The 144,179-nt window shown below is 41.0% G+C and overlaps 1 protein-coding gene and 1 long non-coding RNA gene across 2 annotated transcripts; one reads left to right on the top strand and one right to left on the bottom strand.

The window, feature by feature from the left end:
* Window positions 1-37,033: 37,033 nt before the first annotated feature.
* Window positions 37,034-63,498, bottom strand: LOC128834708 (uncharacterized). The gene is made up of 4 exons (XR_008444473.1): window positions 63,232-63,498; window positions 42,691-42,805; window positions 41,272-41,367; window positions 37,034-37,738 (listed from the first exon to the last, which is right to left on the bottom strand). It is a non-coding gene; the product is annotated as an uncharacterized LOC128834708 (long non-coding RNA).
* On the top strand, window positions 62,647-138,623 carry FAM83B (family with sequence similarity 83 member B). Its single transcript, XM_054023727.1, has 5 exons — window positions 62,647-63,274; window positions 69,364-69,867; window positions 113,297-113,461; window positions 127,222-127,346; window positions 131,701-138,623. The coding sequence occupies exons 2-5, from the start codon at window positions 69,424-69,426 to the stop codon at window positions 134,057-134,059; spliced, it is 3,093 nt and encodes a 1,030-aa protein (XP_053879702.1). The 5' UTR covers window positions 62,647-63,274; window positions 69,364-69,423; the 3' UTR covers window positions 134,060-138,623.
* Window positions 138,624-144,179: the final 5,556 nt, after the last annotated feature.

The raw sequence follows: 144,179 nt of genomic DNA, 5'->3' as shown, positions 1-144,179 counted from the left end.
GAGGGCCTAATATTAGGAAAGACTAAGATGAAATGGCGACTAAACCTTTCAAAGCTACAGGGGCCTCCAAAGTGTTCACGTGTTTCCCATTGGATGTATGTGGGTGAATAAATTTTCAATACTGACACATAATCCACCTCTCTTCCCTGTTTTCCTCCAGTTTTCTCTCTTTGCCTTCCTACCTCTCCTTCTCCCATACCTTATTGTCCTTTTTATACTCTAATGAAATTAAATAAAGTATTACTGATAGTATTGTTCTAGCACTCAGAGGTGTCAATCAGGGTCCCATAGTGCTAGGGGATGTGAAAACACATACAAGAATGACCGTGTCTGTGCTCTGAAAAAATTGAAAACTTGATATTAATAATCGACTGAGCCATCCATTTGAGAGCCTCACATAGTTTCTGACCCTTACACAGTGTACTGTAACTGCCTCCATTTTGACAGTCCTGGTTATAAATCCCATGGTTGTGTGGCTTCTGGGGGAACCCACAATGACTAGTAAAACAAGGTCAGTACTGCATCTGCTGAAGCTAAAACGAAGTCCCAACAAATCATAAAGGCTTTGTGGTACCTCATCATCATCATCACTCCCATAACCGCACTGGTCATTGAGGCACCATCATTTATGAGCAATCAACCAATTGTCTCCATCCCTGATGATTGTGTGTCAGTGCTTGAGTCTCCGAAGTCCATTCCTGTCCACTCTTTTATGTTGTCAATCCATCTCTTCTTCTGTATACCTCTTCTTCATCTTCCAAGGGACAGTACAGGGGAAGAGATCTTGGATAGGCCAGATGATCTTGTTACATGGCCGTACCACTTCAGCTTGCACTTCTTCACGGTCGTCAGGAGGTCTTCATATGACCCAGCGCATTGGGTGATGATGTTGCGGACCTCTTAATTAGTGACATGGTCGAAGTAGGAGATGCCCAGAATTTTACGGAAGCATCTCATCTCTACTACCTGTATTTTCCATTCAAGTTCTGCCGTAAGGGTCCATGTCTCGCACACATACAGAGAAATGGAGATGACCAATGTGTGCGGCAATTTCAGTTTGGATTCCAGGGAGATGTTCTTATTCCTCCAAATTGGCCTTAGCTTTGCCACTGCTGCTGTTGTTTGCACAGTTCTTGCCCAAATTTCTTCCTTGGATCCTTCATCAGTGATGATTGCCCCAAGTATTTGAACTGTTTCACTGTCTCCAGCTCTTGTCCACTGACAGTGATATGTGAGCTGATCCCATCACGTTTGTTTGTCATCAGCTTGGTTTTCTCTGCACTGATTTCCGTGCCATATTTTGAAGAAGTTTCATCCAATCATTTCACAAGGTTGGCAAATTCATCTTCGCTGCCTGCCAGGCCCTCAATGTAATCAGTGAACCAAAGATTTGAGATTGTTCGTGCCCCCTCCCACCCAATGCTGACTGTGCATATGTGATCTTCTAGGGCATCAGTCATTATGCACTCCAAGTAGATGTTGAACAGTGTGGGTGAAAGAAGGCAGCCTTACTGGACTCCAACTGTGGTGCAAAACAGTGGTGCCCTGTAGAGGATAGTTATTATCCATCCCATTGAATACATCTGTGGTAAAAGTATCAACATACATACAAATATTTAAGTTTTCTATAATTTTTCATCCATAGAACTCAAAGTGGCTTTACATTTCAGACAAGGAAACTGAGGAACAGAAACATTAAGTGAACCATGGCTGTAATCTGAAGCCAGACAGATTCAGAGTAGCAATAAGGTGCGGTGTTTTGTTTGTTGTGTAGTGTTTGGCTTCCAGGCCAATGAGAGCTGCAGGAAGCGGCGTGGGCTGGGCCACCACTTCCCACAGCTCCCGTTGGCTGGGAACGGTGAACCACAGCCTCTGGGAGCTGTTAGCGGCAGTACCTGTGGATGCTCAGGTAAAGTAAGCATCTCGCGGCCCACCAGGGGCTTACCCTGAACAAGCCGCAAACCAAGTTTGGGAACCACTGTATTTAAGCGAACCTCACCCATACCTGACTGAGCATTAAAGGGTCTTTTAGCGAACACATCTCTTACTCAGAAGCAACCTCTGTAGCCAGTCCACTTCTGGTACAGGAACATGACATGGTGTCAGAAGTAAACTAGAGCCAGAGGAGAATAGAAACAAAAGTAAAACAGCAACAATGGTTGCAGGATCTCATCAACGAGTCACCCTTCAATGCCCCAGAGAACTTGAGCTTTGATAAACCTTCAGAATGGACACACTGGAAGCAGTATTTTACGTTGCAAACAGGCTCCAAAAGGCAGCTGGAGATATAACAGTATCTTTAGTTTATACTATGGGGAAGCAGACAGAGCATATCTTTAAATCCTTCGACTTTACAGAAGACAGCCAGAACCCTTTCCTAATCATCTTTGTGACTCTTTTTCATACTTTATACCTTGGAGAAATGTGGTTTAGGAAAGATTTTGTTTTCGCCAGAGCATTTTAGAACCAAGGGAAAATGCTGAATGTTTTATGAGAGCTCTGCATACACTGGCTGAAAACTGATTTTGGAGGATGCAAAACATGAAACAATCAGAGGTTATTAGGTTAACAGATTAAAAAAAATCTTTGACAGCGGCTATAATTGAAGACAGACTTAACCACAGCTATACAGAAAGCAAAGTTGTCTGAACTAGTCAAACAGAACAAAAGTCAGGAGCAACTTGAAAAACCTGAAAATAGCTTAGAAGCTATAAACAGACACTTGAGTGTTTAAAAGTTATCATAAAAGCCATCAGGCAAGGAGAGAGAATTCCCAGCCTGAGAGGGACAAATTCCAGCCAACTTCTAAAAGATGTAGAAAAAGTCATATCCCAAGAAATGATGCATGTCCAACAAGAGGTACACAGTGTAATAAATGCACAAAATATGGACATTTTGCAGCTGTTTGTTGCATCAAAGAAATCAGGGACTTGATTTTTAGTTCAGATAGTCATAGAGCCCAGAAACAATGGCTCTTCACTTGTGACGACAGAGAACCTGGCTGGAGAGTGAAACTGTCTTCTAACAGCAAAACTATTGACTTTAAAATTGACTCAGGAGCTGATGACACAGTCATCTCAGAAGGGACTTAGTCATCCTCATCCCCTCCAAGCAATGACGTCACCTGACACAGTTCTCACTAGCCTTGGAGGTATTCTGAACTGCATAGGCCAGTGCACCACTGAAACAACTTACAAAGATCAAAGCTATGCATTCAGAGTGCATATGAACAAAGACCAACAATTATCTCAGCTGTAGTGTGGCAGCCAGGATAGTCGGAAAGGAGGACGAACTCGAGGGAGACTTTGAAGTTGTTGGACTCTTGGAAGAAGATCCGGTACAAATCAACTTAAAAGACAATACTGAACACCACAATGTATAAACATCCACACAGACAGACGTTGAAAGAGACCAGTTGCGATTTATTTGGATTCAGAGACATCATTATCTGATCATTGTGGACTATTTTTTCCAGGAATGTACTTGAAAGGCAAAACATGTTGCAGTCCTCTGAAGCTATCTTGAGATGTTTTTCCTGACACCCTTTCTCCCGGTGGGTGAGTAACTGGCCACTGCGAACCTGCTGTTAATTACTCAATACCGTTCCAGATGTTAGGTAACTATCTGGGATGTTCTAAATCTATTGCTTATGTTTGTGTGTGCCTAAATCTAATAAAGAGTGGTTTTAGATGGAGCGCACTTACTTGCATAAATCTTATCAGACAGAATTGCTGTGTTCCTATTGATTTATTCCTAACACCGCCTGGAGTGAAATAGATAAGTTACCCCTGTTGAGGATTCCGAAAACTCCGGGTAACAGAATGATAAACTGTATTATACGTTCACCTACTAGATGGCACTGTGTAAAATACCTTATTTAAGCTAACCTTGGCCATACTTAGCAGAACATTAAAGGTTCTTACAGAAGCAAGTTCTGTAGCCAGTCCATATCTTGTACAGGAACATGCTTGTGGTGTAGAAAAAGAAACTACAAAAGCAGACGGGTCTCTCTGTTGCTCAAGTGGACTAAAGCTGTAAACAGGGTTAGCTATATAGTGCGGCCATGTCTTGGTTTTGCTTAATGTAAAATTTTGTTTAAAAACTTCTGCAGGTTCCAGTATTTTTAGAACTCTAATCAAGATCAAAACTTGAGTTTCTCAGACTTCCTTTGCCATGGCTTGCAGTTAAAGCTCTGTTAAGCTATTTGTCAGAAAACTAGTAAGCACTCTGCGTGCTTTCTTGGCACATACGGACTCTCACTACTTAGGAGCTGAAAAGTGTGAAAGCTGCCAATACTTAGACATTTTATTAGTTTCACTTCTTTTGTCTAAGTATGAGACTATGCAGGTCTGTGAGCCCCTGCAAAAAAAAAAAAAGGCACCTTTTAAAACAATTTACTCAACAGGTATCTTGTTCAAGCTCCAGTTACTGTGGCAACTCTTAACGTTCTATTTTGTAGCTGAAATGCTGCAGTGGCCTTTGAAATACGTATAGAAGAATATGGATACATGTATCAGAAAAGGCACTTTTCAGCCATCATTCTTTAACTGTTTTCAGAGAATATCTTTAACACTATTACATTTTTCTACACAAAGTTTTTAAACCATGCTCTACTAACAATGAGGGCATTTACTCTCAAACAGGGTACCCAACTACCTAATGGACATTTCCATTGAAAGGATTACTACTTCATTCCCTTCGTATAGTGCTGAGGTTTTTGCCCAAACCTTCTCAAGTCCTAACTTATAATGTTCTTTATGTAACCAACAAGATACTATGGAAAAGCCAAGTATTTGGAATCCCATCCCACCTCTCTTCCTCTGTTCTCTTATACTTGGCCTTTTTAGTCTTCCATATTCTTGTCTGGTCTTCTTTCACCTCCTAACATCAGGTTAACCAAAAGAATTCTCTCCTGTTACTTCTGCACCCCTGTTGCTTCATTCCCCAGTTGCTGGTCTGACGGCCATTGGCTTGGAGAGGTTTTTCTTCCAGCCATAATGAAGAAGAGTGGCTGCAGCCCTCATGTTCCTCAATCTTTAATGTGTTTTTCCTGTTGATTTCTGAGGAGAACCTCACTTCTGCTCCCTGTTGAGAACAGATGAAACAAGCAAGAAGAACAGAGTGTTCCTGCCCGAGCCCCAATGGGGAAGTAACACTGTGTGGAAACATAATTAATGTGACTTCTACTTCAATTCCTGAAGCATTTCTGGGAGGTAAGTACTCAGTATACCAGTCCATGTATCTTTATCCTTGATGCTCATTTATCAAATTCTAGGTGTTTTTCAGATTTTTAGTAATATGTTGCGGTATTTTTAGACAGTCATACAACCTACCAAATGTTCATAAAACTTCAACGCCTTGAACTTTATCAGCTTCCAAATTCTAAAAGGGCTACATTTAATTGTGAAAAATTAGTCTCATCTTTGCAGAGGAGGGAAAATGCAGTTTCCAAATGACTGCTCATTCAAAGGGCAGGTGGAAAGGGAACCTATTTTTCAATCCGATATAGTTAGAGCACCTTTTTTATGCAGCAATAGCATGTGGGATTACCTTTTTAGGAACACAAAACCTTCAGCACTTTAGCTAAATACTTGGAAACATTTCCAACAAAACAAAAGAAAATCTTGGGGCTCTAAGGTATAGCCTTTATCAGAGTAAAAATTTACATTAACTTTTTGTGCTCTCTCCCCCTGCTGTGGATGGTTGGTTGAAAAAGAACCTGAGGAAGGGAATCTGGTAAATAACTTACAGTGAATAACTTACTGAATGAATTTAGCCTGTTTCCATTGGTAAATTATCCCTCCCAGCTCCCTGCAATTAATTCTGCCCTCTCTAGACTCATGAAAATGTCTAAATATTGCCACATCTTCCATAATCTCTCTAAGAGCCAGCCTCTTTTTATTTTCTGTCCACACAGCTGAAATTCTGGTGTCAAATAGATTGGTAAATGGGACCAATGGCAAGAACCTTTTTATTTTTTAACTCTGTATTTGCATGTTGCCTAGAATAATGGGTCTTTGATCCTGACTGAGGCTGCTAGGCTCTAAGTAATACAGGTAACTAATAATTTACAAACTGAGCTTGCTTTATAAAATGCTGTTTGCATAAAATATTCATTGAGCAATTGCAAAACACATTTCAGCCTTTTGTTCTTCTTGAACCTTTTGCTTTACCTACATCTTTGACTACTTGCTTTGACTGCCTAAGTCACATGGTAGCATTTCTGCTCCCTGACTGGATAACAAAATAAACAAAGTATTGGAGGTGCAATTGTATGAGAGCCATGTAAGAAGTGAACTATTTATAATGTGATCCCTCTGTATATGCACCCTTCTACAATATTGTAAAATCTTATTTAAATTACCCTGAGGTAGGACAGTCAGAAGTCTTTCTGCATTACTGCTGTCCAGGTTATCCCCACCCATTGAACATCTGCTTTTGAATTATTTCTTAGAAGTATCATGCTGGATTGGATTAAAATGAATAACTATTTTTGGTCCATATGTCTATTTTTCCTTGGCTCCTTGTTATAGCTGCTGTGCCCTCATACCAGTACAAATAAAGAATTTTTTTTCCGTTTCTTTTGGCCAGAAACCCTTTTCCTAATACAATTCTGAGAAGAGAGGTATTCAAGACCAATCTTCACAGCCAGCCTGTAACTGTAGTGAAGATGTTAGGGAGTGGTCCTCGGTCTCCATCTTACAGTGGTGACAAAAATCCCATGGTTCCAAATCAGTAAACTACAACAAATCTTTGACCTAACTGCAGATATATACATTGTCTTCTCTTCCCTTTCCATTAAGATATTACACATCTGGCAGACAAGAGGTTGATATATATGCATTTAATAGTCTTTTTCTAGAGAGGGTAACTTGAGTACCATTAACCCACTTGTGCAAGGGATAGATTCTCTCAGTAATAATTTCAAAATTGGGTGAGCAGATAATTATTCTGAGAATTACAGACAAGCAATGACTCCTGCACCAGCACTTTCCTGCACTATACAATCTCTAAGTTATCTCTGGCTTTAAAAAATTACTCTACTTAACAAAATTGCATTGCAACTATCAAGCAAACTAAAACTACTGCTGTTACTCATGCAAACTGTACTTGCATGCCCTCTGGAACTCTGATTTTGCTGAAAGATGTACAAAAGTCTATTTTTTTTTGGCTAAGCATCTGAGTATAGAGCACAGTTCTGGAATAAATTACCTTTAATGAACTAGCTTCAGGTTAGACTGTTTTAAATTTATAGGCTAGCAGGAAAGTATGAGGTTTGTCATATTCCCCTGAAGTACTTTGGGCCAAATGTTTTTTTGTTTTTGAGATATGCGTTCATATGCAATAGGGCTGGGCACCATATGAGTACCTAGATGCAACATCATATTAATTTCCTTGAGTTCATTGGGGATCTGAAGACTGACTGGATTGAAGCTTCTGTTGTTGCTGTGTATATAGTTGCATGATGAAATATGTCTGTTTTCACTCTTGTCTCAAATATATTCATGTTGAGGGCCTGGTTCTCCTTTCGCTTATAAGGATGTACATCTAGATTTACTGTGGAAATCAAAGTGCTTTCAGGTATCCTTGAGCGTGGAGAGGCTATCTCTTTAGCCAGCTGAAGATAAAATGTGGGGTCTCCCAGGGGTTTAAATAGACTTTCTCTTGTGGGTGGAGACCCCCTCCTCTCTTCTATGCAAAGTCCAGCTACAAAGTGGAGTTTTGGAGTCACTTGGGCAAGTCACATGTCCATGCATGACTCAGAACTTACAGGGTAGCAGCCCTGGTTTACAAGCTTCCTTGAACATCCTCAGGTAGACTTCTTGGGTGGATTGGAACATTCCAATATTCATTGTTCCTTAAGTGCTTCTTGATTGGGCACTTAACTTTGCAAATTCCTTTCTAAAGAAGCTGACCAAATGCCTTACAATGCTTACTTAAAAATCAAGCAAGTATACAGCCAATATTCATAACTTCAAGTACAAAAATAGGAGGAATGTATTCAGTAGATCATAACCTTTACAGAGATATGTTACATGACATATGTAGCATAAAACATATTCCAGTTATGTCATATATACATTCATAAGCATATTTACATAAAGCCTTATGGGGGGCACCATCACAAAACTCTGTTATAAAAGAAACCAAACATAATTTACACTGACATGGTATGAGATTCAAGATAACAGAAGGAATCCAAGAAAATCAAAAGAACAGAGGAATCAAAGAAATTACCATTGACAAAGCAAGCAAAACCCTTTTAAAAGAATTGGACTACAGGGGCAGGTAGAAGCTGCCCAAGAAAAAACAGAGCACGTAATGAAACCAAAGCAATATGTACACTCTGAAAGAAATGGTATCAAATGATGATGAAAATTAGTCTAAAGGAATCACAACTCACAAGCAGAGACCAGACCTACCACCACTTTTTTCTTGTATAAGGCAATGAAACAGGCTACTCTAATATAAATAATAGGCCCAGATTTTTTAAAGGCATTAGATGATGCAATCCTGAGTGGAGAAACACCAAAAGTCTCCTTTTCAAAAGTGACTTAGCCATGTCTATATAGCCCATAGCAGCAAGCCTTCCTAGCTTGGGTCAGCAGCCTCAGGCTAGTGGGGCTCACGCTAGTGCTCCAGAAATAGCAGTGTAGACAGTGCTTCTAGCTGAGGCTTGGGCTCTGAAGTTGGGGTGGGCTTCAAAGCCCAAGCTCCTAAGTCAATTAGGCATCACAACAGTGAGCAGAGTAAAGTCTAGTTATCTCAAAAAAGTCTGGCTGTAATCTTTATATCTACAGCTACACAATAAACAGTGCAAGTTACAGAATATGTATCCTTCAAGCACTGTAGCATTATTGAAAGTGTGCAGCTTTAGGCTTTTAAAACATTAATTCCTCTTTGATTTTACTTTTAGACCTACGTTACTTGGGCTGCTTTGAATTATGAGAACAATATTTTTGTTAAATACAGCACTGCCAGGGTAACCCCCCATCCACCCAGAATTGCTGAATGGGCCCCGGCAAAAGCACTCAACACTGCAGTCTAGAACACTTAAATGAGTGTTCCTCTGCACAGTGGGTGTATTCCACTCTACAGCCAGTGAGCAGGCAACAACTTAGTTCCACAATCTCCTGTTAACTTATGGTTTTATTTGTATGTAGAAGGAAGCCCTCATGCTAGGCACTATACAAAAACCCTGCCACCTGTGATGTACAATCTAAGCAAAAGGCAAGTATGGGTGAGATCCTGTGCTGTGCTGTGCCTTTTAGAGCTACAGCATAGAACTTGCAGCCCAGGAGAATGGGGGACTGAGATGGCTTTAAGTCACCTTTGCCACCCTTCTCATCTTGGGCTCCTTCAGGGTCTGAAGAGACTCCTGGCACAACTTAAGCCTCCAGCACTGTCTAAGTTATAACAGCCTCCCTGGGCTGCCCAGTGGGTTGCAATTCTGCCCCAAAGTCTCCCCAGCACTGCTTGATGCAGTCCTGCTCCAGCACACCCCCTATATATGGTCTTGTGATTAGCTTCCTGGAATCCAGAATTACATCTGTCTTCAGCAGTGCCTGTAGTGGGGGAATCTTCCCCTGGCTATAAGTGGGCTTTTGGGACTCCTTTCTGTTGCTTTCACCCTCTGACACAACATAAAGGGCTGAGAATGACAGTGAGGATTTTTCTCTCTAAGTATATGATCACTGTGCAGTTTGGCCCTGTTATGGTCACTTTCCACTAATATTCCAGATTTATGGACATCATAATTCACAAATGTTGTTTAAAGTCTCACACGTCAATGTTTGCGATGTGACAGCAGTGGCATCACCATAGATGCCTAATGACTTTCGCACTGGCAATTAGAAGGGTCCCATCATTGTTTTCACTTATTGAAAAGGTAGCACTATGGATCTATTAGTCATTTTATCCCCTTGTTGTTGGCCCACACTGTGCAGATTCAAATTAGGGCTTACATGGGCTGTAGACACAATCTTCTTCAAGTCAGTAAAAACAAATATCCCCTAAGGACTGAGTAACTCTAAACTTGTAGAAGATGTCCTTCCACTATAAATGTCAGTTTTGAATACAGTACAATCAGAAGAGAGATATGAAACAAAACTCCCAATTGTGTGGGCCACTGAATCATACATCATCATTTTGAAGTCCAGGTATGACAATCTTGAATCTAAAATGAGCAAAATGATACAATGCAGCACATGTAGTCGTTGATAAAAAGAAAAGTGATCACCACAGTGTGTGATGGTCTGAAAAGTGACAACAAAATGGAATTTATCTTGTCTGAAGAAGCTTGTCTGTGTAAGCTCAAAAGTGTGTCTCTCTCACCAACAGAAGTTGGTCCAATACAAGATATTACCTCACATGCCCTCCTCCCTCGACTTCTCTCTCATTCTTTACCTCAGCAGATGTGTTCTCTGTTTATTCAGAGTCATATCTTCTTAGTTCACTGATGATGACAAAAAAAAAATGGTTACTGCTATTTATTCCTCAGTGCTGCAGAGCCAATGCAGCAAGTTCTCTGGATTCTGTTCTGTCTTGTTCATCATTAAGAGAGTAATTATTTTAATAGGAGTTGGATCCGGCATTATGTTCCCACTTAAATCTGTATCACTGGTGCTAATATGTGAGAGAAAAGAAAGAACAGGGCTTGACTTAGAATTCTCAAGTGAGTTTTCAGCACTGGAAGTTCAAAAAATATCTTTACTTGTAAAGTAAGCAAATTTGATCTAACAGAATAACAAAATAAAAATGGAACCCTCTACCTATAGTGCCATTTGTATGGAGTAACTTTTCATAAGAGAGCCATGATTTGTATATATACTAGTCTTGCTGAGAGGCACTTTCTCAAATAGCTGCTTTCAGTTTAGTACTTTATTGAAATATAAGATGATTTTTTTTTTTTTTTTTACAAACATGAGCTCTCCACATTTCTGTGCTGCAGAACACTTTTTCATCTTACACATTAGGCCAACCATGTCTATGACTGGGCTGGCCTGTTGTGCTGCTAGCATCTGATGTCCTCAGGCCATGCCTCAGAAACACAAAGATACCTTTTTGGTAGGGTCGAATGACTAATGCAACCTCAAGGGAAGGTTTCCATGCTCCTTTCCTGACAGACCTGGACACATATATCCTTAAATATTAAGCAAAAATGGTGCAAAAAATAGTAGCAAAGATAGTTTTCAATTGTCCCAGAAACTGTGTCTAAGAATGCTCTGAATAAAATAAAAATATCCAAGTAAATATGAAGGTTGGGTGACTTTAAAACTATTTTATGTAAGATGATTAATGGAACAGTTACTAAAATTACTTGAATGCTGCAACTGGATGAAAGTCTCATCAATCTATGAACTAAAATGGAAACCTCAAAACAGTGAATGAATCTGACACTTTAGAGTATGTTAGAAAACATATATAAATAGAATTATATCAGGAATGAAATTATCCCTAAGCATCCCTCTTTGGAAACCCTTAAGGCTTTTTATATGTGTTTGTTTTGTGAAGTGATAATCTCCATTTTTATTTTTACTCTTTATTCTTTTTGTATATCCTATGCAGTGGAATGCATTTGCTTGTGTTCCTGTAGGATAAAACAAAAGTCAGTTTAGTATCATCTTCTGTTAAATGAATGAAATAGCATATATATATATAAAAACAAAACATGCAGACAATATAAATTGCTTAAAATATCAAAAATGTTAAAACAATAGTCCATAAAAATAAATTCCAGTTATTTTACATATGTGTAATCACTGGTCATATGAAGAAAGTTTCATAAGTTGAGGAGTTTCCATTTACTTAAAATGTGGTATACCACTAAAAACAACTCTAGCTCTGAAACCAGTGGAAATTTAAGTATGACCAGTTAATATATGTGTTCATAGAAATGTAGGTCTGGAAGGGACCTTCAGAGGTCAGCAAGTCCAGTCCCATGTGCTGAGTCAGGACCAAGTAAACCTAGATCATCCCTGGCAAGTGTCCACCCAACCTCTTCTTAAACACCTCCAATGATGGGGATCCCAGAACCTCCTTTGGAAGCTTATTTCAGTGCTTAACTATCCTTGTAGTTAGATAGTTTTTTGCCTAATATCTAACCTAGATCTCCCTTGCTGCAGTTTAAGCCCCTTACTTTTTGTTCTCACTTCAGTGGACATGGAGACTAATTGATCACCATCCTCTTTATAACAACTATTAAAATATTTGAAGATTATCAGGTTCCCCGCCCCCGTCGTCTTCCTTCTCAACAATAAACATGCCCAGTTTTAACCTTTCCACATATGTCATGTTTTCTAAGCCTTTTATCATTTTGTTGCTCTCCTCCAGATTCTCTCCAGTTTGTCCATATCTCACTTAAATTGTGGTGCCTGGAACTGGACATAAGCTAAGGCCCCACGTGTGCCAAGTAGAGTGAGACAATTACCTCTTGATATGCCATGAATTAGCCTTTTTTTCAACTGCATCACATTGTTGTTGACTTGTTCAATTTGTGATCCATTATAACCCCCAGATTCTTCTTTTGCAGTACTACTCACTAGCCGGTTATTCCCCATTTTGTAGTTGTCCATTTGATGGCTTTTTTTTCCTTCCTAAATGTAGTACTTTCTTTTTTGAATTTCATCCTGTGGATATCAGACCAATTCTCCAATTTCTCAAGGTTGTTTTGAATTCTAATCCTGTCCTCCGAAGTGCTAACAACCTCACTAGGCCATTATCCAAGTCATTAATGAAAATATTGAATAGTATTGGACCCAGGACATACTCTTGCAGGAACCCACTAGATACATCCCTCTCACATATACGCTTGCACAGGGACCATTGATAACCAGTTGTACATCCACCTTTATAGTAACTTCATCTAGACCAGTGGTTCTCAAAGTCAGTCCACCGCTTGTTCAGGGAAAGCCCCTGGCTGGCCCGGCCGGTTTGTTTACCTGCCGCGTTCGGCTCTTACTGGCTGCGGTTCGCCGCTCCAGGCCAACGGGGGCTTCGGGAAGGGCGGCCAGCACATCCCTCGATTGGCCAAACCTGTGGATGCGGCAGGTAAACAAACCGGCTCAGCCCGCCAGGGGCTTTCCCTGAACAAGCAGTGGACCAACTTTGAGAACCACTGATCTAGACCACATTTTCCTAGTTTGCTTATGAGAATGTCATGTGCGACTGTGTAAAAAGCCTTATTCACATCAAGATATAGCATGTCTACAGCTTCTCCCCAGGCCAGTATCCCTGTCAAAGGCAAAACATAGGTTGATTTAGCATGATTTATGTTCTTCGCAAATCCACACTGGCTATAATTTATAACCCTATTATGCTCTAGGTACTTATAACCTGATTGTTTAATAATTTGTTCAAGTCTTTCCACACATTGAAATTAGACTGACTGGTCTATAGTTTCTAGGTCATCTTTGTTTCCCTTTTTAATGATAGTTACTATGTTTTTCTTTTTCCAGTCCTCTGGGGCTTCACCCATACTCCATGAATTCTCAAATATAATTGCTAAAGATTCCAAGATTGCTTCAGCTAGTTCCTTAAGTACCTTAGAGTGCATTTCACCAGGCTCTGCTGACTTGAGTGCATCTAGCTTGTGTAAATATTCTTTCACCTGTTTTTTTTTTCTCTATTCTGGCTTGAGTTCCTTCTTCTTGGCTGTTAACATTACTTGTGTTAAGCATCTGGTCACAGTTTACATGGGCTATAGAACTTCCCCAACATAGAACTGCTAGTGAAGGAGAATCCACTACAACCCTTAGATTGTTCCAATGATTAATTACCCTGTTAAAAAAATATTCCTTATTTCCAGTCTGAATCTGTCTAGCTTTAACTTTCAGCCATTGGTTCTTGTTCTACCTTTGCCTGCTAGATTGAAGAGCTCACTATACATTTTTTGTTTTGCATGTATGCACTCATAAATTGTAAGCAAGTCATCCTTTAACCGTATCTTTTACAGGTTAGGCTAGACAGATTGAGCCATATTAAAATACATACTGTTTACTTCTGCCCAGCACTTCAGATCACTCTATATAAATGATCTGTCTCTATACAGCCTCAGTTACTCCATTAGTACAAGCGGCAAAGATCAGAGCAGTGGATCTAAAGATTCTAATCATGAACCTTTGTGAACCATGTGAATGTCCAAATGATGCCATGTCATGGAATGTTAGTTTTTCAGCTTGATTTCTTTAATTACCTAAGAGATTACTCAAAAAAAAAAAAAAAAAACAAAAAAAAAAACACAAACTGCTAAAGGAACATTATTAAGGTTGTCAGATCAAGCACTCCAAAGTTTGGAAATGGCAGAATTAAGGTTGTCTGTGCAACCTTAATTTGGCTCCCCCATGCATACGTCTGATGACACAGTCATTAATTACGTGATCATACTAATTTTTTCACAAGACCCCTGCCTCATTCAGTGCATAGGATGGGCTTGGTCTGTGGATAAATCCCTGTTTGTATAGTAAAGGAGGCTGCTTGTCAGACCCTGTCTTATCTATTGCCAAAGTTGGAAGGCATATAGTAAATGAGGTAGGGGACTGCAGGAAGAAAAAGGAGGATCTCATGGTTAATACTGTTTGCTGCCTTCAGAAATGGATTCTATCCCTGCCTCTACCACAGAGTTCCTACGCAGTGCTAGACAAGTCAATTAAACCAAGCTTTTTGGAGGGTATCACTGTGTTTTCCTTAGTTTTGGGGGCCCAACTAGAGACCCTGGGGCTTGATTTGTAGGAGTGCAGAGCTGAGCCCTCACAACAGCAACTGAAGTCAATAGAGGCAATACCTGAATATATGAAGTGCTATATAGTGCTAAGTACTCTGAAAAATCAGGTCCTAGGTGTCTCTAATTGAGCAATTAGATTAGTGGATCCTTTGGACTTTTTTCTCTGTGCCTCAGCTCCCCATCTGTAAATGAGGATAATATGCCCCTCCGACCTAATGGGTTTTGTGAAGGTAATTAGTGTTGTGAAGCATTTAGATAGCATAGTGATGAGTGCCATAAAACAGCCCAGGGGGAGTTAATAATTCTGTTGTCAGAGCAGGGTTTGAACAGTGTGCAGTAAAGAGAGCCTGGGGCTGTGCATTGAACAATGAGGAGAAAACAACATTTTGAAGAGCTCAGGGAGCGCTATCCATCCTGGGCACTGAATGAGGCAGAAGTTCCGTGGAAATATTAGTATATGATCTTTTAATTAAAGAATGTATCATAATGCATATGTATGAGCGGCTGAATTAAATTTGCACAGGCAAGCTTAATTCTGGCATTTTCTCACTTTTGAGTGCTTGACTTTATACACATGCACACATCCCTCCAAATTTGTATTTCTAAAGCATCAATCAATATAGTATCTAGGCAATATTACATGAGATTAAAAATCAAGTCAAGTTCCTCATTAAAGAGCACTTGCCTTTCTCCATCACATGCTGGAGGAAATAATCCACAGCACACTGTTTCCCACAGCACTTACCCAAAAGCAACATGGTAATTAGAAAAGAGCCAGCAGAAAGAGGGGTTACAATGTGCCCTGAATGTGTCAATATCAAGGAAACTGACTTAATCTCTGGTAATGAGCTCCATAGCTGTAAGGATAGGGATTAGAAACCCAGCACACCATGGTTGGGATGAATGCACCATTGTCTTTATTTGCTGTTTACACAGACAGACCTCCTTGCTATATGCCCCCTAGTGGTCACTTTGCATAGTGGATCTAAACCAGGAGTCGGTAACCTTCATAGAATATCAGGGTTAGAAGGGACTTCAGGAGGTCATCTAACTCAACCCCCTGCTCAAAGCAGGACCAATCCCCAGATAGATTTTTACCCCAGTTCCCTAAATGACCCCCTCAAGGATTGAACTCATAACCCTGGGTTTAGCAAGCCAATGCTCAAACCACTGAGCTATACCTCCCCTCAATAATATGTGGAGATATACCTATCTCATAGAACTGGAAGGGACCCTGAAAGGTCATTGAGTCCAGCCCCCTGCCTTTACTAGCAGGACCAAGTGCTGATTTTGCCCCAGATCCGTAAGTGGCCCCCTCAAGGATTGAACTCACAACCCTGGGTTTAGCAGGCCAATGCTAACATGCAGCCTATTGGGGTAACCTGCTGGCAGGCCATGAGACATTTTGTTTACGTTGACCATGTGCAGGCACAGCCCCCTGCAGCTCCCAATGGCCGCGGTTCACCGTTTCTGGCCAATGGGAGCTGCGGGAAGTGGTGGCCAGCACGTCCCTGCGGCCTGTGCTGCTTCCCGCAGCTCTCTTTGGCCGGGAACAGCAAACCGCAGCAGCTGGGAGCTATGGGAGGCTGTGCCTTTGGACTGTCAACATAAACAAAGTGTCTCGTGGCCCGCCAGCGGATTACCCTGATGGGCCATGTGCCGAAGGTTGCCAACACTGATCTAAACATTTACAGCTACCACCACAGTAAGCCCCTTCACTCAGAATACTGTGCCTCTAGTCCCACAAGGTCCATTATGGTGACCAGATCTCAAGTGTGAAAAATCAGGACCGGGGTGGAGGGTAATATGTACCTATATAAGTAAAAGCCCCAAATATCGGGACTGTATCTATAAATTCAGGACATCTGGTCACCCTAAGCTCCATTAGCTCCAACATCACTATCCAGTCTAGTTGCTGAAATTGGGAGTTGCACAAAAAGAGTTTGGATGAATAATAGATGGCCAATGCTCAAGCCAAGCAAGATGAGAGTGAGGGATAGGCAGGGAGATAAATTTCTAATACTCAGGCCAAGACCATTCAGAGCTTTCTAGTGGAAGCCCAGGACCTTGAAATGAATGCACTAATGCTGGCTCACCAGTTTGGAGTACTGAGTATCATTGTGATGTACCCTATCTTGCCTACCCAATCTAGCAGCTGGATCACCCTTTGTTGACCAACTTTAAGTTCTGGAGAGCTTTCAGGGTCAGACCAAGGTACAACATATTGCAGTAATCCATTCTTGTCATAAGTACATGGAACACACCTCCTGCTATTTCCTCATAAAACTTCCCCTGTCCTGTCAGCACACTTCCCCCTCATGTCAGCTGGCTAGAGCTTTGACCAGCTGTTTTCATTAAAGCTCCTGTTTCCCAGAGGCAGTGAGACAGCAGGAACACTTGAGTATTCACATTTGAAGGCTGATTTTGCTCTCACTGAAGTCACTAACAAAAGTCCTATTGACTTAAATGGAAGCAGGGTCAGGTTCTTGGTTAGAAGCAGATTCAGAACTGGGTTTTGCCAGCATTTTAGCTTCCGGTGTCTCTTGAAGTGTCCTTACATAAATACGTGACAGGAGTGGGCCTTGCACAGCCCACAGGCAGTACCCTTGGGAGGACTAACTGACATCATGACCTTCTGGGATCTATCTGAGAGGCAAGATGTATCATGTGTGCCTGACACAGACAGGTAAGAAAACAAGATTCATGCCCAGAAGCTCTTTAGTCTGATTATGACCTGGGAATAATAATGTAGCTCACATTATATTTTGAAGGATGGCCTTGGCTTTGATTGCTGCACAGAAATTTAGCTTATCACATTCATATTTATTTGGCTTCCTCCAAGAAAGACATTATACAGTACCTATTGTTGCTACATTACAGCTCTATTGAAGACAGGGTCCTCCTTGTGCAAGAGGCTACACAAACACATATTAAGACACATTCGCTGCCCTGAAGGGCTTATAATCTCCCAGCTATTGTACATAGATTTCAAGGCCAGAAGGGGCCTCCTGTACAACACAGCCCTTAGAATGCCCCCCCCTCAAAAAAAAATTCCTAGAGAAGATCTTTTAGAAAAACACTCAATCTTGATTTTAAAAATGGTCAGTGGTGGAGACTCCGCCATGACCCTTGGTAAATTGTTCCAATGGTTTATTACTCTCACTGTTAAAAAGTCTCCTGTTCTAGGAGTGGTATTGTCCTCCTCAGAAGTAGTTATTACTATTATAAATCTCCAATATGTCATCTCTTCTTCAAGAAGATAAAATTTGTCTTTTGGAAATACATTTTAGCCATGGAAACAGGCAGCCTGCTGATTTTTGTCCCTTGCTGTGTCATTTCTCCTAAATGCTCATTCAACAGTAGAGCTGCCTTCCAAATCAGTATATAATCTCTTTTTATGTTTTTAAGTGTTAACTACAAAGCAAACCAAAATATCTAGGTTTGCCCTTTACTGCTTTGTTATGATGTATAAAAACAACCCCTGACCTTTCAGAGACTTTTGTTTGTCTGCGGCATGTTTACATCTGAAATATCAAATATATCAGGAGAGTCTAAGGCAGCTCATCTCTTCCCCACCTTTGAGTGGAATGAGAGCTGCAGTTCAGGTAACAGACTTGTGTGACATTGCTGGAAGACCTGGACAGTGATCTTTCTGTGAAACGCTATCAAAGAGAGGATCTGATATTTCTAATAGACAAACAGAAAGATGTGAGATTTTCCCTTTTTTAATAAGGTGGATGTTGGAGATGGAAACAGTAACTCTGGGACTGTTCATCCAAGGCAAAGGAGCATTAAAGTGGAAGACCAGCTTGATGGAGTTTTGGTTTTTTAGGGTTTTTTGGTGGTGCTGTTGGTCTTTATGTGCAGAGTGAAAAAGTTTAAGTAGGAGGGGGAAAATATATGCTGTATCTCATTGCTTGCTTAGATTTCTCCAGAAAAACACCTTGCAGTTGCAGAAACCCTTGATTAAAACAATATTTTGAAATTTATTAATTCTCTCACTTTAAAAAGCTGGAGAATACAGTGAAATATGGTTTTTGATAAAGCTGTTTGAAATAAATCAAAAGATTCCAATGACTACAAGAGCGTTTGGACGGGGCCCATAGAATGTAGAATATTTGCTTGCAGTGGTCACAGGGTTTTTTTTTTAAATGCAGAGATAGAAAAAGAAGTTATGCATACTTGTACACAAAACACTAATGACACAGAATGAAGAGGATTTCCCAATGACACAGAGCTGGTCAGCTACTGCATGGATTAGCTCCTGAATAAGTGTCAACTGGGCATGATATAAAGTTACCCAGGAGGCCAATGCCACCTTCCTCTGCACCCTCCCCCGCCCCCCAGCAGACTCAACCTTTCTTTTTGGTTTGTTGTGAGCCTAACATATTATATTACATTTCTATTACATGCACATTTGAGGAACTGGGCCTAATTACCATGGAGGATTGAGCCGACTGGCACTTCGGTACCCAGTATCCATTCTGTGCCAGCTGAGAGACCACATGTGTAATTGGGCATTCTTTATCTAATCAACTTTAGTATAACTTTGTCTGCCAGATTTGTAAACTGGGTTCTCCATCTTTATATAATAATGGCAGGTGGGTTTTTTAGCTTGGCATTTTTTTACCTGGGAAATGTTTAGAATAAATGTTATAGAATTCTAAACAGTTTAAAAAGCTAAGCCAAAAATCCCACTTGCCGTTATTATATGAAGATGCAACAAAGAGTCCTGTGGCACCTTTAAGACTAACAGATGTATTGGAGCATAAGCTTTCGTAGGTGAATGCCCACTTCGTCAGACGCAGGTGAAGTGGGTATTCACCCATGAAAGCTTATGCTCCAATACATCTGTTAGTCTTAAAGGGACCACAGGACTCTCTGTTGCTTTTTACAGATCCAGACGAACATGGCTACCCCTCTGATATATAAAGATGGAGAACGCAGTTTACAAATCTGGCAAACAAAGTTATACTAAAGGAGATATCCAGTCCACCCCATTTAAAGAAGTACCTTAGAATAGTTATTTGATGCCATTGGGCAAAAGATGTCTATTAAAATACAAAAACAAAGAACAACAAAAACTGTAAGCACATATTTTTGAATCACTGTAAATGCTCAGAAGCATTTTTATTGAGTGGGTTCACTCTTTTGTCAAAACCAAGCCTTCAGTTTTAAAGGTATGTACTTTCAGAGATGAGCTGTAGAAACATGTTCATTGCAGGGTAAACCACACCCTGGTGCAGCGAGATTTACAGCATGCCTCATTCACCAGGCAATAAGAAGAGGAAAGAACAGCTCTAAAGTTTAATCTATTCTGTAGCGGAAATATTTATGCACTGATGTTCCCAAATATTTAGAAGAATTTTCTGTGAATTTTACTCAAGGGCAGCACATGAAGCTATTTTCTTCCCTCCTTTAAGGTTTTCCTCCAGAACCAGTTCTTCCCATCAGTAGTTGCCAAGACAGAGGTACAGCTTCTTGAAGTGCTTATTAAGCAGTTTACCAAGGGAAAAGAGGAGCAGGAGATTTGTGGTCAACAAGAGCAGAGGATGGAGAGATGATCTGAAAGAATAACTAGAACATTAATCAGTGGGCTCTCCAGCACCCTTCCTCCCCAGAAGGATTTTGACTGCTACACAGTTTGAGTTTTTGTGAGCACACCAGGTATTTTTGGTGAAAATTACTCCATTTTGTGCTTGAAATTCTGAAACCTCAACTAATATAAAAAGAAACCAAATCCTTTCTCCCTACATGGTTCATTGCATAATGTTTACATTCAGGGCTTAGCAACACATTGAATTATTCAGGAACAATTTTCTGGAATAATTCCATGTGTGGACACTTACTCCATAATAAGAGTGCTGTATTCCTGCTTAGCTTAACCTAGTGGGACAAGGCACTCTTATTCCTATTCAGGAACAGCTATTTCTAAATAGCTCCTTGTGTTGACAAGCCCTCAGTTCCACTCAAATCATCATGATGACATCTCATGCCCATGCCCCTGCTCTGGAAACCTAGTAAATGTTTTCTCTTCCTTCTTTCCACTCTTGAAAGGAACAGAATTTGGTATAGCAGTTGATCTGAATCTGTGGCGCAGAAGTGAGGGCAGCAGAAAGTAGCCCAGGGAGTCTGACACTCTCCCTCTTATGATGGTATTGGAAAGTGTCCAGTCATACCTGCTTTCTTCTGCAGATCTCAAAGATTCATACGAAAGAAAGTAAGTATGATTAATCACATTTTAAAGATTGGAAAACTGAAGCACAAAGAGACTTGCCCATGGTCACACCATCACAGTTCCCAAAGTAACTGCACCTCTGACCCCTTTGTAGCCTCCATGAGGGCACCACAGTTAGGTCTCAGGTCTCTTCCCATCATCTTTCTCAGGGCAGAGTCCTGTGACACTCTCTCTCTACATAGGGGACTTAGATGCAGACTCCTGTAATTCACAGTGATGGTCTCAACAGTTCTGACTTTAGTTCAGTATTTGCAGTCCTCTTCTCACAGAGGCAATGACAGGGTTAACCAGTGACCAGACAGCTTTCATAAAACAAAGTACTATTTATTCAGAACAATAGCGTTACAAAGAAAACACATCTTAAACAATAAACAGCTTAAATGTGGGTCTAGCTTACCAAGGTGTACCCATATTCTATATGGAGACCCTGGTAGGATTTAAAGGACTCTCCTCTGTAGTACCTGTCCCTCTTGGTCATGTCTCATGTCCGTTCCTGCATTAAGAGCGAGTGACCTCTCTACCATGTGAGGGTGGTCAATTTTATAGAGTTAAATTCTCAGTTTCTCAGGCCTCTTGAACTGCATCAAACCAGCAAATGTTACCTTCCCAAAGGGTGAAACTACCTCAGAGCTGCTATCTGAATTAGGGTCTTTATTAATTACACCCCAATTATTTTAGTTCCTGCAGAAAACTCTTTAGATCTTGCATGGAGCCAGGACTACAATCACTAGCCAGCCCATAAAAATACATATAACATTTATAAAGTTGATATAATAGTCTTTGAATATTCATGTGTCCATAGTATCTGTCACATCACAATATAACAGTCTGTGAATATTCCATTCTTCCAAAGTATCATATCTGTAACCTGCACAACAGGAACAAGGAATAGTACTCAAGTCTTTTGACTGTATGAGATTACATAACCCAATATTAGTCTGATTCACAGCAGTGTGTAGAGCTAGAGTCATTCCACTGATATCTGTGGAGTTATTGCAAATTCATACTCTGGGCAGAGAATCTGGTCCATTGCACTTTTACTGGTAGTGGTTGTGAATATTTAAATTCCAAGTCCTCTTTCCCAACAAACTGCAACAGTGTTAATCTTATTAATGGGCATGCTTTATGGACAATGTCTTCCAAGACTGTATTTTGTACTCACCCTTTAAGAGTGAATTAATGTGTTGACAATGCATCTAAAAATTTTTGCTCTGCTCCTCTGCTAATGATCAGGAAAAGGGAGTCTCTTTTAATGTATGATAGTTAGAAACATGTATATGAAACCTTCCCTTTTAAACAATATTGTCTGATTGAAGTAAGCCATAAATCAAGACATTTTTATAATCCCTTCATGTCACCTGTTCCACAGTGATAAGCCAAGATCAGCTTTGCCCAATTTTTTAGCTGTTACAGTCCTCAGCCTTTTGAAATTAATTTCTTATTAACAGTCTCTTCCTCATAAGTGTAGGGAATACATTTTTCTTTGACTGTGTTACAGAGCACTGTAATATCCAATTACAGAATGCACTAGCCCTATTTAAACCTCATCATGATACTGAATATAGTACTGTTGGAATAATAAAAAAGCATTGCTCAAGTCTATAGGCATTCAGAGATGGTGCTAGCCCATTGGGGGCACTAAGCAGGAATATTTCTGGGGCATCCCCCCACAATAATAATAATAAAAAGTAAATAAGAGGCCTCCCTTGAGCTGCTCAGGGCCCTAAGCAATTGTTTAGTCTGCTTTTGCTTAGCGCCAGCACTTTAGGCACTGTTATAGAGTGAATGATTTTTCAATTCAGTGGCCAAAACAAACAAACCAAATCAAATGCGTACAAAAATGCAGGCTGAACAAAGCAAAGGTTGATGGCAGAATTGCCTCATTGTGCAGTTTAGACTCTTATTTCAAGGTGATAGTTGCTTTGTGGATAACATGAATGTATTGTGATAGGAGTAAGTCCTATGATTTGTGAGGTCCATTGTTAGAAAGACTCCTTTTTATCTGCCAGACATGGATTCCTTGACTCTTCAGTTTGTGCATTTCTGTGGTAAGACTGGTATTGTTCAACCATTCTGCTTCAAACAACCTGCTGTAATAATCTACAACAACAATATAGTGCATGTTGTTCTGCACACACAGTGAAAGACTTTAATGTTGCAGGTCTACTAAACCACACTCAGCTCTCATAACTGAACCCAACAACAAACCATGCACTTCTATTACTCCTGTGACCTGAATAAAAATGATACCTTTATCCAATGGCTTGTATGAAAGTAGCAGCTTATTGTCTGAACTGGGATTCCACCTGCCATGTGATTATATTCTGGTGGCGGCACTTAGCAGGAGGGCTATATAGCATCCAGACTGATCAGATCACAACACAGTCCCACATAATGATATTTTAAAAACACAGATTTACACAATACTGTGGTACTTCCAGAGTTAACTTGTGCTATGTTATATTTGACTAAAACGTAACAAAAAGGCCTTAGAGAAAAAAATCTTTGACTGATTCCACCCTTCTCCTTCTTTTTGCTTTGCTAAGTGGCTTAGCCAGCTGCTAATGTTACTGTTACATGAGGGGAGCGATAAGGGAATCTCAAACTGATAGTAGTAACGTAAATATGAGGCTGCTTTTAACCTAGACTTCCTTTGTCCTAACCTATTGCTGCTCTGCATTTCTGCTTGTCTGATGATTATTGTACACTCTGGTGCTTGAACCGCCATTGCTTTCTGGCCTCATGTTCCCCTGCTAAACTTTATCTGCTGCTCCAGCTCAGCCAGGTGCATCAAGAAAATTGAAAAATCAGTACAGTATACAACTGTTGCCTAGCATATGTCTTACTGAGTTCCAAACGTCCTTTCTGCAAAAACATCCAACTCCAGTCCCAATTCCAGGAGATGGCAAATACAGGGAACCTAAAAACAAAAAGGCTGAGACTTAAATTTATTTTTTTCAAATGTTCATTGTCACTTCAGACAGAATATGAATAAGTATAATAGTTAAATCACTTAATGGGATAATTAATAACTCTGTTTTTTCTTCCTTCCCCGTGCCTCTGAATTTAAATATCCTTTAAAAGATCTTGGAAATAATATTTAACAGGCATAGTCTTGTTCCATTTGGCAAGCAGGAGCAGCTGCCAATATGGCTCTTCATTTCCTTGTTTGTGAGCCAACATAACCAATTATATAATCTATAATGTCAGCGAAGTTTTAGAAATAAGGGGACTCACAGTCCCTTTGGTTCTGCTCTATGAACCTCAAGGCAAGCATACAAATTGTGTTCTCTAGTCCAGGGGTGGGCAGACTTTTTGGCCCAAGGGCCACATCTGGGTGGGGAAATTGCATGCAGGGCCATGAATGTAGGGCTGGGGAAGGGGGTTGAGGTGCAGGAGGGGTGCGGCAGGTAGCTCAGAGCAGGGGGTGGGGGTGCAGGAGGAGTTCAGGGTGCAGCAGGGGACTCAGGGCAGGGGGTTGGGATGCTGGAGGAGCAGGGTGCAGCAGGGGGCTCAGGACAAGGGGTTGGAGTGCAGGAGGGGTGTGGCGGGGGCTCAGGGGGTTGGGGTGCAGGGTGCAGGAGGGGTTCGGGGTGCGGGCTCTGCCCCAGCGCCACTTACCTGGAGTGGCTCCGGGTGGCTGCGGCACACACGGGGACCAGGGCAGGCTCCCTGCCTGCCCTGACCCCGTGCCATTCCAGCACCACATCCCTGGGGGAAGGGGGCAGAGGGCTCCACATGCTGCCCTCACCTGCGGGTACTTCCCCTGAAGCTCCCATTGGCCACGGTTTCCCATTCCCAGCCAATGGAAGCTGCGGTGAACGGTGCCTGCAGGCGAGGGCAGTGCATGGAGCCCTCTGCCCCTGCCCAGGGGCCAGGGCCGGCTCTAACTTTTTTGCCACCCCAGGCAAAAAAAAAGAGCGCCGTCCCGCCTTAACGCCCCCCCCAGCACTGTGCCACCGAAACCCCTGCCCCCCCAGCGCCGTGCCGTGCCGTGCCGCCGAAACCCCCGTCCTCCCCCCAAAGAGCACCGCGCCACCCTGCTACGCCCAACCCCCCCAAGCACTGCGCCACCCAAATCCCTGCCGAGCGCTGAGCCACGCTGCACAGACCTCCCCCCCGAGGGCCACGCCACACGGCCCACACCCTGAGCGCCGCGCCGCCCACACCCCGAGCGCTGCGCTGGCTGCCCAAACCCCCGCCGAGTGCCATGCTGGGCCGCCCAAACCCCGAGCGCCGAGCCGTCCAAATCCCTGCCCCTCCCCAGCACCGCGCCGGGCCGCCCAAACCCCCGCCCCTCCCCCCACAAGCACCGCACCAGCCCCTGCCCTGCCCAGTGCAGCGCCGCTGAAACAAAAACAAACAAACAAAAAAAACCTCGAACACCGCCCCACTGAACCAAAAAAAAACAAAAAACCCCGAGCGCCCCCTGCCACCCCAAGATTGGCTGCCCCTTCCAAGGTGCCGCCCCAAGCATGTGCTTGGTTGGCTGGTGCCTGGATCCAGCCCTGCCAGGGGCCAAAGGGACGTGGTGCCAGCCGCTTCCAGGAGCAGCACAGGGCCTTCGGTGCCAGAGTTTTCTACAACGATAGATAAAATACGAATTATTATACATCCTGTATACACAGTGGCTATTTTAAATGTTGGCAAATAAGTAATGAACTCTTTTTGCCAATAAATATTTAGGATCCCAACCATCAGATTATAACAATTTTTAAGATGGTTAAATTTGAGCCTAAACTACTTGACAATGCCTATTTGAATATGATTTTTAAGGTTACATTCTCTGGTAGAAATATGACTCGATTATCCCTTTATCACAGTAACATCAGACAGCTATTCTAGGGACTAGGATGTGTGGTCTGCACATTTTCGCACATACATCTCCTGAATTGGGAATGGCAACTATATCTCCTCTCCAGTCCCTCCCTATCGCCCCAGGAACAAGCTCTGGAGGATGGAGAGGTGTTCATGGCTATAATTGTCTGTGGAGTGTGGCTGAGGGAGGCCATTATTGATCAGAATCAATATTCACATTTTTATAGCCTTGAATGCATGTGCTTTTGAACAATTTAAACCAGATTTTAGCCCTTGGAACTCTGAGGTTTAAAACTGGATTATTTCCCTGTTGAATGTACAGGAAAATATGCTTAAGTTTTCTTGCCACTAAATCAGAAATATAGGACATTATAGGCTCCCATCAAAACAATGAAATTTAAATCAAAGGAAACTTTAATCCACATTGTCACAGAGGTCTGTAATATCATTTTGATAGATGGATCTTGATTTGATAGATCTTTTAGGAAATGAGCCTTGGAGGGGTGAAACAAAGGTTACTTGGGAACAATGTTCCCTCTAATTTTTTATATCCATGTGCGGAATGAATTTTGTTATGTGCACCAATATGGAGATGATGTGTGGCAGGGGTGTGGCTGAGGGGTACGGAGTGTGTGTGGGGGGCTCAGGGCTAGGGTTGGGGGGGCTGAGGGCTCCAGCTGGGGGTGTGGGCTCTTGGGTGGGGTGGGGGATGAAGGGTTTGGGGTGCAGGCTGCCCCAAGGCTGCAGTGGGGAGAAAGGACTCTTCCAGCAGCCCTGGGGCTGGGGGAGAGGTGTCTCTCCCTGGCCTCAGCAGCTCTGGGGCTGGGCCTGGGGTTGGGGGAAAGGCACCTCTCCCCACTGCAGTCCTGCATACCCCCTACCTCTCTCCCCTCCACTCCAGGCCCCTGTGGCTGTGTGCCTTTTTGGAGAGTACAATAGATGTGAGTATCAGGATCTGGTTCCTAGTTAGATGCATTCTGGTAACTGGGTTTGCAAGTGTGGCTACAAGGTAATATTGTGTTCAGGTCAACTTAATTTCTCTTATGAAGATTCCTCTGTAAAATGGGGATGATGATATTTACCTCTCTTGTAAATGGTTTTGAGTTCTACTAATAAAAATATATATATAGAAGCTAGGTATTATTATTATTATTATGAACTGGAAGCCATTTAGAGAGGAACACCAGAAACAGTAGGGAAACAGAGGGATGACTTTACAAGGAAATATTAAAGCATAAGACTGACGTGGGGGCATAATGGCCTGCATGTATTCAAAGGGCACAGATAACAGGGAGGAAGAAGAATTATTCAGCATAATAAAAGGAGGCAAAACTCAGATTAATGGGACGTAATGAAGAAAGGGCAAATTTAGATTGACTATCAAGAGAAACTGCCTGAGCTTGAGATGTATTATGCTGTGTGAGCAGGGGATTGGACTAGATGATCTCCTGAGATCTTTTTCAACCCTAAAATTCTATGATTCTATGTGTAATAACCTCCGAAGGGAAGTTGTGGAAGTGTCATTTCTTGACATATTGAAAACCAGACTTGTTAAGAGATTAAGAAGTATACAATAGGGAGCATTCCTCCCCTGCAGGGAGATGAGCAAGATGCTCTAATAATTCCTCTCCAGCTAGAGATTCTCTGGGCCTGATTCTGAACTTACTTACACTCGTGTTACAGTTCTGTGTCAAGTGAGATCAGAATTGGGCTCATCCACTTTTTGATACAGAGTTGTGCAGGTCTTAATTGCTGATTATTATTTTTTTTAAATATTTGGTTTAAAGGTAATCAATTGTTGGCAGTTCACATCAGATTGTCTCAGGTGTGGGTCTTTGCTCACAAAAAATTAAAAATTCTTAATCCTTTGACAGACCACAATGGAGGAGAACAGGATGCTGGGAGATGGCTCTAACCCATTCCCCTGATCCTGACTGGCCAAGCGCTGACACAACCTAAGGACTGCTCTAAATGATGCTGGATGCAGGGTTCCATGACGTGCTCCCTATGTCTGTTAGAGAGAATCCTCATCTGCCCCCATAGGGCAGGTTTCCAGCTGTTTGTTCTGCCAGAGCCAGGGCCAAGGATATGACCCTACATCTTAAAAAATAAATAAATAAATAAAGTTAAAGTTAATTGAACCTCATTTCACCTAATGTACCATTAAAGTAGATCTCAAGACTACTAGTTTTTTAACCATTTAAAATAAAAGATGATGATTTCTCCTGTTGGATGATTTTAATCCTCTAATGGAAAAAGACATTGAAAGAGTGACTACCGGAGGAAACTGCCTGAGTGTGAAAGTGAGATTAAAAATAAATATCCTCCATTGTGGGGTCTCAGAGCCCCAACATCTACACGACAATTTTATAGGCCTGAGCCCAAGTCAGACCCAGGCCAGCCACAGGTCTTTTATTGCAGTCTAGACATACCCTGTGTGTATGATGTAAATGTATCCACATTATTTTCCATGGAGATGGGCATAACTTTATATCATTTCCCCAAACGTACTGCAGACATATAAAAGTTTAAGTGAAGTGCCCCATAATAACATACTACTAAATACAGCACCAACCCATGATGATTTGGCATTCAAGTTTTGTATCAGGACCAGCCATAGGTTTTGTGGCACCACGTGTGATAACATATACCAGGTCCTACCTCCTTCTTCCAACCATTGTCTGGTTCCCCCATCTTTGTCTTTTACATACACAGTGACCTGTGACTTTCTGCAGACGGTAGGGACTTTTCACCCATTTTTGAGGCTCTGTAATCTCTTGTGACCCCCTATGTGGCTTAGGAAGTGAGGAAGCAGACATGAAGTGCAACTTTCCAAACTGAGAATGAGAGAAGGCTGTAGGAAAGTTGACTTTTGTCACAGCCTTCTGGTGATATAGTCAAAAGAAGGAAGCTGGGATGGTACTTTGGCAAGTGGTTCACATATGGTGTGGGACCTTTGAATGAATGGGACCCCTTTGTAAATAAATAGGTTGCATGGGTCTACAGCAGGGATCGGCAACTTTTGGCATGCGACCTGTCAGGTAAATCCGCAGGTGGGCCAAGCCAGTTTGTTTACCTGCAGCATACGCTGGTTTGGCCGATCGCAGCTCCCACTGGCCACAGTTCGCTGTTCCAGGCCAATGGGGGCTATGGGAAGCGGTGCGGGCCGAGACATGTGAAGAGGTCTAAACTTCATCAACACAGTAATTTTAAGACAAACTTAATGCGTGTGGCAACCTTGTTTGGGAACTGGACTTTTTCAAGGTTGTGTTTTAGATGGTACTGGGTTTTGGTTTTCGGTTGGGGAACAGAAGGAAGCTTTGTCAAATTGCTGGGCCTTGCCTCCCTTTCCAGCCTGACCTCAGAGGGACCAGGGCTACTGCATGTAAAAGAAAGGAACTTTGATGTCTACGTGAGCTGGTAGGAATTACAGCTACCAGTGTACCAGCTGACTGAAAACAGCAGGCTTTTCCTTCCCCCCACCCATTCTCTTTCATCTGGGTTGAGTAGAGTTAGTGAGAAAATTATTTTTCACCACAAAAAAAAGAGAGCCAAAATATTAATTTTCATTGAAATCTTACTATGAAATTTATGGTTCTAATTGAACTGAAAAGCAACAAAGTTTGGATTTTAAACTAAAAAAATGTGTCCAGTTGTTTCCCCCCTCAAAAAAATCTAGTTTTTTCTCCCCCAAATAACCAAAACAAAAAACTGACAAATTCCCTTTTTTTCTGAAAATTTCCATTTTATTGAAAAAGCAATTTTCTCTCCCAAAAAATATTTCAGATGAAAATTTTCAACTAGCTTTAGTGTTCATGGCTTGTTTTAGTTTTAACAAACCTGAAGGATATTTATTCCCCTAAAATTGAGATGCTTAGTTAGATTTCTTTGACATTTGGTGTTCCTCAGGAGGGTAGGATAAGTGACCCAAATTTGGAATCTTTAAGCCAGGATATCTGGAGATATGAGCTCTAAATAAAATAGATGTTTTTAAAAATATAATATAATATTATATATACATATATATAATATGTCCAGAGCTAGAGCTCAAACTACCATTGATATGATACAGGTCAAAATGGTCTGAGTCTGTCAAGTTTTACTCAAGATGTTGCATGGCATCCACTAAATCTTTGGGGGACCCACAATGAGAATTTTGGGGAAAAAATGTTACACAGCTGAATGCTTCCTTGGAGGACACAGATAATAGGGGTGTGGAGGACTGGGGGAATAGGGGTAGAGGGGCTTAAGGCTGCAGCAAGGAGAGGGAGGTCATGGGGATAGATTCTAGGGGATTGAGGCGGGGGGCTTTGGTGAGGGAGGAATGGCATCTTCTAGCTTTCCCAGTGTGCTCCAATTGCCCTGCACCTTGGAGCTCTGCCAGTGCACTAAAACCCTCCTGCACTCCCACAGCTTTGCCCGTGCATCTCAATACGGCATGAACACTGCATGTGAGGGGGGAAGTAACAGCAATAGAAATGTTTGTATAGCGGGAAATGAAGACTTCAGGGAGATGTGTTCCCTGCTTGGGTGGATAGGGGTGGATACATTAGTGGGGAGGGGCCATGTGGAAGGAGAGAATGCCTTGAATGGGTCAGGGATGTAGCTGAGGAGGTGTGCCAAAGCAGGATTGATGGGGTGCTGTGGGGGAGAGGGGATAGCTCAGTATGCTAATTATGGGACTATGATGTACAACTGACTAAATGACTCCTAACTCCTTCTAACAACATATCTTTTTCTCTTAAAAAACCTAGGAAATTCAATGGCAAAAACTATGTTAATGTAGAGTTACGGTTGGTTGGAAGTAGTTCACCCTCTTGCAGCACATTGAATTGAGCAAAACACAAAGTTCTGAAAACCAGGAAATGCAGGGTCAAGGTTTCCCATGCAACTTTAACTCTACCCTCTTTCTGCACTGCCCCCATACACCCCATGAACACACATACCTGTACTCTGCCAACCCCACAATCGCTGAAGTGTACAATCTCTTCACCTCCTTTTACAGCCCATTCATTCCTAGCCACAGCAGTCCATCTAACTCTAATAAAGGACAAAAAGAAGGGGAAAGAAAAAAGGTTGCCCATGCTACCTTTTCTCTACCCTCTTTGAGCAATGCCTTAACATGCATGTAGTGCCAAGGGCCAGTGTGAGTATGTGCTGTCAGATTCAGAATCCTACATCTGTAGGATTTAAGAATCACTTCACAGCCATTTACAATTCTCTTATGCTGAGGGGAGGCCTACATTTGAGCTGGGAAGTGTGATTCCCAGCTCATGCAGACATAGTCATGCTAACTGTGCTCAAGCTAGCAAACTGAAAATGTCAGTGTAGCTGGGGTAGCCTGGGAGGCAGCTTGAGCTGGCCACCTGAATACATCCTCAAGGGAGCTGGAACTCAGGTGGCCAGCCTGAGCTGCTGTCCATGCTGCCCTGGCTACTTTGCTATTTTTAGTGCACTCGCCTGAGTAGAGCCAGCGCAAGTATGTTTACGCAAGCTGGGAATCACACTGCCCAGCTCAACTGTAAACATATCGTTACCCACAGGATAACATCTGAACCTACACTTCCACTTAAAGCATTACTCTTTTCACATCCCATCTCACTGCTGATGATATCCTTTGTAATAACAGCCCTGTGCCCTGCTACTCACATACTCTACATAACTCTGCACAGAACAGATGCAGAGAACAGCTGCAGAGATACATAACTCTGCACACAGGCACCTCTTCCTTTTCCTCACACACAAGAGGGTGCAAAACCTAGATGTCCTTGTATCATAGTCACAGCTCTGTCACACACATCAAAGTACTCCACATATCTTGCAAACACACCTCTGCCAAGCAGAGCTAACTACTGTCTCCCCGGTTCACCACAGCTACACCTGACACTGACCACACTCACGGTACCTGGAGTCGAAGCAGATAAATGCTTTGACCGCTCTCATATTCCAGCTCATTACAGACAATGCCCTTTGTAATATAACCCCCGTGCCCTGGTATTTATACAGTTCTGCATAGAAATTCTGCATGCCGAATCCCGAAGATATACATGCAGCTCTTCCCTATACTCACACACCTGAGAGGATGCAAAATGTAGCTCTCCTTAGCTCATAATCACAACTCTGTTATACACCTATCTCCTCCTATCACAAGCCGGACCAGCTACTGCCACCACCATATAGTGTAAGTACACCTAACACACTGTCTGCACGTGAAGTATATGCAAATAATCCCCATGGGCTACTGCCAGTGCCAGGGAACAGAGGGAAGGTGACCCCCCCACACACACTTTTTGTCCTGTATTAGAGTTAGAGGGAATGCTGTGTGTGAGAGTGAATGAGCTGTAAAAGGAGATGAAGAGCTTGTACACTTCAGTAACTGGGGGTTAGCAGAGTAAAGATATGTGTGTTAATGGGGTGTATTGGGTCTTTGCTGAAAGAGGAGAGCGTTAAGATTGCGTTTCCTGTTTTGAGCAGTTTGAGTTTTGTTCAACTCAGGTCATCCCCTTGCAGAATGCTGTCACCAAGCAACCTTAACTCTGTGTTAATATAGTTTTCTGCCAATGAATATAAGAAAAAGTTAAAGCTGTCTTTATAGAATGTATAATTTCCCCTCTGTATTTAAGTTAATAAGATAGAAAATTTGAAAATTATGACTGGTTCTCAAAAAGTTAAGACTTACATCATGAAAATAGGATCTTAATTTCAGAACTAGCAATAGCATACAAGAAGTAATTTCTGACTAGTATTTATACAATAACATGCCTAAAATGTAGCTAAAACGTAACTAAGTGGCTCCCTTGATATGTACTTGAGCAAATCTAAAAGGCCAAAAAAAATAAGCTTGAATGTTCATCTATTGCAGGGGTAGGCAACCTATGGCACGCGTGCCAAAGGCGGCACGCAAGCTGATTTTCAGTGGCACTCACACTGCCCGGGTCCTGGCCACCGGTCCGGGGGGGCTCTGCATTTTAATTTAATTTTAATGAAGCGTCTTAAATGTTTTAAAAACCTTATTTACTTTACATACAACAATAGTTTAGTTATATATTACAGACCTATAGAAAGAGACCTTCTAAAAATGTTAAAATGTATTACTGGCACACGAAACCTTAAATTAGAGTGAATAAATGAAGACTCGGCACACCACGTCTGAAAGGTTGCTGACCCCTGATCTATTGTAACATTTTGGAGTTGATTATTGCTTAAAGACTGCCAAATCAGCATGAAGAGAAGATGATGGTTTTCAACCTATTGTTTTGTGTCACAGTAGCTGTGGAAGACAAAAGATGTTGTCACAATCAAATCACAGAAAGTCTGGATAAACTGAGTTTGATTACCTATTAGAAAGGAGACTTGCTTTGTGTATTCATGATAGACACATTGAACTGTCTTTTATCTATGGACCATTTAAGGGGTGATTTAGGGAATAAACAACCAAGTTTGCAATTATTCCTAACAGAGTTACAAAATTTTTGCCAGATATTTAAAGGATGTTTAATTCACAAGTTGATGTGTCTGAGTGGCTTCCTGTGTAATAGATGGTTTTAGAAATAACTGCAGGTTTTCTAGTCATGTTAGAAATAGAAAACAGGACAGACTGGTACTTATCATGGTAGGGCTGAGTAAAATGTTCTGTGCAAAAGCAATTTATACATAATGATAAATATTGTATAAATTGCATAGCACTGTACTAACATATAAGGCATGTTCTCTGCCCCAAAGAGTCTAAAGCCTAAACAAAATGAGACCAATCACGGGTTTGCAATCCAGAGGAGGAAAGGGTGTGGGGATTATTGATGAGGGTTATAAAGGAAGAACGGTTGTGTGGAGAGGTGTGTTTGAAGAAGGAATGTGGAGGAGGTGGGAAAGTGGGATGAGGCTGGCCAACTTGGGCAAATATGCATTCCAGCATGATAGAAGGCATGAACAAGAGTGGGAGAAGGAGCAGTAAAGAGAAAGGACTGGGAAGAAGAGGAGAAAGATAAAAGCAGAGATGAGGCGACGAGTTATGTAAAAGTTTACATGTACAAAATGTGTACATATTCTCTCCACACACAAATCATTATTTATTATGTATTAGTTATACAGCCCCATAGGTATGCATAGAGGGAGGGATAGCTCAGTGGTTTGAGCATTGGCCTGCTAAACCCAGGGTTGTGAGTTTAATCTTTGAGGGGGCCGTTTAGGGATCTGGGGCAAAATAATCTGTGGGATGGTACTTGGTCCTGCTGTGAAGGCAGGGGACTGGACTTGATGACCTTTCCAGGTCCCTTCCAGTTCTACATTTCTATGATTCTATTACCCTTAACAAATATAAAATAACCATGTCCAATGATCTTACAGTTTAATTAATACAAACCCCAGTCCTGCAGCCATGTAAGCACATGCTTAACTCTATTACCATGACTAGTTCCACTGAAATCCATGGGGCTATTTACAATACAAAAATTAAGTATATGTGTAAGGATATATCTACATTGCTATAGAACACCCAAGGCTGGCCTATGTTAGGTGATTCAGACTCCAGCAGCAAGGCTATAAAACTGCAGTGTAGACTTCCAAGGTTGGGCTGGAGCAGAGTCCCAGAGCCCAAACCTGAATGTCCACATCACACTTTTATAGCCCCACAGTTCAAGTCCTGCGAGCTCGTGTCACCTCACATGGGCCAGCCTCGGGTGTTTTATTGCTGTGTTGACATTTCCTAAGTGGTTACAGGAGTGGGGCCACAGCAGGCCTATATACAAAGTTCTCTTTTAACTGATAGGTAATTTGTTGCTAATGATAGTGGTATTTCCCACCAGTAAAACCACATCTGCCAATGAAAAAGTAAAAGAAAATGTGTAACTCAACAAGTAAAGATGTCATCACATGAGAGGCTGGGTGTATGATAAAATAAGCAAAGTGAGGGAGCAGCCCTTGGGAGACCATTTTTTGTCTGTGTTCACTCAGGGTTGCAATTGGTTTTTATCATGTCACTGTTTAATGCTTTGTGGTTTTTTTCTTTTGTTTCATTTTCTTTGTTTTGTAATCAAATCATGGCTCAGGAGTGGCAATGGGTAGCATCCAAATGTAGAGCTGAGGTGGAATGCTAGTTGAAAGAAGTAAGATTTAAGAAGGGATTTCAAAAACTGTAGGAATATATAAAGTAACACTGAATGGGTGTTTACATAGGCTTTCACGCCCATGTGCACATATGGATGTGAGTATTTCTGTAGATCCACAGACATGCACACATGTGTATATAATAGCTGAAACAGGGAGTGACTGCTATGGTTAAGTTGCCTATGCATTTCCATTGTAAAGAAGAACATTTATAAGTTCTCTTAACTTTGTAAAGCTTTCATTTTTGCAGTTGATAGTGTCCAGGTTTGATCTTTGCACAAAGATGAATTTTGCTGTTGCAAGTCTGCCAGTCTTACCTCTGCCCCAGTGTATGTGCTCATTACAATACAGTCTACAGTCTTCAATTGCATGAGCACACACTCTCATTTCCTCAGGACCCTTGCCTCATTTAATGTGCAGAGAGTGGGGAAGACAAAGGGATAAATAGGTAGAGACAGGGGTCCTTCAGACTGGTTCCTCATTTTGGGCACAAAACTTTTTGCAGTTACAACACTAAATCTGGAGTAAACCCAGTAAAGTCAAAGTGCTTACTCTTAATTTACACCAGTGAAACTGAGCACCTTTGGTCCCTCAGTGCTAGGACGGATGATGCGTAGTGAATGTGACAGGGGATTGTACTCATTCAGTCCACCAGTGGAACAATAGTCAATAAGACGAGGCTCCACTAAATGGAGGATAAAAATAAATATTGCACAGCTGCCTTATTCACTGAGCATTATACAGCATGTGTACAGAGGATGAAAGTCACCCCTGTGCAGAGGGCATGCACTACTCTATTCCCACTTTAGTCCTCAAAACAGAACTTAAGCCTTTGTCCCCCCAGCCAAATCTACATTGTGCAAAGCTGGGTGCAATCTTGTCCTTGCTCGCAGTCTTTATACCATAATATACACAAACAAAACCGTGCCTATTTCTTTCACCTTATTCACAGCTCATATCCTGTATGTGAAATCATTGCTCCTTTATACACTTCATCCTTGGCCTGTGCTTTATTTCCCCAAGTGTCCCAAGATAAATCTAGATGTTGTTAATACTGGGGCAGCTCAATCATGTGACTTATGTGAGCTAGCCATTTTGGAGTCTTGCTCATGCTTTCGGTCACTGGCTGAAAATGGAAGTAGATTGTTTCTGTTGCTGAAAGCCCCCATTAGTGACTGTTGTGAATGCTTTAGACAATCACTGCTCAAAATCAGCTTATTAAAAACATGAAGGTCCCCTTACATAAATTTTCTAGAAATCTTGATCACTGTATAGACAATAACTCTGTCTCTGTAGCAAGTGAGGAAGAAGAGAACATTTGAGAGTTTTAATCAGAAATATAGACTGCAAATGTCATAACACAGAGGGATTTTCTTGTGCCTCTAATATTGCTGTCAAACAGCTAGCACAATGATGGAACCTGCTCTTTGTCTGTCAAAGCCCCGTGCTCAGCTGCCTTTGCTATTAACTAGTTAGGGGTGGATTTATAGAAGTGCCGCTGGACTGCCTATGTCGGGGGAGGCAATAAGAGGAGAGGCAGTGTTGGAGAAAGGTGGAGCCAGAGAGCCAGCTGGGGACTGAGCTGTTCTCAAGATTTGTTTTTAAGATTAAAGGTTTGCAGGTGCTCATGGAGAACAGCAACACTTTCATTTACACAGCAGGTAAGGGAGGACAATCAGCATGTGCCATCCTTGCTGCCCTTAGATCCATCAGTTGACTAGTTGGCTCCAGTCTGGCTTAATTAGTAGCAACCAAGCTGCTTACCTGGGTAATGGAAATGAGCATTCAGTGATTCTGGTGCTATGTATGGTTGCAATAATTTCTGCAGTTTCAGGGTTTGGCTAAATATTACAGGTCAATACCCAGGACTTTGAGGGGTCAAACAAAATAACCAACACTGTCACATGTTACTTCCCTTCATTAATTGTTTTGACTATGTTGTTCCCATCACCAATGACAAAGAAGGCAACTTTGCTCTTTCACTACCCATTCTCTCATCACATAACTAGGTCTCTTGCAAACTATCCAATATGCTTAGCAGCATGTGTGAAATCTTTTGTCTAAGATGGCCACATTAAGAAATGTTGATGCATATGTTCTTGTGGTAGCAGCCCAGAATAGAAGAGGGATCAAGGGGGCAAGAACAAAACATGGAGGGCCATTATTTTAATAACAAAATCAGTTTTATACTTTAACATAAATTTGCATTTAGGGGCCAATATTGGATTAATAATTAGTCCATGTCTACTTTCACGGATAATACCAACATTCTGTGTTGGTATGCTGTGATGCCAACATTTCTTTCTGCTATTACTGTAGTCCATACATAGGCAACAGGCATATAAGACCTCTCTACTTCCTCATCCCCATCCTAGCCCATGAATGTGACTGCATCAACTGTGAGTGTGCTCATCACTCCTCCCCCAACATTGGTGCCATGGTGAGAATTCCTTCTTACGCCAGAAAGTTGACCCAAGTAAGAATCAAACCCATAGGGAATTCCTATTGTTAGCCTCACTGAGCTTGTTTGGACTCCTGCCTATGCCTAGAATTTTCTGGCAGATAAAGAGGATGGGGTGGTAGAGAGTGGGTGCGGGTGCATGGGTTGCCCCTTCTAGAAGCAACAAGGCTGCTCTCTTGGGTGAACACAGTGCATGAGGAAGGTATCATCAGAGCAGCAGTTAGTGCATCAATCACATCACCATGCATGAAAAATAGTTACTGTCTTACAAATATTACAAGTTTAGGACTGAGTTTGGATTAAGATCGGCAGGTTAAGTTTGAGTCAGCTGCTGTTCTTCTAGGAGCTGATCTCTTGTAGGCACTGTGACCGCCTTAGTAGTGGCAGCTGGTTGTATCTGTGGAAAATAAGAAATGCAAAGGGAATTATTTTATTTATTTATTATTTGTTTTAACATAGTACCTAGGATCACTAGTCATAATTCAGGACCTCACTGTGCTAGGTGCTGCACAAACACACAACAAAAAGTTGGTCCCTGCTCCAAGGACCTTACAATCTAAGTATAAGACAACAGATGGACACAGACAGATGGGGACGGGCGAGGGGGAGTACAAGTAAACAGTGTGATAGTTGTGTTAGAATGATAGGTTGTATTCTTAGCACACCAGCAATCTATCCCTTGCCCAGTTTTTGGTAGGCATCATGACAAAGGAAAGTTTTGAGGAGGGATTTGAAGATGGATGTTTATGTGGAGTACCTCCCAAGTGTATGGGGCAGGTTAGGAAAAAGCACAAAGGTGTTTGAAAATTTTACAAGTGGGCAGTTGGCATCATGGGCCAATAAGAGAAGAGCACAGACAACTTTATAGCGAATAAGAGATGATGGGTAGGGTGGGGATTGACTATGAAGAAATGTGAAAGTGGATGCCTTCAGCATACTATTGGCAATGCATACTGTGGTGTCTCAATGTCTTTCTAAGTGGTTTCATGTAGATGTTGAAGAGAAAAAAAGGAGGTATTATGGCTCTCTGTGGGGCTGTGCAAGTAGTATTAAAATCCTAAGTCATCTTCACTCTGGGTTCTGCTGGAAAGGGACAATCCATTGTAATATTGCATAAGTTAGTCCAGCGAGGTCATGCTGGTGGATGAGGAACACTTGAAGACACCTCTATAAAAAGCTGCAAAGAAGTCTAGTCGTATGAGAATAGCAATATTGTCTGCATCCATAGCTATGTAAAGGCATCTTTTTGTGCTATCAGAATGCTCTTTTTCCTGTAACAATATCTGAAACCCAAGTGCAAGTCACCTGGGAAATCCAGGATGTTGGCAGAGGTTTCAGGCTCCAAAAACATGTAAGTCTTTGCTTTCTCTATGTTCTTGCTTCTGAATGGAAAGTTGGATAGGAGATGGTAGTTTGAGAGGTCTTCTGGGTCCAGTGCTATCTTTTTGAAAATGGCATGGACAATTGCATTTTTAGGGGAAATAACAATTGATTATTATTATTTCTAAAATGGCTTGTATATCTTAGCCTGAGTGGGATTGTATAATATGGTTAGGAGTGGGAGAAATTGCATATAGCTTTGGTTTAAAATAAAAAAAAGAGCTTGACAAAAGCTACTGTGAGTTGCTATGCTTCAGTTCATTCCCACCCACTACAGTGTAAACTTCAGCTGAGTAACAGGACTTCTCAGTTTGCTTCTCTTCCAAGTTCAGATAGTTTGTGACTGGCAGAGGCCTACCAGGGAGATATTTAACAACTCACTGTAAAATTTCAAATAGAATATGTTGGCGTTAAAGCTAAGTCAACACAGTATAGTATCTCCAACTGAAAAATACTTTAATTATCAGTGTACTTTGCTCACCTAGATATGAATGTGTGTAATGTGATAAGGAGCTAAATGCCTGATGTATGTCTTATAATCAAGCAGAAATCCTCATGCTGCTTAATAATAAGACATGCAAAACATTACAGAAGAGAACTTTTTAATCTGTAATATGCAAAGGTCCTTATCTGGTATTGATAACTTGAAATCCAAAATACAGACTGTCTAATAAATAATAATTATAATAATGGCTCCTAGGACATGTCATAGACCATTTGTCTGCAGTTAACTGCTTAATGAATGATCTGACTGAGGTAAGTTATTTACTTGAAGGTGACCTATGAAGCTTTTTCCAGATTGTTCACTTTTACAGCATAAGAGATTCCTGACCCATAAAGATACATGTTTTTGTCAAAATTCCTTTCACTTTTTTTAAGATTAGTGACACTGACTCTTCTCTAGCACACCATCAACCTCCACTTCACAGAAAAAACAGAGTGAGCCTTAGTTATATTGGTGCTATCTGCATGCCAAACAGATGGACATATTTCCCCTCTTTATCACACTCTTTATTCATTTCTTCCTTATTTGGGTTAAAGCTGCTACACTTTCGTAATTGAATTTGGTTCAGTTGCTTGCCTCCCAGCCCAGAGAGGGTGGAAGATGAAATCTCCCAGACCAAGATTAACTGACATTGTAACTAAGTGATTCATATGTCTATGGAGTTTGTGATGTTACTATTTCACAGTGAACAAAGTTAGACACACTGCCGAGGCCAAAGAGCTGGATCCAAAAGAAAAACTGCATGGAGGAATTAAAAACAAAACAAAAAAAGGGGGGGGATTTACAGTAACTCCCATATTTAGGTGACATAACATTTTTACTTATAAAGGATTCTTGTGCCTTTTTTTTTTTTTTTTTTTAGCAGCTGTTACTCCTCCATTGCTGCAGGACTTTGAAATTTGGCAATGGAAAGCCCTCTGGTAACAGAAATGCCTTTTCTTTGTCACAATAAAATTCTGTTCAATTTTTGCAGAGAGAAACTTTAAAGAATCATTATTTCCCTTCTCTTTCTTGTGTCCTTCAAGAACGTTTTTGCAGCCTGTCAAAATAATAACTAAAGGTGATGCTTATTAAGAGCTGGGCTCAGGCTGTCACAAGTGCAGCAACACCCAAAATACTGGAAAAGCAGTAATGTGAGGGGGAAGAGCTGGTCTGGGCTCACCCTGACCACCTCCCAGACTCAGCATAAGGGTGCAGCTGTGCATTTACTCCTGGCTGCAGCAACCACATGGGGCAGGAGCTCTCAAGCTCCCATGGGGAGGGAAGAGAGAGAGCCTGGTTGGGCTTCTCTGACCAACCACTCTTCTGAGAACCAGCTCTTTCCCTCAGTACACTCCTCCTCCCACAGATAAAGCCTTATGCTGCTGCCAGCTAATGTAGTTACTCCTGTAGATCAATTAGTAAAACCTTGTGCTGTGGTGCTGAAGGTTGGTTCAGCAGTCAAACCCTCCTGATTTATGACTGAGGAGTTGCTACCATAGCGCATTATAGCGGTTGTTTTCATCTTTTTCCTTGAAAAACAAACAAAAACCGAAACTGGAAATTACATTATAAAAATGACATTAAAAGAATGTTATTTAGGTTATAAAGTCAAGCAGTCAACCTTCATTTGTCTCCCTTGAGTGTATGCATTATGATGCCAACTTTAATGACATGAGCCCACATTATTTTTTTTCCATTGACGCTACCTCCTTCTGTGCACAGGCTGGATGTACAAGAGGGTGGAAATAAGATTGCACAAGATCCATAATTCTAGAATATCTTAATGTGGGGAGGAATGTTAGAACATTGTGAAAAAGCTGTGCAGGTCAGTTTTAAAACTACAACTTACTGACAAACCTCAGGTAAGATGGTGATCAAAACAACACAGATTATTTCAGATAGGGGTCTGAGAAAGCATTAGTACTTATCAAATTAATTAGGTGATATTTGTCAAGTAGTTTGAAGATGGAAAAATACAAATAAGTGCCAAGTATTATTTTTGCTAATACATATTTTGTTACTATCATCACAAGATACTTAAACAGACGTGTAACTTTACTCACATGAATATCCCCATGAAACTTCATTATTTCAGTGGTTGCAGGATCTAGGTCTAAGTGGTGATCATGTATTTAATCATAATCAGCTAATTCTTAGCACTATAAAAGACAATGGGCCAAATTCAGAGGTGATGTAAATCATAGTGAACATGGATCTAAAGTGGGCCTGATTCTGATTTCATTAACCCTACCATAAATCAGGGGCAATTCCACTTAAATCAATGGAGCTAACACATTGCAGAACTGGTCTGAGAATAGAATCAGATGGTTGCCCATCAGTTTAGCAGTTGTGTGTGAAATATTTGTAGTAGAAATGGGAATCAGCATTCTGTGTAGTCTCTTCCCCTTCCCCCACCCTCCCTATTTCTTGATGTTTTAATGCTTCAACAAGTTTAGTGCCTGATCCAAAGAACTTTAAAGTGTTTCCATTGACTTCACAGGGTTTTGGATTAGGACTTCTTATCGCTCACTATCAGCATAGTGGAGTCAACATATGTGATAGTGAATGTTGAATGGTAAAACAAAAAATCTTACAATTGCCCATAAGGAACTCTTACACACAGGCACTGTGCAGTTTGGACAAAACTGTAGAAAAAAATATAGTTTTCCAGTTTTATCAACTCTAGCTGATAAAGAAGACCTCTCATGATTTCCATGTGCTCGCATCCTGTTGCACAGATGGAAGCACACCAAAAGGTCTTGCTGCTCTCACAACACCCTGAAATAATGTTTTCTTCATACTGCTGCCTGCTACATGGTATTCAAATGACCATGACAAAATGTCACACTCTTATTGTCACACTCTTAACCATTATTATCAGACTGTCCATCATGAGAAGAGAGAATGAAGACGTGACCTTTAGGAATATCACCCACAACAGGAAACCATTATGTCAGCTGAGTGAAGGTGAGCAGGGAGATGTATGAAACTCTGACAATAAAAAAAATAACATTTTTTTTTGTATGGGTGAGCAGGTATGGGAGATTACGTGGGATGCTGTTAAACAATCCACCTATGAAACAATCTTCAAATAGTGCTTTGTTCGTATCACAAGCTGGAATGATCTGTTTTGGTATTATTAATGCATCCTTTCACCAAAATATCCATGCTCCAATCTGTGTTACTTTTGAGATGAGCAACAAAATTGCCCCAGTTTAAGACAGATTTTGGGAGATTTGTTTATGCAATATATTATTTCTTCATACAAAGCCATTTCTTTTATTAATATATACCAATCTTTGTATAATGCTATTAACATTATAGTAGTTTCTCCTACATATTGGTCAAAGTTCAAGTGCTATTGCTCTCTCACATGACATCTCAATTAAAGTTTTATTGCTTCCTACATCTGGTTATAAGTAATAGAAACCGGATATGACAATGTACTTGTTTTTCCCCCCAAGTGTAGGCATTTTACATACCTTATGATAAATAATAACTGATGATGCAGCTGGTCATCATTATATTTCATTATGTTCCTGAGGCAAGAGGTGGCCTTTCAAGTTCAGAATAGTTTTGTTCTTGTGTGCAACACATCTGAGAAGACATCAAGAGTTCATTCTGAGAGTTGATATTGTATATTAAGGTTGTAAACCAAAAGCCATCAGACAATTCAAAAAAGCTGCTTGGATTTTGAGAAAATTTGCAGGAATACCATTTGTTTTACTTCTGAAAACTCTGTTAAACTTTTTGTTGTTGGTTTTTTTATTAGACTTCTATTATATTCTGCCTTATATTGATTTACCATACATTTATAGCTCAGTTCAATGGTATACACTGTGCACTTTGTGTCTTTCAAAGACACTTGCTCACTAGGAGAGATTTTCTTTTTAAATTATGTTCCATTTTAGCAATGATAAAATATCATAATTTTCCATATCTGTAACTCCAACCATTTTACTCCTACATCTCTGGATTTTTTTAGTTTGTTACAAAGGTGAATTAGCCTATCTTTCTAATTAATCATTGCTATGATTAGGCTTACCATCTTCACATAAATACGATTGCTTGATCAAACTGATGTATAAATACATGATGTTTCAGACATGGTAAATGCAAACTGAGAGTTCTAGGGGACTGTTTGGCTTTTAGGATGCCATTTAGCAATTCCCTATTTCAAACAGCCAAAGGGTAGGGTGAGAATCATAAAATGTTTGGAATTTAGAAACATGTCTGAGCCAGGATACTATACAGGAAGAAGACTGGTGCAAGGTAGTTAGGAATGATCCAACCAACAGGTAATGCAGGAGTTTTAAAATGATTCAAAGTTGTTGGATTTTTTTTTCTCAGTGCGGGCACTAATCAGAACAGAACAAACGTACCTTTTCACCTTTAAAACTAAGTTAGCAGTTTTTCTCAATGCAACTGAAATAGGATCTGAAAGTTGACCGTCCTGGCAGGTTCTGAAATGAGGTGAGATGATTAAAGCTGCTATGCAATTGCCAGCCTATATCAATTACTGTACAGCGCTCACACAACAATCAGTGTCCTTGGCCTCGCAATTCTGAATCCTAAATGAGTGCTTCATAATCCCACATTCTAAGCTTGTCTGCAATGCTGTTTGAGACTGCACAAGGCATTGCCACTGATTCAACTGTTATTGGCATGGCATGGAGGATTAATACCTATTCAATGAGACAGCGTATATCCTCAAATTCCTGATCCTGGCTGGTTGGGAGACAAACCACCATCCCCATTCATCTATAATCCATTGGTATAGGGAGGGCTGATCTCACACATGCCGTGCAGAACAAGCCTTTGATTTTACTTCCATTCACCACCCAAATAGATCCCTGGAAAGTTGCTAGATCTGTCAATATGTTAGTTTGGCCACTGTGATAAATATCTCAACTCAATTTAATCATATTTCACCTGGATAGTCAATGTTCTTAACCAGGTCTTTGCCACCAAGATGTACAATCTTTGTAACCAATACTGAGTTATGTGTCTGTGTGATTTAGCATAGAATGGACAATCCTCCTTAACAGCCAACATCAAAAACTATGGATTGCGGCAGCAGCCTCCTTAATTGTATCCTCTGTATAAAAACAATATAATAGAAAGAATTTGTTGCCGCAAGTAGTGTCTTTTTGCTTGAGTCCATTTATATCCTAAATCTTTGTAAATATGAACAGTAGATGCAATACTCATAAATAATGGAAAAGAGCTAATCTGATTTCATGCTATGAAACCCATGCTATGAAACCCAGGTTAGCTAGATTCTGCCAATGGCAAGTCAAACTGGAAACCACGGTACCTGCCAGAAGCTCTCTTTCTATGTTGGAATTGGTCTTACAACTTTGTTCCTTTAGCAATCAATTCAAGGATTTAAATTTCACATGTGGAATAAACTTGCTCCAGTATAGGTTAACAGTATCCAAACATTATTTCAATTCTTAGCAAAACCTTTATACCAAGAATAGAAATACCATTTTGTTATGGTCACATTAAAAATGAAGAAGCTTTAGACATCTCCTTTTGCACAGCACTATAGCCTGATGTGTCATGCTTTGGCCTTCACAGACATAGCAGTTATTTTGTGATTTACTGTATCAGCATAGTATATGACATCTCAGATTACATTAAGGAGTCCACGGACTATATTTTTTTTATTACTGTGCTTTTATCACCCCTTACAAAAACGGTTATAGGCACTAAAAATCATCTGACTGCCTTTGTATCACCTATTTAGATATTGGTAGGCTTACATAAAAATTCTTGAATGGAAATCCTTTATGCTGAGACAGGTCACAACACTTCACATTATTTCCCCGTTAAACAGTATGATTTTGTCAAAACAAGCATAAGGGGAATTTGTACCAACTTAATATTTTCAAAGGAGAGTATAACTAGGGTATAAATGAATTGCACCTGCCAAAAGGTATACCTCTGAGGAGCAACATGGCATTGACTAGAGAATGCAACTGCTATGGAATTCCTAAAGGGGTTCAACTGGATGCAAGTGGTTCCTTGAATCCCCCAAATTTGGGCAATAATTTGACCAGCCCACAGCTACTGAACTGAATTATCTCCATAGACCACACAATCCACCCACTGATATTGGATTAATTGCTACTATCCTCAAATTTACTTTAAACTGTTCATAGAATCATAGAACATAAGGGTTGGAAGAGACCTCAGGAAGTCACTTAGTCCAATCCCCTGCTTAAAGCAGGACCAACACCAACTAAATCATCCCAGCTAGGGCTTTGTCAAACCAGGCCTTAAAAACCGATAAGGATGGAGATTCCACCACTTCCCTAGGTAATCCATTCCAGTGCTTCACCACCCTCCTGTTGCATTTTAATATAGGATATTTTTAATTTTTGGTGTCCTGTGCCTTTCATCCAGTGTTTCTATGGCAGAGCCATGGACAGCCAATGTGGGCTGCTATAAGGCTTGCTGAGGAATCACAATGTTGTGGGATACTGGGTTTATGCTGGGATTTAGGAGCTACTTGGCCTGCCTGCTCCTACCTGAGACATGCTGCTCTCAAGTGATCCTCCTTGGAGGACCACCATTTATTTCTCATCCCAGGTACTAAGCAGTGGGCAGCTTAACTTTCATTCCCATTTTATGCTTGGTGGGTCCCTCTTTACTGGTAGCTGTTAGAAGAAGCCATCCCAGTACAACCAGGAGCTCCACATCAGTTTGAGGACAGCTGGGGAGCATGTAGTGACTTGATCTTGATGTTCTGCGATGTGGCCTGTACTCCAGCATGTGTCTCACCATCTCTTACTGTCTGGGGTGACTCAACATGACTTTAGTACTATGATCTACCCTTGGTACAATCAACTGCTCAGTTGTGGCTGCAGTTACTTTGCACTTATCTTTGGGACCTGTGACTACTTTTCAGCCAGGTAAACTCCTTAATTTCAGGCATTTGTTTTGAAAATTAAGGGAATAAAAATTCACCAGCTGATTTTGGCTCCTGTGCACATATAACTTGCAAGTTTGTACTTTGAAAATGTAGCCGTAATGTCACTTTCAGTCTTTTCTTTTTCATTTCAATCAATTTCACGAGAAGGAACTTTCAAGGGAAGAGTTCCAAAACTCTTTTTTGTTATATTTCTGAATACAGAAGCTAAGATCCGGAAACCTGAAAGCAGATTTGAGTCTTTATTTATCTGAATACCACTTCTGTCAAATCATTTATCAGGCCCATTCACTTTCTCCTACTTTTACTGCTCATAATGATTTCTGAATTTGATTTGTAAAATTGAATGACAAATGAAGGGTGCCATGACAAGTTAACTACCTTCACAGCCATCAGAGCACAAAAACAGCTGCAATATCATTGTGCAATGAAGGCAAAATGGAAGATGTTTGGGGGGTGAGCAGGGGGAAACACAACTTCATGCAAGTAGAAGTAAACAAATTTACTTTTTCCTACTAAACTAATAATAATGTTGTGATTCGATACATAAACCATACACTGGCCAGGAAAGGGTTAACGAGCTGCTGTGGGCTCAATCAGCCCCACCCAGCTACACCTGCTGTAGGTGTCAGGCTTAGAGGGAGGGGTTAAAAAGGGCGAGCACAGCTCAGCTGGAAACTGTCTGGGAGGGAGTGCAGACCTCTAACTCAGTGAGAGAAGCCTGGCTGGGGTGAAGAACTGTTCAAGAGACTGCTGTCTGTCAAAGCCTCCCTGAGGGAAGGTAGGTCTGACCTCGGACAAGTGGGTGATTTGCTACCAGCTTGTTGTTGCTGGGTGAAACTGCTGCCAGGGGTGTCCTGCCTTAAGGAGGTGACAGCCAAAGAAAGACCTCTTTGTTTTGTACACCCAAGCAGTGGCTTGCTGGGAGCCCAGGAGCAAATCTGTCAGGCTTATATTAAAACTAAGTTGTACGTGCTAAACTGATAATTATTTATAATAATCATGTTTCTACTGACATGAATGCTACAACTTGGATGAGATTTTAAATTAAGGCAATAGGGTGAAATCCTGGTTCTCTTGAAGTCACTGGCATAACTTCTACTGACTTCCTTTTCCTCCTGAAATCTTGGACCCCCTCCCCCCCCCCCCATTGAAGAATTGGATGCACATGGCTAAGAAACAAACTGAAAACAACTCTTGTCTGCTGATTTTTTTGCTAAACTAATTATTATTTAGCAGAGCCTAAGGTTCTAGGCACTGTACACTTGCATAACAAAAAGACTGTCCCCTTTCTTTCTTGTCCTAGGCTATTGGGAAAACATATTGAAGAAAAGCTGGTTTAAGGTTCATTTCATTTTCTGCTAGTTAAGGTGATAGTGCCCAATCCTGAGAAGTGCTGAGTGCCCCACAAGCCCAATGAACTTCACTGGGAATTACAAGTGTTTAGCATTCCTTTCTCAAATTGAGACTGGCTATTGAGGTTACTTCTATTAGTAAAGCAAGCAGGATTTGGCTCTGTAGCTTATAGAATAAGCTAAAGTTAGGGCCTGATCCAAAACCCATTCATGTCCATGAGAGTTTTCCACTGACTTCAGTGGAAGGTGGTTCAGGCCCCTACTGCACTACAACAAATGAGTGTTGTTTGTTTGTTTTTAATAAAACAACCTGGTCCACTAAAATAAAGTAAGAGAATAGCTACAAAGTGTGTACAAATTTGGCTCCTAATTGCCTTGAAGACTAATGATCTATCACAGGTTACTTAGTGTTCATTTTTGTGTCATCTTGGTCAGGTACGACCCGATTCTGCAAACCTATATGGTTGAGAGTAACTCTTATTCATAATGATTTCAGGTGAAGTTCAGGAGACTGCTACTCAGATCAAAATTTTGCACTTTTGAGCATTGAAGTATGTAACCCTGCAATGAGACCCAAGAAATAAATTCAGTAAGAACTGAGTGGACAAAACTGTTCTGGTGTAAATCTACCTATCTATTTTAAGATTTATATTAGCACCTGTCACTCAAGTAGCTGATCATCTCGTATGGTAAAGTTATCAAGAATAAAATTTAAAATAAATGTAGTAAAATATTGTTACTTATTTGAAGCTGTTCAAAATAGCACCTCTGCTAACTTACCTTTACAGCAGCTATTGCTGAGGTTAAAATGTCAAAGGTCCTGCTAACCTGAACAATGTCATATAGGACCCAGTCCTCAGGGACCTAAGAAATGTTTACAATGAAATAAAAAAAATCACAATTCAGTAGCTTTATATTTGGTTGGGAATGGGCAGTAAACATGAACAGCAACAAAACTGGTCTGTTCCCAAAAACTCTTGAACCACTTAGGTTTTCAATCCTCTAGCAGGGGTGGCCAACCTGAGCCTGAGAAGGAGCCAGAATTTACCAGTGTACATTTCCAGAGAGCCACAGTAATACATCAGTAGCCCTGTATCAGAGCCTCCCACGCACCAGCAGCCCTGCCGATCAGCGCCTCCCCCTCTCCCCGCACCCCCTGATCAGCTGTTTTGTGGCATGCAGGAGGCTGAGGTGGGGAGGGAGGAGGAGCAAGGGCAGTGCAGGCTCAGGGGAGGGGGCAGGAAGGGGTGGAGTGGGGGTAGGGCCTGTGGCAGAGCCAGGGGTTGAGGAGTGAGCACCCCCCCCCCCCAGCACACTGGAAAGTTGGCACCTGTAGCTCCAACCCTGGAGTCGGTGCCTATGCAAGGAGCCGCACATGGCTTAGGAGCCACAGGCTGGCCACCCCTGCTCTGTAGCAAAACAAGCTATACACATCCTAAGGGAGTGGTATCCAACCTTCTTACACAGGAGGGCCACAAACTTGAACACAACCTTGTGTGGGCTAAACGGATTCTACATATTTTAATAAGATTTAAAGTCACCGGTATTGATTTATATTTTAAGTTCAGCTTGTTTCATAGGTTGTTTCTATCTAAATACATATGTAGAGTATTGTCTATTTTCTCATCATGTTTGTCATTTTAGTTTACACAAGTGTGTAAACACTAATGAATTGACTGTTAGTATATTGTGTTGAAGCAGGCCGCAGGCCTTATGAAATGCTCTGGTGGGCCATATATGGCTTGTGGGCCATAGGTTGGGCATCCCTGTACTAAGGCAAGCCACCAGTGAGTTGGTACAATAGTATAATCAGCTGAGGTTCACTGATACCTTGGACCAAAACAACCTCCTCCCACCACCCACCTGAGATCACCATGGTTCACAAACAAACTCTGGCAGATGAAGCACATGAGCAGAACATGGAAACACCAGTGGCATAAAACATTCCGAGATTCATCCACAACAGCATAAACAACTTTTAGATGACTACACCACTGCAGTAAAAGAGGCAAAACAGGCCTACTACTCCTACACAAGCAATCTTGCAGAATGATGGCCAGCAGAGCTAGGTCATATAGTGAACCAGATCATCAACAAACACTGCATTGCCCAGACACAAGCACAGAGCACTATAAAAAGCTGACAGCATAGAAGTTCATCTCCTGCCTGGTTTGGCCCAATCACACATGGCTCAAGAAGCCCTGAAAAATAATAGTCTCAACATGTGAAATGGATCCATGTTCCTGCTGGCTATAGAGTGACTATGTCCACTAATGGAAACACACTTTTCTGAAGGAGACCTGGACTATCTATAGATTCTATGAATCTATCTGCCTTACTTTTTAAAGAATAAAAAAGTTCTCCTGAAACCAACGTTCAACCCTGAAGACCTCTTGACTTCAGCTACTGTCCTGTATCAACCTCCTATTCACAACAAATATAACTTAGAAAGTAGTGACCCCAAGTTCCAACAAGTGATATCAGCTGACATCCCGGATGCCTCAAATTGGCACAGCTCTAGCATCACTAAATGATAACCTTTATAGGTCTGGACATAAGCAAGATTTCTATGCTCATACATGTATGTGCATACAATGTAGTCACAGAGAAAACATTCCCCAGGCTGCAGACTTTATCACTTTCCCTGAGACAAACACCATCAATAGAGGGCAGCTATGCAACAGGCAAGATCCTACGTACATTTTCAACATGCCACAAGCAGTAACTCCATATCTGGTATGATGTTTCCTTTTCATGTAGCCACTTGCAGTCAACTACGCAGTAAGACAGGGCTGAGAAGGAGTCACTAGGAAAAATTTTCAGTTGCAGTAAATCAACATAGACCAGAGTATCAGCATACTGATATGACTGCTTCCTTACCAGTTGCTGCTAAACAACCAGTTGCCTGCTAATCAACCACTGGGGCCCCTGGACGATCGAGATACAAAAGGAGCACTTAAAGACGACAAAGTCATTGCGGAGAAACTAAATGAATTTTTTGCTTCAATCTTCATGGCTGAGGATGTTTGTCATCCTTTGTAGGTGACAAATCTGAGGAGTTCTCACAAATTGAAGTGTCATTAGAGGAGGTTTTGGAATTTGATTGAAAAACTAAACAGTAACAAGTGACCGGGACCAAATGGCGTTCACTCGAGTTCTGAAAGTTCCGCAATTTCACATTTGAGTTCTATTAACTATGGTTTGTAACCTGTCCTTTAAATCCGCTTCTGTACCCAATAACTGGAAGATAGTTAATGTAGGGTTACCATAGGTCCAGATTTTCACGGACGTGTCCGGCTTTTTGGTCCTCAAATCCCCGTCCAGGAAGAATTTCCAAAAAGCCCGACTTGTCCAGGAAAATAGGTAGGCCTGGTAAGGGGACCGCCTCCTCCCCGGGCTCCAAATTTCCTGGGCTCCCACTGCTCTCCTCAGTGCAGCAGCAGCCGGAGCCCGGGAGGAGGTGGCTGTGCACTTGGATGCCACCCGCCGCCTCTGTGCCCCCGCAGATCGGGGGAGTTGTTAGTTTTGCTGCAGCCACTCGCACTCGGGCAAAAGACGCTCGGGGGACCCCGGGTGCGAGTGGAGTGGCTGCAGCAAAACTAACAACTCCCCCGATCAGGGCTGGCTTTAGCAAGAATCGGGCCACACTCTGGCCGAAGCTCTGGTTGGGGTCGTGAGGCTTAGGTCCGGGCTGGAGCCGCCAGAGCCACTGGGCTGGGGGGTGCTCGGCCGCCAACCGGAGCTACTCGGTCGGGGCTGGCGCGCTCGGCCGGAACTGGGGCCGGTGCACCAGGGCCCGAGCCGGGCCGGAGCTGCCAGGGCCAGAGCCTTTTGGCTGGGGCCGGCCGCCGGAGGGAGCCGCTTGGCCAGGGGGGCCGGACTGGGCCATGCCTCCTCGTGCCCCGCCCCAGCTTACCTGCTGGCTGGCTGCCTGCCTGTTTCAGGCTTGCTGTGAACATTTGATTCGCGGGAAGCAGGGAAGGGGGAGGAGCGGGGGGGGGGGAGCGTTCAGGGGAGGGGACAGAGTTGGGGTGGGGTGGGGAAGGGGTGGAGTTGGAGCAGGGCCAGGGGCGGAGTTGGGCCGGAGCCCCGTGGAGTGTCCTCTTTTTGCAGTGTTGCAATATGGTAACCCTAAGTTAATGTAATGCCAATATTTAAAAAGGGCTCTAGAGGTAACCCTGACAATTACAGACCGGCAAGTCTAACGTCAGTACCCGGCAAATTAGTTGAAACAATAGTAAAGAATAAAATATCTTCTCAGATACATAGAAGAACATAAATTCTTGGGCAAAAGTCAACATGGTTTCTGTAAAGGGAAATCATGTCTTACTAATCTATTAGAGTTCTTTGAAGGGGTCAACAGCATGTGGACAAGGGCAATCCAGTGGACATAGTGTACTTGGATTTCCAGAAAGCCTTTGACAAGGTCCCACACCAAAAGGTCTTATGTAAATTACGGTGAGTTGTTATGGGATAAGAAGGAAGATCCTTTCATGGATTGAGAACTGATTAAAAGACAGGGAACAAAGGGTAGGAATAAATGGTAAATTTTCAGAATGGAGGGGGTAACTAGTGGTGTTCCCCAAGGGTCAGTCCGAGGTCCAATCCTATTCAACTTCTTCATAAATGATCTGGAGAAAGGGGTAAATAGTGAGTTGGCAAAGTTTGCAGATGATACTAAACTGCTCAAGATAGTTAAGACCAAAGCAGACTGTGAAGAACTTGAAAAAGATCTCACAAAACTAAGTGATTGGGCAACAAAATGGCAAATGAAATTTCATGTAGATAAAAGTAAAGTAATGCACACTGGAAAAAATAACCCCAACTATACATACAATATGATTGGGGCTAATTTAGCTACAACTAATCAGGAAAGAGATCTTGGAGTCATCGTGGATAGTTCTCTGAAACCTCCATGCAATGTGCAGCGGCAGTCAAAAAAGCAAACAGGATGCTAGGAATCATTCAAAAAGGGATAGAGAATAAGATGGAGAATATCTTATTGCCAGTATATAAATCCATGGTACGCCCACATCTTGAATATTGCGTACAGATGTAGTCTCCTCATCTCAAAAAAGATATACTGGCATTAGAAAAGGTTCAGAGAAGGGCAACTAAAATGATTAGGGGTTTGGAACGGGTCCCATATGAAGAGAGATTAAAGAGGGATGATTTAGTTGGGGATTGGCCCTGCTTTGAGCAGGGGGTTGGACTAGATGACCTCCTGAGGTCCCTTCCACCCGGATAGTCTATGAGGAGGTTGTGAAGGCTAGGACTATAATAGGGTTTAAAAGAGAACTAGATAAATTCATGGAGGTTAAGTCCATTAATGGCTATTAGCCAGGATGGGTCAGGAATGGTGTCCCCAGCTGCTGTTTGTCAGAGGGTGGAGATGGATGGCAGGATAGAGATCACTTGATCATTACCTGTTAGGTTCACTCCCTCTGGGACACCTGGCATTGGCCACTGTCAGCAGACGGGATACTGGGCTGGATGGACCTTTGGTCTGACCCAGTATGGCCATTCTTACGTTCTGAGAGTGGTGTCACCTACACACTGAATAGCAGCAATGGTAAAAGCAACCCCTACAGGACTCCATATAGGAGGACTCTGTAAGCTGATTACTCATCACTACCAATGGTTATTTTAATGACAGTGATAAAACAAGAAACTGAGCTAGTGTGTTTGTGGATAAAGAGTATCACAGCTTCCTTAAATTGCGCCAAATTCATTCATAGGGGCTGCCCAATTCTAATCCCACTGTAGAGCATGGAGACCCAAAGGGGGTGTGTGGAGAGGTGGAGAAGAGGCTGTACCTGGCTTCCTCCCATGCACCAGTCAGCAGAGCAAGCTAATCATTCAAGGACCAATTATCTATACCCCAAAAAGGGGTGTAGTAGTGGGTGCCTGGGTGAATAGCCTGGGAACTCCAGAAGAAGGAATCCTTCCTGCTGCTCTCCCTGAGGTGGAGTTTCTGCCTTTCATATAGCATTTTGGGGATGGAGCAAGGAAGGGAGCATTACTTTTGTTTTAAGTAGGAGCACAGGTGTCATGGCTGCAAGGATAAAGGGAAAGGAAGTGCTGGAAACAGTAATCTGCTTATTAGATTAGAAGTCTGGACCACAGTGAGTCTGTAGAAGGTGAGTGTAGAGACATGAAACATTTTAAAGCAAATTTTGCACAGCCACCCTTAAATCTGGCTTTTCCTAATTTGAGTACTTGACTTTAACACTTTTTTAATCTTTAATGTATCTTCGCATTTATAATTTACAAAATAAAGATGAGACAGATCTCACCAACACTGGTGTAAATCAAAAATAATTTCTTGGGAGTTACTAGTTGCTGAGCACTTTTGAAAATCTGGCCACTTAGGTGCTTAAATATTGCACCTAATTATTGGCACTTTTTTTTTTTTTTAAATCTTGGTCTATAGCTATTGTCAGTAAAACTTTGCTCTCTATTACAGAAGAGAGGCTCTTGTAAAGGTCAGTGGAAATTTTGTATGTGCATTTTCATGTAGAAACTGGTCCTATATGTTTCTACACTTTTGGACCAAAAGAAAGCTCTACCTTACTTAATTACATTAATAAGGCTGTTACCTCAATCCAGAAATAATCCATGATGTGTGGGAGTTTGAAAGTTCTGTGTTTGGGAAATGTGGTTTTAAAATACTTTTAAAAGAAATTTGTTTTCTCTTTAACCATATTCATTTGATTTGAGTCTTTAGGCTGACACTGATAAGATTAATTTTGTTAGTTGCACTGAAATGTTATTTAAGCTAAAGAAATAGTTTAATCAACTATTTCATGCATGGTGCTGGTAAAAACATTAAGAGTAAAGGAAAAAATAAGTTATCACTTCCATCTTTAGAACAGTATAGCAGACACTTGGAAGTTTTTGCACTGAAATAATTTCAAGCCAATAAGAACCAATTAATGAAAATAGGGTTCTTGGTTATTCAAATTAGTAGCCCTATGCTTTGTGTACAAATTAATAATAATGTCACCAACCACTCTATCATGAGGGTAAAGATTGTGTTTGCAGGTATGATGGGGTGTACAAGCCCCACACCGAGCAACAAGAAGTTAAGGGATAATTTTGGGCTCAGCCAGCCTCACCCTACCACACCTGCAGCAAATGCTCACGCTTGCGCGCGTGTGCTCTCTCTCTCTCTCTCTCTCTCTCTCTCTCTGCTGGAGCAATTAAAAGGCAGGGAATTAGTTCATTTAGGTGGCAGAGCTGGAGGTGAGCAGACCCACAGTTCCAGCAGAGCAGAGGGATGCCTAAGACTCTGACACAGCTTCCTAAAGGGGCCTGCCCTGAGGGAAGGAGGGACCCACTCCAGAGACAGAGGGAAGCATCCTGTGGACCTTGGACTTTAGTAACTCCCCTTACTTATTGTGGTTTAAGTTTCCTCACCAGGGGAAAGCCGTGGACTAAGCTGACCCCAGGGGGGTGGACAAGAGGAAGAGGCCCAGGGAGGACATAGCCCAAAGGGCCCTGGTTTGGATGCTGGTGAGGTGGGAGGGCCCAGGCTTCCCTCCCCACAACCCCCTTGGCAGGCAGGAGTTGCAGCCATAACCACTAGGCCACACTTCCCAAGAGAACCATTACAGCAGCATATAGAGTGTTTGTTTTCCACATGTAGTAGGCCAAAGCTGTGAAATGAACTCCCACAGAGACTATGGATCCTCACAAATCTCACCACCAGCTGCTCCAAGAGCAAGGTGTACTTCTTCAAGCTTGCTGTTTATTAAAATACATAGTTTTTTTTAAATGTATACACTGCTGTCCCCCTGCAACACTTCTCCCCTACTCCCCCCAAAATAAAAACTCCCTACCAAAACAAACTACTAACAATACAATTCTCCCTCTGGAGACAGAATGAATTACCTTAATACATTCATGGAAGGCATGCAGATCCTACAGTGATGGGAGAGATATAAAACCTTTATAGAATAGAATAGAATTTATTTCCTTTACAATTAATAATATGGTACAGTAAATTACTAGACTTGTAACAAATAGGTGCAGATTCTTAAACCCCTATAAACACTGCCCTTACGCGTCAAAGGGTCTCATCTGATGTCATTGGGACAGTCTGGTAGCATTTTACTCCATAATGTGAATTATGATTAGTATTAGAATATTTCATAACAACCTTTGTTGGAAAACAGTTCTCAAGTCCTAATCTGAAAAAAATAATTTTCAAAAAACACTCTGATATTTTATCAGAAGTGATAATCTAGCCTGTAGCAAGGAGCAGTCTATTACCATGGAGCAGCCTTGGACAGAAACAGCAGTGGGTGACTTGCAATCTTCCCCCCTGCTCTTGGGAGGGAGTAAACATGGTGACAGATATAATTCTGTCATGGAACACTTGTGGGCATAAGCTATGCTATTGGAGGCATTGGGTGAACAGAGTTGATGCTTCAGTCATCTGCACAAGGAAGGGCACATACTGGCTCTGTGGTGGCTGCTTTCCCTAAGTGCAGAAAATGGTGGTACAGATTTACCCCCCTCTGCTCCCTACCAGTTCTGGCATACTACTACAAAATTATTCATATACGCTAAAACAATTAAGTCTCTATTAATTTAAATGAAGCTGCTACAGAATTTCCATATTTGAGTGCAACAGAACCCAGGGATCTTGCTGCCACCAAGTACACCTTGTGTATACCTTGTTCTCAATCCACTTGGTCTATTGTACAGCTGGGACCATGGATTTACATGGCATAAGATTGTGAGATGCAATAGTATTGTCCACATTTTCTACCCCCACTCTCTTATTTGTGCCTACCTCTATTTTGTAGTTAACATAGAAACCTCATTTTGGAATTTTCAAAAGCTTGCACTAGTGCACGTGGCCTCTTGCTTGTTCCAGTGGGGGCTTGGCATATGTTTGGATGCTGATGGGGTTTTCAGAACACCTTGTCAGTCAGTCATTCCTAAGTCACCTGAACCCTTACTGAATGGCTGGCCACTCAATGGGAATCTTCAAAGTATTTCAGAGGACTCCACATGCTGAGCTGTGCACTGCTCAAGGGTAGGTCATCTCAGGAGCATGACTGTGCCAGCAAACACAAATTCACTGACTCATTGGTTCCTCTGAAAACTGCGCATATAGGATCACCACTTCTGATTGATTATAAAACTCCAGTTCTACAGAAGGGAGTAGGCCATGCTCAAAGTTGAACTCAGGTGCCTGAACTTTAATACACTAGGGGGCCACCTAGAGACCATCCCTGCACACATCATTTGTGTGGCCTATCCAGCTATTGTAGTCTAGAGAGTTTTAACAATGAAATAGTCAATAGCATTTTTTCCAGCTTGTAATAGAAGCTTGGGGGCATAACTGCTTTGGCTGTGCATGGAAAAATCTGTATATGAAACAATCACCCTGCTGTTCCTAGCAACTGCATTCAGGTCAAGAACACTGATATCATTAGAGATGAAACCATTTTTTCACGCTGCAGGTCTGTGTATAAGATTTGATCATTTGAGATAGGTTTTTTCTTTATCTCACATTTCTAAAAGGGTTCTTTATCCTTGTATTGCTGCCAGTTAGTGCTGACAGCCCTTAGTCCAGTCCCAAATTTAAATTACAAAAATGAAAAATTTACATATACTGACCACAAAATTGGGTTTGTGACATTTGGAAGAGGTTGTGGAGAAGACTGACCTGTGCCCCACAAGGCTCATGAGAGGTCTCAGGCATAAGTTCAGGCAGTCTCCTCCAGGCCCTCCTAGCCAGAGCTAGGAGCCAAACTGGCCCTAGGAAGTCCCAGTATTGGAAGGGCACAATCCATCTCCCCTCCATCCCTTTGGCAGGTTGTGCATCTGCATCAGGATGAATTCCATGCCAAAAGTTGGTTCCTATATGCCCCAAAACTCTCCTAGCAGAGACACTGCTGTAACTTTGAAAATGAACCATGTGCAGATCTGGAAGTAGTTTACTTGCCTTCCTCCCCCATTTGCTATTTTTGCCTACCTATAAAGTTCTTTAGAACATAAGAACATCCATACTGGTCAGACCAAAGGTCCATCTATCCCAGTATCCTGTCTTCCGACAGTGGCCAATGCCGGGTGCCCCAGAAGGAATGAACCGAACAGGTCCACTAGGACCACTGGCAAATTGCAACTGATGTCATTGTTTGTACATTTGCTCCAAAATGTTTCCATTTCGGGTGTCTACTACCAATTCTGTATGAAATCCTTCAACGTTATCCCTGGCCAAAGACCTTTTTAATCTGACTGATGTTCAGTAAGGTACCCCAGAGAAGGTAGTCTATAGCGATTGTTTTGTAATAGCATGTATTGAAAACAGGACATTTGTTAAATATACTGATTTTTATTTTTTCGCATCAATCTTTCTTCCTGCCTCTTCATAAAAGGTGCACATCTTGTATCAATACTATTTAAAGCTTTACATAAATGATATGGCCCCTTTTAGATTAATATCTGTAACCATGTATCTTTTTCTCTTTAAAGATAGCTGGCTAAAGCCTCTTTACGCTTGACAAATTCTTCGACTTCTGGATATTGTACATTTGATATGCTTGGCAATTGTATTTTTTCCCCCTTCATCTGTTTGAAATCTAAAAGTTCAGATCATCAGTGTCATGAGCTGTATAAATACCTCATCTTTCTTGATCTTCAAAGTTCCCTTTTACTAATCTGATTGAACTCTTCATTATCATACATGTGGCAGTGGAGATGGAAGCTGATTTAGTTTCATTATTATTTTATGTATTGTGGTAGCACCTAAGAACCCCAGTATTGGATCAGGGTCCCATTGTGCTAGAAATTGTACAAATATGTAAGAAAAAGGTACTCTTAATTATGTGTGGAAGAATTTTCATTTTTATTTTTTCTTATAATTTTGACAATTACACTGGTCTACAATTTTTGAGAAGTCGTCTGCTTCAGAGATAAAATGTGCTATTTATTATGTATTTTGATGTGCTGAATTCAAATATGACAATTAAATATCTTAGAAACAGTAGCCAATCAGTTGTTTTAAGTTTTTACATTTTATGTCTATGTATATTGTGTAGATAGCATGACCAACTAGAATTGATGGCAAAACATTGCCATTATGCAGTAAAACAGCTTTAAGACTCGTCTTCGATGAATCAATGAACAGTCTCCACTCATCTGGATCGTGAACGATGTTGAGGGCTGCCATCACACCATCCATGTTGTCGCAGGCTACAAGATCACCTTCCATGAAGAAGAATCGGACAAGATCCTTTTGACGGTCACAGAACATGGAAACCCTAATATCACCTGCCAGGAGATTCCACTGCTGTAGTCTGGAGCCCAACAGCTCTGCCTTACTCTTGGGTAGTTCCAAATCCCTGACAAGGTCATTCAGTTCACCTTGTGTTATGAGGTGTGGTTCAGGGGAGGAGGATGGGAGAAAATGTGGGTCCTGTGACATTGATGGTTCAGGACCAGAAGTTTCATCCTCTGCGTCTGACTCAAGTGAGAATGATTCTGGTGCATCAGGAACTGGCAGTCCTTCTCCGTGGGGTACTGGACGTATAGCTGATGGAATGTTTGGATAATGCACAGTCCACTTTTTCTTCTTTGACACCTTTCCCAACTGGAGGCACCATGCAGAAGTAACAATTGATGGTATGATCTGTTGGCTCTCTCCAAATCATTGGCACTGCAAAAGGCATAGATTTCCTTTTCCTGTTCAACCACTGGCGAAGATTTGTTGCACAAGTGTTGCAGCATATGTGTGGGGCCCACCTCTTGTCCTGATCTCCATTTTTGCAGCCAAAATAAAGGTGATAGGCTTTCTTAACCATAGTGGTTATACTGCGCTTCTGTGATGCAAAAGTCACTTCACCACAAACATAGCAGAAGTTATCTGCACTATTCACACAAGTACAAGGCATCTCTGCTCACTTTGGCTAAACAGAAATGTGTCCCTTTGCAAAAATCAAACCCTGACAAATAAGAGAGCACGACACTGTATGATTTCTAGAGCTGATGTAGGGCAATTTGTTCAGCAGAGTGATGTAAGCTTCGTTATGATTGCATCATCCATGACCTCTAGGAATAACATGATGCAATTCATATCATGTTTGACGCAATACCAGCTTCAGATTGCATCATTCATTGTTTTGCCTAAAAAGCAAGTACTGTCCAAACCCAGTCATAGATTTATTCATAGATCCAGTCAAAGATGTATTTTAGTCATTTCTGGTTTAAATTGAGATTCCCTTCCCTTTATAACTCACTTATCCTCCGCCATCCCCAAGTCAAGGGTCGTATATACTGACCCAATAGCGCATCTTGAAAACTAGAGCCTATCAACAATTTTAAGCATCATTTTCGTTCTCAGTGACCCAGAAGTAGTAAAGTTTGACTACATTTATTTCAGAAGCATTTTGGCTGTAGAGCAGTGTTATAGATTGTATATTTTTAAGCTTTTTATTTGTATTGATTTAAATTTTCACAGTTGTAGGAAATTATGGGAGAGGCAGACAATAAAAATTGCTGACAATAGACATTGAGATTCAAAAGCTAAAGGTTTATAACCATTAAAACACAATTTGTCAATATCACCTGTCAAAGTATATAAAATATATTAAATCAAACTCTAAGGCCTCAAGCAGTATTTTCTTTCTTTGCTTATCTGTAAATTTGGATCATCATCAATGGAAGTAATTGTATGTGTAAAGTAAAATCAATATTTACAGATTTAAAAACTCAAATACTTCCAAACTTACCCCAACTGATGCTTTTGTAATAGGCCTGTGGCATAAAGCACCTGACCTTTATTTTTTCTTACCCAGATAACTTTTCTTGATAAAGTGAATGGACATCCAGAACTGCTTCTTGTTATGCTATGCCTGTACTCAATGACTAACATCTCTTAAGTGAAGCCTTAGTAATATTTACATGTATAAAGAAAGGGAAGTCCAAGCAATTTAGTTGGTGTAGAAAAGTGTTAGTACTCTTTTTTTCGCCCTTTCCCCCCTTCCTATATAAACTTGGAAAATATAGATGGTGTTTTAAACATTTGCTTGGCCCTATATTGCTATTGAAAGATGGTCTATAGAAAAGCATTCTATCTTCCTGACCACAAATTATCATAAGATCAAAACTGCTGTATAAAGGCTAAATATTAAATAACTTCAATTTTTATCAAGAATGGATGAAACATTCACTCAGGTGTAACTGAGAGCACAACTTGAGTTCAAGTGGTCCTATGGCTATTAGTAATAGTGCAAGATCTGAAAAAACTTTGTAAGATCAAAATCTTGTCTCTTACAAACACAATTTGGTCCCATAAAATATATTACTTCACCCACCTTGTCTCTCCAATATCCTGGGACCAACACACTATAACAACACTGCATATTCAGCCAAACTTACTGGCTGTTATCCACTTCTTTGGGACCCTATCTTTGATGTTTATTTGGATAAAAATTAGGTTAATATCTTTACCACTTTTACCTCATCTTGTCTCTTTAGAAATTGTCAGCTGAACCTTGCTTAGCTTAGAAAATGTGGCAACCTCACAGCTCATCATGGTATGCCTTGCATTTAATACTGGGTGTTACAAGCTTGGAGGGAAAACTTGCACTTCAAGGTAGGCAAGATGAAATATTGCAGATAAAATATTCTTGTCAAAGTGACATACAAGCAGGCTGACGAGCTATACTACAAAATATAATGAGGGCAAAGGCTTAACAAGATAATTACTTTTTCTTTTTATTGTAATTACATTAAATTAAAAAAACAAAAGTTGGTTTTTATAAATATGCATGTAACTAACAATCATGGATGTTTCTCTCTCGCACATGCTGAGAATAAAGTCTCATATTTTTGAAAGCCTTTCAAACAAGGATCTCAAAATACTTTACAGACACTAATTAGCTTTGCCACCCAGCTATGTAAGTGTTATATGCACATCTTCTATATTGTGACTCCCACCCTTTGTGCTTCACTAAGGGACTTGTGTGTTGCAATGCTCAGCATTGCGACATACAACTTTTAGGTGCTTAGAAAATCACAAGAACACCACTGTGATCCATAAGACTGTCAGGTGCCTAGCCTCTCAGTAAAATGAATGTCAAGAGATACACATATTAGACTGCAAAAGCAAGCATGCTAGGCAGGGAGGTGCCAAAAGCAGCAGCCTAAGCTAGATAATGGGATTTGCCAATGAAAGGGGACTGTCTTAAGCCCTGCCCCTCTCTTAGATAGGTGCTTAGTAATCCCCCAATGAGAAGTAGCTGCTTCGGGTATGGTCTACACAGCAACTAGACACTTAAAGGTGGCTCGTGCCAGCCAACTCAGACTCAGGAGCTGTATCATTGCTGTGTAGACTTCTGGGCTCAGGCCTGCAGGTTTCTTTGCAGTGTAGACATACCTCTGGAGTCAACTGGCTTAGATGCTTCTTGCAAGAATTAGTTAGGTACCTCCCTAGCTCCCCGCAAAACACTTGGTGATGCTGACCACACAACCCTTCTTGTATATGGGATGTGGGAGATCCAAGTTCAATTCCCCCTCCTTTGCTAGAGGGGCAGAAAGGATTTGAACAGGTGCCTCCCACATCCAAGGTGAGTGCTGTAAACCATGTTCTCTAAACTACTAGCTCCCTTTCATTAAACCATTCAGGAGAGTGCTCCAGCTACAGAGCTATGGGATATTCTGATGTGGGGCTCTCTGTCAAAGTCAGGGGCATAACTAGGAATAGAGACAAGGGCTATGTCAGCCTACACTGCAGCCACAGCATGCCACCAGTCTTTTATTGGAGTCAGCTAACTGGAGCTCTGGTTGTGGGGCTAAAAATGCCACTGTAGACAGCTGGGCTAAGGCTCTAAGTCTGCAATGGGAGAAGGTCACAGAGCCCAGGATCCAGTCCAAACCTCTCCACTGCTATTTTTAACTCCACAGCCCCAGCCTCCTGACTCCAAGCCAGTTGACATGGCTTCTGAGATGAGGTACTCCATGTTATTTGCAGGTTCCATGTATCCCAGATGTCCTAATGCCTATTCCCTTTCTCTAAACCATTAGTCACCATTGCCTCCCAAAACACAACAAAGGAGCATTATAGTGAGCACCAAAATTAACTTTAATTAAGTAAGTAAATAGTTTAATTTAAATACAACTCTCCATCTAGGAATCGGCCTGCCAATGGAAGGCTGCATTTCCTTTCATCTTCTTGGAATCCGCTTGAAAACCTCTTCATCCCAGAAAAGGGCTCTGTGTTGAAAGTCTAAAGCAAACGGCTGATGAATGAAAAGTTTACTCAACTCCTTCTAGCTTTGATTTTTTTCCCCATGCACCGTTTGAGTTTCCTGAGTGCAGGTGCCACCCAAGAACTGCACTATTGCATTTACTTTTTCTTTTCCCCATTTCTATGTATGCCTGCTAATTAAAGCAGGGCTGCATGTGCCCCGTTCTCCTAACTCAAGCCTGCAGGCACGTTGGGGCGCGGCGAGCTTTCCGCTTCCTTATTGCCCCCAGCCTGCCCCGTGTAAGACACCAAGTCAGGGGCTGCCCCCCTCACGTCGGGAGCAGCCTTTCCCCAACGTAGCCGGTGCCAGGGGCCCAGCCTAGTACTTTGCTCAGGGCGGGGTTTGGCCGTTCCCACAGCTCCTCGCCCCGCTGCCGTGGCTGCTGCGAAGGGTTTGGTGTGACTCTCCTGGCATGTCCCAACTTGGTTCCCCACCCAGCGCGCTCCTGAGAGCGCCGGGAACTACCTGCGGCCGGCTGCACTTCGCCGCGCTCCGACGTGACTCTCGGGTAACTGACGAGCTCGGGCTCGGGCTGGGAAAAGCTCCTTAGACGCGGTTCGTAGCGATTTCCACGCGCGGGGGGGATCGGCACCGTAAGTGGGATCTTTCCTCGCCCTCTGCAGGGGCTGGGGGCAGCGGGGCTCGGCTCCCTGCCCCCCGGGTTGCTCCGCTCGCCGCCAGTCCCTTGCCGGGCTGAGGGGCGGCGGGGACCGTTCCCCACGGCCAGGCTAGTTTGTCCGGCTCGCCTCGCCTCGCCCCGCCCCTTCCCCCGGCAGTCCCCAGCAGCGCCGCTCGGGTTTGAAAGCGGAGCCCGGGCCCAGGGGAGCAAAGGAGTGGGGTTGCGGCGCGAGCCCCTGGGAGCGACCCCGGGCGTGCAGCGCCCATGAAGAGAGGCGATGGCTGGGCAGGGGGAGCAAGGACCAGAAGGGCGAGTTGTTGGGTGGTTAGCGGAGTTAGGGCAATGGGAGGTGGTGGGCCATTAGGGGGTATGAAGGGGACAACTTTGGGGCAGGGGAGTGAGAGCTGGGGGAAGGTGCCAGGGGGTTGTGAGCAGAGCTATAGCAGAGGCTGGGTGCTGTAGGCTCCCCCGCCCCCCGCTTCACTCTGAGCTGCAGACTTGTTGGGCTAAACGTGCCCAGGAGCTGAGCTTTGTCTCAGCAGAAACGGCCAGATCTTGGGAGATCCAAGCTTGGCTGTGGAGGGCGGGACCTGCCTTGCACGCACACCCCACTGTGGGTGCAATCTGTGCTCCTCCAAGCCTGGGCTTGCATGCTGCAGGAGCGACAGCCCACTCTGGCCTGCTCTGAGCCTGTCCGCTTGCCACACCCACCCAAGTAGTGAACTGGCCAAATAGCTACTAATAGGCTGGGTCACATGGAGTGGAGCCTGCCGGCTTAGCACCCCACCGCTAACACCACACTGTTTTTGGTCATGTCTTGGGGCAGCTCGTCACCTCCACTGCCAGAGAGTTCACTCAGCAGGTAACATACCTGCACCTGGCTAAGCCCACTGAAAGCAATGTTCTGAAGGGCTCCATGGTCACAACTGCTCTGCTGCCCTGGGTATGTGCCATTGGGTCCTTTCCCCCAGGCTTACTGTAGGGCCTGGAATTTCTTGGAGGCAAGGATGCAAGTAGAACTCACTCCAGCTTTTACCACTTCTTTGCTTCCCACCTGAAGTAAATAGTGGGTTGTTCTGCACTTCTTTGCACCTATTGAGCACCTATACAATCGCTGTTGGTTGGGTCTTTCTTCTGTTTGTTTTATAGAAACTTTTCCAGCTCTGGCCATAGCTACCACAGGTTTAGTCTCCTAAAGGTCAATCAGCATTTGGTAGTTTTCATATTTGTGTCAACAAGTTTAATTTTCTATCCTACAGAAAAAATGATGTTCAACTTTTCCCTATTAAATTCTACTTTTCCTCTGACTGTAATAGAGCATTTTGGATCCTTTGGTAGGAAAGGCACTACCCAGGTAGGGAATGCAGTGTCATAAAACATCTATTCTGTTAGCAACTGGCTGAGCAAGGCTCTTGTGTATTGTCCATAGCTTTGATAATAGGAATAATTGGTTTAAAGGTGTATTGTTCCAATAACAGCCATAAAATCCACAAGCATCATATGTGATAGAGGTGAGGGATGTAGGGAGATGTTTGTGCATTGTCTTATTGATATATACCCACAGGTGGGTCATTGCCTAGAGTAATGTGCAATGTATAGGGGCCTGAATATGGAGCAGGACTCATTATTTATTTTGCCTTTTCTGTGTCTGCCATCCATCTGTCATCTTTGTGGAGGCTAACATGTTGTAAGTCCATTTCTACGAAGACACACATTTCCACTTCCTTCCCAAAATACAAGCTTTGTCTTGCTGTGCTGCTTGTAGCAACATTGGAGAGGGCGGGGTATGTTGTTTGCGTGAGCAAAAATGAGCAAGCCTGTGCAGGATGCATGCAGAGTTTACATACTGTACCAACTGATTCAGCTGGATCACGTGCTCTGAAATGCAAATCTCCTATTCATTCAGTGAAGCACATTTCAGCTCTTGGTAGGAAAATTCTTTCTTGACCAATGTTAAGTATCCAGTCCCTATGTCCACAAGTGGAAGATGGCTAATACAGTGAATGTCAGGTGCACGCAACTAAACATAGGGAAAGCACTGGAATTGACAGTTGATGGTATATCTCAGAAGGTACCTGACAACTTTCTCACAGCCAGTCTGTTTTAAAAATATGTACACAAAGTCTGATTAATCAAAGTGCATTTGACATATATAAAGATAGGAAGATGGGTTTAGGCAAATTACTGAAACCTCAGACTATGGGCTTGATCCTGCAAATCCTTAGCTGTATCAGTAATAGGTTTGCTAATGTAAGGATTAATCCTGAGAATGAGTCTTTGAAGACTCAAGCCCACTGTACAGAAACAATATACACGGCGGAAGGGACTTAAAAAAATCTTTCAAAAGTCAGCGCACTTTGTTTCCCAATTTAATCTCTGTGCTGATTTATATTAAAAAGATCTCAAAAAAACCAAAACCATATACTTTTTTAATATAGTGAAATTTTAACTAGCTGATACACCATAAAAAATATGAAAAGTTTAGTTTGCCTGACAGACCAATCGTCTAAATCTCTGTTCTATAGCGTACCTTCTACAAGTTCTTAACCTTCCATCAAGGTGCCCTTCCTGTGCAATAACTCTTACGTTCTGGGAAGGGAAAAGACAATTGCAAGAGAGTTAGAGATGGTACTATATCTACTTGATAGAATCACTTCAATTTGAGAGTCTTCTTTTGTCTTAACTTATCCACGTACCAGACACTGATGTCCTTAATTCCAGACAATATGTTCCATGTGTCTCACCTGCCTTGACTGCTTTCTTTTTCCTTATGATAAACAGGAAATTTATTTAATTTCTTAAAAGGATGCTGCTTTTGACACTTTTATAAGCAACATTTTTTTCTGAGAAACATAATTAGTCTTATGTGGGACAAAATTCATTAATGCAGAAGTCTGCAGCTTTTTTTGAGATGGAGAGTCATATTGTATTTATAGCCTGCTGCCGTATGTCTTAGCCCAGGTAATTGCATTTGATCTGTATGTCCTATTTAATAAATACATTTTCTTCAATAAAACAACAGGCAAAAACCAAAGAACCCCCTGTCCTCATTTAAAAACAAAAGAAAAGGAAAAATATCAATGTTGGCTCAAATGCTTGGCTGGAATAAATCTATAAAGCTCCATTAACTTAAATTGAACTCCAATCTACAACATCTGAGTTTCTAGCCCATTAAAAATAAGAAAACCAAACCTTCTTTCCCTTAATCCCCACTGCAGAGACTTGCATAGACTAGTTAGAAGGAATGAATAGTGGAACAAATGAAGCTTTGCCTCATTCATCGTGCATCAGTCCCCACACCCAATATTTATTATATATTTATTAGGGGTGGAGGTGCACACAGAATAAATTGAATAGCAATGCATACTGAAGAGAATAAAGCAAGAAAGTATGACAAAGGATAGAAGGGAAATATATACAGAAAGTAGAAATCCCTGGCTAACCATGTTGTGTAACATCACAGTTGAAGATTACATTTTAAATTATATAGATCTCATGGCAGTGTGCAGTGTTATTTTTTCACTTGTTCTCAAGATGTCAGTGTTTTATATTTGAATGATCCTGTTCCAACTATTGAAATCAATGGGAATTCCCATTCTCAACAACACTTAGATACCACAGTAGTAACCCTCTTTAGAAATACCTTAGAGAGAGTGACTTCAGTGGAATCAGGATCAGGCCCTTACCATCAAACTAACAGTGCAATGGTTAGAGTGATATTACCCCTGGGAAAGTCCTACAAAAGTGCACTAACTGGTCAATTTAGTAGCCTGCATTAGTGAATTGTCTTCCCATTAATATTCAGTTGAATATCTATGAATTTTGTACTTAATAACTTTTCACTCTTGGTCTTAAATAGCTTTGAAAAAGTGTTGCCCTGTTGTTTGAGTTCACAAAACATTGATTTCAAAGTGATACTATCTCAACTTCATGAGAGGCCTAATTTTGTCTTTTTAATTTTTTTGCTCCTTTATGCATCACGGACTGATTCTCCACAGCCTTGCACCATGTGTAGTCATTTGCATCCGTACAAAGTGTGTGTAAAGATGTTACTATTCCTATTTTATACCTACTTTGTACCCACTGTGCAAGGCGGTGCATAATCAGCCTCTGCATATCTCCCACTGTAAAACATCATAATTCTCAGTCAGCGGACATGAACCAAGCCTCCTTTAGCTTACTGCTAACCACTGAAATCCGCCACTACAGTAGCAGCAAAAAACACTTCTTTTCCTCCAGGCTCAAGAGCATAGTATTTTGGGTGATGATCTCTCCTTCTGGTGCCCCAGAGACAGAATTCAAATTGAATCCTTCATGTGTCTGGCTGATGCCAGCTTCAGATTGGCCTTTTCCCATTTCTTTTAAGCTTCAGATTTAGCAATCTCCTCAACAGCAGTCTTGGTTTAATTTTTCACTCCTATTTCATCCTCCTTTATCCAGCTGATCTTTCCTCCCTTAGAAGGAATTTAGTTGCAAGACCAACAAATCTGCAGACACAAATATTACTTGGATTACTATCCAGAATTGAAAATAAATAATATTTGAACATTGGATTTTACAATTAAGTTAGTACAGTGTGCTATAGGGAGCTTTTAATTTGTATTTCATTAGGCTTAATTTAAGTGGTATTTGGAAGCCATTTTCAGTTGCATTTTCATATTATTTAGGCTATTTCCAACGTAGATTACTAAAGTAAATGAACACTGCACTTCTTGCAAAAACATTAGGAAGATCTACATATAAATAAAATAGTTTATGTGCTCAATAAATAAGTTCAGCATAATATGTACATTTATTATTTACATAAATAGTGCATTACTGCAAAATATCATTAAATAGGCTTCTAACAAGGATTTTCACGTTAATTTTCTAGCAACACATTAGGTATCTGTGTCCTAAGTTACTCTGCACGCAATAGCTGTTCTCCCAACTTCCCCTACTCTCCTTTGTTTATCTTTCTCTGAGTCACATTATGTTGTTACCATTGGGGTTGGGAAGGTTCTGTCATGTACCTGCTTTCTGTTCTACCTGACCACTTGCATGCTGCTCTCTTGGGTTTCCAAGTTATAGCTTACCTCCCTAGGCCAAAGATTGTAAGGAAATTGTAGAAGTTCAGTGGAGTTGTATGGCTGTAAATGAGAGGAGAACTTGGCCCTCTATTCTGTATGTACTTACTCCCCTTGTACGTACCCCCTTTCTCTGTGGCAGCAGCCACAAACCCCCTTCCAGTTTAATTGAAAAAAGAACATTTATGTGAGCAATAAAAAACTCCGGATTTTTTATTATTGTTGTTTTAAATTAACAGTAAGATAAAAGCAGCCGCTCCAGAGGCTGAGCAGGGTGGAACTAGAAAACAGATTGCTGAGTCATAGTCTGATTCAAGATGTGGGAGGAGACAACTCTGTTTCAAGTAACTCATGAAAGTGAGGTAGGCTGGCTTTGCTTCAAGCAGCAAGAGGATTAGATCAGCATGGTGAATAAAAAGGTAGATAAAGATAAGGACATCAAAGGCTGTGGTTTCAGAGAAGCCTGAGAAAAGGTATGTGTACAAGGGAGGACTATGAGAGACTATAGCATAAAGAAGCAGGAATCAGGGCTGGGGTTTTAACACTTTTAAGTATGGTCCAGCAAGCATAGAGTTTTGAAACAGTTGTCTGGAGGAAATTTACATATTCATTCTCCACACACAGAACATGTGCTGTTTATACTACAAGACTAGGAATCAGGAAATCTGGGATGTATTGCCAGTCCTGCCACAGACTCTACATATGAACCTCAACAAATCACTTAACTCACAAGTGCCTCAGTTTCCCCATCTGAAAAAGGGGAGACTAATACCCACTTGGCTTAGGTTTGTGAAGCTTACTTGATGAATTTTCAAAAGCACTCTGAAATCCTTAGATGGTGGAAGAGAAGGTTAAAGTATTATCATTAAAATTTCCAAAAACATTAACTGTTTTCTTTCAATTTCCTCTCAGGTACATTTCATTGGTGCATGAATGGAAATTTAAAAGGTTTGTCATTAAATATTGGTGAAAATGGAAACATCATCTATGCTTTCATCTTTACACGATGAATGCAGATCAGACAATTACATTGAACCTCATTACAAGGAATGGTATCGTGTAGCTATTGATGCTTTAATTGAAGGAGGTTTAGAAGCCTACCAAGAATTTCTTTCCAAAGAGAGATGTTCAGAATTCCTAGCAGAAGAAGAAATTAATTATATTTTGAACACTGTTCAGAAACTTCCTCAAAACACAGTTTATTCCTCTGACAATGCTGTTGATGATACCTCTTCCTCGGGTACTTATTGGCCTATTGAATCTGATGTGGAAGCTCCGAACCTTGACTTGGGCTGGCCCTATCTGATGCCTGGAATATCTGGAGGTACAAATATTGATCTACTTTTTCATCCACCACGAATACAGCCTTTCACAATAAAGGAAACCATTAGGAAGATGATAAGAGAAGCAAGAAAGGTAAACAGTTTAAACAATATTTATATTCAAAGACTATGGAAATAATTTGATATTTATTGAGTCTTTTTGTGCATACTATCAGTGGGAAGAAAAATCTGCCTGAAAGAAAATTGGATGTAAAGAATTATTGGATTGAGGCCTTTGATAGGCACATAAGAAATGTCTAGATAATTGACAGACCTGTTGTTTTGATCTCAGTTTTCCTTATGAATATAAACTGAATCTTCATATGAATGTTATAACAACAAATTTGGAACATTGGACTAGATCCTTAGCTGGTGTCATTCAGTCTAGCTCCAAGGTCTATCCAATTTGTTATTTTGCTGTGATTAGGTGTTCGTGCGTGCATGTGAAGTTGTCTGTCGGTCCAATTCTTGTGAAAATGTTGCTGACTTACATGTACCAGAATCATGTTTCTTGAAGCGCTCAGGAAGCAAGATTTTTGTGACTTTGAATACAACTCCTGCTTACAGTAATAGAACAGAAAAGCACAAAAGAGTGGTAAGAAGAAGTGCACACTCATCTTGCAAAACAAATAGAGGTATTATTTTAAGCCTACTAGCCTTGACTTATGACCTTTTAACTGTACATTATCATATTTAGCTTAGGCCTTGATCACTGTGTATGCTGCTGGAAAGCTATAGAAAAGTATTAGCACACTTTAAATTGCTTACAGTTTCAGAAGAGTCTCAATCTTGGATCAATATTTCTTTAAAATGGAAGCAAAACATACAAAGTTTACTAATTTTAAGCTGTGATATATGAGGCACCTATCAAAGCTTTTTGTAACAGAAAGCTGTATAAGCAAATACACATCTATCCAAAGAAAAGACATGACTTAAAGCCCCACACTTACCTCAGTAATGTGGCATGGAGGGGCACTGGAAGAGTGTAGGCTCAGATACAGCAGTCCATCCCTGTTCAGCAAACCACTTTGTCAAAAAGTTTCACTTTAGGCCCTGTTTCATGTACGATGTGCTAAGTAAAAACATGAAATGACTCCACATTTCTAACATTAATTTGGGTCTTTATTAAGTGAACTAGTTACAGGCATGCTGCAACTGCAGCTAGTATTCAAGCCAGAGGAATAACAAATTGGCTTTGTGGTGCCTCCTCCAAACCCGTCTCTCCTGCAACCTGTGCTCCTCCCTCTAAGTTTCCTGCAGATGGCTGCAGGTCATGGTTAAGCCTACCAAGGGCACATAAGTGTGTACTCAAATTTAAGCTCCTGCTGAAGTGCTTTGCTGAACAAACATGGGTTTAATCATGTGCTGAAATGCTTTGCTGAATTGGGGCCATAAAGAGGAAGTGGACTGGTAAGGGAATGGTGAGAAAAGGCAGTTATGTGGTGGTATTTTTCTACCACTGTGGTGCTGCCACCAGTCCATCCCTACTATTTGCTTACTGGTACTGCTGCATGTTGGGAAGAAAACAGTCCAGTTGCAAGGGAGGGAGGAGTTGGGAAGAGTTGGTCTTCATGGCGTATTCCTTTCTGAATGAGTCAGAATACTGTATTTATGTTAATGCTCCTGTTAGCAGCAATAATTCTGCCAATTTATTCTAATCTCCTTTCCCCATTGGAGGGCCTGATCCATGAAAACCCCATTCCCCTAAGGAAAGCACTCGACAGCACAGTTAGCCATGCTGCCAGGACTGGCTTCCCCTTGTGGAAGGGGCTTGGAGTACCAAAAAGACATACTGACTTCTCTCTTAAGACCTGAGATTGTGAGGAGTGGCATGTCTTTTCTGTGTACATGTTTCTTTCTGGCCTACAGTCCATGCTGCTTCCATTGGTTCTGCCCTATGCAGAGGATGCTGCCACATGAATGCTCAAAATTTTGGGCAAATATTCCTCCTCTGTGTGTTGATATGGGAAAGGTTGGATGTGACCCTTACCGTTTTTAAGGAAGGATCTATGTATAGTACTTTAGATCTCTAATACTTTATTTAAATGACTTCCATGTTAATTAAGAGAATGTTTTGTAGTTGATGTTACTGATGAATGAGCAATAATAAGACAGAACAAAGACTTGATTGGTTGATCGGTGTAATACCAAACAGGAAAAAATGAAGTTTAATAGCAGTCTTAAAACTGAGCCTTGTGGTGATATAGATAAGGTTCTTCATGAAGTTAACATTCAGCCTTGAAGGGGGAAATGGTATTTGTCTGGGTCTTAAAACTTTTTTTCTTGTATTTTCAGGCATGTGATTCATGCATAATTATGCTTAAAGAAAGGTGCACTGTAGGGGAAGTATTTATAATTAGCAGCAGTAAAAATTTAGGTCAGTTTGTAAACATTAGAATTAATTTTTTTTTAAAATATATGGAGATATCATATCTCCTGGAACTGGAAGGGACCCTGAAAGGTAATTGAGTCCAGCCCCCTGCCTTCACTAGCAGGACCAAGTACTGTTTTTGCCCCAGATCCCTAAGTGGCCTCCTCAAGGATTGAACTCACAACCCTGGGTTTAGCAGGCCAATGCTCAAACCACTGAGCTATCCTTCCCCCGAAATTCCAGAAAGGACCATGTAACTTTCTTGGCAGAGGTAGGTTATGTTGAGACATTTTCATTAAAAGGTGTTACTTGTCACATAATGGGGAGTGGTCAAATGAGACTGTCCTCAGGAAGGAGAACTTCATTTATAACTTGGTGATGAGGCCCCAAATGTTTCATATCTTATCTCACCCCCACTGAAGTTAATAAGAATTTCAGCTTTAATGGGAATAGGAGCAGACCTTAAGTGTGCAAGGTAAACTAGCCTGAGACTGGTGGTGATGATTGATCCATCAAATAATCTAGATTCTCTTTAAATTTTGGGAGATTTACAGGGGAAAGATTACCAAGGTTACCTTAAAGGTGAACTAATTTTTCTCAAGGATGGATGGAACAACATGTGATTTAGTAAAATAATTATGTATGTTAATTTTGTCCGCTGCTTTCTTTACTGAGGCATGTTTTGTAAATATAATCACTGACTAATGATGAATCTACCCTGCCAGAGGAAGAATGTCCAACGTAAGGCCATACTATGCTAGGGGGAAAAATAATAATATCCATAAAAGATCTCAGAAAAGAATCTTGCCAATAATGTTTTTTCCTTATCAACTTAGCTTATTGTGAATACATTGAATTTAAAAATTAAGTTTAATTGCTACCATAGTAATATGTTTTAGAGCAGCAGCCGTGTTAGTCTGTATCCCCAAAAAGAACAGGAGTACTTGTGGCACCTTGGAGCCTAACAAATTTATTTGAGCCTAAGCTTTCGTGGGCTAAAACCCACTTCATACTAATATGAAAACACAGGATGGTGAAATAGCCATAGTAAGAAAAAGTACAAAGCCACCTTGAAGCAGCTCCATGATTTTGAGCCTCCTCTGAAGAGAAATTGAGGATGGAGCAGGGTAGACAGGGCCTCCAGAAATAAGGCAACTGGCTTGTTATACTCATCCTTCAGAGATTTCTCAGTAACCCTGGGCTGTTTTCCAAATTCCTCTGGAGCTCAAGATGCTATAAAAGGGCTGACTCATTGCACCTGGTGGATAATATTTTTTTCCCCAGATAATTACTCTTCTGGGCACTGGTATCAAGAAGACTACTCCTCTGTTTTGGGTCAACATGAAATTTCCTTATCTTACTGTCCAGTACCATGGGTAACTCATTAATAACATATTCCTTCCATGAGTTCCCTATTGACATCTCTTCATAATTGCCTCCAATATTATCAGATTTGAGACTTGCATACTGTGGTGTGGCAAATAAATGAGAAAAATACTACATTAATATATCAGGTATGACAGTTGTTCAGAGATGTCACAGCGGGGAGGGAAGAGGACAGAGAAGTGGGTCTGAAGCTGGGAGGTGTACTTCCTGGCAATGTCTCTTCCTCTCATTTTATGAGCTTGGTTTCTATCTTCTCCCTAAATCACTCACATGTTCCTACCAAGTCTAATAGTGGACATTCAAATATTGGTCAGCACCTCTTGGAAACCATTCAGATTAATTTCTACAGAATCACCTAGTTCAGACAACACCATGAGGTTTGGTTTGCACCACAAAGGAAGGATGTTTGGAAAACAATTTTCAGTGCTTACTGCAGTACTTTTAGAATTTTTGACAGCATGTAATAAGTTAAGATACACACCAGACGTTGGAAACAATTCTTGAAAATGCCTAAGCATATTTTTTCTGTATTTCAAAAGATGTTTTAAAAACAACAAGCAACCAAAACCCCAAACCTGTGCTCTTTACACTAAATTACATTTACTTACGTGAATAGTCCTATGAGTAACAATTTTCAATTTCTGAAATCAATGTAAGTTGTGGGGCCCAGTCCTTTCATAAGTAAGGCTACTTAATACATTTATGTGGCCAAACTTGTGCATCAAGTTTGAAAATTTTGGGCATTACCTTCAGTTGGACTATCAATGTGAGAAAAGACTGCAAAACTGGGCCCTTAAAAAACATTAAAACTACACTGTAAAAAAAGACTTTTACTAAATGTAGTGGGACTCATGGCAGAAACGTACTGACTCAGAAAGAAGTACCAACTCTGTATGAATTAAACTCATGAAAGATACAGGTCCACACAGAAAGTAACTGCTTATGATGTCTTCCAGTTCACAAGACTTAAACTGATTCAGTTGCTTGGATCTAGTTATGAACCTAGAAGGAGATTGTGTGTACAATAAGAAACTAATTCTTCTTTGAGTGATTGCACATGTCCATTATGGTCGGGGAGGGGAGAGGATGTGCTGCACACCTTGTACACCAGTGCTGGAGAATTTTCCCTAGCAGAACCCAGAGGGGTGGCCACACTGTGACCTGGTTTTCCTTGTGCTCTGAGCTAAGGTTATAAAGGGTAAAGCCGCCATGCCCATCCTATAGTTCCTTCTTATCGGTGGTCAGAACATGCTCTTTGATCATTCCTTAGAGAACTTGCTGGTTTTAGTTAGTGGTACTCATTTTTGGGTCCTTAGACCTCTTTTTCTTTTTTTTTTTAATCAATTGTTCACAATTAGTTGTCAGTGGACTCCAGGCTCTGCCTTGTACTGGAGGAACCTATGCCAAGGTCCCTTGTCTTCAAACCCTGCTTTGGGTGTCACAAACCAGTGCTTGTGAGTGACTCTCAGTCTCACTGCCTGAAGTGCCTTGGTGAGGGTGAAGTCAGGGACAGGCATCTGATTTTTTTTTTTCAGGGGCTTCAAGACAAGAACCAAGAAGCAGAGAGAAGACAAGTACATCCTTGTGGAGGCCACTGCTGGCCTGGCATCAATATCAGTTCAGTTGACCAGAGGGAGTTCCTCACCATGCAGGAGTGCTCCCCTGGTCTTACCTGCAGAAAGAGGGAGGAGGATATCCTCCTCACTAGAGCACTCCTCCAAGAGGCACAAGTGCTTGGAGCACCCTCACCCTCCAAAGCCAAAGAAGAGAATGGCCTCCACGTTGTTAAAGGCCTTGCTGCGGAACTCTGCAACTGCAGAAGCTGCTAGCCAGTCTGGTATTGAAGATAAAGTGTGCCTTTCAGCCCACTGCTCCCTGTTGATGAAGAGAGAAAGTTTCTTGACACCTTAAATGACTGCTTCTTGGAGCAACTAGTCCTAGGACCCACAAGAGGAGAGGCAATTCTTGATTTAGTCCTAAGTGGACCTCAGGGTCCGGTCCAAGAGGTGAATATAGGTGGACCGCTTGGTCATAGTGACCATAATATAATTAAATTTAAACATCCCTGTGGTGGGGAAAACACCACAGCGGCCCAACACTGTAGCATTTAATTTCAGAAAGGGGAACGACACAAAAATGAGGAAGCTAGTTTAACAGAAATTAAAAGGTACAGCACCAAAAGTAAAACCCCTGCAAGCTGCATTCAAACTTTTTAAAGACACCATAATAGAGGCTCAACTTAAATGTATACCCCAAATTAATAAACATAGTGAGAGAACCAAAAAAGCGCCACCATGGCTAAACATCAGAGTAAAAGAAGCAGTGACAGGCAAAAAGGCATCCTTTAAAAAATGGAAGTTAAATCCTAGTGAGGAAAATAGAAAGGAGCATTAACTCTGGCAAATGAAGTATAAAAATATAATTAGGAAGGCCAAAAAAGAATTTGAAGAACAGCTAGCCAAAGATTCAAAAAGTATTAGCAAAAAAATTAAGTACATTCGAAGCAGGAAGCCTGCCAAACAACCAGTGGGGCCACTGAACTACCAAGGTGCTAAAGGAGCACTCAAGGATGATACGATCATTGCGGAGACACTAAATTGTTTGCATCGGTCTTCATGGTTGAGGATGTGAGGGAGATCCCCAAACCTGAGCCATTCTTTTTAGGTGACAAATTGAGGAACTGTCCCAGATTGAGATGTCATTAGAAGAGGTTTTGGAACAAATTGATAAACTAAACAGTAATAAGTGACCAGGACCAGATGGTATTCATCCAAGAGTTCCTTCAGAACTCAAATGTGAAATTGCAGAACTACTAACAGTGGTTTGTAACCTATCGTTTAAATCAGCTTCTGTACCCAATGACTGGAAGATAGCTAATGTAACGCCAATATTGAAAAAGGGGTCTAGAGGTGATCCTGTCAATTACAGACTGGTAAGTCTAATGTCAGTACCGGGCAAATTAGTTGAAACAATAGTAAAGAATAAAATTGTGAGATGCATAGAAGAATATAAATTGTTGGACAAAAGTCAACATGGTTTCTGTAAAGGGAAATCATGTCTTACTAATCTATTGGAGTTCTTTGAAGGGGTCAACAAACATGTGGACAAGGGGGATCCAGTGGACATACTGTACTTAGATTTCCAGAAAGCCTTTGACAAGGTCCCTCACCAAAGGCACTTACGTAAATTACGGTAAGTTGTCATGGGATAAGAGGGGAGATCCTTTCATGGATTGAGAACTGGTTAAAAGACAGGAACAAAGGGTAGGAATAAATGGTAAATTTTCAGAATGGAGGGGGTAACTAGTAGTGTTCCCCAAGGGTCAGTCCGAGGACCAATCCTATTCAACTTCTTCATAAATGATCTGGAGAAGGGGGTAAACAGCGAGTTGGCAAAGTTTGCAGACAATACTAAACTGCTTCAAGATAGTTAAGACCAAAGCAGTCTGTGAAGAACTTGAAAAAGATCTCACAAAACTAAGTGATTGGGCAACAAAATGGTAAATGAAATTTAATGTAGATAAAAGTAAAGTAATGCACATTGGAAAAAATAACCCCAACTATACATACAATATGATTGGGGTTAATTTAGCTACAACTAATCAGAAAAGAGATCTTGGAGTCCTCGTGGATAGTTCTCTGAAACCTCCATGCAATGTGCAGCGGCAGTCAAAAAAGCAAACAGGATGCTAGGAATCATTCAAAAAGGGATAGAGAATAAGATGGAGACTATCTTATTGCCCTTATATAAATCCATGGTACGCCCACATCTTGAATACTGCGTACAGATGTAGTCTCCTCATCTCAAAAAAGATATACTGGCATTAGAAAAAGTTCAGAGAACAACTAAAATGATTAGGGGTTTGGAACGGGTCCCATATGAAGAGAGAGTAAAGAGGCTAGGACTTTTCAGCTTGGAAAAGAGGAGACTAAGGGTGGATATGATAGAGGTAAAATCATGAGTGGTGTGGAGAAAGTGAATAAGGAAAAGTTATTTACTTGTTCCCATAATATAAGAACAAGGGGCCACCAAATGAAATTAATTAGCAGCAGGTTTAAAACAAATAAAGGGAAGTTCTTCTTCACACAGCGCACAGTCATCCTTGCCTGAGGAGGTTGTGAAGTCTAGGACTATAACGGGGTTTAAAAGAAAACTAGATAAATTCATGGAGGCTATTAGCCAGGATGGGAAAGGAATGGAGTCCCTAGCCTCTGTCTGTCAGAAGGTGGAGATGGATGGCAGGAGAGAGATCACTTGATCATTACATGTTAGGTTCACTCCCTCTGGGGGACCTGGTATTTCGGCAGACAGGATACTGGGCTGGATGGACCTTTGGTCTGACCCAGTATGGCCATTCTTATGTTCTTACGTAACATAATTTGTTGGGGAAAAGTCAACATGGATTTTGTAAAGGGAAATCATGCCTCACCAATCTACTGGAATTCTTTGAGGGGGTCAACACGCATGTGGACAAGGGCCATCCGGTGGATACAGTGTATTTAGATTTTCAGAAAGCCTTTGACAAGATCCCTCACCAAGGGGTCTTAAGCAAAGTAAGCAGTCATGGGATAAAAGGGAAGGTTCTCTCATGGATTTGTAACTGGTTAAAAGATAGGAAACAAAGGGTAGGAATAAATGGTCAGTTTTGAAAATGGAGAGGGGTAAATAGTGTTGTCCCCCAGGGGTCTGTAATGGGCCCAGTCCTATTTAACATATTCATAAGTAATCTGGAAAAAGGGGTAAACAGTGAGGTGGCAAAATTTGCAGATAATACAAAACTACTCAAGATAATGAAGTCCCAGGCAGTCTGCAAAGAGCTACAAAAGAATCTCTCAAAACTGGATGACTGGGAAACAAAGTGGCAGATAAATTTCAGTGTTGATAAATGCAAAGTAATGCACATTGGAAAACATAATCCCAACTATACATACAAAATGATGGGGTCTAAATTAGCTGTTACCATTCAAGAAAGAGATCTTGGAGTCATTGTGGATTGTTCTCTGAAAACATCCACTCAATGTGCAGCGGCAGTCAAAAAAACCCAAACAATGTTGGGAATCATTAAGAAAGGGATACACAATAAGACAGAATATATCATATTGCCTCTATCTAAATCCATGGTACACCCACATCTTGAATACTGCATGCAAATGTGGTTGCCCCCATCTCAATAAAGATATATTGGAATTGGAAAAGGTTCAGAAAAGGGGCAACAAAAATGATTACGGGGTATGGAATGGCTGCTGTATCAGGAGAGATTAATAAGATGGGGACTTTTCAGCTTGGAAAAGAGACGATTAAGGGCGGGATATGATAGAGGTTTATAAAGTCATGACTGGTGTGGAGAAAGTAAATAGGGAAATATTATTTACTCCTTTTCATAACACAAGAACTAGGGGCCACCAAATGAAATTAATAGGCGGCAGGTTTAAAACAAACAAAAGGAAGTATTTTTTCACATAACACAGAGTCAACCTGTGGAACTCCTTGCCAGAGGATGTGAAGACCAAGACAATAATAGGGTTCAAAAAAGAACTAAATAAATTCATGGAGGATAGGTCCATCAATGGCTATTAGCCAGGTTGGGCATGGATGCTGTCCCTAGCCTCTGTTTTCCAGAACCTGGGAACAGGTGACAGGGGATGGATCACTTGATGATTTCCTGTTCTGTTCATTCACTGTAGGGCACCTGGCGTTGGCCACTGTTGGAAGACAGGATGCTGGGCTAGATGGACCTTTGGTCTGACCCAGTATGGCTGTTCTTATGTTATGGAAGTTACTGAGCCAAAATTGGAGTGTTCGATGTTAAGCCTAACTGATGGACAAAATGATGAGGGGATGGGCTATTCCATCCATCACTCACTTTTTAAGTCCTTAAAAGAGAGAGATTCTGTGGGGAAAGTTTAAAAGAACAGCAAGACAACAAAAGGCTACTGGAATGAATTTCAGCATCATGGCTGCCACCCCTACTATTTTCAGGGACCCCAGACCTTCATCATCCTGATCCTGAGAAGTGTCCTGTCCAGAATGGGCCAGAAATAGAGGTACTCAGATGACCTTGCCACCTCTGACGGTTCCAGCTGAATCCCAAACCACACCTGGGATGACAGTTATTACTAATCTTGAATACTGTCGAAGAGACTGTCAAACAAGGGGTGGGGGTGGTCCATCTAAAGGGAAAGGGAACAAAAATGTTGTTTAAATGAAAGCCTTACTTAAAAGATTTGAAACGTATTAACTGTTTTTCCTTTTGTTCTTTATCTTTAATAAAAAGGTTAAAATGACTTTTAATTGTGTATTTGTCATGGTGCTAAGCAGGCTAAGGTCTCTGCATACTAAACCCCGAAGCTTGTTTAACACTGTTTAGTGTTGGACAGTGACTGGGTTATGTTAACACCTTTAGCCCATATAGTCCATCTAAATTAATACATCAGGCCCATGGCATGTTGGTTTCCACATCAGGATCTGCAACACTGGCAATAACATCAGGTCTGGTACTGCTTCCAGTAATCTCGATGGCAGCTCCAAAACCAAGGACAACCCCTCCACTGCAGTGCACAGTGCTATAACTAGGAAGCCCCCGATGTTATCACTGAAACTGCAGACCCATCATAGATCACAGGACTGATCTCTTGCGACGCCTGCTGGTACTGTTCCACCCTGGCCTTTGGAGTACTCACACTCTTCCTCAGAGGCTGAAGTCTCCCACTTCATGGAATCCAGAGCTTCTTCCAGGGATCATCCCTGCTCTTGTAGGACTAATTCTGACAAGAGCAGATTGAGAGAATGCAGTGCCACAATTGTCCTCTGGTATCACACCAACCCTGTTATAGGCCCTACTGGGTGACATGCAGGATGCCTCTGGCATCTAGATCCTCATCTACTGCACTACAGAAATCAGTCACTGAGAAGAGAAGTCTCCCTACCTGGTCACAAAAGACCATCCAAAGTCAGTACCGGGCAACTGCTACATTACAGAAACCTACTCTTGATGGGGGAAGTTTCTCCACGTGGAACTGATAGACTGATGTTGTTGTTGAGGATTGGCATTGCCTGTGCTTCAGGCAGACCTCCAGCATCAACAGTGCAAGACCATCCTTAGGAGGGTTCTAATCTGCTTCTTCCAAACACCTTGTCCTCCTCAGCGCATGAGGTCCTGATATGGAGGTAGTCTTCTACAGATGGAGCATATGGAGAAAAATCCCCGCAAATCAGGCACTTTATACTTAGCTACATCAACGAAAGTTGCTCTCCCAGGTAGTGGTGGTAATAATTGAAAGACACCACCAAGACAGAGTGAAACTGACTCCCAAAGATGCACAAAATTGGCCCTTTTTGGTAGAAAGATATGGTCCTTTTTGGTAGAAAGGTGGGGTTAGAACTACACATAGCGAATCATCAAGCCCTTTTGACCTGTGTTGATTATTCCAGTTGGAATGAATTGGCCAGATTCCTTAACAAGCTGTCAGAGGACTCCCAAGGGTGACTTCTGGTCTTTCATGGTGGACGGGTGGGTAGTTGCAAGGTCCACACTGCAGATTCAGCTGCCAGAGTTATGGCAACAGCAGTAACCATGCACTGCTCATCACTGCTCCAGTGGTCAGAGGTATGACAGATCACTGAAGATCTCCTCTTTGAGGGCTGTGCCTTATTTTCCTCAAAGATGGATGAAGCCCTGCATACATTAAAAGATTTGAAGGAAGAACTGAAATCCCTGGGTCTAAATATATGCACCAAAGAACACACTTTTTTCCTCCGTTTCCTCTGAGGCAGCAGTATTACATGCCTAAACAGGCACACGAGTAGAGGCAGAAGCATAAACTGAAAAGGAGGATGTTCCAGCCATCCACCTTGGCAACTTCTTCCAGACAGCTGCACAATTGACAGTAGTCTGTTTCACTCCCTTGTGAGAATGGCATATTGCCCATACCTGACAAGTGGGTGCTAAAAGTAGTGGAATTAGAATTTACCCTGCAGTTCCTATCTTCCCCGCCCCTTTTCAGTGGCCAATATTATGAGTCTGTACTAAGGTAAGAAGTGTAGCCTTTACATTCTTTGGGAGACATAGAAGAATCAGGGCTGGGTTCAACTCCCGATACTTTCCATTACACAAAATGAGAGGGTGTCCCAGGCTCATTTTGGACCTTTGAAACTTGAACAAATACATCAAGAAGCTACAATTCTGTATGCTTTCCCTTGCAACTGTTATCCCTTTTCTAGATCCAGGAGATTGGTATTCTGCCCTCAGCTTCAGGGACATGTATTTCCATATGGCAATCCACCCTGCTCACAGGAAATTTCTAAGGTTCACAGTGAATGAAAACCACTTGCAGTTCACAGTTCTATCCTTCAGCCTGTCATCTACCCCAGGGTTTTTCACCAGATGCGTGGCAGTGATAGCAGGACACATCTGTCCTGGAGACATCCAGTTATACCCTTATCTGGACAACTGGCTGGTGCAGGATTGCTCCCTTCAGGAGGCGGAGAGAAGTATCCATTTAATGTTCCTCCTATTTTCATGCTTAAGCATGGAAATAAACAAAGAGAAATCAATCCTCTCACCCATCCAAGAACAGAATTTATTGGGACAGTTCTGGACTCAAGCCTAGCAAGAGCTTTTCTGCCACAGAGTTTTCTAGCTTTACAGAACCTCTGTATATCCTTCAAGACCCTGAACCTTGGTGAGGAATTGCCTCAGGCTCCTGGGGCATATGGTCACATGTACTTATGTGAGTTGCATGCCAGTCTTCATCTCATAGCTCAAGTCAGTTTACTGTCCTTAGATACATCACCTGAAGACATTAGCGTGTATCCCAGAGAATTGCCTATTTTCCCTGGATTGGTGGATGAACCAAGGCATTATTTACAGGAGAGGTCCTGTTTTTACCCATCTCTTCCTTCAGTGACTTTGGTAATGGATACCCTAGCCATGGGGTGAGGAGCACATCTGGGAGATCTGCAAGCTCTAGGCTTGTGGTCCACCCACCAGGCAACACATTTTAAAGTTATGGGCAACCGCCAGATCCTGCCACTAATTTCTGCATCATATACAGAACAGCAATATTCATGTACATACTGATAACATCATAGTGGTGTTCCATGTCATCAAGCAGGGGGCATCAGATAAGAAAGCAGTCAGGCCCTGGAATTTCTGCATTTGGAATTCCCTGATTCTCATAGCATCACAGTGACCAGAATGGCTGAGTGCTCTGAGTGAGCAGATCGTTCCCCTTGGATCACAAATGATCTCTCAATATGACCTTTCTAAGAACAATATTTCAAATAGGAGACGTCCCATCAATGGATTGATTTCTAACCTCTCAGAACAGGAAATGTTCCCTATTCTGTTCGAAGGTGGACCATAGCCCTGGGATCCATCTTGAATATGTTTCTCCTTTCCCGGGACGAGGAGCCATTCTAAGCCTTGCTGGCTACAATTTTTGTGTTTCACTCTTGTGTTTCTGCTAGGACTGTATTCTCTAACCACATGACTTCCAGGTTCCGTAAAGTTCTAGAAAGATTTTTCCACCTATCAGAGACCTTACTCCATGGTAGTACTAAATTCAAATCCTATTTGCCCTTGTGAACTTTTAGTCACCTGTTCATTGTTACACCTTTCAGCAAAATTGGCCTTTTAATGGCCTTCACCTCATTGAGGACAGTAGGGGGGCTATGTGCCCTGGTAATAGATCCCGTATATACTTTGTTTTAACAAGGTCAAGGTACAACTTCGGCCACCAAGTTTCTCTCCAAAGTAGTATCTGATTTCCTCCTCAACCATCCACATATTTGCGGATCTTCTTTACAAAGCCACATGCTCATAAAGATGAACTCCATGCTTTGGATGTTTAACAAGCACTGGCTTTTTATCTAGAATAGAACAAAGCCTTTTCGGGTCTCTTCCCAGCTGTTCATCTCCTATCCACAGCGAATGAGAGGACTTCCTGTAACAGTGCAACAACTGTCCAAATGGATCACTGCTATAAGATCAATTGGAAAAGCTCTCTGTGCTAGAGCACACTCAGCCTCTATGGCTTTTGTGGGAAATGTTATTTTCATGGACAGATGCAGAGTAGCAAGGTGGTCTTCTGTCCACACCTTTGTTACACATTATGTAGTTGCTGCTGTATCAAGGGAAGATAAAAACATGAGGAAACCAGTTCTGCATTCCCTCCTCCAATGAAACTCGTAGCTCCACCTCCATTGGAAATTGCTTGGGAGTCACCTAATTTCAACCTGTGGTCCGGGGGTCCACAGACTATGTCTAAAGGGTTTGTGAAAGGTGACTGTGAAAATAAAGTTTCAGATCACAGAAAAGGCATTCTGTTTTTCTGATCAATCAAAAGTATGTGAATACCCGCACCTACCGGTCAAAAACCAAAGTGATGGTGTGACTGTAGAAGCCCACAATTTGACACAGCGTGAGAAAGGGTGCTAAATGCTATGCCAAGCACATGCCACAGTTATGGTTGAATTCTGTTCAGTCAGTTTTCAGTTGAAGACTTCTATGGTAGGGGTCTGCGGACCACAGATTGAATTTCCGAAAGGGTCCACACTTCCATTTGAAATTTTTTAGGTGTGTGTAGTGAGGCAGAGTGGCCTCCCTCTGAACAGCAGAGTGAAGGACCATTATACTCCCCCCTGGAGGACGGAGCTAATTCCACCCTGCCCCCCTAACCGGAAGTCCCAAGGTGGGACAGGGAGTATAAAAAAAGAGCCCCAGTGCTCAGTTGGGACTGGAGCCACTGGAGGGAGTAGACGGCACTTCCAGGGAGCTGGGATCTCAACAGGATCCCAAACAAGGCCCAAGTGAAACTGCGGCCGAAGGAGACAGACCAGTGCCCAGAGGCACTGCCAGGACCACCATCAGATGGATGCCCTGAAGAGCTGTGGGGACTGCCAGTGGCTATGTACCCCGAGGAGATGGAGGACTTTTGGACTGCAGGACCCTACACCCAGACTGTGGTAGGAAGTAGCCTAAGGGAACCAGACTTTGGTCTGGTTCTGCTGCCAGAGTGTGAGTCAGTGTGTTGTGGGATTCCCCACAGAACCCAGTGGTGGAACACTCTGCCACTGATAGGGCTCTGGGCTGCAATGTGGTGGAGTCGGGTGGGCCCGCATCCCCCTGTCACCCTACCCCTGCAGTGGCAGCCTTCCCACCTGAGGCCCAAAGAGGCCTGCGTTCATATACCCGAGACATCTACCTGAGCCAGAATGCTAGACTGCTTTGTCTGCTGTGTTTGCTCTGCACCTGCCTAAAGGGCCCAGAGCTGATAGACTATTTGTGCTCTGCCCTGCCCAGGGAGCCACAGTTCCCTTATAGACTGTTAATTACTGTCAGCCCCATCCAGAAGGTGCTGGGCTATAGACTGTTTGTGGCTCTGCCCTGCCCAGAGGGCCAGAGTTTCCCCTACAAACTGTCACTTGCAGTCTGCTGGTAGTGAGGCAGAGTGGCCTCCCTCCCCCACTTGATAGCGAGGGACCATTACAGGGTCTGCAAATGAAAAAAGTTTGAAAACCATTGATCTAGTGTAATGGACATATGCAATCACTCTAGGCAATAAAAACAGTTACTCACATTGTTGTAGTTGTGGCTGTTGGACATATGGAACACATCTCAATTACACAACCTACCCTTCTTTCCCAACACATCAGAATCTATCATCTCAGTCTGGTATGAAGGAACTGAAGGAAGGGTGGGCTGGCAATGCCTTTTATACCCTTGCCTTTTATACCCTTGCCTCAGAGCACAAGGAACACTGTGGTGCACATGTGACTGCTCCTTTGGTTACTGCCTGGGAAACTTTTCAGCTCTGGTCTTGGTGTGCCTGGCTCTCACTCTCGCTCTCTCACACAAATGTAATGGACAATTGCAACATTTTTCAAAGAGCAACAGTTACGAGTAGGTAAGTAACCACTTTTTAGTCATTTTTGCCTTTTCGGTTCAGTAACATATATGAATCACAGAGAGTAGATGGGCACTTCTTGCATAAAAGCACTGCCCATTGAAATGTCATGGAATGACTCCCTTGTATGGGCATCAATCGGAGTAGTTATAGACATAGACATAATCTATTAGTGTATTCAAATAGTCATCTATTAGAGGCTAATAAAATACTACTTTGAATTAAACAAGGTCAACTTCTGTACGTATTTATATAAAAATAAATGTTCATACTGAGAAAGAAACTTATCACAGACTATGGGTGTGGAAGGCTGGGTTGAGCAACCTTTTTCACCCTCTCAGCAATACTCTGTGCCAACCTTTTTGAGTATAATTTGAACAGAGACTGGAACAACGATAAACTGTGCTTGAGGCAATGCTTGTCTTAGCTTATTAATTACAAAAGTCTAACTAGATGAAAGCGATGCTATTTTAATGGTTCATAAAATTTAGAGAAACATGCTTAGTTTTCCAAAGAACAATACATAAACAAGTTAATCAACTGACTGACTGAAAAAGCCGCCAAATGGTTTGAACCAGTATTTATTAGGTAAGGTAATCTTTTACCATATTGATGATAATAGACACAAATTCTGCCTTCCCTTACAACTGCTACTGATGTCCAGTGCAGTTGAAGGGATGTAAGTGAAGGCAGAATTCAGCCCTGTTAAAATGTTTCAGCAAGTATTGAGTTTCAACAAGTGCTCTGTGGAGTCAGCTGCTTTAAAACAAGCATATTAAAAGTTGCAGCCATCATTCCTTTCACCTGTTCTCCTGTAAAATGATTTATGATTATTTAAAAACTGGCAAAACAGTCATGCCTGTAGCTTTCAAGCAAAATTTTGTATTGCCACCTTTTGATAAAAGGTTGCGTTACCACCTGCTCTGTAACCCTGTGAGCCTTAAATGCTCTGCTGCTGTGGCTCACAGCCTGGACATCAGCAGACAAGGATGAAGTTCCATGAGTGTCTGTCTGTGTGCTGTGCACCCTTGGTTCAGCACCCTCGCCCTGGCACCCTTCCTGCAACACAATGGCCCCCCTGTAATCTCCACCTGCCTTAGTACCCACCTTACTAAGAGCTAATCAAAATAATGATTTTAAAGTCTGGTTCATACATTTCAAAATCACACACATTAGTTCTTTTTCTGTGAAGAGTCAGTAAGTCAGTTTAATTTGCAACAATAATATTTAACTGAATAATTATAGAAGGGGGACAAACCAAACGTATTATCATCATCATCCTGGTCACTTTTTCTGTACTTTTGCATCCATTTCCCCATACCATTTTACCTTTTTATATGAACATGCAGCAGCTAGTACATTGTGAACTTGATCCTGACTGGGGCCTTTAAGTGCTACTTTAATTAGAACAGAACATAAGAATGGCCATACTGGGTTAGACCAATGGTCCATCTAGGCCAGTATTCAGTCTTCTGACAATGGCCAATGCCAGGTGCTTCAGAGGGAATGAACAGAACAGGTAATCAAGTGATCCACCCCTGTCGCCCACTCCCTGCTTCTGGCAGCAGAGGCTAGGGACACTTCAGAGCATGGTTTTGCATCCCTACCCATCCTGGCTAATAGCCATTGATGGACCTCCATTAACTTACCTAGTTATTTTTTTAACCCTGTTATAGTTTTGGCCTTTACAACATCCTCTGGCAAAGAGTTCCACAGGTTGACTGTATGTTGCATGAAGAAATTCTTTCTTTTGTTTGTTTTAAGTCTCCTGCCTATTAATTTCATTTGGTGACCCTTAGTTCTTGTGTTATGAGAAGCAGTAAATAACACTTCCTTATTTACTTTCTCCACACCAGTCATGGTTTTATAGACCCCTATCATATCCCTCCTTAGATGTCTCTTTTCCAAGCTGAAAAGACCCAGTCTTATTAATCTCTCCTTATATGGAAGCTGTTCCATACCCCTAATAATTTTTGTTGCCCTTTTCTGTACCTTTTCCAATTCCAATATATCTTTTTTGAGATGGGATGGTGAGATCTGCACATAGTATTCAAGATGTGGACATGCCATGGATTTATAGAGAGGCAATATAATATTTTGTTTTATTTATCCCTTTCCTAATGATTCGCAACATTCTGTTTTTTGACTGCCGCTGCACATTGAGTGGATGTTTTCAGAGAACTATCCACTATTTCTTTCTTGAGTGGTAATAGCTAATTTAGACCCCATCATTTTATATGTATAGTTGGGATTATGTTTTCCAATGTGCATTACTTTGCATTTATCAACAGTGAAATTCATCTGCCATTTTGTTACCCAGTCACCCAGTTTTGAGAGATTCTTTTGTAGCTCTTCGCAGTCTGCCTGGGACTTCACTATTTTGAGTAGTTTTGTATCATCTGCAAATTTTGCCATCTCACTGTTATCTCTTTTTCCAGATCATTAATGAATATGTTGAACACTACTGATCCCAGTACACACCCATGGGGCACATCATTATTTCTCTCTCCATTCTGAAAACTGACCATTTATTCTTACACTCTGTTTCCTATCTTTTAATCAGTTACTGATCCATGAGAGGACTTTCCCTCTTATCCCATGACTTTGCTTAAGATCCTTTGGTAAATATATATAAATAATAATACCTATGGCTAGATTTTTTTTTTTAAAGGCATATAGGCATTGCGGCGCTCAACATCGCAATGCTGAACTGATTTAGGCACCTAAAAATAATTTTCAACAGGGATTTAATCAACTCCAAACCTAACTTCTGTTGACACTCAAGTGCCTAAATCCTTTTGGGATCTAAATCAGTTAGGCATTGCAAAGCTGAGTTCATCAATGTCTAAACACTTTCAAAACTCTGGGCCTTAGTACTTACATAAGAATAGGGATGATGTTTTTCATCTTTAATCTCAAAGTGCATTACTAAAGTGGGTAAGAATTATTATCCCTATTTTACAGCTGAGCCACAGAGAGAGTAACTGAATTCCTCTAGCTGCCAATAAGAATAGGTCTACTCTTTGATCTGGAGTGTGTGATTCCCAGCTTGAGGAATACCATGCTTGCACAGATCAAGCTGGTGTGCTAAAAATAGCATAGCAGCAGAAGGGGCTAGCCATACTGAGTACATACCAATCAGAGACCCTAGGCAAGTACCTGGAGTGGCTAGCCCCTCCTGCTCTTTGCACTGCTGTGGCTACATTCTATTTTAAGTGTACAACCTCGATCAGAGGTAGTGTGGGCATGTCTCCTCAAGCTGGAATTATATTGTGGCGGGTTCGGTCACAGAAACTCCCTCAAGACTGTCACTAGATGTGCTGGGATACCACTGAGAACAAACCACCTCCTGCCAGAGAAGGCTTCCCTCCACTCCTGTCTTGCTGAGTAAGACACTCCAGTCAACTACAGCACAGACCAAGAGGTTGGGCCACGCCCCCCAGCAGTTCACTGAAACTGAGATCCACTCAGCTCAGGGGCTTCTTAGTTAACAGAGACTTTCCCAGCACCCAGCATTCAGTCTTTCTGGGAGCCTAAACCCCAAATAAATCTGTTTTACTCTGTATAAAGCTTATACATAATTTGTATGTAAATTGTCCACCCTTTATAACACTGATAGAGCAATATGCACAGCTGTTTGTTCCCCCAGGTATTAATTACTTACTCTGGGTTAATAAGCAAAAAGTGATTTTATTAAGTATAAAAAGTAGGATTTAAGTGGTTTCAAGTAATAACAGGCAGAACAAAGTAAGTTACCAAGCAAAATAAAATAAAACAAGTCTAAGCCTAATACATTAAGAAATTTATTACAGATGAAATCTGTTAGGGGGCTTATTCCTTCACCCTCTCACTTCCCTGGTCCTTCTCACATGAACAGAGAGCAGCAATACCCAAAGTCCAAAGACGCAAACAATTCGATGTTTATTGGGGTGAACTTCCAGCAAGCATGATTCCAGTTTCCTTCCTCAGTGTCCCCCTTCCCAGCTCTTACACCACAGAGCCATCCCTGTTCCCATTCCCTGTTCCCATTCCCCCCTTAGCAAAACATGATTCCAGTTTCCCCACCCCCATTCCCTGTTCCCATTCCCCCCTTTCTTCCTGATTGACTGCAGACTAGATAGTAAAACTTGAATTCTGCTTAGCTATACCTTAACCAATCATTTTACTGAAATTTAACTAACCAATCCTAACATACTGTAACGTGGTTATTTAACCAATTATATTCCACCACCTTACTTAGTTTACACCCAACAAAATGAATTATACAGCAGACAGAAACAATTATAGAACCAGACAGAGACCCTGCAAATAAACATACAAAACAATACAGAAGTGAGGATTTTACAACTACATCTATACAGACATAAGGGTTTTCCAGCTGTGTCTATTGATAAGTGAGTTCTTACCAGACAGGATGCTATCAAACTAAGTTTCCTTTTACATTTTCTAGACTCTTTCCTTTCGCTGGAGGTGATAGGAATATCAGGACAGAGTTGTATTCCTAACAGCCCAATAGCATCTTATTTCCATGTGACTAGTTTGGAATGTGAGGCTGTGACCGTTCACTTCTCAGCCTATGGCTGCCTCTGCTGCTTAGCCAAAGGCCTTACTTAGCCTAAGAACAGAGCCTCAGACTGTCCCTTACACATACAAAGAGTGATTTTGATTCTTTCTTTTATACCTCTATAACTCGCTAAGTGATAAGAATTCACTTACTTCTTAAAGTATAGGCCTTTACAGACAGGCCTGAATATCTATATCCTAACAAAATCTCACCCCAGAGATGTTCCAATAAGCTTCTTTCACAGACTGGACTCCTTCCTAGTCTGGGTCCAGCAATCACTCACACACCAGTAGTTACTGTCCTTTGTTCCAGTTTTTTTTTTTTTAGGCATCTCTTGGGGGTGGAGAGGCTATCTCTTGAGCCAGCTGAAGACAAAATGGAGGGGTTTCCAGGGCCTTTTATGTTCTTTCTCTTGTGGGTGGAAACCCCTTTGTTCTCCTGTGCAAAATCACATCAACAGTATGGAATTTGTAGCCACCTGGGCAAGTCACGTATCCATGAATGATTCAGCTTTTTGCAGGCCAACACCACTGTTTACATGTTAGTTTGAACATTCCCAGGAAAGCTCAGATGTGGATTGCCATCTCCCAAAATCCAGTCAGTTAAGTGTTTCTTGATTGGGCACTTACTGAGAATAGTCCTGTCTCAAGGAGCTGACCAAATGCTTCACTGAAGGTACTTAGAATCAAACACATTGAGATACAAGTACATAGCCAATATTCATAACTTCAAATATAAAAATGATACACACATAAAGATGGCAAAATCATAACCAGCAAATAACAACCTTTTCGTAGACATCCCACTTGACCTCCTCTGTACAAGACCTGGTGCAACCATAGGACCCTGGTCGCAACAATGATCTATACGGTCACAGTTCCTGTCAATAACGTCACATATACCTTCATCTCAGAGTGCAGATTTACCCTAAGAAATGCATAATGTAAATCAAAATGTAGGAATAATTTAAATTGTCAGCTATTACTCTGGAAGGTTAACTATCATAGAAACAAGTACATAAAGACATAACTTTAGTTAATATAGTTTTTGAGCCATGCAGCAAGTATTTACAGTTATAGAAACCTGAGTTCTAGTGGGACATCAGTACGCCTTAAGAAGCATTTCCATTAGTATGTGACTGACTTCATATAGCTCCCTTTCCAAAGGACAGTAAAAACGTAAAGTCCTATCATATTCCCAGATAAACAGTTCTTATCAGGGCATATCTGGAGTGTCCTAATCTTTTAAGTAAGAATGATTAGTTTAAGTGGTCAGTCGGTTGGTTTGGAATGTTTATCTTACTGCCCCAAGAGTGAGGTATGAGGGAGCCAGGGCAAAATTTTCAAAAACAGGCTCTTACCTCTGATACTCCTAAGAAAGGCATCTAGGTACAAACCTGGCTTTATTTCAAAAGCATTATAAGCATTCCTCTTGTCGAGAAGTTTTGCTAACTACAGCTCCAGATCTGTTCAGACCACTTTCACAACTACAGTGGTAGACTACCCAGAAGAAGGATAAGACATATTGATAGAATAACATGTGAAAGAATGCACTGTATCACTCTTGAAGATAAAGAGAGCTTCTGTATCCTGAGCTTCTATGTGATCATCAAACAGCAGATAGGGATCCAACAAACCCCCACATTGTGAACTTGAGTAACCAAATGGTTTACCTTCACTTCAAGGGGCAGATCTAATCCTGGTCATATTCTCCTGTCGTTTCCTTGATCCTAACAACATCAATCTGTTTTAAGCTGGCTGAAGCTCAGTCAGGTTAAGCCTTATCTATTCCCTGTTCTCTAGCTAAGCACCGGGTGAAATATTGGATGACCCTCGATTCATCTGGTGCTATCTTGGTGCTGCAACACCATCACCCGGAAGTGTCAAGTGATTTGTTGAAATGATTTTTCAACTTTTTATCTAATGGCATCAAACAGTTATTGTGTATCTCTGCAAACTGAAAGAGCCTGCAGTTCAACTACATTTATACATGTGCAGTAATAGCTAGTGGAAAAGTAACTAGTTGGTTCAAACATGAAAATAATATTTTTTTCCCCAAAAAGATGTGTTGAAAGCAAACTAAGGCCCATATCTCCTTGGCGTTACCACCTATACTTAACTTTATGCACATAAGAAGTCCTATTGACTTCTCCTGCATAAGTCCTGGCAGGATCAGGACCTGAGGGTTTAAGCATGTATCATTAAGGATCAGAGTTTAAATATCCTTTAAATAATCTTTCTTTTAATACTTGTCTACAGCAGCATAATTTGCTTGTTTGGAAAACAAGTAAGCATCCTGAGTTGATTACATCCAAGTGTGAAGAGAGGGGGTTGGGGAATGAGAAACTTTTCTCCAGACAAATTGCTTCCATCTTTGTGTCTATATCACATGAGTAAGTTAAATCTTCAAAACTAGGTTGGATATTTTTTCCTATCTCCTCCTATCATTCTGCCACTCACTATCCATTTATTTACACACACACACACACACGCCCCTCTTGTGCATAATTCAACTGTATAAATTTAAAGCACATATAAACATTGTAGAAAATATACGATTTCATTTTACAAACCTCAACTCCAACCTCAAAATTATAATTTCCCATTTTAATACCCTTGAGCAGGGATCGGCAACCTTTGGCCCGCGGCCCGCCAGGGTAAGCACCCAGGCAGGTCGGGCCGGTTTCTTTACCTGCCGCGTCTGCAGGTTCAGCCGATCGCGGCTCCCACTGGCTGTGGTTGCCGCTCCTGGCCAATGGGGGCTGCGGGAAGTGGCGGCCAGCACATCCCTCGGCCCCTGCCGCTTCCCACAGCCCCCATTGGCCTGCAGCTTGGGACTTCAAAACCCTGCTTGTTGAGCCAGACACACTAGCCTGCTGCAACACAGACCCAGGTCTTGTCCATGCCCCCAAAGCTGCAGGCTTTAACCAAAAACTGCTCAGCAGGTCACCTATCTCCAGCACCCAGACACCCAGTTCCCAATGGGATCCATACCAAAAGTAAATCTGATTTACTCTGTATAATTCTTATACAGGGTAAATTCATAAATTGTCCGCCCTCTATAACACTGATAGAGAGAGATGCACAGCTGTTTGCTCCCCCAGGTATTAATCACTTACTGTAGGTTTATTAATAAACAAAAGGGATTTATTAAGTATAAAAAGTAGGATTTAAGTGGCTTCAAGTAATAACAGACAGAACAAAGTAAGTCACCAAGCAAAATAAAGCAAAAACATACAAGTCTAAGCCTAATACATTAAGAAACTGATTACAGGTAAAATCTCACCCTCAGAGATGTTCCAATAAGCTTCTTTCACAGACTACACTCCTTCCTAGTCTGAGCCCAATCCTTTTCCCTGGTACAGTCCTTGTTAGTTCCAGCAGACATCTTAGGCGGAAAGCAGGGGTGTTCTCAAGACTGGCAGCCCCCTTTGTTCTGTTCCACCCCCTTTTATAGTTTAGGCACGAGACGGGAATCTTTTGTCTCTCTGGGTCCCCTTCTTCTAAATGGATTTAAGATGGATTCCAGTATCAGGTGACATGTTCACATGTCCTGTGAGACCCCAGCCTCCATTCTTCCAGGCTGGCCCGCACATACCCAGGAAGGTTTGCAAGTAAACAGAGCCATTTACAACCAATTGTCCTAGTCAATGTGAGCCATCTAAACCACCATTTGTGGCCCACGCTTTGCATAATTACAATAGGACCTCAGAGTTATACTTCATATTTCTAGGTTTGGATACATGAATGATAAATGCATACAAATAGGATGAACACACTCAGTAGATTATAGGCTTTGTAATGATACCTTACAAGAGACCTTTTGCCTAAAGCATATTCCAATTACATCATATTCATACTCAGAAGTATATTTCCATAAAACATATGGAGTGCAACGTCACAGTATTAATAAAAAACTTTTTGTGCACCAGAGTCTGACTAGCTTTTATTTGTAGAAATTTATCTTCAGTGCAGCTGTGTTCAATTGCACAAGCTTAAGGATCTGACCCAGCATACTTAAATAAATAAAGTGGGCTGTCTTGGTGTGTTCGGTGACCAAAAAAGTGGCCGTATTTTAGTAGTTCATTTTATGAATAATAATATAATTTTATTGTTAGGGTAGCAGATTGAGTGGTTTAACAATTCTCTCTCACAAAACGAGGAAATGTATATAATTTACAAAAAATGTTACAAGAAGATTGGATTATTGATATTCCTTATGAAATTACTTTTAATCAAGTATAGGCATACAGTATAATTGATATGGAAACTAGCAATTCCATTCTCTGACACACAAATATCTGAGGCCACTGCTTTATAATTAGGTTGCAATTTGTTAAGGAAAAACATTAACAATCCTCAGTATTTCTAGCAAAGCAGGTCAGATTGTGTGCTAGAGCAGCTTTGTTATGTAACAGGTAACTAGCACGTATATGATACCCAAATAGGAATATAATATGGCAAGTGAGAAATGCAGGGTTTTGAAATAAAATAGCATAAAATGAGACATTTTAAAATTGGTACTAATGACTAGAAGTGTAAGAAACAGCCTAGTCCTAGTTTATAGACATTTCAGCAATGATATTCTGCTTCAGTTCACATTTGTTTATCCTGATTTTCACTTTGAGTTTCACATTTTAAAAATGAGAGTAAAAATCAGTCAAAGTTGCCTATTACATGTGGTTTGTATGAGAAGCCAGAAGAGAAGAACGGGGTTTGCTAGGATCTTGGTCTAGTTGTATTCAAAATTCAGCTTGAGCTTGCTCAGAAGACCCGAAAACTTTGGCAAAGTTTTTGATGGAACTGGGCTGGATTCAAGTTTGTAACAAAAACTGAAACTAGGCAAAAATTGTCTGATTTGGGGTCGTTGCCTTTTTTTTTTTTTTTTTTTTTTTACAAAATATTTGCACTACCTTTCTGCCAAATTGTATTGAGGCTAGTGAAAAAAGTGCCATTAAATAGCTGACCATTGTGCCATATGCATTTTTCTAAGGAAGTCTGGAAACTGCCCAGACTCAGTTCTGAACTGTGTTTTGCATTGGGAGGGATATCAGAACACTGAGGAGGTTAGTGTAACTTATATATACCAAATTGCCTGGTGCTGCAGTCCTTTATGCAGGGAAAACTCCCATTGACTCTAAATTCTGTAGTATAGTCAGGTTTTAGGATTCTGCACGTTGTAATACATATTTAGTTTTGTTTTCCCACAGGAATGTCTGATCTACATGCTCACTGGTTTACAGGAAAAAGCTTGTAGTTGATAGAAGTTCGGCATAAATAAAGTAGTTTAGATTGTTCTAATTTTGTGCGCAAATTGTTTACTTATGGATGGAGCCCAGAGTGCTTTTTGTGTTACTGTTGGGGACCAGCAATCTGCTTATTTAATCATATGACGATGAACCATCCCAACAGACAAAATCTGTTTGCTCAGTGAAAAAAGTGCCATTAAATAATTCAATATTATTTCTTTTGGGTTTTTTTCAGTGCAAATACTTGTAATCAGAATCAGATGTTTCTTTCCTAATAGGAAAGGGAAGATAGGAATTTTAAAAGATGCAGAGGACTTGGATCCATAAAATCAGTTTGCTCTTAGCATTATTAACTAAAATGTGTTTTTAGAATGAGGAATATGCTGTTCTGCCATCCATTCCCTTCCCCATTTTTCTCCTGGGGCCCTCAGCCACTCAAAGGTTTTGAAGTATGAACATGCTTGCTCTGCAGAGGAAATGAAAATTCTGATCTTCTCTCTCTTGGCCTTTTCTTGGAGTCTTTCTCCACTTCTATAAAAAGGAGTGGGGATATGGGTGCTTGTGTGTATATAGTAAAACCTCCAATCATGTAACAGTGGGAGATCTAATGCAGCATTTTACAATTAAATGAAATTTGTGTTTTCTGTAAAAAGCTTTTATCACAGATATTAACATAGCATCAGTACTGAACATTTAATATGGTACTTTTAAAATATACTGTTCACTGATATAATATGGAAGTCACATACTGCCCTGTATGATTTAAAAGACTTTTGTTTCCTATAAAACCTATTGTATATCCTCAAAGATGAAAAATATTATACAGTTTTTACATGAGAAATGATGGGAGAAATCAGTCTCCTGAATTTGGAAAACTGGTTCTGTGGAATCATTTCTTCCAGCAAAATCTGCTTTTGTACTAAACCACAGGGAAATTTGCAATTTGTCATGAATCTAATTAGCAAATACCTGTAAAGTTGACTGGTTTAACGGAACTTTGCTTGATTACTGTAACTCATAGCCACTAATGTCCTTTAATACTGTGATTGTCTACACATCTTATTTTTCAATATGGTAATCCAGTGTGATAGATGATAAATGCTGACGATGTGTTCATACTGCATTTCTAAAGAAAAAGAAAGGAGCAATGGGGTGGATTCACTTAAAAGCTCCATCCAACTTCCACATTGTGGAAACCCCACCAAAATCAATTTTCTTAGAAAAAAGCTTGTAAAGACCATTAATTCCAATCCTCTACCCTGACTCTCCCTTGAGCAGCAGGGTTTTTTTTCTTCTTCTTTACAAAAGAAAATTTTTGAAGAGCTTTGGCCTCACTCACATGCATAGTATTCATTAGCAGAAACACTTTGGAGTTCATTATTTTAGCACATTTCTTTCATTGTTTATATTATCTTGAGTTGATGTAATGTTGCAGTCATGTTTTTCAGAGTTTGAAGGCTGCTGTTTCACATACTGACTTTTTTTATACATGACAAAATGCATCAATGATTCATCAGTGCAAGGATATTGAAAAGGCTTTTAAAGCACATTAACAAAATACAGATTATTTTTTAAATTATATGATAGGTTTTATAGGGAAAAAATTAGAGTGAAATTCCTCCTTCAGATCTATGTGGATCTGAAAGGATAACTTTGCATTTAGAGTCCCATTTCCCCTACTGGGAATAACCAAATAGAGGAGCAGAAACTCCAGGAGTTTCAGTTCACTGATTATCCTTTGAATTCTTCTGTTTGCTCCATTAGCCCCATGCACGCACACATATATATACACACGTTCTCAGAACGATTGCCTAGTGAGAACTGGTAAATAAAGGCTCCAGACATCTGCACTGCCACTCGTCACCGTGCCCACCCCCAACTTGTTCTTGAACAGTACAGCTCCAACAGGAGCTGTACTAATATTGGCTTCTATAATCATTTCTACCTTTGGATGCGTCTCAATAGGGGTCCAAATTGCAGAAGGGTAAGTTATGCAAACTACTATAGAATCTCTATTAGGTTGTGCAGATTCTTCTATGGGTTGAGAGAATCTGATGTAAAATATATGATTAATAGAAAATAATATTCAAGATAGATCAGGAAAATAAACCATTGTAAAGAACTATACAAATAAAAATAAGGAGCATTCTTACAAAAGAAATTATATTAAATGAAAGCTCAAATATAAGTCCCTTTACTGCTCTTAGCAGAAAATCATAGAAATGTAGGGCCAGAAAGGACCTCGAGAGGTTGTGAAGTCCAGCCCTCTGAGCGGCGGCTAGACCAAGTATACCTAGATCATCCCTAACAGGAGTTTGTCAAACTTGTTCTTAAAAAAACTCCAATGATGGGGATTCCACACCCTCCTTTGGAAGCCTATTACCAGAGCTTAACTACCCTTATAGTTGGAAAGTTTTTCCTAAATCTAACTTAAATCTCCCTTGCTGCAGATTTAAGTCCGTTACTGCTTGTCCTACTTTCAGTGGACATGGAAAATAACTGATCACCATCTTTTTATAACAGCCTTTAACATATTTGAAGACTGTTATCAGGTCCCTCCTCAGTTTTTTTTTTCTCAAGACTAAACATACCCATTTGCTCATAGGTCAGGTCATGGGTGGCAAGTATTGTAGGCAGGGGAGGCCATGGCTCCCCAAACAACCCCATGTGGCCCCGCCCACACTCCACCAGGGCCCCTCCTGCCTGCTGTTCCCTTCTGTGGCCGAGAGGCTGGGGCAGGCAGGCTGGGGGCTGTGGTACACAAGACCATGCCTGGCCACCTGGCCACTGGCACTGGGCCCAAGGGTGCTCCGGGAGTGCCGCCCAGTATTGGGGATGCCCAGGGGTTCGGGAATGGGGGGGGCAGCAGCCGTGAACTATGATCCCAGTTCAGCAAGGTACATAAGCACATGCTTATCTTTAAGCACAAGAGCTAAAAGTCCTGTTGACTTCAGTGGGCCTATTCACATCTTTAAAGTTAGACACACCATTTAAAGTTGAAACAAGGGCTACAGCCCTCACCCTGGCAACACTTGTGTGCTTAATTTCCCTGTCCTGAGAAGTCCCATTGAAATCAATAGGAACAACTCACAGGAGTAAAGTTGAACAGATGCATAAGTATTTCTGAAATCGGGGTCTATATTATAGTAATACAGTATTATTCTAATTGTTTTTTATTTTAATAGTATAATCTCTTTCACTAAAGTCCGCTTTTTAAAAAAAATAACATTAACTGGGAATAGATAATTTGAATTAATATGTCAAACTCAAATCTGAAAGGTTAATAACAAGTTGTTCAAAAGAGAACAACAAAGGAACACCTGCAAATTTTATATAATGACCAACAGATCAATCGGAGATGTGAACTGAAGGGGAGGAGGTAAACAAATGCCAAATCTTTCAATCTGTTTAGCTAAAAAGCATATAATGAACTAAAAATCCAACCCCCCTGTGCTTTTGTATCAGCTGTTGTGGTTGCTTGTTTGTTAGTGGTACAGCTCTAATACTCTAGCAACTTCAAAATTGAAATGTGGTAAGAGATTACTGCATAGCATGCTGTAACTACTGCAGATACTTTGAGAAAATTATCAAAATTTATAGTGTAGATGTGTATAATTATGCATTTTGAACAGTCTCTACATTAAAATACAAAATCTTATGTATAAATATACAAATTTAAAATAAAATGTGAGGTTCTCATAACACTGATTCAGACAGATTACACATCCTATAAATTTTGGTACTGTATACTTATAACACAAACATTAACATATTTTAGGGGGAGCTGGTAACAATCCATTTATTTATTGCTCCTAACTCATTTTTGTCCCTTGTAATTCCATTTTGGTTTAGCTGAATTATAAACTATTAAAAATTGCAACTTAATTTCTGTGGTTTGTAGGAAAACTCTGGCAGGCTGCCAAAATAGCAACTGAATCAGAACATTCTGAGGGTCCTGTGGCACCTTTGAGACTAACAGAAGAACTGGGAGCATAAGCTTTCATGGGTAAGAACCTCACTTCTTCAGATGCAAGAAGATGCATCTGAAGAAGTGAGGTTCTTACCCACGAAAGCTTATGCTCCCAGTACTTCTGTTAGTCTCAAAGGTGCCACAGAACCCTCTGTTGCTTTTTACAGATTCAGACTAACACGGCTACCCCTCTGATACAGAACATTCTGAAGAGCTGAATAAATTCTGCTGTCTTCCAGTGTCACCAAAGCAGCAGCAGTAGCATACGCTGCATTAGGAATATCTAGGAGCTACTGGATCAACTGTAGCAGTTGGGTAAGGGGCTGAGCTTCCCCCAATCTTATCACCTGAACCTAGCATAGGACCTCCGCATCCCATCTACCCTTCTGGAAGCGCTACATGGGACAGGAGTTTCCCTGATTCCTGGGGGCAAAGATATTCAGGCCAGGCCCCTCTTGACCATCCTCCAGATTGAGCACGTGATCCCAGTGACCCACGTACCCTCTGGACTAGCAGCCTTCTTGTGCTGCTAATTTGTGTAGTTAGTCCTGTACCTCCAGTAGCAGCAGTTTGCTGTGGTGCTGAAGGCTCAAGGTTCAGATCCTGCTGATCATTCATGATGGGGGACTGTTATAACTGGGCATAATAAATTGGCTTAGTGTTTCCTAAAAATAATTTACGTAAAGATCCTACTACATTAAGATCATTTTATTTAGCTTGTACAGTCAAGCACTCAAAAGTTAGGAAATGTCATATTTACAGTTGCCTGTGCAACCTTAATTTGGCCCTCTGGCCACCTGTGCATTATGATATTCTTTAATTACATGGTCACATACTATGCTTTCTGTAAGACCTCTGCCTCATTCAGTGCACAGGAGGGACAGTGCCCTGGGAATGAATCAGGGTTGTATAGTGAAGGAGACTGTTCTCTGTAGAACTCCTCCCTTATTTGTTGCAGAAGTTGGAGGGTGTATAAGTGAATGAGGAAGGGGTTTGCAGAAAGAAAAAGACATATCTCTGGCACCAGTGCAGTCCCCCCTGCAAAAATTTCAAATCCCTACTCCAGAGCACAGAAGTGGTAGGCTTTTCAGAGAAACAGATGTATTTTTTTTTTAAATATTTGCAAAATAGCATATTTTCCCTAGAAAGGCAGTGGATTTGAACAGGTATTGTTGAAGACATAATTTTAAGACATGGTGTGGTCTAATTGAGAGGCTAATTTAACCTACAGAACCTGTATTACCACAAATAATGCACAAGTTGGAAAGAATCTTGCTTAATTTTCAGAGCTGAGTTAGCAGGGCTGGTAGCTAAAATAGAAACACTTTTTTTTATTTGTAAACCAAAGAGATTTGGTCCAGAATCACAGAGAGATAGTAAACATGGAACTACATAAGGCCATTTTTACAGTCACTGTTCAGAATAGAGCTGCACTATTCAGAATAGAGCTGTAATACTGTAATTACTATTCTGAATGGGCTAATCTTGGTCCTCTTCTCATTTATTGTAATATTGTAATGCAGGCCGTAGAAGAGCACAGTTCATTTCAGTAGTGCTTTATTGGCATGTTGAGCTGCAGAAGTGCTGCCAAAGTGAGAAAATGACAGAGCCCCTCAATTATTTGAAAGGCAGATACAATTTGGAGGTCAGATCTTCTTAGTATGTTTGAGATTTTATCCCATATCCTTGTCAAATTTGGCTGATGCTATTTCTGCTATCTCCTTTCTGCCAGGAGTAATGCAATATTTTTTCTCTATTTTTATAGAAAGTATTTTAGCATTTCTAATAATTCAATGAAATATTTTTCTCAAATGTGTCTTGGACAGTAGAGTAGAGAATTTCTCTACATATAAATCCTAGTCACATTGGTTGCACAATCATTCCTCTGCACTCTGGGTCTCCCAGTTTTAATCTGTAGTTTTTGGTCACAGAATCTGTATTTTGTAAGAGTCAGCTTTAGCTTCACACGTTCGGCAGTGATGAGATGTGCGGAGATCTGTAGGGTTCTAACTGTTCCTTTTTCTTCCAGTTACACATTTATTGGTGTCATTAGTCTCATGAATACTATTCATTCATGGATGAGTTTGTTTGAATCACTGTTTGAGAGGATAAGTGTTATTGAGACATAATGTTATGAGTTTATTACACTTTCATTTAGATTTAGTGTTTGATTCTGTGATGCTTTGTGGTCGAGGCAGTATTTGATGCTTTGAGGCAGTATCAGAAGTTTTATGTTCTTTTTGTATGGTGATTAGAAGAAGGGATTGACCTAATTCTGCCCTGCAGGGATTGTTGCTGGAGTTTGTGTACATTTAATATTTACAGAACAGAAAGTATTAGGGAGTTTTTTTGAGATGGGGGAAGAGGGAGAGGGAGAGAAGGTTGGGAGGGTGTTATGTTGTTTCTCTTAGTGTAGTTAGTTTGCTGTTTAAAGTTGGGTCCCAGACTTCACTCCAGTGGATTTTAATGGATGATGGAAATTCCTTCTAAAGAATGTAGCAGTATACAGGTAGTAGTATATTTCTTGACTATGATTTGTTGTTTTCAGCTTTAATGCAGAACCAATTAGAATACATTAAATTTGAATAAATAGAGCCAAATTTGGTCCTGATTTACTTCATGCAATGACATAAACTTAATGCATGTTGCATAAGTGGTAAATCAGCAGAGATTGTGGCTTATGAGCATTATCCTGTTTTTCCACAGTTGTTTTAGGAGAGTTGATCATATTCATCCATTTTGTTGTTAGAATTCCAGTAAACATGATGCTTATATTCTGGTAAATCATGTTCTTTGGAGTTTCAACCAGGCACTGGGAGATCAATCAGTCCTGAGATGAACAGGTGCAGAATCTATTGGTTTCAAACTACCTTTTTTGTAATGGAAGGATATGTTGCATAAACCACCCCAACCTATGTTTAATTTTAAAAAAATTAACATAAAATTACTAGCAGTAAGGCACTCCAGGTTGGGCATTAGTAAACAGTTTGTACACTTCAAGGTAATGCCTTACAGTGCACCCAAGCAGTGCACTAATAGCCTGCTAATACACACTCTGTTGTAGGTTATTGTTATACTGTATTGCAAGAGTCTTAGATTGTTCCCTGATGTTAGCTCCCATAGGCCAGATTCAGACACAGCCAGAGGGAAGATTCACCCCAGAGTTAGGGTAGCGTTAACAATCCAGTTGGAGATCCATACGAGCCCGAGCAGTGGAGGAAGCCTGCAAGATGCAGTGAATCAACATATCTCTTGGCCAGCCTAACACCCTCCTGGCTTGTCCCACCCTCCATCCATCCCCCCCTTTTTTTTTGGCACTACACCTGCTGGCTATAGACTACAGTCATAGGCAGGTTGTGCCATGCATTTCTACTCCAGCTGACTTTCCATACGTGGAGACCCGCAGTGTAAGGTTCTGCCAGGAGAAGACAATGCCTTTCACGGTATGTGCTTCAATACCTTCCTCTTCCATGAAATAAGTTTTTAATGATGTTGTTATGATCTCAGTATTTGAATATTTAAGAATTATTCGTAATCAGAGAAAATCATGTATTTTTCCTAATGTAATAACTGGATTTTATTTCTTATGGAGGAAAATGGGTAACGGCATGCTAAAAGCAAGCAACTAAAACACTTGAAAGTATAGTTCAGTGGATAATTGTTAATTCTATTCAGATTTATAACACATTTTTATAACTGAGACCTTGAAAATGCAAACACTCAGTGAATTAGCAGTGAATAAACATATTAAAGTATGGCTATGTCCACCCATATTGGCTTTATAATAAAGAATAATAACATTAAACAATATTTAGGGCTCTATTCAGCACTCCTTGCTGAGCTTAAATTTCCTATGACTTCAGTGCACAGGCCTTTTACAGAGTAACAAGGTTTTATAATGTGTATTATGACTAAAAAATTAGCAGTACGGAATAAAGCTTCTAACTTTAATCATTCTAAACATATTCTTTGTGGATTTAAACAGATTATACTTTAATACATGTCTGCTGTAAGAAAAATTTTAATTTTATTATTAAAATATAGCAAAGTTACTACTTGCACTAGCGTGGTCAGGAAACTGATCAGTGTCATCTGTTCCTCCCTGGGCACTAGCCCAGCACTAGTAGTTTGTTGGTTGGGTCTAATGGTCATCAGAGAAGAGGGTGAAGGAAAGGTCTCTTTCTAGTGGCTGTGAATCCCTCCAAAGGACTATGACAAGCACAACATCCTGATTAGAGTTCTTGACAATAAAGATCATCCTGGAATGGGGTCAGCTAGTCTTATCACCTGCTGTTGGGAAAGGTATCTGTTAACCCTAAATCAGAGATTCCTGAATTTGGCCCATCATCAGCAAACTAAATAGTATGGTAGTAGCTGGGCCAGGGCTAGATTATCCAGGGACTCCCCGAGTTTGACCATTAAGGGCATTAGATCTTGGAAAGCTTCTTTCCATCTCCTCCTTGATTTTGGGATTCATTCAGTTACCTTTACATTCAAAGGTCAGAGGTTCCCTGCCTTTTAAGTACCTCCACACACACACACCCTCTTGTTTTCTAAATCTGAATTTGTAATCTGCTAGGTTGTGTTGGCTCTTTATTGGCTCTCAGGAACCCCTAAAACTAGAGCCTTTAAAAGGTCAGCAAAGTGCTTTTCCCATCAGTTTTTACTTCAAACTGGGCCCTTCCTGATTTCTTTGCTGGACAAGCAGATTATTTGCTTTCCCAGAGTTTCCTGAAGGGCTGTACGCTCATGTATTTCTGTCACAGTGTAGGGCTAGTGTATACTACAAGGAACTAGTGTACGGTGTTGCAGTGAAGATAGGTCTTGAGTGTTCCTACTGGTTTATTGATACCTTGCGGGTTGCCCTTTCCAGGAAAGCATGAACAAAAGAAGCAGCTGAATCAGAGTCTTCTCTGCTGTTCATGTGCCAGAAGGCTTAAAAAAGTAGCCTCCGCAAGATATCCACTTTTTCAAAGTGAATTTATTGTTTGTGACTAGGGTGACCAGATGTCCCGATTTTATACGAACAGTCCCGATTTTGGGGTCTTTTTCTTTTGTAGACTCCTATTACCCCCCACCCCCGTCCCGATTTTTAACATTTGCTGTCTAGTCACCCTATTTGTGACAGGAGTTGGATGAACAGTCCAGGAGAGTGAAGTCATCGGTTATTTACAGAATGGATCCAGCAGGGCAGTGAAAGCTCCTACGCCGTACCCTACCAATGTGTCTCAACTCCTAACCTTGAATGACTAGCTGAATGACAGGATTTAGATTCTATGTCCATTAAACCTAAGGCATCTTCAAAATTTTCAATTTTTGCCATTTCAGCAACAGTTTTCATTAATTTCAACATCTTAAAAAAGAAGGGAGAATTGTTTACAAATTTTTATCTTGGCTTTTTTTTAACCTATTTTTGAGACTAACAGATAATTATTATCAGTTGTGCTGTGGGATCTTTTTTGGTGATATGGTTACTTTATACACTAGGAACTGGACTGTGCATCTCATTTCACATGGACCTCTTAACAGAGTGCATTTAGTAAGGCCTTAACCATTTTCATCAAGTAAGAGGAGTGCAGCTGGGCCCAATGTACCAATCTCCAAGGCTGACCCCAATGCATGGTAGATCAACTGAATTAGGCCACAGTATGGGTTACAGTCATCAGCTGGCTAACAGGGGTCAAATGACAGTGCAGAGAAACAATACATATGGGTCAAGTTTGGCAAGGATTGGCTGCCAGCTGTTAAGTTCAATTTTGTATGGTTATTTTAATAAAAAATGTGGCTATTTTAACTTTCAAAACATGCACATATCTGTCTTCTTTACAATTGGCACTTGTCTGAGAGATTTTAAATCTTAACAATGGGAGTATCTATTATTTAGGAAGACATCATTTCCTATATTCAAACCATTATCAGAGAAATGCATTTTGGTTTTTATTGGAGAGAGCTGTGAATCTTTTATTAACATGTTCTGGTACTTTTACGGTACTGAGAGCTTCTCTACACTTACAGTACTGCAGTGGCACGGGGGGCTCCAACGATGAGCCCCATGTGGGAATGACAGCTTGGGCTGTCAGCCCTGGGGTGGAGGGCTCCAGCTGTGAACCTGGTGCAGGGCCGAAAGCCAACAGGCGATGTAAGTAACAGTGTCTACAGGGACACTGTGTTGCCCTAACTACATCGATCTAAGCACTACTCCTCTTGCAGGGGTGGAGTTAGTAGGTTGGTGTAGTTAGGGCTGGCTCCAGGCACCAACTAAGAAAGCAGGTTCTTGGGGCGGTGAATACAAAGGAACAAGACTCCATCCGCTATTGGGGCGGCACGTCCGGGTCTTCGGCGGGAATTCTGCGGCAGGTCCCTCAGTCCCTCTCTTCCTCTTTGAGCTGCCGCCAAAGTGCCGCCAAAGAGGAAGAGAGGGAGTGAAGGACCCACCGCCGAGCTGCCGCCGAAGTGCTGTGGATCGGCTCTTTTTTTGTTTGTTTGGTTTTTTCCGCCGCTTGGGATGGCAGAAAACCTGGAGCTGGCCTTGGATGTAGTGGGTCACATACATTGGCAGGAGCAACCTTGTAGTGTAGACGCTTACGGAGTTAGGTTGACATGTAGTGTAGACCAGACCTTCGTTTGAAATACTGTGTCCAGATGCTATGTCGCTTTAAAGACACTTATTTTGCTTTAAGCTGATATATTTCATTTCATTACCTAAAACCAAAGCACTATTTAGTGAAAATGTTTTTTCTTATCATTGCAAACTTATTTAAACTTACATAATTGTTTTAACTAACGTGACATTTTACTCATGTACTGTGAGTCTAATTCTGCTCTGTTTCTTTCACTGTTGTAAATGTAGATTATAAAACATGGGTCTGATGCTACCTTCTGAAAAGTCAATGAAAACTGTTTGTTTAAATGGGAAAAATTTTGTGCCTATTGACTTCAGTGGAGTTACATATTTGTAATGATGTAACTGAGAGCCAATTTGGCCTTACCTATTGAAAACCCATGCACCATTTAGAAAATATATATGACAGTAGCAAATGTGTGGGTACATTTGTATGCCTAATCTATGACAAATATAGACTTTTTAATTTGAATACTACGGGAGAAAATAAACATAAATTATAGGTTTCAGAGTAACAGCCGTGTTAGTCTGTATCCGCAAAAAGAAGAACAGGAGTACTTGTGGCACCTTAGAGACTAACAAATTTATTAGAGCATAAGCTTTCGTGGACTACAGCCCACTTCTTCGGATGCATAAATTATAGGAGTAGTCATTTTCAGCTATTACTATCTAATCATTGGGAGCAGTTCAGTTTTCTGTTTTCTCTGTGAGCAGTTTTGCCTACCTAGTCAACTACCTCCTCTGACAAGGAAGAATGCTTAGTTGTTTTAGGTTCAAGGTTTTTATTGCTGAGTGACAACAATTTTGAAAAGGCGTGTAAAGATTTCTACTGGAGTCATAAAATTCTGGCAGTGTTTGGCTGGAAAGTACCATTTAAATCATTCAGTATCTATTGTAAAATTTGAATAACCTTTGTACATTTTACAAAATGAACATAACCATTTGTTTCAGAAGATTTTCAAGGATTATAAAGTGTTTCAAAAAGAACAAAGACAGTTTATAGATAAACACTGCAGTATACTTTTAAGTACTACTCAGATTATGGGGAATTCCTTTACAACAGGATATGTATCAGTTCACTCAAAATAACATTGTTCTGTACAGCATTTGTGCAACGAACAATTTTATGACTTGATGTATATGTTTTGAATTTGTATCACTTTTTCCTCTGCCCTCTCCCTTAGTAGAGCTCACCGTTTTGTGACTTCTTGCTACTACTATTAGCATAGAAATTATTTCTGCAGATGAGCTTTTAAAAACAATTTAAAACACAACAGCAAATTCAGTACTTTGAAACTGATGAAGAATATAAATAAAGCTGCTAATGCTATCAGTAGAGCTTCAAACAAATTAACATACTAATTAAATGTGTAATCCTCAGTGTTTTTGCCAAGTCTTAATCTCTAATTAAATAAGAAAACTGCACCTCCTGTCTGGAGGGGGGCCCATGAGTGCAAAGAACCAGAAATTCAAGGAATATTAATAGATTTGAAGCCAGATGAACCATTATGTAACGATCTCAAAATGTAATATTAAACAGGGAATCATCATTGAGCAGGTGTGTTTCTAGTGGGGTGTCTCAGGGATTGGTTCCTGACCCTATTCTATTTAGCATTTTTATCAATGACCTGGAAGAAAACACAAAATCATCACTGATAAAGTTTTCAGATTACACAAAAACTGGGGGAGTGGTAAATCATGAAGAGGCCAGGTCACTGACACGGAGAAATCTGGATCACTTGGTAAGCTGGGTGCAAGCAAATAGTATGCCTTTTAATGTACGTAAATATATACATCTAGGAACAAAGAAAGGAGGCCACACTTGCAGGATGGATGGGGGACCCATCCAGGGAAGCAGTGATTCTGAAAAAGATTTCGGGATTGTGGTGGATAGTCAGCTGAACATCAGCTCCCAGTGGGAAGCTGTGCCAAAAAGGCTAATATGATCCTTGGATGGATAAACAGGGTAATCTCGTAGGAGTAGAGAGGTCACTTCACCTCTGTATTTGGAACTTGTGTGACCATTGCTGGAGTACTGTGTCCAGTTCTGGTGTTCACAATTCAAGAAGGATGTTGATCAACAGGAGGGGGTTCAAAGAAGAGCCATGAGAATGATTAAAGGATTAGAAACATGGCTTATAATGTTAGATTCAAGGAACTCAATCTGTTTAGCTTAACAAAGAGACTTTATCACAGTCTATAAGTGCCGATATGGGGAACATGGGTGAGGGGGTAAATAGTCTCCTAAGGGAGACTGCCCTACCTCTTCTGGCGAAGGCCCCGCCTCTTCTGGCCGAGGCCATGCCCCTGCTCACTGCTCTGAGGGAGAGGGCTGAGAGCTCGGTCAGGGCCACCAGAGGGGAGATGCTGGGGGAGATTTTTTTCAGCAGCCACAAATAGTAAATAATGTGAGCGATTCCACCCAATGAGCATATTCCCCGGAGTGAGCGTGAGATGGAAGATGTGAATCTGCTGTTCCCTCAGTCGGTCTCAGTTCCCACGTGCCTCTCATAGTGTGAGCATCTCACAGTGCTGAGTGTGATTCTAGTGTTAAAAGATACGTATTTTTCATACAACATGGCCCCTAAACACAAGGCAACTACTTCATCTGGTGCTCAACCGAAAAAAACAGTGATCTGTTCCAACGCTGGAGGAAAACCTGGCTGTGTTGGACTTATTGAGAGATGGTATCTCGATCTCCAATGTGGCGCGTAAATATGGCCGCAAGGAATCTAGCATCCGTGCCATCAAGATTCAAGAGAGAGAAATTCGTCGAGCCGTGGCATCAAGTGCTCCAATAACTGCTAAGGTGATGAGCTAGATGCGTGACTTTAGTGAAGACTGAAAAGGCATTAAACTTGTGACTGGAGGACAGGAACCGTAAACGTGTGCCTATCGATGGCAACATGTTGCGAGAAAAGGCTCTTACCTCTATGTGCTGTTCAAACCTCCTGCCAAAGAGGGACAGCCTTCTGATGAGAAGGAATTCAAAGTCAGCCAAGGTTGGCTTAACAGTTTTAGGAACTGCTTCAACCTCAAAAATGTCTAGACTACTGGTGAAGCTGCATCTGCCAATGAAGAGGCAGCAAAAGCCTACCCCGAACAATTAAGGGCTATCTTCCGGAACAAGTTTTTAATGCTGACGAGACTGGGCTCTTCTGGAAAAAATTGCCCAACCGCACTTACATTTCGAAATCAGAAAGACAAGCAGCTAAAGACCGTGTGACTGTGTTGTTTTGTGGCAATGCGGCTGGGCATTTAGTAAAGCCAGGCTTGCTCTACAGGGCTGCAAATCCCCGTGCCCTAAAAGGCAAGAACAAAAATCTCCTGCCTGTGTTCTGGCAATCAAATAAAAAGGCTTGGGTGATGGTAGCATTATTTCTGGATTGGTTCCACAAGTGTTTCATTCCGGAGGTCAAGCAGTACCTCAAAGAGAAAGGACTTGACTTTAAAGTGTTGCTGATCATAGACCTCCTGGCCACCCTGCGGCACTCTGGTTTGCACACAATGACATTGAAGTAGTCTTTCTCCCCCCCAATACCACCTCCATCCTCCAACCTCTCGACCAAGGCATGATTCGCTGTTTCAAGGCCGCGTACATGAGGCTTACGTTCTCATGGATACATAGCACTATGGATGCTGATTCCAATCTTAATGTGATGGAGTGTTGGAAGTCCTTCAACATTGCCGATTGCATCACTTATATTAAACAGGCAATGGATGCAATCAAACCTGAAACAGTCAATGCATGTTGGCAAAACCTATGGAAAGAATGTGTCAATGATTTTAAGGGTTTCCCGACCATTGACAAAGAAGTGAAATGCATTGTTCAAGTGGCCAGGCAAGTGGGTGGTGATGGCTTCATCGACATCCTTGAGGAGGAATTTGAAGAATTAATTGAGAGCCATAGAGAAACATTGACTAATTGAGAGCCATAGAGAAACATTGACTAACGAAGAGTTAGAGGAACTGATAAAATCATCTACAGAAGACGAAGATGATGATGACGAATAGGAAGAGCCAGCAAGTTGAAATCTTCATAAATTTGCTGAAGTGTTTCAAGCAGTGAAACACCTGAATGATTTAATTTCTGAATATGATCACTCTATGGAACGAAGCCTCAAAATCACACATAGTATTACGGACGATTTGAGACTGTATCAAGAAATGTTTGAGCAGCTCAAGAGACAACAGCGACAGTTGCCGATCACCATGTTTTTCAAGGAAAAACAACCAGCAGCAGATGAGCCTACGCAATCAACTTCTCAACCTGAACCAGAGCCAACCACTTCATCTACAACTCGCTCTCCATCACCCAAACTCTCCGTCACCTCTGTCTCCTGGATTGACATCAAGCCCTGACGACTCCCTGTAATTACCCCCTGTAATTAAAAATACAGTACTGTAAGATTATATTTTGCATATGTACTCTTTATTATATACTGTACATTACTGTATACATTATACATTTATACATATTACTGTACAGGGTTGTCTACACAAAACCATGTACAGTATACTGTACTTTATGGGCAATTTAAGGGTAATTTTGACTCTACGTGATTTTTGCCTTACGCGCTGACTTTAGAACCTAACCCCTGCGTAAGATGTGACTCCACTGTATTTGCTAATTGTCTCTTCAGTGTGGCAAAGAAAGGTATAATCCAATCCAATGTCTAGTTCAGGCTAGACAAATTGAGACTGGAAATAAGGCATACATTTTTAACAGTGAGGGTAATTAACCATTAGAACAGTTTACCAAGGGTTGTGGTGGATTTCTCCATCACTGGCATCTTTTAAATCAAGATTAGATGTTTTACTAACAGATCTGCTCTAGAAATTATTTTGGGGAAGTTCTGTGGCCTGTGTTATACAGGAGGTCAGATTAGATGATCACAATACTCCCTTCTAGCCTTGGGGTCTTTGAATCTATGAATCTCTGCTAGTCTTACCTGCATAACACGCCATAGAATTTCAGTCAGTAATTCCTGTATCAAACCCAATAACCCAATTGAACAAGAGCATTTTTTTTTAGAAGACATCCAATCTTGATTTAAAGATTTCACATAATGGAGAAACCACCACTTGGTAAGTTGCTCAAATGCTTTATTATCCTCATTGTTAAAAATGAACTGTTTGAATTTGCTGTTTGAATTTGGCAAGCTTCAGGTTCCAGTCACGGGATCATGTTATGCCCCTGGCTGCTAAATTAAAGAGCCATCTGATATCTTTTCCCTACAGTAAATAGTTGTGATATCTTTAGTCACCTTTTATATTTCTCTTCAATAATCTAAGTAGGTCAATTTCCTTAAGTCTCTTACTGTAAGGAAGGCTTTCCAAACCTCAGATCCTTGTTGTAGGTCTTCTCTAAATTCTCTACTTTTCAACATTTTTTTTTTAAATGTGGGCACCAGAACTGGACACAGAAGTGGTCTCACAAGTGATGTATACAGCGGTAATATAACCTCTCTATTATATTCAGTATAGTCCTGTTTATACTATAATATCCAAAGGATTGCATTCCATAGTTTGCTGAAGCCTCTGCATGGTTGAAGCTCCACGGGCTTAGCGGGCTGCTGGTCTATAGAGGAAGAGTGATAGGATCCAACAACTCTGTATTGATATATTTTCTTGGGGAAATCCTTGCAGCCTTAACTTCTGTTGTGTGGCATTTACCCACTCCAAGATGAGGAAGTTGACAGCCTCATTAGAGGAACCAGTGGTGTCTGAGACAGTTATGCTGCAAAGAAGGCATGGGCAGGACAGAGAAGAAGACATGGTAGGGCTGGCTCTTTACCAGAATGTCCCACAATCTACAGAGACTAAAAGCATGGATATTGTAAGGCCATGCCCTCTGTTAAACTCTTTCTTCAATGCACACATTCTCAAAACAAGAGATTGTATGAGTTTTCAGCTGCCAGAAGCTTTAGGCTATCCAAATGCGGTACCACAGTATAGTACAGCTTAGCTTAATACTGTTTTGCTTTAATAAAAAAAAGGAATGAACATTGATTACAAAGAGAATTACAATGGGAATGGTATGAAATCTAAGATTTTTGGAAGAGGAATAGCATGATTCCTGGCTATTGACCTCCTCTCCATCCCATGAAATTTATAGGGAGCATTTTAACTGCTAAGCACTTACATTACAGGCCAACTTAACACTCTGTCTTTGTTTCACATCTTCTGACCTCCCCAAAGCCGTTTTCCTTAATGGTTCTCTCATCTTTCTTGACGACTTGGTTTTGCTTTAGATCATGTTTCAGGAAGCCATTAATCTTTCCATTGTTACATTTAGATATTTGCTATGAGTGATTCTTATAGTTCTAAGCAAACTCTTAAAGATAATGAAGATGGCTCACTGGAGAAATAATTAACTCTGGCCTGGATGTGTATGACATGGCTTCACCAATTTTATGAATAAGCTGAATATCTCAGTCCTCGGTTCTAGGATAAGACTAAAGGATGAAATATAGCAATTACAACATGAAAAATCGTAAGTACAGATGATTCAATAAAATTAGTGACTGTGGTAAAGCAAACTTAGTATCTTTGAACTCTGTGAAAGGTTTCCACATACGAGCAGAATTTGGTCATTTTTATGAGTGATGTGGTACAACCTTTTTATTAAGACTATAATGGATTTGGGAGATTATCTGTAAAGGTTAAAAGTTTCTCTCACAGCTACTCACATATTCTGTCTATCTACCTCTCTTTCTCACTTCCATATTATTTTTTCTGAAATCACCAATGATGGCTAACTGGTGCACAGTTGGTCAAATATCTTCAAACCAATAGGTATTGTATTTCCTTATTCAGAAGTATATATTATTTTTCAGTATGGTAAGCCTAACAAGGGTCTCTATTCAGCATTTCTTAGACCTTACTGAATTATGTGGGAGTTTCATCTGCTAAAAGTGCTGAGTAGACCCGTCTGATGAAAACTTGAGTCATCCTTATTGCCTCCCATGGTCTTGGGGTAGGGGCATTCTTCCTATATCAAGTGGCCAAAACTGAGAACAGTATTACAGATGAAGACTAATGAGAGCATTTTACAGTAACAATACCATTGTCTTTCTTTCCATAGCCAAACTACAGTAATGGTTTCACTGTTTTTTGTTTTCATTTGTTTTTCTACACAAGCACTGTATCAGTCTTTTGGCAAACTTTGATATATGTAAATAATGTGTCGTGCAAATGGTCACCTACCCAATGAAAACGTAAGCATATAGCCCCTACTGTACTTCCTTAAAGATAGGATCAAAATATCTTTAAAATTGCACCATGTTAACTATCCTGGATGGAAAAAAAAAACAACCTTAGAGCTTTTTGGCATGTAGAGAGTACTAATTCATTAGATGCACTATGCAAAATATTATATATTTTGAGTTCATGAAGAAATACTATTTATACATTAAATTATTATAGTAGTTTCTCTTCTTTTTTTTTTAAACAGGTCATTGCCATAATTATGGATACGTTTACAGATGTGGATATCTTCAGAGAAATTGTAGAGGCATCTACCAGAGGGATTGCTGTGTATATTCTGCTTGATGAGTTCAACTTCAGTCACTTTCTTAAAATGACAGAAAAACAGGGCTTTCAAGTTCAGAGATTCAGGGTAAGGCTTCGTGTTTTACAATAAAATACATGTTTACTACAATACCTAGCTCTTGTGTAGTGCTCTTCAAGGATATTATTTTTTTAGGAAGTAAATATCTAATATTAATTTATTTTATGTAATTTATTTTATGAAAAAATAATTGCTGTCAATAGGCTCAAAGCACAACCTTACCCTATTTTTGTTACCTTCAAAAAATGTTTGTCCTTTTCAGGACTTGCAAAATAAATACATGCAGTACATTCTATAAAACTACATATTTCTTCTGAGTACTATTATTATTTTAAGAATATTATATTCTGGGAGGACTTAATCAATTTGTTTTTATGTTTGTAAAATCATCCTGCAAAATGTAAGCATAAAGAAAATATAAATTGTTTAGGAAAACAAAATATGGGCTTTCTTTAAAAAAAAAAAAAGAGATTTTCTTTCAAGAGATTTGATGTTAAAATTATATCAAAAGGCACAGGATTCCATTTTTTCATCGTTTTCCTATGAACTGCTTTACCATATATTTGTCCTTGTGAATATTCAGTATGATTAGATGCACTTTTATTTATGAAATATGTGCCTTTCTCCGGTAAGAAAGATAATATGTAGAGGGATAGAATCTAAATACTCCAGAAGTCATGCTGTATGTCCTTAGTGTACCATTGGGAGCACAGTCCAATACAGTGTACTTCTATTGATCTCACACAAATATGTGAGATGTTCTTCTAGGTCTGTTGTGCCAAGGATAACACTAAAAAATATTGAAGCTGCTCAATGATAGCTCTCCACATTTCCTCTGAGATACTATAAGTAGCTTCCTTCATTGAACTTTAGCACTTATTCATATGCAGTTCTGTGTAAATATACCAAGTGTGTAGTTTGTTATGTTCTCGACTGTGACGAGACTATTTACAGTGTTATACCATCAAGGAGTTAATGCAGACATTTTAAGAGTCCTGGAGGAACTGTGATATCACAGCAGTCATCTTGGATTAATTTCTTTTGAGGAATGACCAGTTGTAGTTACTTCTAAAACTTAATGTTCTATAGGAAGTATTCAAATTTGCTTTTGCAATAGATACCCAAATGTACATAACTGAATTTAAGACCGTGTTTGAAAATTAATGCATAAAACTAACTTAATTAAAGACATTTAGCAAGGTAATGGTTAATTTTTGAAAAAAGTCTTCGGCAACATATGTAGTGTTCTAGTTAGCTTTTTAAAAAAAAATAGAAACCTTTCATAATGGCATTCAGATGAAAGGAGCTTGTGACCAGTATCTTTAAGCTAGGGTTACCATATTTTAATTTTTAAAAAGGACGACACTCCATGGGGCCCTGGCCCCGCCCCAACTCTGCCCCTTCCCCGCCTCCAGCCCCGCCCCAACTCTGCCCCCTCCCCTGAACGCTCCGCCCCCTGCTCCTCCCCATCCCCTACTTCCCGTGAATCAAATGTTCGCGGGAAGCCTGAAACAGGGAGGCAGCAGGTAAGCTGGGACAGGGTGCGGCGCAGCGCAGCTCAGTCCGGCCCCCCTGGCCGAGCGGCTCCCTTTGGCGGCCGGTTGGCCCAGGCCAAGAGGCTCTGGCCCCGGTGTCTCTCGCCCGGCCCGTGCCCCCGGCCCCAGCCCCGGCCAAGCACCACGCCGGTCCCGGCCCCCGGCCAAGTGCCCGCGCCCCCGGCCTGGCCCCCGGGGCAGCCCAGCACCGCGCCGGCCCCGCGTCCCCGCCCCCAGGCCTTGCTGAACACCTCACCGGCCCCCAGCCCCGCACCGCCGCGCCCTACCTCCCTATTTTCCCGGATATGTCCGGCTTTTTGGGATTTCCCCCCGGACGGGGATTTGAGGCCCAAAAAGCCGGACATGTCCGGGAAAATCCGGACGTATGGTAACCCTATTTAAGCCACTTCCTCTGGTGGAAAAAAATGGTTGCAAGCTCTCCCACATGGCTTGGCTCAACACTACAGGAGCATGGTAGAGTCTGTGTTCATCTTCCTAAAAACAGGCATTGTGTAAAAAAGGGACTAGGGCTGCAGAGGTAGCCTTTGCCCCACTTTAAGCCTCTTCTGACTCTTCTTCACTTCACTGAAATAAATGAAGTTAAACTAGTATAAAAACTGGAGTAATGCAGTGGTGAAACAGGCCCTATGTTTTGAGTTATGATGTTTGCCATTCATTTGTCTATTTATGGAGAAACAAAGTTCTTAAAACTGCATTTAATAGCCATGCAGAAATCTTCACTCAGCTATATTCTGACTTCATGTCAGTACTTGTTCATCTGCTTTTCTTGACAGTCATAACCAAAAATAGTGATAGACTGTGTTGTAGAAAAGATTATTGTGGTAATCTGCATCTGGAAGAATGTAACAAGTCAGATATTTAATTTAACACTTTTTCTGCAACTTTTTTTTTTCAAATGGGGAAAGATTTAAAAATTTTAGGAAGGTGAGTTTATTAGAAGCTATTTGAAAGTATTATTATTAGTTGATTGGCAGCCAAAAGAAACTCAAATACAATTTAAACACTCTGTACCTCTCTCTCTCTCTGCTTTAGATTTCGTAAGTTTATCTTAAACCTCTCTTCTCTATCTTTCCCCCTATCTCCTGCATTATTTTTTCTCTTCCTCCCCACACAAGTTGTTTCAATAATTTCCCCACCCATCTGTTTAAACCTCTCCAACTTTTTGTTTCAGATCCCCAATTCCTTTGTGTAGGGAGGGAGGAGAAAAGAGTCATCAAAAAATCCTCTGGTGATTTTTTTTTTTTCCCAGATAAGAGCCGTCTACCTAATGAAAACTGTAGAGGCAAATTATTTTCAAAACTTATTAGAAGCAAGTGTTAGCCCCCTTTGTTTCTGGTTGATTGACAGGTGCTGCAGTAACAAGATGAATTAGTAGATTTGAACTAGGGTACCTAAGAAAACTGCATCTAAGTATCACTGTGCTGCCCTTTTTTAATTTGAGTACTGACTTCTGATTGTAAAATAATGAACAAACATAAGAGCTTGAACATGTTTTATAATACCTGAGAAGTGATCCGACTTGTTCAACTGATATCAGATCATCATGTTTTATGAGATAATAGGTGGGGTATGTGACAGACTTTGTAGTTTGCAAACACTTGTATCTACTTCTCATGTGAGAAACAAGAAACAAACTTGCTGCTGCATGATGAGAAAACAAATTTGTCAGGAAGCATTTATCTCCTGATACACCCTTTACATATTCACTGAAATGGAAGGATGAGGAAATAATGACATTTCTATAATACAGTATGATAAAGAATTATCTTTATTTCCTTTGGGCAAATTCTGCCCTAAGATGCAAACACCTAGGCTCACAATGAGAGTTGCATATGTGAACTTGAGAGCTGAATCAGATCCATTACATTTTGCCAATGCTGTATTTCAACAGAAGCTTTCCTGTGCTTCCATAATATAGGACTACCTTTGCCATCAGATAGGCATGCACAGCTCTCATTAACTTCACTGGGGATTACATCTATGCAAAGAACTGAGAATTAAGGATCTGATCCATTGTCCAGTGAAGTCATTAGGAGTCTCTCGGTTGCCTTCAATGGGCATTGGATGAGGCCCTAACAGCAGAACAGAAACTAATTCAAAATCCATTGCACAAATCACATATCTTGATAATACAAAAGATCCATCATAATAAATAATATGATTGCTAATGAAAAAATGTTTGAAACTTTTTTTCTTTAAAAAAATGTATTTAGGTAAAATATTAGACATCCATTTAATTCTTTCTAGACACTGTTGACAGCAAATACAGGACACTGATGAAAACAGGCCCCAAAAACATAATCTGCTGAAATGAAATGCTTTGGAAAAATATTTCCATTATATTTTTCTATCACATTGGAGACTTGCTACTGTTCTCCCACATAGGTTCACACAGCTTCTGTTGAACTAAGAGTTGTGCAGTCATATCTAAGAACCAAAGTTGTAGCTTATTTACTTATTTATTAACATTTATATGACAGTATTACTCAAAATATTTGGGGGACTTATAGAAATATAGAAAGACATGGTTTCTGGCCAGAAAATCAGTCTAAAATAGATGAGAAATACCCAGGTGAAGGATGGATAAAAGGGATACACTGTACAGTTAAACTAGTCAGGGTGATGACTGGCATTTATCTTTATAGTTCCATTATTTTATTAGTTTAATTTTTTCATTAAGGAGGAAGAGATCAGACATGGAGCAATGAAAGGAGAGGATGAGTTAATAGGAACCAGGATATAAGAAAAAGGGAAATGCACTGTCAATTCACTGTTACCAAACAAACTCTTCTAGAGTGCTTTCCTGGCTGCCAAGAGACTTTTTTTCTAGTTTCCCAACCATGGCTTCCTTTCTGCAAGTCAAAGTATTCTTTTTAGCCCAGTTGCGTTGTCTTGATTGAAAAGCATGATAGTCTGACAATAATTTATTTATTATTTCAAGCATTTTGTAGCTTGAAAGCTTGTCTTTTTTACCAATAGAAGTTGGTCCAATAAAAGATATTACCTCACTCACCTTGTCTGTCTAATGTCCTGGGACCAACATGGCTACAACAACACTGCAGACAATAAAAAATTAAAACAGAAGAAAAACAAACAAACATGTGAGACGGCAAAGACACCTCTGGCAATGGACCATACCTTAGCTCAGTGCTGCTTTTATCGGAAGAGTTAGTGTATTCATGTCTTCCTACTTCATCTACTACACCACATTTCACCAGCAAATTAATGATGCAAGAATGTCCTAACTAAATCTATTTTCATTAGTGGCGGGAAAGGCGTTCCAGTTAGTGATCTACTGGTAAAAGTGGACATTTATGCTCTAGGTCACAGTGCACAGTGAGTACTAAATAAAAGATTGTCTCAAAACACCAATGTACATTTTTTTGCAATGGCCTTATTTAAAGAAAATTTTACCCTAAATAAGAGGGTTAGACCATTAGAAAATAACCAAAAGAGATTAATCTTACAGTATGAATCTAGGGTATAATTTGACATCCATTAAAGTTGTATGGTGCAATTTTGTTTGGAAATTGATAGTGTCTAACAGAGAAATTGATGCCTCTTCTAGAAAGACATAGAATTCCTGTACTGAAAAGAAAAGTATGAATTTGGCAGTACTTTTCACCTGGGAGAGGTTTGTGAAAATAGTTTAAAGGGGAAGAAAATGTTTGGTTTAAAAAATAAAGGCCACCTGTTTGTAGAGCTATCGTCAAATGCTCCTGTGCTGTGGAAAAGGTCCAGCTGTTCAAAGACAAAGTTCGGATCTTGGAGTGGCTAGGCTTTTTTTTCCTCTCTTCAAAATCCGTTCTATCCTTGAGAGGTGAAAGCTCACCTATATCGACTGCAATGAAGGCAAATATTTATCAGGCCTTGTCTACGCTACCATTTAAGTCGATATAAGTTATGTTGCTCATGGATGTGGGGGGGGGGGGAAAATCCCCCCCCAAGCGACGTAAGTTGCATCAACTTAAAGTCTACACCGTGCTATGTCAGTGAGAGATGCTCTCCCACTGACATAGCTTCCGCATCTCATTGAGGTGGAGTAATTACGTCGACAGGAGAGTGCTCTGCCATCGACATCATGTGTCTTCACCAGACGCACTAAATCGGCGCAACTGCATTGATGGCAACAGCGCTGATTTAATGGGGTAGAGAAGACAAGCCCTCAGAGTCTAAATAACTCACAAAAAGTCTTCGGTGCCAATAGTTAGGCACTAAATCCATGCTTTGGTGCCTATGTCAATAGTGGCCTGATTTTCAGATGTGCTGAGCACCCACAGCTCTTATTGATTTCTGTCACCAAGATAGAAAATGTTAGTCATCTTTGTCTAATTCTAAGCACCCAGGTTTGAAAGTTTGGCCAAAAAGAACCTTGAAAACCTATCAAAGATGAGTTTACAATAAAGCCCTGCTGTTGAGCTCCGTTCCATGGGGAATGCAGAGGAGATGGAAGCAGCTGTTCTCAGAGCTGATCTCGAAGAGGGCAACAGCAAAGCATTGGAGAAAACCTTTCTAGTAGCTTCCTTACTCCATGCAAAGCTGCTACCACTTTCGCTCCATGCTTTACAAGCAGTGAGTTGGTTCTCTGGTGTAAAGGTTAGAACTCTAGGTGCAGAAAGCAGTGATCAGAGTTCCAAGGAGGTTGGCCCCTCCCCCTGGGCAGTAGCAGCACCACAATGAGCAGCTGGGAAAACAGTAATTATAGTAGCCCTTTTTCTTAGAGTCTTTGAAATTTCAGGTCCAATGCAATGTGACAATATAGGACTCTTGTTCCACAGGGACTGTGATGTCACCTGCACTGGTCCTATCACAGCAAAAGCAAAACTTCACTTTTTGTTTACTTCACTGGACAGCAACTTTCAATGACAATTGTCAGTTTATCAAAGTGCAGATTAACTAGATTATATTGTAAACGCTTAAGGGATTGTGAGGGTTGTTATTCTTCCATAAGATATACCAAGCCAGTAACAAAAGTAAACTTATGTCTCATCACACTGGTTAACAAGAAGTCAGAAATGCAGTCTCTTTAGGTATCCCAGCCCTTGTTTCACCACCCAAACTCTAGAATTAATGATGAATGGTTATTTAAAACCAATTTAATCAAACAAAGGGTTCTTCTAATACCAAGAGATCAGCCACACAGCCAGGTCAATATATAACTCAGATCTTATCCAATAATCAAGCTGTTGCCAATCCTTTAGTATTTAGGTTTATTTATAAGAGAAAAGAAAGAGGAGAGAGTTATAATGATCAAGGAAAACAAATACATGCACTCATTGTAAAGTCCTTGTATCAGATTTGAAACAGTGATGGAATAAACTTCTGGCTTTTTAAGTCTCTGGTAACTTCCAAAAGATTGGACCGTCCTCAGTCCATTGGTTGTAATGCTACTGTTAGTGTAAGTCCATAGTCCAGAAATCAGAGCAGGAAAGAGGCAAAATGGAGATGCTTTCAGGGGTTTTTTTTTTACCTTCTCCCATGTGGAGGGATTACTCTGTCTTAGTTTGTGGGAAATTACAGCACATGATGGAGTCCAGGGTCACATGAACTAGTCACATGCCCATGCATGATTTGATGACTCATAGGAGCAGCCATTACCCATACTTTGGTTAAAACATCTCCAGGAAGGCCTTTCGGGCAGGGACAGGCTTCTTCCATCATCGATTGTGCAAGCTAAGTGACCTCTAATGGGCCATCAACTTGAATAGTCCATTCACAATGTGCTGACTAGACTGGATGCAAACTACCTTCTGAGTGTTACCCAAGCAGCAAACACATTTGAAATACAAGTATACAGTAAATATTCCTAATTTCAGATACAAAATGAAACATGCATATAAACAGGATAATCATTTGATAGATTGTAACTTTTGATACATTACATGACATATTTTCCATAACATTTATTGCAATTGTATAACAGTGGTAGCAACAATGACATACATAGTCCTATTTTAATCATACAACATCACTCAAGCTAATGAGCCATGGTATGGTATAACTTGCCAGCAGCAGCAGCAGACCCTTGGCCACTAGCAGTTGTCTCTGGATATGGATATGGTTCCAGATGGCATTAGGCTCTTTGAACTGTCTGATCTTTTGAGATGGTTTAAAAAAAAATCAAGAGTAAAATGTATAGGACTCTTCAAACCACCCATTATTTGCTATTCATCTTTTACTTTAGGGAGTTTTTCTAAAACTTTTACTGAATTTCTGTTTCCCTAGAAATATTCTTCAGTGAATTACAATAGGCCCTTACACCTTCTATAGTCATAATATAATATAATTTGCATGGTTTAGCTAAATATATTTTGTCTAAGGGAGCACTTAACCGGGTAAAAGATTTTGGCAAATTTAAGGTTTAAAATATTGTCAATTTAGTGGGAACTTAGGGAAACGAATGCTGTAGGGTTTGTTTTTAAAGTGAAATGTTTATTTTGATTCCTCTCACTCTGTAGAGTGTAGACCAGGGGTTCTCAAACTAGGGGTCGAGACCCCTCAGGGGGTTGCATGGTTATTACCATTGGGGTTGTGAACTGTTAGCCTCCACCCCAAACCCCGCTTTGCCTCCAGCATTTATAATGGTGTTAAATATATTTAAAAGTGTTTTTAATTTATAAGGGGGGGGTCGCACTCAGAGGGTTGCTATGTGAAAGGGGTCACCAGTACAAAAGTTTGAGAACCACTGATGTAGACAATGCCTTGACCTAATGGTTCTCCTACATCCTCCCTCAAATTACATTTTTACAGAGCTAAATTCTGCCCTGATTGCCAACCTGTGCATTTAATCATATGGTATAAGTCAGGGCAGAATTTAGCCCATTATTTATTTATGAATAGTTAGGATTGGGCAAGTTATTGATCCTTGTTCAAAAATGTTATATTCCACTATTTCATATATTGACCATATGTAATAATAATGAAGATACTGCTGTAAATGTGCAAATTCTGTGTAGGTATGTATATACAATAACTCATTGGTTTCATTTCTATTCTAGCACCTTTCAAGTTACCCTGTTAGTGTTTCATTTATTTTAAATAGTAATAAATAGTTTATAACACCACAAACTATAGGGAAATCTGATAGAAGAAAATAAATAAGCTCTGCACAACAAGAATATATATTTAACCCTCTGCTCATTCCCTTTCTTGGTGTTTTTTCATGGCTACCTAAAGCACCCTGTATCACATAGATACTCAGCAGGCACCTTGTTTACAAGAAGCTTCCAGGGTAAAAGCCAGCTACAAAAGGGGAGTTTATATTGTCCCTTGCCAGAGTCAGAGATACAAAGGTACAGTGAAACTTTTCAGCCTAAAAGGGGCTCCCAGGTTAGATCAGAAGTTACTATCTATCATGCACAGGGTTTCCCTGTGCAGTAATAATCTTTCTTCGTCAAGTGCTTGCTCATGTCGATTCTATTCTAGGTATATGCGCGCCCACGTGCACAGTCGTTGGAGATCTTTGCCTTAGCAATATTCAGAGAGTTGGCTGCTGGGCCCCCTTGAATACCGTGCTCATGCATCAGTATATTAGCGCCGCCGACCCTACGCCCTCTCAGTTCCTTACCAACCGTGACTGTTGGTTAGAGTGCCTTGTCTTGCAGCGCAAGAGCGTTAGTGGTTCTTATAGTCCATTCTTCTGTCTCCTTTGTATTTAATTGATAGGTACGTAGTTAGACTATTAAGCTTAGTTTTCGAGTAGTAGTTTGAGTTAGAGTCCCGGCTGGGACTTCGCCTTGGAGCAGGCCATGCCCCGTTCCCCAGGCGATAAGCCATGCTCATCATGCAGCCGGCCAATGCCCATTAGTGACCCTCAGGAGAGCTGTTTGAAGTATTTGGGGGAGTCCCACAGGAAGGACAAGTGCAGGATCTGCAAAACCTTTCGTCCTTGAACTCAAGAGCAAATGAGCAACCCCCCCTGACAACCTCAAGGAGCACCAGGCCCTGCTCAAAAGTGTGGCTGCCAACCTGAACTTGGAGGTCGAGAAGCTAGCAGAAGAGTTCAACGACCTCTTTAAAAAGTCATACACTCCTTCATCCCAGCCCAGGTCACATTGCCCATCCACTCAGGGGTCCTAAATCTTTGTTAAATCTTTGTGGCAGACCCCCTCTTCCATTCCACCTACCTCCAAGCACACGGAAAAGAAGTACTATGTCCCAGCAAAGGGATTTGAATACCTGTATACCCAACCTCCAGTGGGGTCCTTGGCCGTGTCCGCCGTCAATGAGAGGGATAGGCAGGGCCAGGCAAGTGGCACACTGAAAAATGAAGACACCAAGAGGCTGGACTTGTTTGGCAGGAAAATTTATTCAACAGCCAGCCTGCAATTTCAGATGTCGAACCATCAGGCCCTGCTAGGTAGGTACAACTTCAACCTGTGGGACTCCATCATCATGTTCAAGGAGGGCCTTCCACAGGACCGAGCCCAGGAGTTTGCCACCTTGGTGGATGAGAGCAAAGTGGTGGTGAGAGGCCCCCTCCAGATGGCCTGGCATGCTATGGACTCGGCAGTCAAGGTAATCGCCACTGTGGTGGTCATGACGCCCAGCTCCTGGTTGCAAGTCTCTGGGCTGTCTCAAGAGATGCAGTCCACCCTTCAGGACTTCCTGTTTGAGGCAGCAGGGCTCTTCTTGGAGATGACTGATGCATGACTCCATGGCCTTAAAGACTCCTCTGCCAACCTCCGTTCCTTGGGCCTACACACCCCTCTGCAGACTAGAAAGGCATTCCATCCCCCACCTCCTCCACCTCCGTCGATGTCCTGGGGTGTCCCCCTACAGGAAGAAAGAAGAGACAAAGGGTTTAAGCTGTGGCACCCTTTGTCTTCCCATTCCTCTATCCAGCCTGGTTCTTCCAGAGGCCAAGGAAGCCAGAAGCAGGTGTTTTGAGGATACACCCAAAGACAGCACCCCAGTCACTTCCCAGAATCCACCCCCCTTCCTGTTGGTGTGGTTGCGGCTGACCTTGGACCATTGGGTGCTCGACATAATATCTTCAAGCTACACCTGGCCAACCCTCCTTTCCACCCCCCTTCCTCATCCCTCTTCAGGGACCCTTCTCATGATCAACTACTCATTCACGAGGTTGAGAACCTCTGTGCCTGGGGGCTCTGGAGGAGGTCCCTCCAGACATGAAAGGGAAAGGGTTCTACTCCCGCTATTTCCTAATCCCAAAAGCAAAAGGGGGCCTCGGACCCAAGTATCTCAAGAAGTTGAAGTTTCACATGGTCTCTCTGGCCTCCATTATTCCCTCCCTGGATCTGGGAGACTGGTACGCCACCCTCAACTTAAAGGACATATATTTCCATTTTCCTGGGGCACAGGCGTTGCCTCTGTTTTGTGTTGGGCCACTGCCATTTTCAATTCACGGCCCTTCAGTCTCTCGTCGGCCCCAAGAGTATTTACAAAGTGGCCAGTGTCTGCTTACCTGAGGTGCCAAGGTGTGCAAATGTATCCGTATCTCGACGACTGCTTAATAAAGGGCCGATACCGGGATCAGGTTCGAGTCATTTCAACCTGGTTTGCTACACCTGTCGTGACCTGGGACTGTTAATAAATGAGAAAAAGTAAACCTTAGTTCCAGTGCAGCGCACAGAGTTCATCAGAGCAGTCTTCGACTCTACTCGGACCAGGACCTTCCTTCCTGAGACCCGGTTCTGGGCCATGGCAGACCTGATCTTGTGCGTGCAACCCACCCTCTTACCACCGCTCATATGTGCCTGAGGCTGTTGGGCCATATGGCAGCCTGTACTTACATGATCCGGCATGCATGGCTCCACCTCAGGCCACTATAGGCGTGGCTGGCATCTATCTTCGTCCCCAACAGACACAACATAGGCCGTGTGGTCAAGGGCCTGGATGACATCCTGTCATCACTCGCACGGTGGCAAAATCCTGCATTGGTGTTGGAAGAAGTTCCATTCGCAGCCCCCTCCACCACCCCTCCTGCCATTGGTTACCCTTGTCTCCGATGCTTCAGACCTGGGATGGGGAGTCCACCTTGGCAATCTCAGCATGCAAGGTCATTGGTTCTATCTCAATCATTCCCTACACGTCAACGTCAGGAAGCTCTGAGCGGTCTGCTTGACCTGCCACACCTTCCTACCTCACCTAAATAGCCAGGTGGTCCAGGTCCTGATGGACAATACAGTGGCTCTATATCAACAAGCAAGGCAGAACTAGGTCATCTACCCTTTTCCAGGAAGCCCTCAGGCTATGGGAATTCTGTGTACAACACAATATCCATCTTGTAGCCGCACACCTCCCCGGGGCCAGGAATCTCTTGGCAGATCACCTCAGCAGGACCTTCTCGTTTCGCCATGAGTGGTCTTTCCATCCAGATGTGGGCTACTCCACTGGTGAACCTGTTCACGTCTAGGCAGAACAAGAAATGCCACATTTTCTGCTCCTTTCAGAGGTTCGACAGAGGCTTCCTGTTGGACACTTTCCTGCTTCTGTGGCCGGGGGCTCTAATGTATGCCTTCCTCCCAGTTCCATTGATCCACAGAGTCCTCGTGAAGTTCAAGCAGGACAGGAAGAAAGTGATCCTCACAGCGCCGGCGTGTCCGCACCAACACTGGTTCAGTATGCTGCTGGACTTCTTGATGGTTGCTCCATTATGGCTACTGCTCTGGTTGGATCTGCACACAAAACCACAGCAGTTTTCTGCATCCAGACCTGGCGGTGCTGCACCTGACAGTTTGGCTGCTGCATGGTTAAATGTAGAGGAACAGGAGTGCTTGGTTGGTGTCCAACAGGTCCTGTTGGGCAGCAGAAAGCCCTCCAGCAGGGCAACCTATCTGCCCAAATGGAAGCGGTTCGCTTGTTGGATCTCAAATAAATGCATTCAGTCCGAGCGGGCCTCACTGCAGTTAATCCTGGACTACCTTTTGCATCTCAAGCTCCAACGCCTGTCCCTTTCAACTATCAAGGTCCACTTGTCTGCTATATTAGCCTTCCATCCGCCACTTGACGGTAGGTTGGTTTTTGCCCAGGACATGATTGCCAGGTTCCTCAAGGGCCTCGAGCGCCTCTACCCGCACATCAGGGACCCCATCCCTCCGTGGGACCTGAATCTTGTGCTGTCGCAGCTCACGGGACCCCCCTCCCTCCCTTCGAGCCTCTGGCTTCTTTCTCTCTCTTTCTCCTTTCCTGGAAGGTCGCATTCTTGGTTGCAATGACATCTGCCCGCTGGGTCTCTGAGATTAGGGCGCTTACCTCGGAACCGCCCTATACAGTCTTTTACAAAGACAAGGTCTAGCTGCGGCGGCACCCGGCTTTCCTGCCCAAGGTGGTCTCACAGTTTCATACGGGTCAGGACATTTACTTACCTGTTTTTTCCCCAAAGCCGCATAACGAGGAGGAGGAGGAACATAGGTTGCATTCCCTAGACATCAGGAGGGCGCTAGCCTTCTACATTGAAAGGACCAAGGCATTCCGCAATTTGACGCAATTGTTCGTCATGGTGGCCAACAGGATGAAAGGTCGTCCCGTGTCTGCTCAAAAAATTTCTTCTTGTGTCACTGCCTGCATTCACTGCTGATATGATGGTGATCATGAACACCCACTAAACCAGAGCGCAAGCCTCTTTGTCAGCCTTTCTAGACCAGGTACCTATCCAGGACATCTGTAAGGTAGCCACCAGGTAATCCATCCACACGTTCACGTCCCATTATCCAGCAGGCGCGGGATGATGCTAGTTTCGGTAGAGCAGTGTGGCAAGCCACAAGACCATGAACTCCAAGCCCACCTCCGAGGATATTGCTTGTGAGTCACCTAGAATGGAATCGACATGAGCAAGCACTCGAAGAATTAAAAGTGGTTACCCACCTTTTCGTAACTTGTTCGTCGAGATGTGTTGCTCATGTCCATTCCATTACTCGCCCTCCTGGCCCTTTGTTGGAGTTGCCAGCAAGAAGAAACTGAGGGAGCGCATGTTCGGCGGTATACTGATGCATGAGCGCAACACTAAGGGGGCGCCACAGCCGACCCTACAGATAACACTAAGGCAAAAGTCTCCGACTGTGCACAGGGGTGCATACGCACCTAGAATGGAATGTACATGAGCAACACATCTCGAAGAATAACATTACAAAAGGTAGGTAACAGTTTTTCTTTCTTTCTCTCTCTCTCTCAGCCTCCAACTCCCTACATCCCTGATACTTAAAAGTGCAGTATCAGGCCCTGAGATCTTAAATATAAACAGCAACATTAATTTTGTTCATTTTAAACATCTTCTATAATCTTTTTCAGAACATCAGGGTGCGGACAGTAAAAGGACAAGATTATTATTCCAAATCAGGGGCAAAATTCCATGGAAAAATGGAACAGAAATTTCTTCTGGTTGACTGTAAGAAAGTCATGTATGGTACTTACAGGTAAGTTCAATACACAAAGCTGTGAATAGAATGTTTCCTTAAAGGTAATCAGAATATGACTCTTTCATGATAAGTAACTTTGCTATTTCTGAAAATGGTCAGTATACTCTATGGTTAACTTTGATATAATTTATATTGTATATTATTGAATAAGTCTGACATAGAAGTTTTGTTGGGTAACTAACATAATGTAGGGCCAAATTTTGAACTCCTCATTCAGTATTTAGTGAATAAGGACTCAAACAGACTCAATTTGGCTTCAGTTCAAAGAAGTCAGTAAAAACAGAGGTCATGTCTACACTTACTGGGGATCAACGCTGCTGCAATCGATGCAGTGGGGGGTCTATTTAGCAGGACTAATGATGACCCGGTAAATTGACCGCAGGTTGCTCTTCCGTCGACTCTGGTATTCCACTGGAACGAAAAGAGTGAGGTAAGTTGATGCGAGGGCGTCTCCATCGACACAGTGCAGTGTAGAAAGGGGCGGCTCCAGGCACCAGTGCAGCAAGCTTGTGCCTGGGGCAGCAAGCTGCGGGGGGCGGCGTGCCGGTCACCATGAGGGCGGCAGTCAGGCAGCCTTCGGCAGTGTGCCTGCGGGAGGTCCGCTGGTCCCCCGGCTTTGGCAGTAATTCGGTGGCAGGTACGCCGAAGGCAAGGGACCGGCAGATCAACCGCAGAAACGCTGCCAAATCCACGTGACCAGTGGACCCCCAACAGGCATGCCACCGAAGGCCACCTGATTGCTGTGCTTGGAGCGGCAAAAAACATAGAGCCTCCCCTGAGTGTAGACACCGCAGTAAGTCGACCTAAGTTACGTCGACTCCAACTACATTATTTGCACAGCTGGAGTAACATAGCTTAGGTCGACTTATCCCGGTAGTGTAGACCAGGCCAGAGTAAGGACCCCAGTATTTGTCCCATACCATTTAATTATTCTTATTTAATATTCTCCTTAGAAAAGATCACCAAGGTATATTTCATAAGCTCTCCTGTTAAACTTCTATTTGTAATAGTCCTCCAGATACTTGCATCGTTAATTTGTTCTTTCCTGTTTTGTGTTCTACACTGTGATCCAAATTCAGAGGTGATAATGTATAAGGTAAGATAAGTTAGACTCTCTTACACTTGGTTAGATTTCCCTTAGACCAACTTATATCTACTTAACAATATACAAATATGTGCAAGGGAGTGAAAATTGCCATAACTTACATATTGAGGAGGTAGAAAAGACTATAAAAATGTGGTAAGCTAAAAGGAGGATGGCCAACTTTGTCTTTCACATTATTAAACGTTTTTATTTGCTTTTCTTGCAACACTTCTCTCTTTTGGGCTCTCAAATTTATTTGCAGCAACATAGAGATTATGGGCTAGATCCTCAGCTGGTGTCTGATAGAGTTCTGCCAGTGTACACCAGCTGACAATCTGGCCCCCTATGCTTAGTGAGACTCAGCTAACTAAATTCAGTTGTGAGGTGTGCAAGGTGATGAGGGAAGTGCCAGGTTCAAAAGTGAGTAAGGATAAGAGGACGCAGAGGGAATCTGACTGGTTTGACATCTTTCACTGATAATGCCTTTGAAATGTTAGTGTCTGTGAGAATGTGACTTTGAAAATTACTATGTCTCAAAGAAAAGCATTTTAGAAAATTGCTGTTTTCATGACCAGACACTTTGGGGCCTAAATCCATTTCTGCTGAAATTAAGCTTCCATTAAAAAAAAAGTTTCAAGGAATTATGGTAGCTAGGACTATCATATTTGAATTTGTCTTCTAAAAATTAGTTAAAACTACAGAATTTTTTAATGTTCAAAAGTACAGTACACTCATTTAATAACTTCATTGAAAATGAATGAGAAATAGAACTGTTTTACATGATGCATTATGTTAACTTTTTGATGTAATTCTATTATATTTTCATATTTCTTTCCTGAAAAATACAAAACTAACTGAACAAATAAAATAAAAGAAGTAAGACATTCAAATTAACTCAACAATCCTTATTACTATCATCAGGACCAATAAATGGTAACATATTGCTTAATACCTTCACTTTCAGTTTTCTTTCATTATTTTGATGCAAGGAAGAATGGGATCATAAAATAAATGTATATCTGTTACAAATGTAATCTACAAAATATGTAGTTTTAATAGTGACATCACGGTGTGGCACTTTACTCCTGGGGAAATTCTGTGTCAAAAATTCTGCATAGAATATTTTAAAATTCTGCATATTTTATTTGTCAAAATAATGCAATATAATCACTCTGGTTTCAATTATTTCGGTAATTTGTTTAAACTACAATACAATGGATGGAGAATGGGAGTGGGGAGCATTGGAGGAGATCCACCAACCACCTTGCCTACTAGTAATGTAACTAGGTTTGATCCTATATTTCTAGTTATTAGTCAACAAATAAATGCAGTCGTAGGCTCAGTGTTACATCATAGGCAACTGAACAGCAAGTGAGGACTGGGGAATTAAACTCACAATTTATATTGGCTACTGACCATCTCCAGAAAGATCAGTAGCAAACAGTTCATGGAGCACATTTTGATAGGAAATTTTTTCAGTCCAAAAATTTAGACCTGTTCTAATCACTAAAACATCGTAAGCATTTATAAGGCCGTACTGTCCCTTACACAACTCTGGCAATGTAAAGGAGCCTTAAACCTTTTACACCTGTTTTATACGCCTGGGGGAATTCACTAAGCAGGCAGGCTGCTACATTGTGGTTTGCCTGAGGGGACAGAGCCTGCCCCATACCTACCTCCTCAGAAACACCCCAAAACCCTGCCCCTCCACGCCGAGCATGCTGCAATAGTGAGTGAGAGGGAAAGAGTGTCTCCCTCTCACACATGCACAACTGCCTAGCCCCTCCCCCCAGTGGTGATTTACATCTCTACTGGCGGTTCCATGTGCCTGAACCAACCTGCCTGCAATGCCAGGGAGGGGTGTGTGACCACTCTTGGGGCTTCCCTTTGCTCCCCCATCAGAAGTCATTTTTCTGCAAGGAAGCAAAGAAATCTGTGGGGGACATGAATTCTGTGCAAACGCAGTGATGTAGAATTCCCCCAGGAGTAACACTTGGTAATCACAATGGCATTAATGCATCCATGTGACACAACATTTATAGTGGGGTTTTTTTGCATTTTTTGCTGATGTAAAGCTACCTTCTCCATTAATGCTGTGATTGGTACGTCTTCAACCATTCTGAACACACTACAGGAGAGTTAAATTTCCATTATCAAAGTATTATGTATGTATGTTATGAAGAGATTTCACTATCCAATTCTTGGGGTCTACTGGAGGAGTTAATTTATTTAACAATTCCAGTGTACATATTTTTGAGGATTTATGGTGCTTGTCAACACACAATTAGTTGTGGCAAGCGGGGGTGTGAATTTACCCCATTCTAACTGTCTGCATAGACGCAGCTGAATCGCATTAAAAGTTTGTTAATGTGCTTTGATCTAGTCCTCTTTGAAATTGGATTACATTGAAGCACGTTAACAAACTACTAATATATGGCAGCAGGGAGCACACAGACAGTTAATCCACAGCAGGCTAGAATGGGGTAGATTCACATCCTAGCTTGCAGCAAAGTAAATGTTTGTGTAGACAAGCTCTTATTTCTTCAGAACTGTGGAAAGACTTTTGCATATATTCCTAATTTACTATTTTCATATAATAATACAAATTACTTATGCATACTGTGGGCCTAATTTTCAGATGCGGCCTCTGAATTGCAGGGCTAATTTCAATAAACTATTTTTTTAATAAACTAATGGAGGTATCCCATCTCCTAGAACTGGAAGGACCTTGAAAGGTCATCAAGTCCAGCCCCCTGCCTTCACTAGCAGGACCAAGTACTGATTTTGCCCCAGATCCCTAAGTGGCCCCCTCAAGAATTGAACTCATAACCCTGGGTTTAGCAGGCCAATGCTCAAACCACTGAGCTATCCCTCCCCCCAAATTTTGCAGCTACAAATAATTGTACCTATAGTTTTACATACACTATTAATTGCTAGTGAAATTATTTGCACATGTGCACCTATCTACCCAATTTGTGGATGGAAACATTGAAATGTAAAGTGTTTGTAAGTACAATTAGAATGCAGCTCCCACTGAAATCAATGGTAAGTCTCCCACTGAATTCAAATGGAGTTGGATCAGGCCCTCCATATCTAAGTGCCATGAATCATGCTCACAATTAACTGCATGAATAAGTATTTGTGCATGAAAAAATATGCTTGCTAAATCAGAGAGTGGGAGGAGGCCCTCATAATAATGAGACCTGGTATGATGCATTTGTCCAAAAGTTTTAGAGTATTGCTAATTATAATTTGTTCTGCTTTCAGCTTTATGTGGTCATTTGAAAAAACCAACCTCAGCATGGTTCAAGTTATCACAGGACAACTGGTTGAATCCTTTGATGAAGAGTTTAGGACACTGTATGCCCGTTCCTCTGTTCCTAGTTCATTTGCCCCAGAATTAGGTAGGGTAAATAGTCAGAGGATACTCTGGGAGAATGGCATATGCCAGCATTCACAGTCTTCTTTAGCTTCGGTTTCCAGCCAACGAAACCTTTTTGGTAGGCAAGACAAGATTCACAAACTAGATCCCATTTACTTGAAAACTCGAGGAAGATATGCAGTGAATGAAATAGATACATATGGTTTGAGAAATCAAACCTACAACAAACTACCCTTTCATCCAGGTTTTAACATGCAAAATAAAATTCGGCAGAATCAACCCAGTGAACAAAATGAGCATTGGAAGAGACATAGTTATGCTGGGGAAAACCCAGAAAGGACTCCTTACTTTTTGCTACACCGAGCTATTAATCGGGCCAATAATGTATCAAATACTTGGAAGATGCCATCTGATAGCCTTAGTATCGTATCTTCTTTAAAGGGAGGCTATACAAACAATTGCAATGCACCCCAACAAAGTTTTGCTGATCGGTTTGCACAGCCAAAGATAAATATTGCAGAAAGAAATTCAATTGTACGGAGGTCTTTCAATGGAACAGATAATCATATCCGCTATCTGCAGCAGAGGATGCCAACCCTTGAACACACTACAAAATCATTTCTCCGTAACTGGCGAATTGAGTCATACTTAAATGATCAGTCAGATTCTGCTGCAGATTGCAGTGGATCAGCAGTCGGTGATAGGTATGAGGGCTATGACACAGCAGAAAATATTAAAGCTCATGCCCTTTATTCTCATTCTCGCCTGAGGTCATCATTAGCTTTTAAGCCAACTTTGCCAGAACAGCAGGAAGTAAGCAGCTGTACAAGTTCTTCAAATTCAACTATCGTTGGTTCAGAGGGAAGCGAAACACCTAAAGGGACGCCCAATCATATCCCGATTGTGAAAAATGTGACCGACAAAGAATCAGCAGAGGTCAGCACTAACATCCCACCTGACTCAGATGAACCAAAAAAGTCTGGAATGCAGGTTGCAGAAAACAAAAAACCTATTTTATACCCAAATGCCACTCAGGACCCATCTATCTACATGTACACAGCCTTCTATGTAAACAGACAGGCAGAAAATGGGAAGAACCACCAAAATGAAAATATACTAAAAAGGCGAAGTTTCCCTATATTTGACAACTCCAAGTCCACTTTGGATCATGGTGTCAACAAACAGGCGTCCAGCTATGTTTACAGCACACTGACTAGGCAGAGACTTAAGCGGCCAGAAAATCTAAAGCCCCCAGAGGATACAATAAAAAACTCTAAAAGCTTTCACAGTGTGACCAACCACATAGAACATGAAGAGAAAAATCTTGAAGAAGAATCAAAGAGCCCCACTACCACAAAGGCCATCTCTGTGGCTGCTCTAGCCGAAGATAGCAAAGAGGAACCTAGCAAAGAATGTACTTTAAAGAAAGAAAATAAGAATTCACCAAGTTTCCTGAAAAAGGGATCCCAGAAACTGAGGTCATTGCTAAATCTCACACAAGACAAGAAGGAAAACTTGTCAAAAAACAAAGGTCCTGTGTTTTATAGAATGTGCAGCAGTTCTGACACGTTGGTTTCTGAAGGCGAAGAGAATCAAAAGCCAAAAATATCTGAGACAAAGGCTGATTCCTCTCCAAGAAAAAAGAGGACCACCTCATCCAATTCACAAGGCAACTTGCATAAAAGTAAAGAGGATGTCACTTTGAGCCCACCAAAGTCTCCCAAGCCACCAAAGTCTCCAAAACCTCCATTTGATGAAAGCAGTAAAAAGTGCCCTACTTTATGCCCCCCTGAAAAGTTCTTAGAAACTCTAGTAGATGCATCCACTCCAAGATTTAATACTGAACAGATCCAGTACCAAGAGGTGAAAGAAGCTATAACTAATGCTACCCAGGAAACTGCATCTGTTTCTAGTCCTCCACAAAGAGTAAGCACAATGACATCCCAGCCTGGAAACTCAAAACACAAAGAGGAGTTATTAAGATCTCGTTTGAGTGAAAGACGTGTTTATAGTCGCTTTGAGCCATTCTTGAAGATGGAAAGCTCTGGTCAGCCCGCAAGAAATACACCCAAGAGCAGTACACACCTCCCAGAAACAAAAAGCAAAACCTTAGAGAATAACTATGCAAGGGGCAATCAGGTGGCTCATTACAACTCGACTGTATACCGTCCATTACAGCCAAATGAAAACAAGCTTCGAGGATTTATGCAAAAGTTTGGAAACTTACTATACAAAAACAAATAACACCTATATAGTCTGAGGACTGTGTGAAAAATAGCAAAGGCAGCAGCAGGACTGTAAGTATTTAACTGACTTAGATGGATGGGCAGGCCTGTAAAGTTTACAAGGGGTTAGAACTTTGGAATTGATGTATATGTTTTTATGTAATAAACCTAGAGTTATTATACTTCAGTCATTACACAAGTTCTGTGTCTAAAAGATGTTTTAAATTAGATGTTTATAATGTTTATACTGTAAGATTAATTTGAGATAGATACTTTCCCTCATTCAGAAAGTATGTAATAATACCTTATAAGTGTGAAAAAGAGGGAGGAGGTTTTTTAAACTCCAACTAATATTTTTTTCAAAAACCTATCATTTAAAAATAGAATAATACTGGGATAAGTGGTCTGCTGTGTCTTTTCAGCATTTATGTACTCTTGAAAGTAATAAAAGCAGATGTTAATTAATTGTATGTTACTTAGCCATTTAAACTAATTTTTGAAAGCCTCTTACAGACTTTACCATGTTACTGATTGTCCACACAGACTGTATTGAACTGTGAGGGTAACAAATGGAGAATCTCACTTATTGTACTGAATATTGTATGTAATTACATATCACCACAAACCTCAAAGTGACCCTCACACCAGGGTGTGGTGTACTTGTTTACAATGTGAAGTGGTTGTAACTGTAGGGTGACATTTTAAAAACTATTGATGCATCAAGATTTATTGAAAGTAGGCTGCAATTGGAGTTAATCCTCAAATGTACAGTTAACTTTTTATCATATATGCCAATATTCCCTACTGCATCCTTAGAAACATGTGCTTTCCTGTATTTTTAAATTTGGAGCATCAAGGAAGAAAATTAGTCTGTGGATTACCATTTCTCAATCAAGTTTGTAAGTTCCCCATATAGTACCTAGCTTTAAATGTTAGCAATTGAATTTGCAATTCTAACTTAAGTAGTCCAGTTAAGAAAAGTTGTAGGCACTTATTTCACTCAAAACTTGAAGTATTTCCAAAGACTAAAGTAATGGAAGCAACAAAAGACCTTTTAGACAGACTGGGTGAAATTCTTGGAGTCAGTGGTAAAATACCCATTGACATTAGTGGAACCAAGATTTCACCTATCTTGTTTATAAACTCCTGTTCCTAATTTCTTCCTATTTACTATATGGACCAAAGGACCATGCACAGGAATGCTCACTGTTCACTTGACCAGCTTGCATTCAAATCGTTTTTTAAAGTATGGAAACATTCACAAACTCTTTTCATTTGAATCGGTCAGTGCTAATTTAAGGATTTATCAAATTGAGATAATCTGTTTGCAAAATTCAGGTGTTCTGCCAGTGACTTCAATGGACATTGGATCAGGACCCAACCATTTTATTTAACTAAGACATGAGTAATTCCCACTGAAGTCAATAAAGAGTTACTTGTATCAAGCAGTAAGATAATCAGGACCCCACTACTGTGCATAGTAAATATAAGAAGAGTATGAGAGAGACAAGGTTGGTGAAGCATATATTTTATTGGACCAACTTCTCTTGGTGATAGAGACAAGTTTTTGAACTTATACAGAGCTCTTCTTTAGATCTGGGAAACCTTGTCTCTCTAATATCCTGGACCAACATGGCTACAACAACATTTCATATGAGAAGAGTCTGACACTGATGATTAATATTTAATGTTAATTCATTCACAAACATTTATTTTTAATGTCTATTCCTGAACTGATTGTTGAGATGAGCACACCAGTGATTTCTGTATGTTATTTCCTTTATTTTAATGGGGGAGGGATTTTGAATAAGAATATTGTGCTGTTGAAGAGAGCAACTCCCATCCAAATAACTTTTTTAAATAGCAACCATATTTTCATGCAGTGATTGTTAATATTATGGAAAAAGTTGTCTTGAATTAATCTCGCATTACTGGATTGACAGAGAGGCCCTGATTATGATCTCACTTAATTTAGCTTTATCTGTATAACTTGGAACAAATATGGCCCACGGCACCATAGTATCTAAGTGTTCTACACTCCTGTAACCCCACTGAGTTATTTCTGATTTATACTAACATATAGTGATCCATCCCTCGCCCATTCCCAGCTTCTGACAATCAGAGGCTAGGGACACAATCTCTTCCCATCCTGGCTAGTAGCCATTGTTGGACCTATCCTCCATGAATTTATCTACTTCTTTTTCGAACTCTGTTACAGTCTTGGCCTTCACAACATCCTCTGGAAAAAGAGTTCCACAGGTTGACTGTAAGTTGTGTGAAGAAATACTTCCTTTTGTTTGTTTTAAATCTGCTGTCTATTAATTTCATTTGGTGACCCCCTGGTTCTTGTGTTATGAGAAGGAGTAAATAACACTTCCTTATTTACTTTTGCCACATCAGTCATGATCAGATAGACCTCTATCCTACCCCCTTAGAGGTCTATAAAATCATTCCATTTGAAACCTAAAAGAGATGTGACCCAAAGATAATAGGCCCTACCTAGCTGAACTCTGAATTTCCAGATGCAGTTAAGACAGCAGATTATCTTTAAAATTTCATAGACCAAAGTAAAATGTATAATCAGTGGTTGATTATACCTCCCTCCCAACAGCACTCCTCAAAAATTCCAGTGAAGGGATATGCTATTTAATTCTTTTTTTTTTTTTTAAACATGCCTGATATGTTCATCGGCTACGTCAGAAACCTGCTTATTCCTCCCCACCTATGGCTGTGATGGGAGTCCTTGAACTATAGCGTGCTGCATTTCACCTAGAACCCTCTCCTGTTCCCATTAAAATCACAATGGTTATTGCCAGTTACTTCTATGAGGCAGGATCAGGACATTTCCCAAAGAACAGTTTTAATCAAAATGATATATAATAACAATAACTATTATATAGTGGGGATGGTATTTACAGTTAGTGGTGATCTCTTGTGTGTCAATTGTATGTTGGGTCTTTCTCTTTCCCTCTACCAAAAGTTTTCAGTTCCTTCTTAGCTGAGATATTTGAGAAAGTATATGAATTGCTTCACTAATACATGCTGTTAGTTTGCCTTTTCCATGCTGAACTGGCATCGCTGGAGTGTTCAGTACGGAGAAATGCCTCCTCACAACTCTAGGGGGCTGCCCAGTATGGACTCCTGTTACTCTCTAGACCGCAGCATTTTTTATTAACATTACATGTTTTATGATCAGCAGGTTTTCAGGAGGGTGTCCCAATTATGAGAACTCCACTGGAATACGTACAAGCTGCAGAGCTGCTCATGGCCCTGTAAGTCAGGATTTGTAAGCAATGGAAGCTCATTTATTTGCATTCTCCTGCCCTAGGCAGCTCTCCAGCATACCACCATAAAATGTTCATATATTTCCTTTTGGGGCTACCATGGCAGGTGCTAAAAGTTGCAGTTCCCTGTGTGTGTACATACATGTAGTAAATCTCATGAGATATAGTTTGTTACAATTTTTGGAAAATTACTATTTCTTCTATCAAAGGCAGATTGCTAAATCAAGAGAAAGAACATATAAACATTTCCAGTAAAATGCACGTAATATACATTTGTTTGCCAATTGTCTCTCTAGATGGGTATGGTTGAGAAAATTGCGTGGTGGGGAGGGAGAGAATGGACTGCTCACCTGACATTTTTTCTCTACAAGTAGAGTACAGAGAGTGTAACATAGGCCAGGAAAAAACCTTCCTGTACGAGTCTGCAATTAAAATACCGACAGGATACCACTACCAACATTTTATTTTCTTTACTGATTTAAGTATAGACTGGATGTAAAACACCAAATATTTGCATGTGAACATAGTGCATTTAAGTGTCTGTTCTACAATGCCTGTTCTTGCCTCATCTAGCAGTCAAAGAGCTCAAAAACCTGATTGTTTCCCACTGATTTTAATGGCCTTTGTATCAAGCTTTTAGAACCCAATCTAGCAAAGCATTTAAGCATGTGCTTATCTTTAAGCACTCAAGTAGTCCTAGCATAAAGTTAAAGTATAAAATTAAGCATGTGCTTAAGTGCTTTCCTTTATCATGGTCTAAAGACTCATAATACTACTTGGGCATCAAATCACATATTCCAATCAATTGTTAATCTAAATATATGTTTTTTTATTTACTTAGAGCAATGTCTGGATTTCACACAGCCAAGCTGTAGCCAGATCTGGATTTTATTGCCCCTTCCAAACCCCATGTAAATGGTAGCTATTGCTTCTGCTTTGTGTAATCTAGATGATGCAAAGGAAATAGACAGGATGTTATACACATATACAAGCATCCAGAATTGGTATTCTTGATTGCAAAGGAGAAAACAGAATTTACAAAAGTTTTGAAAGCACCAGGGAATTCCATGAAGCTAGGTTTTGGGCATGCCAGATTAATATGCCTGTTTCTAATCTGGATTTAGTTTTGCACTGTTATTCATTATGTAAACTCTGGTTTCTCACTGGAAATACTTACATTACATGGTAGTTAATGCCATGCATATACTGTATATGTACAAATGCAAACCAAAATTTGTCATGAAATAATTTATTACTTTTATTATTTTTTACCAAATAAAATGCTTCTTTTAAAGCTTAGTTTCTCTGACACCTTTATTTACATTGATTTCATACTACTATTAATATTTCTAGTTTTAAATATCTTCATCATTTTTTTTAATTTTAAAAAATGTACTGACATAAAACAAGTCAAGCAACAAATGTTGGTAATGAAAGCTCTAACCCTACAATTTAGTGCATGCTATGCCTTCATAGAGCCTCACTGATTTCCATGGGGCCTCATACAGGATCAGCAGTCTACCCTTGGACTGGGAATTGGAGGATGAAAACTTAAATCATTTCCCGTAGAATATCAATAGTAAAATAGAGGTAGCAATAAAGGAGATAATAAGGTTACAAGGATCGGGTCAATTATGTCAACTTTCTCTGCTTAATTTCAAGGTCTTATATCACTCTGCTTCTACATACATCTCCAGCTTTGTTTCCTTTCATATTACTTCTGCTTTGTTAATGATAATTGATATCCTCTTTTCTTCCTTCTAACACAGCTATTCCATGCTGCCCCTTTCAAAATCTATTTGCCTAGCATTTAAGCTCTCCCCATTTAAATGCTTCCTAAAAACTCACTTCTATCAGATTGCTTACAAGAAGTGTCTTCACACACTCCTCTGTGCATAAGCATAGACTTCAAACTTAATGTCTCATGAAGAATTGATTTTCAATATCCAAATATGTGCTAGGTGCTTTAGAGAAATAAGTAGGGAAAATAAGTTTAAAGAGATTACAGTCTACATTCAAACTTAGTAAGGAAATGAACAAAAAGAGAGGAAAGAAAAAGAGGACAAGAGTTATAGAAGTAAGATCGGGTGATTATTTGGTTATGAGATGTGTGTGTGTGTGTGTACGCACATGTTCAGATAGACATACATAAAATCACACAATGTCCCCATATACAGAAATATAAATAAAAGAGCATAAAGATTTAACCTACTAAGTAAGATGTGCTCATGCTGTAACTGAGTAACCACCTGATGTCAGGATTACACTCCTGGGTCCCACTTCTTCCCTTTCCCCTCTTTGTTTATTTCCCTCACTTGTGTCAAATCTAAACTTAGACAGTAAGTTCTTCAGGGCGGGGGACTGTTTTCAACTTCTTTCTCTAAGGTGCCTAGCATGTATGTGGGAGCTCAAAAATAGTATAAATAATAATTAACCCTATTAAAGTCTCAACTGACTTGACGAACAAGCCTTGCCTATATAACTAAACAAAATCAAGATTTAATTTATGATATAAATGATTGATTTGTTTGAGACTAAGCAATGTGATGCTATTCATCAGCAAAAAGTGTAAAGTGTCATTTTTTGATTCAGTATGTACTGTTAAAAAAATACATAGAATGAAATCTGCTATAAAAGTGCTTAGATCTATGCAGAATTCTCTGAGGTGAATACACATTATTACCTCCACTTGACAAATTGGAGAAACTGAGGCACAGAGGTCTTGTGTCACTCATCCAAGATTTCATAGTGAGTTGATAGTAAAGCTGAGGATATAACTAAGGTCTCCTGACTCCCAGTCCTCAGGCTCCTGCCAGTGACCTGAACCTTCAAATTTTAAAATGTCAAAGATTACCAGTGATATGGGTTGCCTAAGTTTTTGACTGCCTGAGCTGGAGCCAAATTTTCAGAAATTGCTGAACGCTTGCCCTCTGAAAATCAAGCCCTGTTAAGGAGACTCAAAATGGATCCATCCAAAATCACTAGTCCATTTTGAAAACAGGCCTCTGTATAGGTATATAAGTGTTTCCATATAAGTCTCAAAAAATCACTGACAGTTACCACACTGTGTATTTGAAATACCGACTTATTTTCCATTCTAAGTGTAGTGTTATCATTGTGTTAACTGCCTATACGTGTTGAATGTTCAATGGCAATATAGGGGTAATCTTTACTATTTTTATACAGCAGTCTGTTCCAAGCCCACCAGAAACAGCTACTGTCTTCATTAATCATTCATTGTGCTTTCCCAAGGTCAGAACATCTCACTACCTGACCATGGGTCAGTTTTCAACTGGTATAATTAATGGTGTTTCCACTCAGGCCAATGGAACTAGTAATTTACACCAGCGGAGGATCCAGCCCATAGATGGTAATTTTGGTTTGTCATACTGTCAAAGAACCAACAGTAAGCACACGCAGGAACTCAATCCTGACTGTCCGTTCTTCCCCAACTGAATAAACCTTAAAGTGATCAAGAGTAGCTACAAGGATGTACAGGCTTGGCTGACTCCAGTAACATGTCTGTCAAGCAAGTGCAGTAAAGAAGCCACAAAGATTCATGCCCCTTTTCTCTGTCATTTTTATAGCATTACAAATGTTTTGGGTGAGAAGGGTGGGTTGGGTCACAAAGAAGAGAAAGGGGGAAAAAATCAGGAGGATAAGAGTACTGACTGTTATCAGTCTCTTTATTCATAATCACAAAGAAAAAGTTACTGTACCCCAGAGTAGGGATAAATTCAGTTTGAGGTGGAACTCCACAGAATTTATCAGGCAATATAAATACATGTATGGATAAACTGGCATTATGCAGACAGCAAAAATTAAAAGCAGTCACTGAGCAGTACTTTAAAAAGAAAATGAATACAATCATCTAATTTTTTCCTCTTTTGTTTCAGAGAGTTCAAAATACTGGACGCTTGGCACTGAAGTCTCCAGTTCTCAGTTGAAAATTAAACATAATTCTTCTAGGTACAAAAATTCCTCAATAAATTCAGTCAAGTGGCCTGGAATGGAGCTGTCTCTCTCTCTCTGTACTTTGAAACTTGAGGTCACCAGCCAGCCCAGCATAATAAATCTTGGATCTAAAGGAATGTTCTGTTCAATTTGTTGGGACCGATTAAACTTTATCTGAGAGAGGTGTGCATTTCCAAATAAAGCGCTACAGATTCTACAGTCTGACTTCTTTTTTTAACTTGAGGATGGTAAAGTTTTACCACCCACAATGTACAGATTCAGAGTAATAATACCACTTGGAGTAATGAAATATGAACGCTATATGGGATTACTGACAGACTTTCTGCTTTGCCTAGCCCCTTCTTCACTGCAATTTCACAGATAAGACAAGGAAGCAGAAGGTGAGGATGTACCAGATAAAGCAATGGACAGTAGAGTAAAAGATAAGGTAGAAGGAAATGCTGTATCTTACACACTCCTGATCATTGCTTTTCCTGATAGCCCTCTCTCCTATTTTGTGCACTTTTTTTACCCACCCTTTGAAATCCACATGGTATAAGTCACACTAATGTACCACTTATGGGCTGCTTAGACCCACCTTCTAACCCACTTATATCAAACATATAGTTTGTACCACAATTTACTTCACTACTGAATTTGGCCCTGAGAGTTTTTTAAAACAAGCTCTGCATCAGGACAGCCTTTCTCTGAGTAATGTCAAAGTTCCATAGAGACAGGCTTCAGCACATTTCCTGTGTTTGGCCTGGCTAGGAGAGCACATATAGATTCAGCCTCATCAGTCCTAAAGACATCAATCATACTCAAAAGTATTATAAAATTCCAAATGAAGGACTTTTTACTCAGAGATGAACTCACTGCCTTTAATTGTGGGATTAACAGCCAATATTTCATTCACTACAAAAGGTAAAGCCAATAATTTGGTTGAATTATTTTCAGATCAATTGTTTATAACACGTTAGATCTAAGAATCTTGAGAGTTTAGGAGTAAATTAAGGTGGTGTTTGGCAGTATAAATCCACTCTAGTCAACTGATTTACATTTACTGGGGCACACAATCACATGAAGAAAGATAAGAGACAAAATCCAAACGTATGGAGCTTGCTTTATATTTTAATTAAGTGTGGGGAAGTCCTAAAAATGTGTGGTATTGGTAAAAAAAAAAAAAAAAAAGAATGAGCAGCAGGAATTTAAAAAATCTCATTCACGTATCTGGGGTAAAAAGTTCAAAAGTGCCTAAGTGACTCAGTAGCCTAAATCCCATTTTCAAGGTCACTAAAGGGCCAGAATTTTCAGGGTATTTAGGTGCCTAAGTATGCAGGTGGACATCTTGTGGAGTCTTTTGAACACCTATGCTCCTAACTAGGATTTAGACACTTAAGTACGGTACTTTCGAAATTCCTACTAGGTTCCTATTTGCATCTTTAGGTATCTAAATACCTTTAAAAAAACTGGCTCTAAGTTACTTAACTGCTTTTGAAAAATGTTTCACATTCCTCATACAAAGATTCCAGTTAACTATGCCAGAGATTCCAGTTATCCAAATTGGGCTTCTCTCTATAGGCTGGTTACATGCAATACTTTGGTTGTAAGACAGCTCTTGGGGCCACATTCTTTTCTGGTGTAAATTCACAGTTAATATCATGGATGTGTTTCTGAGAAAGTCTGAGTAATAAATATTTAACAAATAGCTTAAATTAGGACAGAAGTCAATGATTACACTTTCTCAAAATAGATCTCCAATCTCACCACGATTCTTTCCCCAAGATTGAACTGCCTTCTACTTATTCATAAAATCTGTTCTTTTGAATTTTAAATGGTAGCTCTGTCCATCACCTCCACTACCACTCTTGGATTAAAGAAATATATGATGCACAAAAGATATGACAAACTACATCTGCTTTAGTGCTTCAAAGTGTTAAGAAGTGGCCCGTAGAACACACACGTCACTATTTTCTTTTGTGAGTAACTAAATGTTTTTCCCCCTCTCAACAGAGTGGTGAATGCCACAAATCCCCTAGAAATCCTGAGAATATAATTTGAGGAAAATATATGGGTCAGACTATTTATCTCTCTCTACTTTAACACACTTCTGTAGATCTCTTAATTAAAGGGAAAAAGTCACAGAGGAGAAAATATTAGTCTCTCCAGCTGCCTGAGGCAACCAAAGTGGCATTTTTAATTTTCTGTGAACAACAGACCAAATTTATAGCACTTTGATGTAGCTAAATAAGATTACAGATGACAAATGGAAAGTATAGGCTAGTATTTTGTACTGAATATTGACTTATTTATTGTTATTTTTAAAGGAAACAAGCCCAAGCTCAAACACTTACAAAAGAGATCTATTTTGAGAAAATAGAAAACCCCAATCCTGTAAAATATAAGGTATTTCTGAGCTAAGTTCACCCATGCAGACCCCCCATTCAAGTCAATGGGGCACATCAATCCATGTGCATTTATTTTGCAAAATGGGAGCCTCATGCCTCACCTTTAACATCACACAACAATCTGAAGTGCAGTTACAGCCAGAAAGCTATGTAAGTATGATAATCCCTCAACAGATCAATCTGGTCCCTGCCTGTATTTACGGTCACGCCTGCTTTAATTTTTTTTAATGTCTTTTAGCACAGAAAATCAAATAGAGCTTTGTGTGAGCTGGATTCTCTTTAGTCTCATGAACCATCAAGCAAAATAGTTAGACAATTCCAGTTCCAAAATCTTTGCTACTGGTGGTGCTCCATGAGCTTGAAAGAACACAGCTTGACTTTCAGATTCAATGGTTGATATCTATTGTTGGCAGATAGATAAACAGCTTCTTGTAAAGTGAGAAAGTTTGTTATTGAAAGGCACAGAAAGAATAAATACAAATTCCTACCTTAA

The sequence above is a fragment of the Malaclemys terrapin genome, chromosome 3 (assembly GCF_027887155.1).
Source record: "Malaclemys terrapin pileata isolate rMalTer1 chromosome 3, rMalTer1.hap1, whole genome shotgun sequence".
In the NCBI taxonomy this organism is placed as follows: Eukaryota; Metazoa; Chordata; order Testudines; family Emydidae; genus Malaclemys; species Malaclemys terrapin.
The sequence above is the reverse complement of the archived record's forward strand: the minus strand, read 5'-3'. Positions and strand labels throughout refer to the sequence as shown.

Bases quoted from the DNA above. Each gene is read 5' to 3' on its own strand.
- FAM83B (XM_054023727.1), top strand. From the start codon at position 69,424: ATGGAAACATCATCTATGCTTTCATCTTTACACGATGAATGCAGATCA. The intron at 69,868-113,296 runs GTAAACAGTTTA...TTTTTTAAACAG, and splicing joins TGATAAGAGAAGCAAGAAAG to GTCATTGCCATAATTATGGA. The intron at 127,347-131,700 runs GTAAGTTCAATA...TTCTGCTTTCAG, and splicing joins GTCATGTATGGTACTTACAG to CTTTATGTGGTCATTTGAAA.